The sequence below is a fragment of the Eptesicus fuscus genome, chromosome 1 (genome assembly GCF_027574615.1).
Source record: "Eptesicus fuscus isolate TK198812 chromosome 1, DD_ASM_mEF_20220401, whole genome shotgun sequence".
Taxonomy (NCBI): Eukaryota; Metazoa; Chordata; class Mammalia; order Chiroptera; family Vespertilionidae; genus Eptesicus; species Eptesicus fuscus.
This window is the reverse complement of record NC_072473.1, coordinates 106585735-106713182: the sequence shown is the minus strand read 5'-3', so window position 1 is coordinate 106713182 and position 127448 is coordinate 106585735. Positions and strand designations below refer to the sequence as shown.

General features: G+C 43.2%; 1 protein-coding gene, 3 non-coding genes and 2 pseudogenes across 6 annotated transcripts; 4 read left to right on the top strand and 2 right to left on the bottom strand.

The window, feature by feature from the left end:
• Positions 1 to 14629: 14629 nt before the first annotated feature.
• LOC103302112 (rho GTPase-activating protein 1-like) lies at positions 14630 to 15933 on the top strand (annotated as a pseudogene).
• A 415-nt stretch (positions 15934 to 16348) lies between these two features.
• On the bottom strand, positions 16349 to 55009 carry RBMX (RNA binding motif protein X-linked). 3 transcript variants are annotated; one of them, XM_054727980.1, is made up of 9 exons: positions 54871 to 55009; positions 53650 to 53778; positions 53327 to 53433; positions 52620 to 52791; positions 51538 to 51690; positions 51142 to 51256; positions 50921 to 51064; positions 50755 to 50837; positions 16349 to 16474 (listed from the first exon to the last, which is right to left on the bottom strand). In XM_054727980.1, the coding sequence occupies exons 2-9, from the start codon at positions 53756 to 53758 to the stop codon at positions 16371 to 16373; spliced, it is 987 nt and encodes a 328-aa protein (XP_054583955.1). In that variant the 5' UTR covers positions 53759 to 53778; positions 54871 to 55009; the 3' UTR covers positions 16349 to 16370. The 3 variants fall into 3 exon arrangements, with proteins under 3 accessions (XP_054583955.1, XP_027991773.1, XP_008157368.1); XM_028135972.2 differs by lacking the exon at positions 16349 to 16474 and adding an exon at positions 49715 to 50106; XM_008159146.3 differs by lacking the exon at positions 16349 to 16474 and adding an exon at positions 49715 to 50106 and having other exon boundaries at positions 50921 to 51046.
• LOC114228905 (small nucleolar RNA SNORA66) lies at positions 30965 to 31098 on the top strand. Its single transcript, XR_003615009.1, has one exon. It is a non-coding gene; the product is annotated as a small nucleolar RNA SNORA66 (small nucleolar RNA).
• On the top strand, positions 35219 to 35352 carry LOC114228907 (small nucleolar RNA SNORA61). The gene has a single exon (XR_003615011.1). It is a non-coding gene; the product is annotated as a small nucleolar RNA SNORA61 (small nucleolar RNA).
• Positions 53523 to 53594, bottom strand: LOC114228906 (small nucleolar RNA SNORD61). The gene has a single exon (XR_003615010.1). It is a non-coding gene; the product is annotated as a small nucleolar RNA SNORD61 (small nucleolar RNA).
• An 11353-nt stretch (positions 55010 to 66362) lies between the features above and the next one.
• LOC103302108 (D-3-phosphoglycerate dehydrogenase-like) lies at positions 66363 to 68035 on the top strand (annotated as a pseudogene).
• Positions 68036 to 127448: the final 59413 nt, after the last annotated feature.

Genomic DNA, 127448 nt, shown 5'->3' with positions numbered 1-127448 from the left:
TATTTCATTTATGTTTGGAAAAAGTACATAAACATTTTTGTTTGCAATTTTGTTTCTTTTGTTATGTTTTAAATCAAGTTTTAATGTTATAATACCTTAACTGAAAAATTTTTGTTAAGCTTTTTTTCTTGTAAATTTTCCTTACTTGTATCATCTTGTCCTTCAATCCTGTACCCTAAAATAAGAAATACATTTTTGACAGAGGCTTAATGTTTAAAAAGAAAGAAAGGCACAACCCTTTTCCAATTTCCAGAACTAATCCAGTTCTCAGACCCCAGAACCCATAAAATGAAGGAGAGGCCAGGTTCTCATGAGGAAGGACCGTACAACAATATGGCAATTATATCCAGTAGTGATTTCCCCATTCCTTCTCCAAAAGGATCTATGATTATTCATTCAAATAGCTGGAGAAAGGGGAATACACAAAACTTTTGAGGCCTATTGGAACCAGTAAGCAGACACTGATACCCAGGAGCTCAATTGTGGCTGCCCTGTAAGAGAGGGATTTATGGGGGTCAGGTAATAATAAAAAAAATAAGGAGAATTGGCTTATATCTGTTTCACAGTAGGTTCAATAATCATCTCCATGGCTCCCAGATGAATAATTGGAGTTAATATATTAGCAGTTAGCAGAATCCTTATACCAGTGCCTTGATCTATAGAGTAAGAGTTATTGTAATAGAAAAGGCCCCATGGAAGCCCCTGAAACTCCTCTTCCCCAAAAAACCTCCAATGGTGCCCTAACTGGTTTGGCTCAGTGAATAGAGCATCGGCCTGTGGACTGAAAGGTCCCAGGTTCGATTCTGGCCACAGGCATGTACCTTGGTTGCAGGCACATCCCCAGTGGGGAGTGTGCAGGAGGCAGCTGATTGATTAGTGTCAACCTCAAAACATTAAATGATGCAAGAGTCATGGTCCCCATTATATACCCATTTAATCAGTCTTGCACTTGCCCAGTAATAGCCCCAATTACATTTACTGAGCTGAATGTGGTATCTTTAGCAGAGCAGATTAACACAGCCTCTGGCAGGTGGTAGGTGGTAGCTGGCTACAGATTTGGGCAAATCTATTGTTTTCATATCATCAGGAAGGAAAATAAAAAACTTCCATTCAGAAGTAAAATGTTTCTCAAAAAATTTACTGGAGTTCCAAAATGATGACAGATTAAGTGAAAGCTACACTGACACTCTCCCAGGATCAAACTTGAATTACAACTGAAATATAGAGAAAAAAAAATATATATATATATATACACAAGCCTAAGTGACCGAACTACCAAACTACCACACAACGGAATGACTGGTTGACCAGTTGCTGTGATGCACACTGACCGCCAGGGGGCAGATGCTCAATGCAGGAGCTGCCCCCTGGCGGTCAGTGTGCTCCCATAGCCAACCTCCCACGGTCCCTCCTCCTCCCCCCATCCCGCCCGGCCAGCCAGCCAACCACCTGCAGTCCCTCCCCCCAGCCCCCCCCCCGCCCCCCCGCACGGCCCCAATCGCCGGCCAGGCCAAAGGACCCCACCTGTGCATGAATTTGTGAACCGGGCCTCTAGTCTTGAATAATCAACTGAAGACTAGCTGTAGAGAACCCTTATAACCAAGGACATAAAATGGAGACTGCACAGAGACTGGTAGGAAGTGTGGAGGTGTGAGAGGGCTGGCCGGGCTCCCACAGGCAGCAGCTGAAGTTCCAGAGGGATATCTCAGATGTGGGGGGTTCCCACTGAGAACTCTGGGGTCTAAATGCCAAGTTGGGCTCTCTAGCCCACATAACATCTGGCTGTGAAAAGCAGCAGAGTTGCTGTCTGCCAGGGAGAGATGGCTGGAAATGCTGGCACCCTCTTAAAGGGCCAATGCACAAAATTTTGTGTGCAGCCACTCACCTTGGGCTCTGGCAGAGGGAGGATAGAGTGTACTAGAGCTGTGTGAGCAGAAACCAGTTTGGGGGTTCCGGAGTTAGAATTTAGAAGGCAGCCACTGCAGTTTCCCATGCTGAGTTATTCCCCCATACTGCAGAGGTCATCTGTCTCAGGCAGACCTTTACCATCCAAGCAGCTTTTTCATGGGGGAAAGTAATTGCCACACCTGGTTGGAAAACCTCTCACCCCACTCTGTGGAGTCTGAGGCTCATTAAGAGATTGAGAATAACAATCAGCCTGCAGGCAAAGGTAAATCTCTGGATACCTGTTTATCTTTTCAAAGAGCCAGCCCTCGCCCTGGCCAGTTTGGGTAAGTAGATAGAGGATTGGCCTTCAGCCTTTGGGCTGAAAGGTCCTGGGCTTGACTCCAGTCAGGGGCACATGCCTGGGTTGTGGACTCAATCCCCAGTAGGGGGCATGCAGGAGGCAGCCAATCAGTGATTCTCTCTCATCATTGATGTTTCTCTCCCTTCCTCTCTGAAATCAATAAAAAAATATTTTTTTAAATATATTTTATTGATTTTTTACAGAGAGAAAGGGAGAGGGATAGAGAGCTAGAAACATCGATGAGAGAGATACATCGACCAGCTGCCTCCTGCACATCCTCCACCGGGGACGTGCCCGCAACCAATGTACATGCCCTTGACCGGAATCGAACCTGGGACCCTTCAGTCCACAGACCGACGCTCTATCCACTGAGCCAAACCGGTTTCGGCTAAAAAAATATTTTTTAAAGAAAAAGAACCAGCTCTTGGTTTTATAGTTCTTTTGTATTTTTTTCAGTCTCTATGTCATTTATTTCTGCTCTGATCTTTATTATTTCCTTCCTTCTACTTACTCTGGGCTTTTCTTAGCGTTCTCTTTCTAATTCTTTAAGTTTTAGGGTTAGATAGCTTATTAAAATTGTTTCTTGTTTTTTAAGGTAGGCCTGTAGTAGTGCTATGAACTTCCCTCCCAGAACTGCTTTTGCTGTGCCCCAGAGATTTTGGGTTGTTGTGTGTTTATTTTCATTTGTTTCCAGCAAGTTTTTTATTTCTTCCTTGATCTCATTGGTAATCCATTTATCCTATATAATAAGAAGGTAATATGCATATTGACCCTCATGCTATAACACCATCACAAGATGGTGGCATGCACAGCTGAGGCTGGTTTCCAGTAACACAAGATGGCTGTGCCCACAGCGGAGGTGGGGTTCTTGTAAGGAGCCATAATGAGTGATCAGCAGGGACCTGAGGCTGCATGGTGCCAGGCTGGGGTGGGGACCTGAGGCTATACCACCCCACTGGCTCGGCAGGGCTTGACAGGGGACCTCAAGGTGTGCCCCTCACCCCGGCCCGGGCTGGGGGACCTCAGGCCACACACACCCCCACCCAGCATGTGCTAGGGGACCTGAGGCTGTGCCCCCCACCTGGCGGGACTTGATGGGGTACCTGAGGCTGCACCCCCCGCCTGGCGGGGCTTGATGGGGGTGGGGCCGGCCAGGTCTGGATCTTGCCCAATGGGGGTGAGGCCAGCCGGGTCTGGGTCTTGCGTGATTTCGAGGCACGTGTGGCTGAGTGGGGACTTGACAGGAGGAAGATTTTCATATACATTTTACTAATTTTCTTTCATCTCTGACACTTCTATTATAGATAAAGGGCAAATGGCAATATTAAAATATTTCCTCTAATTAATTCCCTTTTAATGTGCACGAATTTTGTGCACCGGGCCACTAGTCTATAATAATAAAAGGGTAATATGCTAATTAGACTGGACGTCCTTCCGGACAAAGCTGGGGCCAGAGCAAAGCCCAGGTCCCGGGTGCCTGCTGGTGGCCAGAGCAAAACAGCCTGGGTCCTGGGTGCCAGAGGGAAGCTGGTGCCAGCAGCTGGGGGAAGGAAGGCCTACTCTTGCACAAATTTCATGCATCAGGCCTCTAGTCTACACTAATAAAAGAGAAAGATGCAAATTGACTGTACCTTCACAATGCCCACCAGCCAATCAGGAGTGAGTATGCAAATTAACCCAACAAAGATGACAGGTTAATTTGAATACACAGGCACTGGGCGGCCGGGGGCAAGGTGGGATGCTTGCATCATTGCCATGGTGACGGCACAGGCGTTGCACACCACCCCAGCAGCTCCGGGCCTCTGGGCAGCGTGGGAAGGCGGAAAGGTGGCTCTGGCCAGAATAAGGCAGTGCCGGCAACCAGGGGAAGGAAGACCCATTCTTGCATGAATTTTCATGCATTGGGCCTCTAGTTGTGTAATAACATGCTATTTAGCCTCCATGTGTTTGAATGTTTTTGAGTGTTTTTACTGTAGTTTATTTCTAATTTCATGCCTTTGTGAGCCAAGAAGATGATTTTCCTTTCACTGGATGACTTGTCATAATTCTTGTTGTACAATTTGTCTCCATCAGGTTACAAGCCCTGCTCGCACACAGGGAATACCACTTCTAGACACCATCGCCACCTCCTTCCGTGCCCAGGCCTCATCATCCCTCTGACAGGAAGCAAGGTTATCTTGGCTCTGAAGAAATACATCGCCAAAACCGGTTTGGCTCAGTGGATAGAGCGTCAGCCTGTGGACTGAAAGGTGCCAGGTTCAATTCCGGTCAAGGGCATGTACCTTGGTTGCAGGCACATCCCCAGTAGGGGGTGTGCAGGAGGCAGCTGATCAATGTTTCTCTCTCATCGATGTTTCTAACTCTCTATCCCTCTCCCTTCCTCTCTGTAAAAAATCAATAAAATATATTTTAAAAAAAAATACATCACCCCCTTTAATGTGGGATTTATTTAGTCCTTTTCCAATCTATTAAAATTGTGTCTTTTGTATATAATCTTTTGGTCAAATAAGTTTGACAACTTTCCCAGGGTTTGAATTTTAAGAAACTAACCTTAGACTTGTGGGGGTTATAGGGGGTCCTAGTCCTTACTAAAATTGTAGGAAAGCCTAGGAGGGAGGCACAGCATGCTTCTGGTGCCTACACCTCCCTGTGTGCTAGAGGGCTTATGGGCCCTGGAGTAATGGACTTTTTCCTTTAACCTTTTGCACTCAGATGTCGAGTGTGACTCGACACGGTTAGCATCGGTAGCAGCTCGATGAAAAAAGCAAGCGAGTGCAAAGGGTTAATATTAAAAACAAATAAAACAGAGGACTGGGAAGAGGAGGATTGAAAGGGACTAGAGCAAGCCCTCCAACATTATTTGTAGTGCCCCTCCATCTTCCCAGATAGATAATATACAAAACACCTATATCATCAAGAAGATTACCTCACCAGTGGGTTTAGAGCCCTAGTCTTGGCTAAAGTAGAGTTCCAACCTGGTTGTGGGCTAAATCCCCAGTGTGAGGCATGCAGGAGACAGTCAATCAATGATTCTCTCTCATCATCGATTCTCTCTCTCTCTCTCTCTCTCTCTCTCTCTCTCTCTCTCTCTATCTCTCGCCATTCCTCTCTGAAATCAATAAAAATGTATTTTTTAAATAAGTAAACTAATACAGAGTTAAAAATTTGGTTCTTTTCTCCTTTGTTAAAAGGACAAGAATTTTCCTCTTGTTTTTCAGATATAAGGAGATTTTTTTAAACAATTTGGTAAATTATATTTTTTTGTTCTCCTTACTTGATCCCTCCAGAGTTTGGCAATTCTTTTTTTCTTTTTTTAAATATATTTTATTGATTTTTTTACAGAGAGGAAGGGAGAGGGATAGAAAGTTAGAAACATCGATGAGAGAGAAACATCGATCAGCTGCCTCCTGCACACTCCCCACTGGGAATGTGCCCGCAACCAAGGTACATGCCCTTGACCGGAATCGAACCTGGGACCCTTGAGTCCACAGACCGACGCTCTATCCACTGAGCCAAACCAGCCAGGGCAGAATTTGGCAATTCTTAATCAGTGAGTCATGCAATATGTTTCTTTGCAAAAATTCAATAAGATCAGTTTCCAATTGTGGTTTTATTAATGAAGACTTTAACTGGAATGTCATGTCTGAGAGAGACATGCTTGAACTCTGGATGTTACCAGAAAGCCTTAAGAAATGAAATTCCCTTTGAAGCCAATAAGAGCACCTTGGAGAAATAGCCTAGTACTTTGATTGGTTGCACAGTTCATGGTAGTCTTTCCAGCTAAGGAAGGAAGGTTGTTTTCCTAAGAGATGGCAAGGAAGGAACCTCAAGACATCATTGGGGACCTCAAGAACTTGAGGAATTCACCCAAGACTATATGTATTGCAGGAAAAACCTGATGGAAACTAGGTGGCTCAGCTTCTTTTCCCTGACAGGCTAGTTAAAACTCGATCATGAGATTCCAGCAAAGCAGATTTTTAAAAGCCTATTATGATCAATTGCTATTCTTATGGTATTTATGCAAATAACCAGGCCAAATTGAAACTAGAGTTAATGCAGTAAATAGATTGGTCTTAATTTGACTCTTCAATAAAAATGAGGGTGATTTTAGGGTGGAAAAAATTGTTTCAACAGACTCTATAATACACAGTTATGAATATTAGATTCTAAATCAATTAGTTATTTTCAAAGTTTTATTTTTCATCTATGAATTGAACTGGATACTGAATTTTTCTAATGTTCTTAAATATTTTATTACAACCCTCCAAACTAATGTTTCATTTTTCTCCCATCCTTTGAGTTAGAATTAATGAGAACTAAAAATTTTTCCTTCCACTGGATCATTTGTCATAATTCTTGTTCTAGCTTTTGCCACAATAACATTAAAATTTATAACTTTGTCTCCTCCAGATTACAAGCCCTACTCGTACTCAGGGAATACCACATCTAGACATCATGGCTACCTCCCAGGCCTTATTGTTCCTCTGACAGAGAGCAAGGTTCTCTTGGCTCTGAAGAAAAATCTCACCCCCTTTCAACAGGAAACAGCTACAGAAGAGACCCTGTTCCCCTTTTCTCTGAAAGAATTCAGAGCTAAGATCCTTGAGGGGGGATATGGTAGGCAGTTAGACAGACATGATCATAGCATGGATGATGGGCCAGGTACAGAAAGGCACCAGGGTGGAAAGCCCCAGGTGCCTAGCAAAGGGCAATTATAGGGTAGGACCTTGCCCCTACTGTGAGCTTTTCTCCCCTAGCATATCGCTGGTCATGCAGTTTGAACCTCCTGACCTTTCCTCCCTAGAGATTTCACCTATGCCTCAGTTATATTTCAGCTCCAGGTCCAGAAAAGCAACAAAACCAGACCAGTGACCCCCATGGCTGACCTCAGGACAAGCTTCATTGAATAATGACCCCCTGCCCTGATGCTGGTCATTCAGTCAGTGGACACCACACTTGGAACACTGCTGAATGTTCTATTGAGATCTTCTCCTGGAGCCTCCCCTAAAATCTCCACCCTTAAAACCCTTAGGAAGGAGGACCCAGTGTGCTCACCCTCCCCACCTCCTTTCCCTTCCCTACCCCTTTCCCTTTCCCCTTCCATGACCCACCAGGTGCTTTACTGTTGTCTTCCTCACTCCCAAGCTCCTAGGGTTTTGCTTCCATAACTCATTTCCTCAGCCCATCTCTTGTACAAATTACTTCTTCTACCTGTGTAATTTTGAAACTGGAACACCAATGGGTCCTGGATGCCTGTCACTACTTGAGCCAATTAAGCAGAGACAGGGTTGAATCTCATATGAGCATTCATTCCAATAATGCAGGCAGTATGGGAGAGCAGCAAGTCATCCACAAAAATCTGCTCTGCTACTCCTCATAAACCAGCTGCCTACATAGGGTAGGACAAGGATTACATGGGGAAGTAGGGATTATAGACATGGAGAATTGGGCTATGCAGGCTGGGGTGGGACTCCATTGTTTGGGCAACAAGGTTGCTAAACTTTCCATGATAATAGGCAGTTCTTGAATGAGAATGGACCGCATTCCAAGGTTGACTCCCAGGTCCAAGATTGACTCCCAGGTCCCAGGACATACAACTCCCAGCCAGGTTAGAATGTCATTTCTTTAACCAGAACAAGGCAATCACAATTAACAGAGTCTGAATATTTCCCATAACCATAGCTGGTCCCCAGTATTCTATTTTTGCCCCTAATAATTTTATAAATAAATGTTCTCTTATTTAAAAACAGAAAGAAAAAGTATAAATGTAGGCCTCTGTAGGTCCAGAAGCAATGTTGTCTGCTCTTGGGAATGCTACACTGGTCCATTTATTGAATGACATGAAGGCTACTAATTTTGAGTGGGGCTCAAAGGAAGGTTTCTGATTAAGCACAAGCTGTAATAATGCAATCCTGCCACTTGGGTAATCTGATCCAGAAAGAGCCAAGATACTAGAGGTATCTGTGGTAAAAAAATAAAATAAAATACTGGGTGGAGTCTCTGAACAGCCCAAATAGGAGTGGTGCAGTAAGACCTTAAGGGTTCTGGAGCAACAACATGCCATTTGGAAGCAGATAACTACATACCATTTGAAAAGAATCGCCTATCATGCTATTGAGTCCTTGTAGATATTGAGCACCTGATCTTGGGACATCAAGTGACCATGTTCCCAGAACTTCCCATCATGATCTGGCTTCTGTCAGACTTAACCAGTCATAAGGTTGGGCAGGCCAAGCATAATTCCATTGTAAGGTAAAGTGGTACATCAACAGGATTGGACTCAAGTAGGCCCAGTGGGTACAAGTAAGCAGTAGGAACAGGTGGTCCAGACACCCATATCACCCACCACTGTTGCATTAGTGCCTTTCACTCAACTCACACCGATGGGCACATGGAAGAGGGAACATCCCTTATTACCAACTGACATAAAAGGAAAGACCTCAAACTTGTTTCATGAATGGGTAGGCTCAGTGTTTGGGTACAAGCTGAAAATGTGGTGCTGCTTTCCTATGGCCCTTCTCAAAGATGCTCATGAAAGGCAGTGGCAGAGCTTTTGGTGGTATGCTTGGTCATCCACTTTGTGTGGAAGAAGTTACCTGAGGTTATAATATCAATTCATGGGCAATAGTAAATGACCTGGTTGGTTGGTTGGTTGGTTAGGCACTTGGAAGGGAAAGATAGAAATATTGGGGTCAAGGAGGCCTGAGGAAGAGACTTGTGGGTGGACTTATGGGAATGGGCAAAAAGTAAAGCTTTTTGTCTTTTTGTATTACCCACCAGAGAGAATCCACTGCAAAAGGATCACTAAATCACCAACGAGACAGGATGACCTGGCCCGTTAATATCAGTCAGTTTGTCCTCTCCCACCCTAGTGCATGGACAATGGAGTAGCCACAGTGCCAGAGATGGAGGTAATACATGGGACCAACAACAGCATGGGCTTCCTCTTTTTTTTTTTTTTTTCACAGAGAGGAAGAGAGAGGGATAGAGAGTTAGAAACATCGATGAGAGAGAAACATCGACCAGCTGCCTCTTGCACACTCCCTACTGGGCATGTGCCCGCAACCAAGGTACATGCCCTTGACCGGAATCGAACCTGGGACCCTTGAGTCCGCAGGCCGACACTCTATCCACTGAGCCAAACCGATTTTGGCAAGGGCTTCCTCTTATTAAGGCTGATCTACATATTACCCTGATCAGGTGTCTAAGCTTCCAGCAGCAGAGACCAATACCAAGTCCCCAGTATGGCACTATCCCTTGAGGATATCAACCATGTCAAAATGATTATATTTGACCCTTTCCCTTTGTTTCAGTAGTTCATTCTGCCAGATTGACACCTATGCCAAATGTAGATTGCCTTTACTGCCCACAAAGACTCAGCCAGCACCACTACCTGAAGGTTCATAGAACATCTGATATACCAACATATGCCAAATTCCTAATCCCAAATTCACAATTCAGCATGTCACTTCTCCTCCCATAGGGGGAGGTGGGGGCACAGAAAAGCCAGCAGTATTACTCCAATAGATGTCCCTCCATCTGAAAACTGGGTAATCTATACTAATAAAGAGCTAATATGCTAATGGTCGATACACCATAACAGGTAATGACCAGTTCATTAGCATATTAGCTGGGTCATTGCTCTGGAGATGGAGCAAAAATGGGGAGGTGCCCAGAGGAGGCAGGACCATCCCATGCCGGGGAGGGCAGGGGTGAGAGTCCATAGCACCCCCCTCACCAGTCCTTCACCACCCACTGCTTGCACTCTGAGTGCCCTGCGGCCCACCTGCCAGGGGAAGGAGCACAGCACAGTAGGTGGGAGGTTTCCATGCCCCCGAGTTGTTCTGGAGATGGGGCGGAAGCGGGGAGGCACCCAGAGAATGCGGGACCAGCCCAAGGGGACTAGAGGAACTGAGGGTGGGGCTTGAAGCAGCCAGAGAAGGCCAGAGGGTTTGGGGGCTGGGCCAGGTGCACTGGAGCTCTGCGTTGGACAGGTTCGGTTGTCAAGGCAGAGCTGCAGGTGGGTGGGGTGGGCGGCGCCATGCGATTTCGTGCACTGGGCTCTTAGTAACGAATAAGTAACACCCCTTGTCTTGGGTTGAGTTCTCCAGAAGCAGCTTCTGAGATAAGGACTTATGTACATGCAATTAATTTAAGGAAGTGCTCCCAGAAGAACCTGATAAGAGACTGGAGGAAGCAGGACAGGAAAGGGAAGAAACTCAACAATTGTGTAATTTCTGGCAACATCTTGTGGAGGGTTGCCAGAAATTACACAATTTGTTGTCTTCAGCATGATTCAATAGGGCAGTGGTCGGCAAACTCATTAGTCAACAGTCAAATATCAACAGTACAACGATTGAAATTTCTTTTGAGAGCCAAATTTTTTAAATTTAAACTTCTTCTAACACCATTTCTTCAAAATAGACTTGCCCAGGCCGTGGTATTTTGTGGAAGAGCCACACTCAAGGGACCAAAGAGCCGCATGGGGCTCGTGAGCCGCAGTTTGCCGACCACGGCAATAGGGGAACACTAAGTGTAAATTTGGCCTTAGAGTTTGTCTCTGCTTGAAGCAAAGGAACTAAATTTTCACACCTTCATTGGTAAAGACGTTCCATGGCTTGCAGGTGGGGAGGGATGGGGTTGTGTAAGGGTGACTGTAAACTTGTACACATTGCCATCTCTGCATGTGCAAGCAAAGCATCTCCATTAACCCCCAAACAGGCTTCCAATATAATTAAAGAGACAGGTGCATGCATTGAGAAGCAAACATACACAAATTTCAGGGGAAATGGCCCTCAGGAATTGTTAAAGGGATCAGAAGTACTAGAAAAACACACTCCTGTTCTCCCTTACACATTCACTACTCTCAATACTGGTCACTAAATGTGTGAGGGGTTTTTCCCACACCAAGAAATTCTGCAGTACCATCTAAGTGTCCTATAATTTAACTCAATTCTGACACTCTAAAGATAGTGTTAATCAATAAAGTAATTAAAAAATAAAAAAAATAAAGATAGTGTTAGATACAACAGGTTAAGATGATATAGTAAAGGTGGAAATTTATTGAAGAACAAGTACAGATTCCCATGAGGAGAGGGGGAAAGAGTCCCACTGAGTCCCTTTTTCCACAGTTTATAAAGTTTTTTGAGCCTCAATATCCCCTCTGATTGGTCACTATTCCCCTTTGATTTGGTCACTATAGTAACTCCTGAGCTCAAAGGTCAAACCTCACATGTGACATGTAAGGCCCTCCTCCCTCATTGTTCTCCTATTCCCTCTGGGCTTTCTTCCTCCTTCCTTATTTTGTAAATATAGACCTTTTGCTATTCCCAGTTCCCTTATCTTATGGAAATATAACTGCTGCCTCTCCCAACTTCCCTGTCTTATGGAAATATAACCTTTTGCAGCTTTGCAGCCTGTGCTTTTTCCATGGACACCCTTAATTTAAAAAAATCCCTAAACATGCCTATTTCACCCCTAAAAATTCCTATTTCAAAGGCTTAGTCCTGTGCTCCCAGGAGGGCATGCTCCTAGGAGGAGAGTTTGCTCAGTCCTCCATCCTAAGGTTTTTAAGGATAGAGAATTCAGGGGAGATCCAAATGAAGATCTTAATAGAATATTCAGTAGTTTTCCAGGTGTGTCCATTCAGGGTTGTGGTCTCCAATGACTGATTGGCCGGCATCAGGGCATTATTTCATGCAGCTGGTCCTGACGGCAGGCAGTGTGGCTAGTTTTGTTGCTTATCTGGGCCTAGAGCTGAAATACAACTGAGGCCTAGTTGTTATTTCCAGGGAGGAAAGGTCAGGTGGTGCAAACCTCAAGACCAGCGATATGCAAGGGGAGAAAAAGTCACCCTGGGGGCAAGGCCCCACTCTACAATTGATTGTCCATTGCTAGGCACCTAGGACTTTCTATGCTGATGACCTTCTATACCTGGCCTATCATCCTTGCTTTGCTCATGTCTGTCTAACTGCCTACAACAGTCCCACAGACTGTCCCCATTTAAGACATTAATCACAAGTCCAGGTTGTCACCGCGTTTTCTGACCAACCGTCTATAAATCAGAGGTTCCCACGACTCTCTACTCAGGTTTATTATTTGCTAGTGTGGCTCACAGAACTCAGGTAAAGAGTTTACTTAATAGATTACTCATTTTTTAAAAAGGATACAATTCAGGGACATCTATATAGAAGAGATGCATTGAGTAAGGTATGTAGGAAGGAATGCAGAGCTCCCATGCCCTCTTCAGGCACACCACTCTCCCCACATCTCCATGTGTTCACCAACTAGGAAGTTCTTTGAATGCACACTTTTGGGTTTTTATGAAGGCTTCAGTATTACTTAGGCATGATTGATTAACTCATTTACCATTGGTAATTAATTCAACCTCTATTCTCTCTCCCATCCCTGGAGGTTGGAGGGTGGGGTTGAAACTTGGACTCCTCTAATCACTGCCCTGACTACTGGCCCCAACCTTAGGCAGCTTTCATGAAGTCACTGCATTAATACAAACTCAGGTGTGGTTTAAAGGGGCTTGTTATGAATAACAAAAGGCATCTCAATCTCTCTTATCTCTTATGAAATTCCAAGTTTAAGGAGCTCTGTGCCAGGAATAGTGAGGAAGACCCAGGATCGGGCCCAAACCGGCAGTCAGACATCCCCTGACGGGTCCTGGATTGGAGAGGGTGCAGGCTGGGCTGAGGGGACTCCCCCCCCCCATGCACGAATTTTGTGCACCAGGCCTCTAGTAGAATATAAAGGAAAGCTCCCACCATATTGCTTTGCTCAGATTTTCTTGGAGGTGACTCCACTGAGACCGCTGGCATAATAAAGCAGTGTAACTCCATTTCTCTAAGCATTGCTTGGTTTTTCTCTGGTCTTCTGTAACACTCTTGGGTAATAACCTTGGAGTGTAATTTCTGGGTCATATGGTAAACATATTTAATATTTTAAGAAACTGAAAAACTTTTTTTTCTAATTGAATTTATTGGGGTGACAGTGGTTAACAAAATCATATAGATGTCAGGTGCACAATTCTACAACATGTCATCTGTACACTGTATTGTGTGTTCACCATCCCAAGTCAAGTCTCCATCCATCACCATTTATCTCCCCTATTCCCTACTCCACCCCACCCCACCCCTGCAATCACCACACTATTTCACATGTCCACAAGTTTTTTCTCTTTTTTACTCAATCCCTCCACATCCCACCCAGCCATACCCCACAACTATCAGCCTGCTCTCTATCTATGAGTCTATCTATTTTGCTTGTTAGTTCATTTTGCTCATAAGTGGCTGCACCATATACATTCCCACCAGAAATTTATGAGGTTTCCCATTTCTCTGCAGTATTTGTTGTTATAAATTTCTTTCATGAGATTGTAAAATATTGTAGCTACTTTGGAAAACAATTCTGTATTAATTTAAAAGGGTAAATGATAAGTTACCATATGACCTAGCAGTTTCACCCTGAGATATACTCAGGAGAATTGCAAACATATGTTCACACAAAAACCTGCACAGGAATGTTCATAAGCAGCATTATTCATGATAACCAAAATGTGTAACTACTCAAATGTCCATCAGTTGTTGAATGGATAAATAAAATGTATTTTATCTTTCCCTAGCCAGTTTTGCTCAGTGGATAGAGCATTGGCCCTGGGACTGAAGGGTCCCAGGTTTTATTCCAGTCAAGGGCATGTACCTGGGTTGCAGGTTTGATCCTTGGCCCTGGTTGGGGCAGGTACAGGAGGCATCCATTGTGTCTCTCTCACATTGATGTTTCTCTGTCTCTTCCCCTTCCTTCCATTCTCTCTAAAAATCAGTGGGAAAATACCCTCAGGTGAGGATCAACAAAATCATTTTTTAAAATGTGTTATATCACCCTGGCCGGTTTTGCTCAGTGGGTAGAGCATTGACCCATGGATGGAAGGGTTTGATTCCAATCACTGGCACGTACTTTGGTTGCAGGCTTCATCCCTGGCCCCAGACAGGGATTAGGCAACCAATCAATGTGTCTCTCTCACATCGGTGTTTCTCTCCACCTCTCCCCTTCCACACTCTCTAAAAATAAATGGAAAAAATATCCTTAGATGAGGATTAACACAAAAAAATAATAAGAAAAAACTAAAAAAAAATAATAATAATAAAATAAAAATGTTATATCCATACAATGGAATAATTGACCAAAAAAAAAAGGAATGCAATACTGATATATGCTACAACATGGATGAACCTTATAAACCTTATATTAAGTGAAAGAAGACAATCACAAAAGGCTATACAGTATATTTTATGATTCCATTTACTTGCAAGAAAAGAATAGGCAGAAAAGGAGCAGAGCCCGACCGCAGTTTCTCTTCAGGTTCTATGGGGTGAGACTGTCGGGGATAGGCTCAGCTATGGACCCACTTTCAGAGCTGCAGGATGACCTGACCTTGGATGAGATCAGCCAGGCTCTGAACCAGCTGAAACTAGCCTCCATTGATGAGAAGAACTGGCCCTCAGATGAAATTCCCAACTTTCCCAAGTCAGATGACTCCAAAAGCAGCTCCCCAAAACCTGTCACACACCTGAAGTGGGATGACCCTTACTACAACATCGCCAGGCACCAGATTGTGGAGGTGGCAGGAGATGACAAGTATGGGCAGAAGATCATTGTGTTTAGTGCCTGCTGAATGCCTCCCAGCCACCATGTAGACCACAGTAAGCTCCTGGGGTACCTGAAACACACCCTGGACCAGTACATTGGGAGTGATTACACACTGCTTACCTGCACCATGGCCTGACCAGCAACAACAAGCCCTCCTTCAGCTGGCTCTGGGATGCCTACCGGGAGTTTGACCGAAAATACAAGAAGAACATCAAGGCCCTGTATATCTTGCACCCTACCATGTTCATCAACACCTTGCTCATCCTCTTTAAGCCCCTCATTAGCTTCAAGTTTGGGTAGATCTTCTATGTGAATTACCTGAGTGAGTTAAGCAAGCACGTGAAGCCGGAGCAACTAGGGATCCCTCGCCAATGCTCAAGTATGATGACTTTCTGAAGTCCACATAGAAGAGACCTGCAACAGCCCCCAAGCCCATGCCACCACGGCCCCCTCTGCCCAACCAGCAGTTTGAGGTCTCACTGAAGCACCTCCAGAAGAAGAATCAGAGCAGGAGCCCATTCCTCTCATGCTCCAGGAGACCATTGCCCACCTGCAGGCCCATGCTCTCACCACTGAAGGGATTTTTCCGGAGGTCTGCCAACATCCAAGTTGTACAAGAGGTGCAGCAGAAGTACATGGGGCTGCCTGTGGACTTTGTCCAGTACAACAACTAAAACTTGCCAGCAGTCATCCTCAAGACCTTCCTCTGGGAGCTTCCTGAACCCCTACTCACCTTTGACCTCTACCCCCATGTAGTGGGCTTCCTCAACATTGATGAGAGCCAGAGAGTAGAGGTGATGCTGCAGGTCCTTCGGATACTGCCCAAGGAAAACTACCAGGTGCTTTGTTTCCTCACTGCCTTCCTGGTGCAGGTTTCTGCCCAGTGTGACCAAAACAAGATGACCAACACTAACCCAGCTGTTGTCTTTGGCCCTAACCAGCTGTGGGCCAAGGATGCTGCCATCACTCTCAAGGCCATTAATTCCATCAATAACTTTACCAAGTTCTGTCAGGTCCAGCCTGACGATTGAACCAGGATGAGGTAGGGAGGTGGGATTTGAGAAGAGAAAGAAAGACTGGACAGCGGGATTCGGGAGGCCCACAGCTCTCAAGAAGCTCTGGCAACTTTTATTAGTAATACAGTGCTTTTTATGCATAAGACACTAAGCAGGGAATCACTCACAAGGAAAACATTCTTTGTTTCTCTAAAATCACTACTGGAGGGATAAGTTGAAGGACAGGTTTCTTGTTACAATAAATCTCACTAGTTGAATACATATTTCTTGGTAAGCCATGAAAGTAGCTCTTATCCTACTGATAGCAGTCATATAAACAAACCCTGGGAAAGCTCTGTAGGCAGGGGCTGCTCTCGTTATACTGATTAGTTGCCATCCAAACAGGCCTGGGAAATCTGTGTGGATAGGGTGCCAGCCTTGCTAGCCCCTACAGGTGCAAGGACCATGTCAGCTTACAGCCCGTTCCCCACAGATCCCCCTTCTCTGTCTTTTAAGCAAAGTTCATGTAGTCCTTTTTGCAGGGACTGGATGCTGGATCCAATGGTTTGGAAGCAGACTGGAATTAAACAGAGAATAACAAGAGCAAGGATAACAATAATTGACAGAGACCAGATAAATGATTGTAATCTATGAAAAGACATAAGGCTTAGAATTTTATCAAAAATATTCTGTGCCACTTCGCTAGGAGGCAACAGAGCAGAACCTGCATCATTAATAGCTTGAATCTCTCTATGTAATCTACTGATATCTGTTTTTTAGGCTACTAATAATAAAAGTAAAATTTAAATATCAATAACAAAGCTCTAATATTAAAACAATGCCAATGCAAAATTAAATTATATACATGTTATCATTTTTAAAACTTGAATGTTAAGAGCAAAACTATGGCTATTAAATAATAATAAAATAATAAGAGAGAAATCAAAACTATAGACATATTAATATTTTTAGCTACTAAATGAAAGAAAGTTTCTTTTGCTGCTGGTGTTCCTGGTGTATATTTACTTAGAGTCTTTTGTTTGCCTGCGTAAAATTTTGCAGAAGACTGGCAGCTAATAGATGCTAGCATGAGCAGGAACATGGTTGAAGAAGTAGCTTCAACTTCTTGCTTTTCCATAATCTGCTGCACTTCAGTTGTTAACTTCTTCAGATGACTCTATGTTGGCACCTCAGTCGCTTGCATAGCTTTCAGTTTTTCTTCTTTCTCTGCTTTGCTGTCATTAGGGTAGTACTTAGTCCTTTTGAGTGAAGGGACACAGGATCTTGTCTGAGTCCATTTCGGTGACACACGTAACTCTCTGGCACCCAAATTGGCTGCATTGCTCCTTCTGGAAAGATATAAAACACAACCTCTTCCCCTTTTTTGTTTTTTAGTAAATGATTGTAAGAGTATGAATGGTTCTTTCTACAATTGAGTGACATTCTTCTGCTAGATATGATTAGGTTTAAGTCCTTGGGGATTTACCCCTAAAGTTGGTATAGGAAGGTGGATAATATACTGAGAACGTTGCTTCTAATAAAATATGGAAATTGTTATTGTTAAATAATATTTTAAAGGCTGAAAATTCAATGAAAAATTCTTGTAAATTAGTGTGCCTTATAGTAGCTGTTTTAATAATTTTTGCTATACTTACTATATAAGTACTATTACTATAGGTTGATGGGCTTCGTAGTAAAATCTGTTAAGGCATAAATAAGAGCTTGTATTTCTACTGAAATATAAGGGGTTTGAAGGACCTTTGTTTTCTGCTCTGTTTTCTGCTGTAGTTTGAAGGTTGAGCCTGTAGGCGACTAGCTAGCTTTATTATAAGTACTTTTATAGTAAGGCTGACCACTAATTTACTTTTAAATTTAATATTTTAATAACAATCTTAGTTTACCCTGTAAATATTAATGGAAAGGATTATTTGTATCCCTGAGAAAGCCCTGAGCATTCCTGGTGTTAGGCTGGATTTAGATATAGGACAGCTGCTGTTAGCCATGTCTCTGTTATCTGGGTGCTGGGAGCTGGGCCAAGTCTCTGTCTGTTACCTGGGTCCTGATCTGGGCTGGGCGTGGGAAGCGCGAAGCAGCCATGGGGCAGGAGACCTCCCTCAGAAGGGGCTAGAGTTCAGGCCCCTATAATGTTGGGGGGGGTGAGGTTCTGTGCCCCACCTCTGTTGACCCCCAAGTTCTCTCCTGATGGCCCCTCTGCGACTGTGCCTGTCTTAGGTTGTTCCTCCCTTGAGGAACATTACCTGTCTTTGACTAATCAGCCATCCTCCGGGGCCAAGCAGGGTAATGTGAGGTTCAGTTCTGTCTCCTTGATAGCTTATGCCCCTGTGGCCTCCACCTGCCTTGGGATCCCCTTGCCTGCTGGCAGGGCCCTGGCATTGATCACATATCTTGGGGAACCCAGGTTTCTTCTCTAGGGAGGGCCCAGCTCACACCATTGGGCAAGAGACAGATCTATGGTACCAGCCACTATGAGGCTTCAACCTTAGTATGAATAGAGAGCTCAGGCAACAGCTGCGGGCAATTACATTGTGAGAAGAGGATCCCTCTTGGTAAAAAGAGCAAGAAGGGCCAATATAGAATGCTCAGGTGCCTTCCCAGGGGGCCCTCCACAAAGTGGAAGGGATTAAGTCCTTTTATGTCCTTTTAAATTGTTGCCAAACATTCAAAAAATTAGTTTGTAAGTTTGTTTTGGATAAATGGAAAATATGCTGTAGTAAAATATCAAAAATTACAATGACATTGTAGAATTATATTATGTAAGGATATACTTGCTCTAGGTATGGTAATTTAATTTTAAATTGGCTGTTAATTTTTTTTTGTATAGACAAGGCCTTAGTAACTTTCTTAGAATACTTAATTAAATTGCTTACAAAGACATTGGCTTTTCTTTAAGTTGAAACACTTGATTATAATTTAATAAACTAATATATTTAAGGAATTAAAGTAGGTATCTTTATTTAAAAAGTAAAGAAACTTATTTAGTAAAACTTATAGGTTTAATACTTTATTGGTCTGATCTAAAAGTATGGCTATATTTAAGAAATACATTGTTTTTGCCCTTCTTACAGGTGAAAACCTTTATAATATTTAATATATATGTATAAGTAAAATATATTAATTTATATTTGATAAAGCTTTCTATGTGACTTCAAGTATCAATTGGCTTAATTAAATAAAAAATATTTCTTTTAAGAGAGAACAGACTTTTGAATATTTCGGGGCCCAATGAAATGTTCAAAAGTCACTCTCAGTCTTGAAATAATTTGGAAAGATTAAATATATATATATATATATATATATATGCAGATATTTATATATATGCTTTAAAAATTATATACCTAAATTATCTTAAAGAATATAAATTATATTTAAACTGGATTATAGAATTAATCCTCTTTTTAAAATCAGACCAATAACTAATATATTTTAAATTCTTAATTATTAGAGAAACATAGCATTTTATTTTCTCAAAAATATATTTTTATGTATTAGGTAATATAATTACTATATTTATAATTTCTCCTAATTTAATCTGTACTTTGAACTTTTAGAGCTTGTAAATCAAATATTTTTAGTAGTTCTTAGATTGATGACACTTTTATATTTCTAAGAGAAATACAAGACATAATCAATTAATGGTTTTAATTCTGTCCTCTAGATTTTTCTTATGAGGTAAATTTAAATTTTACTTTTTATTTGCTGGTAACTCTGCTGGGAGAAGGGCATCTACCCCTTCCTCTATTAACAAAGGGTGTAGTTAGTTATCTGGGCTACTTAGATCTTTATAATTAATATATTATTTATATTTTAATAATTTCTGAGATTCAAATCCAATTCTAATTATTTTAAAGCATTTATTTTGAATAAATTCTATGACAGAGATAAATTTACTTATATTTTTGAAGGCTTTAAAAGTCAACCTTTTAACACACTTTATTAGTATTTTAAAAACAGCTCTTTATTATGGAAATGCGAATCTTGTTGCTGGAATTAGCTTGAATTTCTTTTAAGAAGACTTTTTCGCCGTTTCTCTTAGGAAAAATAACCAGTTCTGGGTTTTTAATTTTCTATAGCTTTTGCAGAGAGATTCCAGCTGAAGACAATCTAAATGTCTGAAATCAGACTATGCGAGCATTCTGTCTTACAGCTAAGTTCTCTCCCCACCAGCACAGAAATTCCAGACACATTTCTAAATTTTTAAGGTTTTTTTCATGGCGAGAAAGGAAACTTTAAATTTGTATACTGGGAGAGTGGGCATCCATATTGGATCGTCATGTGTCTCTCCCTTCCCCCACATCCTGCTTACTTTAAGGGAAGCATTAGTAACAGATCTGGCCGAATTTCTTTTTATGCTTAAAAGAAAGATAGATCTCAAATTTTTCTTTCTTTTTGGCTTTCTAAAGTAATAACTCATACCTAATTTAGCCAAGATTCGAATTTCCCTGTAAGTTCTTTTATAATTCTTAAATGTAACTTTAAGTAATCTTATTGTAAGTAATCTTATTGCAGGAGAGCAGATAGCTCTGCCCTCTCTTGCCACTCCTGGTGTAATCCTTTTATAGTTAAACTGCTTCTACCTAGTAAAAGGCTAAACATCCCTTCAGGAGTAGGTCTATATACCCCTGTAGGGATGGCTTGTGGTCCCAATTCTGGAGTTAATACATATCACTTTATGGGTCCAAGGTCCAACCCGGCACTTCCGGGGGTTGCTCGGAATAACTGCTGTATCCGTTTTGCTCCTGGGGCAGGCTGGATGCTTCGCAGCCAGCTGGCCTTGAGGTGGCACAGGGGAAGGAGGGTAAACAGATAGTGCCCCCATTATTTGCCGGGGCTGAGCTGGCCCCTTTCGGGAGTTTCCCGACTGCTGCTGAGGCAAGGGATTTCCATGGATATCTGTCTTAGATTTACACTCATTTGCCCAATGTTTTCCTCTTTTACATTTAGGGCACAGTCCAGGTTGTTTGGGACTTCTGCCATTTCCTTTATTAACCCTTTTATTAGAGGGACACTGTTTTGCCATGTGTCCTGTTCCTCCACAAGTAAAACACTTGTGTGTTTGACTTTTCCCTGTGCTGAACTGTTGCTGAAGAATTCCTTCAATGGTGGTTCCCTTTAATGCGGCCGCAATGGCAACTCCTTGCATATATGAGGGACCAATATCTGCGCAAATGCGGATATAATCTGAGAGAGTCCCCTTTCTTTGATAGGGCTGTAATGCAGCTTGACAGGCAGTGTTAGCATTTTCATATGCCAACTGTTTGACTATTAACATGCCAGCCTCTCTATCCACCACTACTCGGCCAACAGCCTGTAATAGCCGAGAGACAAAATCCTGATACTGATAGAAAAAAAGAGATGGCGACCGGCAGGAAGGTAGGGAGAGAGAGAGTGTGAGTGAGGAACCCATAGAGGAGAGTGTAGACGTGTGTGGTGTGTGTGTGTATGAGCTAGGGTCAGTTAGATTCTGCACGTCTTCCAAGGGGCTGCCTAACCGGGCAGTCCTAGATGGCAAAGCCCCGCGCACAAAGCGGACACATCTCCGCGGCTGGTGCAGACGCGGAGACCACGCCATCTTGAGAAACAGAGCTGCCTGAGACTTGGATCCTGGCTTCTGACACAAACCAGGACCCTGCAGCCACTGGGGACAGAGAACTGCTATCACAGCTTCAGACCAACAAACAACAAGAATCCAGACTTCCCAGCAGAATTCCGTGAGTCAAAGAGCCTATTCCCCTTCCCGCAGGCTAGCAGACAGCGCCATAGTAACTGATAGTCCTGCCCCTCGCCCAGGCCGCAGAGCTTTGCGCAGGGACTTGCTCCCCCTTAGGGAATTTGGCGCGCGCGCGCCCAGGACAGAAGCAGCTCCCTGTTGGGGAAATCTGTCAGTGCGCACAGAGGGCTCCCCTTCGGAGAATTTAGGGGAATTTGGCTTGCGGGTCACAGCTCCCCCTTCAGGGAATCTTAGTGCTTGCACAGAGGGGCTTCCCCTTTGGGGAATTTGGCACACAGGACGGACTCCGCCCCCCTTCCCTGACTCCAGTAGAGTGCACGGAGCCAGCTCACCTTCAGGAAATTAAGAGTGTGCGCCCTAGCCGGTTTGGCTCAGTAGAGAGAGCAAACACAGGACGCAGCTCCACTTCAGGGAATTTGGCACGCCGGACACAGCTGCCTGGGATCCCTGACTTACAGTGCATTCACACTAAGAGCCAGCGACCCCAATTGTTGGTGCATGCACACACAGGGACCCTGATTCTCAACGAGAAACTGCACAAGGCAACAGAGACTCTGACACTCGAGTCTTGGTGCAGACACAGGGAAACTCTGACTCCTGGCACATGCTAAGGATCTCATTTTCGGCACATACCAACAGTGTGGTGCAGACAGGGCCCCTGATTCTAAGTGTGCACACGAGACCACACGGAACACTGGGGACGCTGACCCTGGGCAAGTCTGGTTCCCACCAACCAAAGGCAGCCACACGTCCTAGTGTCAGAGCACTTCAGTGAAACTCGGGTGGAGCGAAGTCCCCACAGCACACGGCCTAGGTCCACGCAAACGGAAGCTTGAGTTTTCTGGTGATAGCCAGAATGGGGAAACGAAATAACTCACAGAGGAAAGAAAATGTGGAGTCGCCAAGAAAGGAAATTAGTGAAACTGAAGCTTGCAACATGACCGAAAAGGAGTTTAGAGTAATGGTCATGGAATTTATACATCGGATGGATGAGAAAATAAACAACTTATGCAAGAATCAGGAAGAAATGAAAAGTGATATAACTACAATCAAAAACACCATGGAAAGTTTCAACAGTAGACTACAAGAAGCAGAGGACCGAATTAGTGAGTTAGAAGATCAGGTACAGAAACAAGCTCAATCTGAACAGCAATTGGAGAAAAAAATTAAAAAGCAGGAGGAAAGCCTAAGGGAGCTTCGGGACAACATGAAACGAAGCAACATGTGTATAATAGGGCTGCCAGAAGGACAAGAAGAGCAGCAGGGATTAGAAAATCTATTTGAAGAAATAAAGACAGAAAACTTCCCGGATATGGGAAAGATAAAAGTTACGCAAGTACAGAGAGTCCCAAGCAGGATCAACCCCAAAAGACCCACACCAAGACATGTCATAATTTCAATGGCAAATATAAATGATAAAGAGAGAATCTTAAAGGCGGCAAGAGAGAGACAGAGAGTTACCTACAAAGGAACACCCATCAGATTGTCAAATGATTACTCAACAGAAACACAACAAGCTAGAAGTGAATGGAAGGAGGTATACAAAGTGTTGCAAAACAAAGGACTGAATCCAAGAATACTATATCCAGCAAGACTATCAATCAAAATTGAAGGGGAAATCAGGAGCTTTGCAGACAAAAAAAGGCTCAAGGAGTTTATCACCACCAAACCAGCAATGCAAGAATTGCTAAAGGGAATACTGTAAAAAGAAGAAATAAACAGGTAAGAAGGAATACAGACACAAAAATAGATATGAATACAGACAAATACCTTTCAGTAATAACTTTAAATGTAAACGGACTAAATGCTCCAATCAAAAGATATCGAGTAGCTGAATGGATAAAAAAAACACGACCCATATATATGCTGTCTACAAGAGACCCACCTCAGAACAAGAGACTCACACAGATTGAAAGTGAAGGGATGGAAAAATATCTTTCAGGCAAATGGAAATGAAAAAAAAAGCTGAGGTAGCAATACTTATATCTGACAAAATAGACCTCAAAGTAAATGCCATAACAAGAGATAAAGAAGGCCACTTCATAATACTAAAGGGAGAAATCCAACAAGAAGAAATAATTCTGGTAAACATATACGCTCCCAATATAGGAGCACCCAAATACATAAAAAAACTCCTGGAGGATTTCAAGGGAGAGATTAATAGCAATACAATCATAGTAGGAGACTTTAATACCCCACTATCACCACTGGACAAATCCTCTAAACAAAAAATCAGCAAAGAAACAGCAATCCTAAATGACTCACTAGACCAGATGGAATTAATTGACATCTTCAGAACATTTCACCCCAAAGCCACAGAATATACATTCTTCTCAAGTGCACATGGGTCATTTTCAAAGATAGACCATATGCTGGGTCACAGGCAAAGTCTCTTCAAATTCAAGAAGATAGAAATTATATCAAGCATCTTATCAGATCACAGTGGCATAAAACTGGAAATCAGCCAAAACCGGTTTGGCTCAGTGGATAGAGTGTCAGCCTGTGGACTGAAGGGTCCCAGGTTCGATTCCGGTCAAAGGCATATACATTGGTTGCGGGCACATCCCCAGTGGGGGGGGGGTGCAGGAGGCAGCTGATCGATGTATCTCTCTCATCGATGTTTCTAGCTCTCTATCCCTCTCCCTTCCTCTCTGTAAAAAATCAATAAAACATATTAAAAAAAAACTGGAAATCAACTACAATAAATACAATCCAAAGAAATCAAACACATGGAGACTAAACAGCATGCTATTAAACAAGGACTGGGTCACCAGAGAGATCAAGGAAGAAATAAAAAACATCATGGCAACAAATGACAATGAAAACACAACAATCCAAAATCTATGGGACACAGCGAAAGCAGTCTTGAGAGGGAAGTTCATAGCTCTACAAGCCTATTGCAAAAAACAAGAAACAATGGTAATAAATTACTTAACCCTACAACTCAAAGAGCTAGAAAAAGAGCAGCAAGAAAAGCCCAGTGTAACCAGAAGGAAGGAAATAACAAAGATCAGAGCGGAGATAAATGACATAGAGACCAAAGAAACAATACAAAAGATCAACAAAACCAAGAGCTGGTTCTTTGAAAAGATAAACAAGATTGATGGACCTCTAGCCAGGCTCACCAAGAAGCAAAGAGAGAGGACCCAAATAAACAAAATCAGAAATGAAAGAGGTGAAATAACAACAGATCCCGCTGAGATACAAAGGATTGTTACAAAATACTACGAACAACTCTATTCCAACAAACTAGACAACCTGGAGGAAATGGACATATTCCTAGAAAAATATAACCTTCCAAAAATCAATCAAGAAGAATCTAAAGAGCTCAATAGGCCAATAACTATGGACGAAATTGAAGCAGTCATCAAAAAGCTTCCAGCAAACAAAAGCCCGGGGCCTGATGGCTTCACAGGAGAGTTTTACCAAACATTCAAGGAAGAACTAAAACCTATCCTGCTCAGACTATTCCAAAAAATTCAAGAAGAAGGAACACTTCCAAGCTCCTTCTATGAAGCCAGCATCACCCTAATACCAAAACCAGATAAAGACAACACAATGAAAGAGAATTACAGACCAATATCCATCATGAACATAGATGCCAAAATCCTCAACAAAATTCTAGCAAATCGGCTCCAGCAATACATCAGAAAGATCATACACCATGACCAAGTAGGATTTATCCCAGGAATGCAAGGATGGTACAATATCCGCAAATCAATAAACGTGATACATCACATAAACAAGTTGAGAGATAAAAATCACATAGTCATATCAATTGATGCAGAAAAAGCATTTGACAAAATCCAACACCCTTTCTTGATAAAAACTCTCAACAAGGTGGGAATAGAAGGCTCATACCTCAACTAATAAAAGCTATATATGATAAACCCACAGCAAACATCATACTCAATGGATAAAAACTAAAAACATTTCCCCTAAGAACAGGAAGAAGACATGGATGCCCACTCTCACCACTCCTGTTTGACATAGTACTGGAAGTATTAGCCATTGCAATTAGACAAGAAGAAGAAATAAAAGGCATCCAAATTGCAAAAGAACAAGTAAAGCTGTCTTTATTTGCAGACGACATGATATTGTACATAAAAAATCCGAAAGACTCCGTCAAAAAACTAATAGACTTAATAAATGAATTCGGCAATGTAGCAGGATACAAAATTAACGCCAAGAAATCTATGGCCTTTCTATACACCAATAGTGAACTTACAGACAGAGAGACTAAAAAGGCAATCCCATTTACCATCACACCAAAAAAAATAAGATACCTAGGAATAAACTTAACTAAGGAGGTAAAAGACCTATACATGGAAAACTACAGGACACTGAAAAAAGAGATAGAGGAAGACGTAAACAGATGGAAGAACATACCATGTTCATGGATTGGTAGAATCAACATCATTAAAATGTCCATACTACCCAAAGCAATCTATAGATTCAATGCACTCCCCATTAAAATACCAATGGCATATTTCACAGACCTTGAAATAACTCTCCAAAAATTCATCTGGAATAAAAAAAGACCCCGAATAGCCACAGCAATCCTGAGAAAGAAGAATAAAGTAGGAGGGATCTCAATACCAGATTTCAAGCTGTATTACAAAGCCACTGTTCTCAAAACAGCCTGGTACTGGCACAAGAACAGACATATAGATCAATGGAACAGAATAGAGAATCCAGATATTGACCCAAACCACTATGCTCAATTAATATTTGACAAAGGAGGCATGAACATACAATGGAGTCAAGACAGTCTCTTCAATAAATGGTGTTGGGAAAATTGGACAGATACATGCAAAAAAATGAAGCTTGATCACCAACTTACGCCATACACAAAAATAAACTCAAAATAAATACAGGACTTAAACATAAGACAGGAAACCATAAAAATACTAGAGCAATCCACAGGCAGCAAAATCTCAGACATATGCCAAAAGAAATTCTTCACTGACGCTGCCCCTAGGGCAATGGAAGCTAAAGAGAAAATTAACAAATGGGACTACATCAAAATAAAAAGCTTTTTCACAGCAAAAGAAACCATCAACAAAACAACAAGAAGGCCTATTGCATGGGAGAACATATTTGCAAATGGCATCACTGATAAAGATTTAATCTCCAACATCTACAGGCAGCTTATACAACTTAATAAAAGGAAGATAAATGATCCAATAAAAAAAATGGGCAACAGACCTAAATAGAATCTTTTCAAAAGAAGACAGAAGGAAGGCCAAGAGACACATGAAAACATGCTCAACGTCACTAATTATCCGAGAGATGCAAATCAAAACAACAAGGCGGTACCATCTCACGCCTGTCAGAATGGCTATCATCAACAAATCAACAAACAAGTGTTGGCGAGGATGCGGAGAGAAAGGAACCCTCGTGCACTGCTGGTGGGAATGCAGACTGGTGCAGCCACTGTGGAGAACAGTATGGAGTTTCCTCAAAAAACTGAAAATGGAACTCCCATTTGACCCAGTAATCCCACTCCTGGAAATATATCCGAAGAAACTAGAAACACCAATCAGAAAGGATATATGCACCCCTATGTTCATAGCAGCACGATTCACAATAGCTAAGATTTGGAAACAGCCTAGGTGCCTGTCAGCAGATGACTGGATCAGAAAACTGTGGTACATCTACACAATGGAATACTATGCTGCCATAAAAAAGAAGGAATTCTTATCATTTGCAGCAACCTGGATGGAATTGGAGAACATTGTGTTAAGTGAAATAAGCCAGTCAATGAAAGAAAAATACCACATGATCTCACTCATTTATGGATAATAAAGAACATTATAAACTTGAACAAAAAGATAGATACAGAGACAGTAAAGCATCAAACAGACTGTCAAATTACAGGGGGAAAGTTAGGGAGAGGTGGGGGAGATAAGAGATCAATCAAAGGACTTGTATGCATGCATATAAGCATAACCAACGGATGCAAAACTTGGGGGGGTGAGGGCATATATGGGAGTAGGGTGGGGGGTGGCAATGGTAAGATATGTACACATATAATACCTTAATAAAATATATATATATATATGGTATAAAAAAAAATCCTGATACTTTTCATCTGACCCTTGAATAATCTTTGAGAGCTCCTGTTTTTTGACCAGAGGTGGGAAGCTTTTTCCAGGCTCTGATCCCAGCTCTACTAATTTGCCCATAAGCTTCCTGGGGGTATTGAATTTGATTATGGGTATCAGCATAGGCTCCTTCTCCTACTAGCATTTTGTAAGAAATATTAATCTGGGCTGCTCGATTATGAGCAGCTTGCTCCTTAGACTTTTCATCATATTCTGATTTCCACAAGAGATAATCCCCTCCTGATAAACAACCCTTGGCAATAGCTCTCCTATCATTAGGTGGGAGAGCCTCTGAGGCTATAGTTTCCAAGATAGTTAACGTATAAGGAGACTGAGCACAGGCTGTTTTTAACTCCTTCAGGGTTTTAAAAGGAAGCGGGTCATAAGTACGCTCACGCTGTCCCATGTTAGGGTTTACCCGTTCCATAACGGGGAAGGCGTGAATGCCCAAATCCTCACCAGCCTTTCGTGCCTCCTGCAAAGCCATCTGGAGAGGGGAAAGTGGAACTGGTGCTGCACAGGGCAGCGGAGAGCGGCGGGAACGGCCCCCGCGGCTTCTCTTTTTCTTGCCAAGACGCTTTAATCCTTCTAAAAATTGTTCTAACACATCTTCCATATCACTACCCTCTTCAGTTATAGCAGAAAAATAATATTCCTCCTCTTTTGCCTGAACAACACCTGTATCATCATCTTTTTAGACCCCTTTTTTGTGCCAGTACACTGCTTCTCTTTCTTTCCTGGCTTAAGAGATGGTTGATTATGTTCATGCCTGGGATCTGAACAATCCCGCATCAAATTCCATAAGGAAAATGCATCCTGAGTGAATTTTAAAAAAACTTTTACTTGCTTGTCATTAACTTTAGTTCCTTTTCTGTTGAGCATAGACTTTAACATTTGCCCATAAAGGGCATTTTTTTCTAGATTCTAACTGTCCCATGCTTTACTCCCGACTATCAAAACAATGCTCCTCCCTTACCTTATCGAGTGCACTCTTTATCTGGAGGAGATCCTCACCTTCTGCTTCCCAAGTCCTCAGGTCCCTGGTCGGGCACCAATTTGTCAGGTCCAGCCTGACAATTGAACCGGGATGAGGTAGGGAGGTGGGATTTGAGAAGAGAAAGACCGGACAGCGGGATTCGGGAGGTCCACAGCTCTCGAGAAGCTCTGGCAACTTTTATTAGTAATACAGTGCTTTTTATGCATAAGACACTAAGCAGGGAATCACTCACAAGGAAAACATTCTTTGTTTCTCTAAAATCACTACTGGAGGGATAAGTTGAAGGACAGGTTTCTTGTTACAATAAATCTCACTAGTTGAATACATATTTCTTGGTAAGCCATGAAAGTAGCTCTTATCCTACTGATAGCAGTCATATAAACAAACCCTGGGAAAGCTCTGTAGGCAGGGGCTGCTCTCGTTATACTGATTAGTTGCCATCCAAACAGGCCTGGGAAATCTGTGCGGGTAGGGTGCCAGCCTTGCTAGCCCCTACAGGTGCAAGGACCATGTCAGCTTACAGCCCGTTCCCCACAAAGTTCCTCCTGGGCCATCAAGGGGAGTTGTTCCCTGCACCTGACTTCTAGGGGCTCTGAGCCCAGCCCCTGCCCATCAGTCCCCTTCTCTGATAGCCCTTCCTCCGGGAGTCCTAGTTTGGACTCTTCCTCCTGACATCAGCCTTATAGGAGCCCAGGGCTACTGCCCAGAAGGGGTCATGAAGCCTGAGGAGATAAAAGCTGGAGCCAGCCAACTGGGCAGCTCCTCCTCCCCTTATTTCCAGTCCACCTTGCCAACCCTGGAGTCCTCGCTATTACCATGAGACATTTTTCTTCACCTTATACTTCTGCCTCCTTGGGTCCCTGGTTCCTGCAGGACTGTGCAGAGCTGGCCTTGGCTCTTCCAGTGGGAGGACTGGCCCCAGCAATCCCTTTTCTGCTTTCTCCTTCCTCTTTCCCTGGCAACTGCAGATGCCAAAATCACTGTTGGCTGGGATGGTTAACTGGGCTGGTCCACCCCCTCCTGATTGCCCAGGGAATGAAAGGCTGAGCTGGCTTAGGCAGGCCCTGCTGAGGCTCCTCCCTGTCTGGGTGAAGGCCTGGGTGCAAGCCCCCTGCTCCTATCCTCCCCTCAGCATGGGTACTCCATAACTGAGGAATTCAACCTCGAGTCTGCTTCCTGTTTCTGCCTTCTCTTCCACATATCCTGGTCAGCTTTTACCAAGTGGCACTGCCCCCAGAATGTTCTAACCCTCTGCTTCTGCCTGGACGCAGCTTGGATGACATGGCTGAGTTCTAGCATCCATTTGAGATAGACAGCGCCCCCACCCTGAGAGACCCCTGGTGCCTGAGCAGGGAAGCAGGCTCAGCCTCTATGCCTTGTCTAAGGACAGACTCTAGGCCAAAAGCTCTTTCAGTCATGTCTGTTGTGGAGTCACACTGGTCTCTGCTCTGGCCAGAGGTGACTCAGTGCCTCAGGATCTGTGGTGGCTCCTTCCTCCTTCTGGGGACTTCTGGAGGGCCTGGGCAGAGATTGTGCTAGTTAGGTCTAGCAACCTTCCCCAGGGAGTAGGGGTCCCAGGACCTGTTGTCTTTCAGACAACCTGGACCCCAGTGATGATGGCCACCCTGCATTCCAACTGTATCCTTTAGAATTATACTCCTTTCTGGTGAATCCTGAGAATGCCCCCCCACCCCCCGCCTTCCTGTAGCAGCAGGGAAATCCCTACACAGTGACCCTGTCCCCATAGCCTTGACCAGAGCCTAGAGCCTGTAACATGGGGGGTCCTCACTGACCAGCCCAACTCCTTTTGGCCACTCTCCTGGGGCACTGGTGTGTCAAGACTCCCAGTACCTGGCTGGCTGCTGGTTCTGTCAGTCCCTGTGTCTCTAGCCTGGGTACAGGCCTCTGCTTTCTGCCCTCCTTTGTGTATCAGGTGTTCACAGTCCAATTTACTGGGAACCTATGCATCTCTTTGGTCTTTCCCTTCCCCTGCCCTTTTGGTCAGTGGGGGCTGGGGGGAGGGCTTGTACTGTGAATCAAGTGTTCACATTCACACTTCATGAATTCCTTGGCATCAATCATGTATTTCACCTCTGCATTTTTAATATTTCAATAAATATGGAGATGGAAACTGGAAAAAATAGGCAAATCCATTAAAACAGAAAGTAGATTCATTTTCTAGGGTCTGGGGACAGGGAGGAATAAGTAACTAGAGTGCATACTGGATCACTAACTCTACATAATGTTGCAGAAGTAGGGGGAATCGGGTTTGCTAAAGTAATTGTGGTGCTAGAAATGTAATAGTCTCAAAAAATACTGAGGGTGGTCCATTCTATCCTAGTACAGTGTAAAAAAAAAAAGAGAAGTAACTACAAAGAGGTATGGGGTATCTTTTTGGGGTGATAAAAATGTTGTTATTAGATAGTGGTGATGGTAGCAAAACTCTGTGAACATACTAAAAAAAAAACACACTAAATTGTACACTTTAAAAGGGTAAATTATATCTCAATGAAGCTACTATATTTTAAAATTTCCTTTTGACACTGCTTTAGATGAATACCATATATTTTGATATGTTGTATTTTAATTCTCATTCAATTCTATATCTTTTTAAAATTTCCTTTGAGATTTTCTCTTTGATCCATAGATTATTTAGTAGTGCTAAAGTTTTATTTCCAAGTGTACATTGATTTTCCTGTTGTATTTTTGTTATTGATTGCTAGTTTGGTTCCATTACAGTTAGAAAACACATTTTGTGTGGTAAGTAGAATAATGGCCCTCACAAAAATGCCCATGTCTTGATCCCCAGAACCTGTGAATATGTTACATGAAGGATTTAGGTTTGCAGATGAAATTAAAGTTGCTAATCGTTTAAAATAAAATTGGGAGATTATTCTGAATTATCAATGTGAGACCAGGCTAATCACACGAATCCTTAAAAGTAAAAGAGGGAAGCAGAAGGTCCAGAGAGATGCAACATGACAAGGACTCAACCTGCCATTGCTGACTTTGAAGATGGAGGAAGGGGGATACAAGCCAAGGAACCTGGTAGCCCCTAGAAGTTGGAAGCATTCCTCAGTTTATAGACTTAAAGAAAACATGGACCTCAGTCTTATAAGCACAGGAAATGAAATCTGCCAACACAAATGAATAAGGAAATGGACTCTCTCCTAGAACCTTCAGAGATGAATGCAGCAATTCATTTAACATAACACTTTGATTTTAAACCTGTTGAGACTAGGACCCTACCTCCTGTGTTATAGTTGTCCCCAGGAAGAGAACTGGAGTGAATATAAGGCTCCCCTCATGTGTTTCCCTTTTCTCAGAGATTATACTCTACTAGTGACCCAGTGCATGGATTTGTGCACATTGAAAGGAAATTAATTAGCCAAAACCGGTTTGGCTCAGTGGATAGAGCATCGGCCTGCGGACTCAAGGGTCCCAGGTTCGATTCCTGTCAAGGGCATGTACCTTGGTTGCGGGCACATCCCCAGTGGGGGGTGTGCAAGAGGCAGCTGATCGATGTTTCTCTCTCATCGATGTTTCTAACTCTCTATCCCTCCCTCTTCCTCTCTATAAAAAAATCAATAAAATATGTTTAAAAAAAAAAAGAAAGGAAATTAATTAGAAGGTGGCCAGCAGAGTGGGACTGGGCGAGAAGGGCCAGATGCGCCCTGGAGCCAACCTCCCTCAGTGGTCCCTCCCCAGCGTCTGCGAAGTGAGTAGGGTCCCTCCGGCAGGTGGGATCCCTCAGCCTGGCCTGTGGGGATTGGGCAGAAACTGGCTCTCTGACATCCCCTGAGGGGTCCCAGAGTGTGAGAGGACACCCTGCAAAATTGCTGTCGCACAGGGTATGGAACGCAAACACAAGTATGCAGTAAATTAGATTTGGGGCCAACAGTGCCCCAGCAACAACATAACCCACGGCTGAAGGTGGAATCATGTGGCCCCACAAGGAATCAGGCTCCCTCCTCTCTGGTTTCGGTGTGCTTCACCCAAAAACTGCCGCTGCCAAGTCACTGCAGATCGGCAGCTCCTGTGTTGAGCGTCTGCTCCCTGGTGGTCACTGCACGTCATAGCGACTAGTGAGATTGTCAGACGCATAGCATATTAGCATTTTACTAGTATACTAGAGGCCCGGTGCACGAAATTCGTGCACTGGGGAGGGTGTCCCTCAGCCCAGCTTGCACCCTCTCTAATATGGGACCCCTCGGGGGATGTCCAGTTGCAGTTGGACATCCCTATCACTATCCGGGACCGCTGGCTCCTAACCGCTCACCTACCTGCCTGATTGCCCCCTAACTGCTTCCTTGCTGGCCTGATTGACCCCTAACTGCTGCTCTGCGGGCCTGATTGACCCCAAATACCCTCCCCTGCTGGCCTGATCACCCCCAAGGCTTTTATTAGTATAGATATGACCCTGCACAGAAAATTTTACTAACCCTGCTTTACAATAAGGGCTTGACGATTGAATCATTAGGACCAGACACCAAGATTTCCTTTCTTTGAATAGTGGAGGGAATACTTATCTTGTCTTTAAGTTGCCCGGAAATTAAAATGAGATAATGACTTAGAAAAGTATAAAAGCACCATATAAAGACAACTGTCTTTTTAATGAAGTGGCAAAATGAAAAACACTTTTTAGTCTCCCCTTCCTTCCTTTACAGCTTTTATTTAAACTTTGAAATTTATAAAAATTTCACTCCAATTTTCATTTCTTTACATTCAACATTATTTTGTATTGGTTTCAGGTTTTATATTAGTTACAGAATAGTGGTTAGACAATCATATATTTTACAAAGTGTTCCCCGATATTTCTAGTACCCACCTGGCATCATACCATCATTACAACACTATTGACTATATTCCCTATTTAAGTGACAATGGGTTTACAGGTTCCTTTCAGTCTTTCTTTTGTGTTGCTTGTCCTTCCTTTTCTTTCTCACTTCTTCCCTCATTTTCTTTATGTAGTATCTCAATTGGCCATCAAAGCTCAGTGAAGGCACTGGGACACGCTTAATCCATTTTACAGACCAGGAAACTGAGGCCAATTCCAGTTGGCTGTGGAACTTGACTCAGCACACAGGAAGCCCTCAGAGCCATGCTCTTTGCGCTTCCTAAGGGGCAGCGGCCCAGCAAACAGAACAACCTTCCAGTCAGGCTTCCGAGCCTCTTTCTCAAGCACTTCTTCATTGCGGATGCTCCACATTCTTTCCTCTCCCCCCATTCTTTACTGCCCCACCTTCTCCGAAGCAGGTGGAAGGCTTCCCACTCACTGCCTAGGCATGCTCTGCTATGGGGTAGGGTGTCCCGAGCTTGCTTTTGGGTCAGGGCAGGAGCAGGAGTCACTGCCTTTGAAGTGTGAAGGCCGCCTGAGTGAGGCCCATTAGCACTGGGAGCTTCTCTGAATCACATCAGTCAGTCAGTCCAGTACCCTGCAGTGCAGCACCCCTCCACTGAGGTGGCACCACCCCTCAACCCCCGCCTCAGGGGTGAGGGTCCTTCCCCCTCTGCCAGGAGTCCTTCCATGCTCCTTGATCCCTGGCTGGGCCCACCCATGTCTTGGGGGCACTGCAGAACCTCTGTCTCTCTGCAGATGAGGCAGATCCCTGCCCTAGGTCTCCTCAAAGCTATGAATCTGTGGCCAGAGGCCTGGTCTGGGTCTCAGCAACCACATGCCTGCAATGTTCCCAGGGACCCTGGGAGCAGCTGGGCGAGTCCTGCCTCCCCTCCCCGGGGTGCCAATCTCCCCAGGGACCCCTGGGAGAGGCTAGATGGGCCCAGCCACGCCCCCGCAGGTTGCCTATATACCAAGGGACACCGGGGAGCGGCTGGATGGGCCGGCTAGGCCCCCCGGTTGCCGATGTCCCGGCCACGCCCCCCCGGGATGCCCATCACCCCGGGGACCCCCGGAGCGGCTGGCTGGGCCCGGCCACGCCCCCTCAGGTTGGCGATTGCCCCAGGGACCCCCGGAACTAAGAGGATTGGGTGCCGCCATCTTGATCTTCTCAACAGCCGGATAGGCCACACGGAGTCCCGCCCCCCAGCCTCTCGCTGGCCCAATCATGGGCATAGCGGAGGTGCAGTCAATTTGCATGTTTCTCTATTATAAGGTAGGATACACTGAGTGGCCAGATTATTATGATCTCTGAACGCATAATAATCTGGCCACTCAGTTTATATGTATATTAGACATGGGTGGGGACCAGCCAGCCTGGCCAGGGGGAGGTTAGTCGAGGGGACAATTTGCATATTAGCCTTTTATTATATAGGATATACACTGAGTGGCCAGATTATTATGTGTTCAGAGATCATAATAATCTGGCCACTCTGTATATACATAATGCTTACTGTGTAATGCCTGAAAATAGTTGTCTCATTATATTTTGTCCAGTTTTATAGTTGTTTGTGGTGGACAAGCAGGGTCAGCACCAGTTACCCCATCATCATATGAAGAGGAAATGATTTTGCCTGCAGGTTCCCTTTCCCATTGGATCTGAACACCAGTTTTGGTGGTTGTTAAAGGAGGAAAAGTAAAACTGAAGCTGGCCTCATGGTGCTTGTAGTCTGCTCTATAGTATGTGGGCTAGTTTCAAATAAAGCAAAAGGGGTGGGGAGAAGAAAAAATTGGAAGTGGTTTAGTTTACTTTTCTGTGTTAAACTTCAATTTTTAAAAAATGTTTTTTAAAAGTTAAAAAATAAGCAAAATGGTGATAGACTCATAGAGAGAAGATTGACACTTAACCATTGTACCAGTAATGACTATAAAGACTGGTGTTGGGCCCTAGCCGATTTGGTTCAGTGGCTAGAGCGTCAGCCTGCAGACCAAAGGGTCCCAGGTTCAATTCTGGTCCAGGGCATGTACCTTGGTTGCAGGCTCCTCCCCAGCCCGGGGCCCTGGTTGGGGCACGTGCAGGAGGTAACCAATTGATGTGTTCTCTCACATTGCTATTTCTCTCTGTCTTTCCCTCTCTCTTCCACTCTCTCTAAAGATCAATGGGAAAATATCCTCAGGTGAGGATTTAAAAAAATAATAAAATTCCTCTCTTAAAAAAAAAGACTGATTTTGGGAGGATTATTTTGAGTTCACTTGAGTGCTTACAAAGAAAACAATTACAAGCTCAAGTCCATTAACTCTCAGCCCATCAATCTATAGCTGCAGGCCTCATATTCCTGAAAATCAACTGAACTGGATGATGAATTATGAGTTGAAGTTGGTCTCATCAAGTTTCTCAAGTGAAAGGGCATTTATGAGGAATGGGACCCTGAAACTTGGAATGGAGACATCTTTCTGTTTGGACCCAGATGAATTGACAATCTTGAATCAAGTCATTCTGAACCTCCCTTACCAGTTGAAGCATGTTGCCTTGCAGTGTCTAGAATAACTCTTTCACTGCTTAAAATCTTGTGATAACCTCACCTGGGGCAGACCCCTTGAAAGTGGATGCTGTTTTTAACGTCCACCACAACCACCTCAAAATGCCACTAGACCCACAACTAGGGTCAAATCTCAGCATACTTCAGGCAGCCAGGTAATATATAACCCAGGAAGAAAGAGATTACATACCAAACTGGCAGAGTAGATGGCAAATGATGGGAGATGCACACCATCAAATACGATGCTATAGCTAGAATGAACTAGATGTATATTTTGCAACATGGGTAAATCTTCAAAACATGGTGATGAGAAGTTAGAAGAACCAATCTATATATATAAAAGACTAAGTGACCGTTTGACCAGTAGCTATGACACACACTGACCACCAGGGGGCAGAACCTCAACACAGGAGCAGAAACCACAGGCATGGAAACATGGAACACACTGATGAATCTCAGAGGGAAGTGGGGAGGGGAGAGGGCAGGGAGAGATTAACCAAAGATCTTATATGCATACTAGAGGCCCGGTGCACAGATTCATGCACTAGTGGGGTCCCTCAGCCTGGCCTGCAGGGACCAGGCCAAAACCGGCAGTCCGACATCCCCCGAGGGGTCCCAGATTGTGAGAGGGTGCAGGCCAGGCTGATTGACCCCACTGGTGCACAAATCCATGCACCGGGCCTTTAGTCCCTATAATAAATGCAAATAGTTCGACCAGGGGGTGGGGCCGGATGGCCAACCTTGGCTGGTGGCAGCGGCGACAGGCAGCAGGGGGAAGGGAGGCCCCTGCTGGCAGCTGGCAGCTGCTAGGAACCCTACACATGCATGAATTTTATGCACTGGGCCTCTAGTTCTATATAATAAAAGGCTAATATGCAGACTGTATGGCAGAACAACTTAACAACCAAACAACCGGTTGCTATGACGTGCGCTGACCACCAGGGGGCACATGTGGAACATGGTGGGCGTTGGCCGTAGTGGGATGGTGGAGCTGGTGAGCGGCAGTGCCAGACCAAGGTGGGGCACCGAGCACTGTCATCAGGGTGAGCCTCTGGTGGTTACTGAAAATTATTTGCTCGCATGTGCCGTGGTCCTGCCCAATGCTCGCATCTACTGCTGGTACTGGAGCTGCTGCTCACACCTGCTGCCGGTGCTTGGCACCAGCCATGATTGCTTGGCGCCATCAGGAGGTGTGAGCAGTGGCTGCCGGCCCCAATTGTCCCTCAGGGCTTCTCCACCTCCCCCTGCTCCTGAGGGATGATCAGGGCAGCAGCTGCCACTTGCACTCACTGCCAGTGACAGCCCCGCTCGCACCACAGCCAGTGCCCAGCACCAGTTCCAATTGCTGGGCACTATCAATGGGTGCAAGCGACGGCTGCTGGCCCCAATCGCCCCTGAGGGTTTCTCCACCTCCCCCTGCTCCTGAGGGGCAATCATGGCAGCAGCCACCACTTGCACTCGCTGACAGCGCCAGCCCCGCTTGCACACCCGCTGCTGGTGCTGGCCCCAATCACTATGCGCCATCAGTGAGTGCGAGCAGGGCCAGCGCTGTCTGCATCAGCATGTGAGAGCAATGGTGGGAGTGGGGATGCTGGCAGACAGAGGACTGAGGGCCGTGGCAGGAGGTGCTGGATGGGGGCGTGGAGGATGGGCCGAGACCCGCCCCTGTGCCCACTGCAGCCTCGTGGCCCACAATTCCTTTCAAGGTGCATGAATTTGTGCACTGGGCCCCTAATATATAAAAGAGCTAGGTGCCATCATGACTGAACGGACAACCGGTCCCTCCCCCACCCCTGAGCCACTCGCCATGAGTGGGGAGTGGCAGTGGGTGGGACTGGGGACTTTGAGCAGCGGCGGTGGCGGGCTACTTTGCAGGGCGGCAGCGAGCTTAGTGGAGCAGTCACCAGTGGCAGCAAGTTTTGCGGAGCAGTCACGGGGCGGGGTGGGGGAGCCTCGCAGAGCAGTCGCAGGGCATGGGGGAGCCTCACAGAGCAGTGGTGGGATGGGGGAAGCATTGCTGAGAATCCCAGGGTAGGGCGGGGAGCTTCACTTAGCGTTGCAGGGCGGCAGAGGCCAGCAACGGAGACCTGGCTAGGCCTAGGGACCCTAACCGCACCCAATTTTGTGCACACTGGGCCTCTAGTCCTACCTAATAAAAGGATAATATGCAAATTGACTGCACCTTCGCTACGCCCAAGCCACGCCCACCAGCACAAGCCACACCCACCAGCCAATCAGGGCGAGTATGCAAATAAACACAACCAAGATGGCTACAGCCACAGAGAGCAAGGTTTCCCAGGCAACAGAGGAAGCCAAGCTTTCCGAATTCCCTTGCCAGGCCTAAGCCTCCACTCAAGCTACAAAGTTTCAATTATAGAAGGTAAACAAATTCAAACAGAATGGCGGTAGCCACGGAGCTGGAGAGACCAGGCCAGGGTTGCCCCCGGCAACGGAGAAAGCAAAGCTTTCTGACCACCCTGGCCGGGCCCAGGCCTCTGTTTAAGGCTACAAAGTTTCAATTATAGAAGTTAAATTAACCCAAACAGAAATGGCTGCGGGCCGTGGAGCATGCAGGCTTGGCTCTGCTCCAGGCTACAAAGTTTCAATTGTAGAAGGTAAATAAATTCCAGATACCAGGGCCTCTGCTTGGGTCACCAGGGGGCATGGCCGGCCTGCAAACCACCTTGTTCAGGTCACCCCACGCCCCAAGGGAACCCCCACCCTGATCCGGGACACCCTTCAGGGCAAAGCAGCTGGCCCCCACTCATGCACCAGGCCTCTATCCCTATCTAATAAAAGAGTAATATGCAGATTGACCATCACTCCCACACACAATATGGCTTCCCCCATGTGGTCAAAGATCCTGCCCCAATGTGGACACAAGATGGCCACCACAAGATGGCCGGTAGGGGAGGGCAGTTGGGAGGCACCAGGCCTGCAAGGGAGGGCAGTTGGAGGCGACCAACCCTGCAGGGGAGGGCATTTAAGGGTGACTGGGCCAGCAGAGGAGGGAAGTTGTGGGGCAAACAGGCTGACAGGGGAGCAGTTAGGCATCAATCAGGCTGGCAGGGGAGTGGTTAGGGGGTGATCAGGCTGGCAGGCAGAAGCAGTTAGGGGAAAATCAGGAAGGCAGGCAGGCAAGCAGTTGGGAGCCAGTCCTGGATTGTGAGAGGGATGTCTGACTGCTCGTTTAGGCCCAGTGGGATCGGGCCTAAACGGGCAGTCGGACATCCCGTGAGGGGTCCCAGATTGGAGAGGGTACAGGCTGGGCTGAGGGACACCCCCCCTCCGTGCACGAATTTCATGCACTGGGCCTCTAGTATATAATAATAGCATACCATTTAAGTAAATTAAGAAGGACCCTGTGTGAATAATCACAGTAATGTATCCAAATAATTAGGAATATGACTCGAGAAAAAGGAAAAACCTTGGCTTGCAGTAGGGACTTTCAGTCCTTTACAAGATGCTGATCTAACATAAGGTGCTGGCTCCCTCCCCAATTCCAGCCCTGAAGATGACACATGAGAAAAACTGACAGATGAAATCTGCTACTTATGCAGCATTTACCACATGCCAGGCACTATTAACTCAGTCAATGGTATTAGATATTATGAACTCCATTTTACAGATAAGAAAACAAGTATAGAGAGGTTAAGTAACTTCCCTAAGGTTTCACAGCTGGTAATGCTGGAGCTGAAAATTGAACTCAGTCTCTAACACCTATAGAGATGAGTTTGGGGCAGGGATGAAGTTCAGGGGAGAGTGGCGTAAAATGGTATAGGGATAGGCACCATTACAGAGATGCCAGGAGAAATTTCTAATTGTGCCCTTCCCCCATACCCCACTCCAACATTGCTGAGATCATTCTCTACTTCATCACCATGGCAAGACAGAGAACAGCAGTTCCCAGTCAGTAGGAGCTGTTGGAGTGGAGAGCATATTACATGTGCAGGCACACAGGCCATGTGATTGCCCACCGAACATACACTGAACCCCAACCCTCCATCTTGAGCTAGGAAAAACAACCTAGATCTTCAAGGCAGGTATTTGGCCAAGATTTCCTTGAGGAATATTATTAGCCCAAGAGGAAAAATCTAAAGGCATTGGAATCAGGGGTTCTTCAACAAACAAACCCCCACAGTTAAGGTCAAAGCCAAAAAGGCTTCAGAGCTTACAAACATTTTAATCTCCTACTCTTATAATCATAAGCATGAAACTCAAAATTTCCATTCTTTTAGGAAAGCCTCTAACATGGAAGATGGAGTTTGAGGTAGAAAAAACAAACAGCGATTACCTTAAGGGGGAAAAACACTCTGAAGGAAGAAAACATTTTTTAAATAGTATCTTTACATAATTTACTATAAAGCTACAGTAATCAAGAAAAAGGTAGACATACTAAGAAAAAGTACAGTAATGTACCTAGGTATATATGGCTCCTACAAATATACTGAGATTTTCAATAAAAGATGCTAAAATAAATGGATATCCATGTTTGTCTTTTTTAAAGTTTATTTTTATTGATTTCAGAGAGGGAGAGGGAGAGATAGAAACATCAATGATGGCCCATGACTAGTGTGCTGGACAGGGACAGGTTGCATCAGGACCACCCGTGGGGTGGGGATGCTGGGGCGGGGGAGCTTTGAAAGCTTTACTCTTTCTCTCTCATTCTCTCTCATTCTCTCTCATTCTCTCTCTCTCTCTCTCTCTCTCTCTCTCTCTCTCTCTCTCTCTCTCTCTCTCTCTCTCTCTCGAGCTTTGAAAGCTTTACTCATTCTCATTCTCCCTCTCTCTCGTTTCCAACTAGCAGTCAAGAAGGATGGACTCCCCCACAATGCGGATGAAGGGCTGTCCGTTAAGACTTTTAAATCTCATCCCCGAGCAGTTCCTGTGCCTAAAGAGATTCACTGATTGGCTGCCTCCTGCACGACACTGACTGGGGATCAAGTCTGCAACCAGGGCATGTGCCCTTGACTGGAATTGAACCCGGGACTCTTTAGTCCAAAGCAGGACGCTCTAACCACTGAGTCAAACCGGCTAGGGCTTATATCCATGTTTTAAAAAATAAGTTTCAAATACTACTTCATCATTAAAAAAATCAAATAAAAATGGATTATAGACCTAACAAATAAGTTAAAACATCACTTTCCTTAATCTCTTCACAATTTTTCACCCAGCCTCCCAAATCTCCCTCTGACAGCTGTCAGTCTGTCCTGTTTCTACTTTATCTTGTTGATTAGATTCCACATATGTGAGATCATATAGTATTTATCTTTTGGTTTGACTGATTTTACTCAGCATACTTTCCAGGTCCATCCATACTGTTGCAAAAGGTAAGATTTTCTTTTTATAGTCGAGTAGTATTCTATTGTGTAAATATACCACAGCTTTTTTATCCACTCTATTGATCGGCACTTGGGTTGTTTCCAGATCTTGGCTATTGTAAATAATGCTGCAATGAACATAGGGACACATATCTTTTTTCAAATTAGTGTTTGGGGTTTCTTCAGATATATTCCCAAAAGTCGGATCACTGGCTCAAAAGGTAGTCCTTTTTAATTTTTTGAGGAAACTTGTTTTCCAGTGGCTGTGCCTGTTTTCATTCCCATAAACAGCGCATGAGGGTTCCCCTTTCACGACATCCTTGACAGGCATGAGATATCTCATTGTGATTTTAGTTTGCATTTCTGATTAACCCTTTGCACTCGCTTTTTTTCGATTCCTACCGATGCTAACCATGTCGAGTCACACTCGACATCCGAGTGCAAAAGGTTAATGACATTGAGCATCTTTTCATATCTATTGGCCATCTGAATGTCCTGTTTATCCAGGCCCTTTGGCCAGATTTCTAATTGAGTTATATGCTTTGGTGTTATGTAAGTTTTGTATTTTTAAAACTAACCACTTATCAGATATAGCATTGGTAAATATGTTCTCCCATGCAATGGGCTGCCCTTTTCATTTTGTTGGTCTTTTGCTGTGCAGTTTGTTTGGTGTAGCCACATTATTTTTTTCCTGTATTGCTACGAGTTGTCTGAGATTTTACTGCCTGTTTATTCCTAGGATTTTTATGGTTTTGTGACTTACTTTTAAGACTTTTATCCATTTTGAGTTTATTCTTGTGTATGGTTTAAGTTGGTGGTCTAGTCTTATTTTCTTTTGCATGTACCTGTCCAATTTTCCCAACATCAGTTATTGAAGAAACTGTCTTTACTCCATTGTTTGCTCCTGTCCCCTGTCAAATATTAATCAACCATAATGATATGGGTTTATTTCTGGGTTCTGTTCTGTTCCACTGATCTATATGCCTGTTCTTATGCCAATACCAGGCTGTTTTGATTACAATGGCCTGGTAGTCTAGTTTAATACACATAGACAACAGTGTGGTGATAGCCAGAGGGAAAGGGGGAGGGATAAATGGGGATGCAGAGACTTGACTTTGGGTGGTGAACACACCAGACAGTATGCAAATACTGAATTGTTCACTTGAAGCCTGTATGTAGAAGACAGAAAAAATCTTAAATGACCTCAAAGTAGACAGTCTTAATAGGTCATAGGAAGCAATAACCATAAAATTTGATAAATTGCTCATCCTCCTATATAATAAAAGCCTAGGTGGAATCACACCCTCACATGACGCCAATCACAAGATGGCCACGCGCACAGCGGAGGCAGGGCCCAGTGGCCACTCTGTGTGGTGAGTCCTGGGGCTCTGCATGGCATGGAGACCTCATGGAGGCTGGTCCCTGTGTCTCCACTGGAGGCGGGTCGAGGCAGGGGAGGGCAGTTGTGGGCCATCAGGCCAGCTGGGGAGGGCAATTGGGGGCAATCAGGCCAGCGAGCGGTTAGGAACCAGCGGTCCCAGATTGTTAGAGGGATGTCCGACTGCCAGTTTAGGCCCAATCCCACAGGGGTCCTAGATTGGAGAGGGTGCAGGCCGGGTTGAGGGACACCTCCCACTCCCATGCACAAATTTCCTGCACTGGGCCTCTAGTCAATAATAATAGGCAAGCCCCAGCCAGTGTGGCTCAGTTGATTGGAGCATCATCCCGTGCATATAAAGATCGCCGGTTCTATTCCCAGTCACAGCACATACCCAAGGTTGCAGGTTGGATCCCTAGCCAGGGTGCATGTGTGTGGCAACTGATCCATGTTTCTCTCCCTTTCTCTAATCAATAAAAACATATTTTAAACAAACAGACATGCTCAGGTGAGGATTACAAAAAAATTAGGCAGGACAAAGACTAGAAAATATTCACAACACATGTTATCTGACAACTTGTATCCAGAATACATTAATATTTGCAACATTTAAAAGATCATCCAGCTCTGGACAGTATGGCTCAGTTGGTTGAGCGCTGTTCTATGCATCAAAAAGTTGCTAATTTGATTCCCAGTAAGGGCTCATGCCCAGGTTGTGGTGTGTGCTGGAGACAACCAATCATTGTCTCTCTCCCCCTTCTCTCTAAAATAAAAATTTAAAAAAAGGAAGACCATCCAGTTTTTTGAAACTGACAAAACACTTGGACAGTTTGTGAAAGATATACAGATGGCTATAAGAACATGAGGAACTGCCCCATTATAAAATACAATGTGACATACTGGATTGGATCCTGGAACGTAGAGGATAGTAGTGGGAAAATTGTGAGAACTTTGAAGTCTGAAGTTTAGTTAAGTCATATTCCAATATTAATCTCGTAGTTTTAACAAATGTACCATAGTTATAGAAGATTAAAATCAGGGCAAACTGGTGAAGGATATATAGGAACTCTATGCTATCTTTCCAACTTCTGTAAATTTAAAATCCCAAAAAATATTTTTAAAGTGCTCAGTATCATTAGTCATTAAGGGAAATGCGAATTAAAATCATAATGGAGCCCTAACCGTTTTGGCTCAGTGGATAGAGCGTCGGCCAGCGGACTAAAGGGTCCCAGGTTCGATTCCGGTCAAGGGCACATACCTTGGTTGCAGGCACATACCCAGTAGGGAGTGTGCAAGAGGCAGCTGATCAGTTTCTCTCTCATTGATGTTTCTCTCTATTCCTCTCCCTTCCTCTCTTTAAAAAAATAAAATGTATTTTAAAAAATCACAATGGAAAGACAAATAACTTATGGTTTCACTTTATGTGCAAAGCAAAAAACTAAACCAAGAACAAACAAAACAAAAATAGAAACAAAATACAGAGGCACAGAAGCATTGAACAGACCAGACCATCAAATCTCATAGAGGGAAGGCGGGGGGGGGGGGGGGGGGGGGGCCAAGAGATCAACCAAAGGATTTGTATGCACACATAGAAGCATAACCAATGGACAGACAGTAGGGGGGGTGTGAAGGTATGTGCTGGGGGGCGGGAGAGGTCAATGGGGGGGGGGAGAAGAGACATATACTTTTAACAATAAAGAATTTTTAAAAACCTCACATAAACTTATGGTTAGAGGTGTAGGGAAATTGGTGAAAAAGGTGTAAGGGTAATATATATATATAATCAATCCTGTGATAAGTATGCAATGACAGATGGTTACTAGACTTAGTGGTGATCACCTTGTAAGGTATATAAATATCAAATCACTATTTTGTACACCTGAAACTATTATTGCATGCCAACTAAACTCAAAAATGGTTAAAAAGAAATAGATCAGTAAATGTTGGAAAGCAACCAGAACTCTTCATAAATTTTAGTCAATAGCCCAAAACTGGTAATAGGCCACATGACATCAATAGAATGGACAAACTATGCACATAAAGCATACACTGAAATTCTACTCTGCAACAACAAAAAATGAGCTACTACCCACAATTCTAACAATCTCAAAAACATGTTGAAAGCAGACACACAAAAACTATATTCATGTAGGACTTAAATGAAGTTATTAAAATATGCAAAAATATTCTACAGTGATATCATTGCTTCTCCGGGGGAGGGAGATGCTGTTGACTGGGATGACAATTTTCTGGAACTGATCATAGGCTGAGGTTATTTATTGAAGGACAATACTTGGGCCTTTTTCTGCCATCCTAATACTCAGTAGTTAGCATTCCTTTTCCATGTGGTTCAAGTTCCATGCAACTGGCTATAACCCAAAGGCATTACCCTATTTTAGGTGCTAGGGAAGTTAATTCGTATATTAGGAACTACAAAATGGAAGCTGCCCCAGTGGCCTGGCCCATGTCACAAATCTAAGCCAATGTCAGCCTATATTTATATGAAACCTTAACATACACCAATCACAATCCTCCAACTCAACTTTAGATAGCTCACCTAACCTAGTTTCTTGGACCTGGTAATACCTCAGTCCATGGTTTTCCCTTGAACAAAGGACAAATGTTACTAAGTTGTTTTGGCATTAAGTATCAGAGGTCAGATGTATATATAACTGGCAGACAGAGAAACAAAATTGTGAATACAGAAACGTATTAATCATGTGCTGTTTTAACAGCAATGCTGAAGGACTTTAGTCCAAGGTGGATTCACTGCCTGAGTTTCCATACCAATTTTCCCAAGAGTTAAGTAAGAAAGATTAAAAGCACTACAGTACATCTTTGCTATTTTAGCTCCTAATTTGTTATTGCCCCCATTTCACTTCAGGGTTAAGGATTAAATGAAACCCATACAAATTACCTTGATGCCTACATGGAGCTCACTCCCCAAAGAAACGAAGTCCAGTGACAGCAATAGGCCACCTCAGTGACTATGTTCCTTAGTAACTGCTCAAGTGCCAACAGTGGATGAGAACGTTTTGGGGAAGGGGCCAAGTTAACGTCATATTTAAAAGTAAAGTAGCCTGGCCAGTGTAGCTCAGCAGTTGAGAGTGGACCTATGCACCAAGAGGTCACAGTTCAATTCCTGGTCAAACCACATGCTGGGGTTGCAGGCTTGATCACCAGTGGAAGATGGGGGTTTGGAGGAGGCAGCCAATCAATGATTCTCATCATTGAGGACTCTCTCCCTTCCTCTCAGAAAAAAAAAAAAAGTCTAAATAAATTCCTTATTGCAAATAAGAACCCAGGACCACAAAAATGCATATTAAGTTTTATTAAGTTTCAAATACAAAACATTCCAAAAAGAGAAGTGATCTATAATAACTATGTTCTATATTCAAATAAACAAGGAAAACACTATCAATTCTGTGTTTTTTTTTGTGTGTTTTTACAGCCAGTATAAAGCCAGAAATATCAAGATCAATTCTTTTCCAACAAAAGCAGAATTAAGTCTACTGGGTCAGTAAACTACTTGCCAAATGGCTGTCTTGGTCATTTAAGCATACTTCCTAATTTGAATTTAGTATTGATATTTACTATAATTAATCTCAATGTTCTACACTATCTTCAAGATATCTAAATAAAATCTCAGGACTCAAAAGCATAAACCCAAGTAATTTAAGATTATAGGATTGAGGAAGACAGCTATGTAAGTGCAACAGCCATTTAAAATTTGGCCAATACCCTCATGGTCTGTGATTAAGAGCCTGTCAAATGAGGGTTACACCTTTCTTAATTATTTCCCACAATCACAAATGTTGGATATGATAGTACTGCTATTTTACTATGCAAAAATTCTTGAGTTGATTTTTCTAACCCAACAACTCAACTCTGTTTCCTTTGAGAACAGATTTTATACTATTGGCTCTGATCTCCAACATAATGAAGCTGTATTCGGATTTGTTTCCAAGATAGGTGGGGGTAACATAGGCTAACAAAAATACAGTTTAAAAAGCCAAGTGGCCCAATTTTGTTTCATTTTTAAATGTGCTTTCAATCATTTCAGCCATGTTTCCAGATATTACTCTTTCCTTTAGCTGTTTTATGACTTAGCCCCAGTTCTGGATAATAAACAGCAGTGTTTCACTTGCTGAAAATCAGATAGAGCTACCGCTTATGCCTTTCGTTTTTCTAATTAACTTTCTGACATTGATAATTAGGAAGTTCTAAATTAAAGTTGTTCCTAATGACTTTGGCTAAACAATGAAAGCCAAAGCTATAAAATCTACATAAAGAACCATAAGCGCTCCTCACTACCTCCACTTACCAATTTCCTTAATTGCTCCCTTTTCTCCATCTGTCAATTATTACTTAAGTATCTACCACTCCCTAGTTAAGAGTGCTAACCAACACTGATGCCTTTTGTCCAACAGGAACCCTTGAAGGCAAAAATCTATTGCTTGCACCAAACCAATTCTGATGAGCACTGCTTATGCAACTGTTGTGCCTTATGCACATTCTGCATTCTTCTGCTTCAACAACTCTGTAAAATGAAAAGCATGTGATCAGGTCAATTTCTCTCCCTTACCTATTCTTTAAATACATTCTATTTTGTTGCTTTAACTGGCAACAATGCATTTGCTTTAAGTTGTAAACTCTAAAAGCAACCATAAATAACCAGTACAATTCCTGTTAAGCATCAATTTAGTGTAATCAAGACTATATAACTACCATTACACCAATAAAATTGTTTTTCAAACTGGGAACTTGGCAGCTGCATCTAGTCTCCCTTTAGTGGATTTGTACTGCGTGCTGTAATCAATCAGGTACTGATAACAGGAAGCTTGCTCACTTGCCAAAACATAAGCTATACATCTCCAGTCAACAACTGCTTATGCAGAAACAGCACTAACCAATTTTATACATTGAAAAATAGCGAAGCATTACATGACTGAGCCATAATGGAACTATACCTGTGTTTAAAATAGCTTTACCCTACATTCAAATCAGCAGTTAATATGCAAGGTGTTGCACATTACAGCACTTAACTTGATCCCTTTACAATGTACCAATACCCTAACCATGCAAAGTGACAAAGCTTGTCTTTAAACCTATAAAAGCTACCATGCTTTTGAAACTTACCTTAGCGTTTGATTTCTCTTGCTGCCAACTTTAGTCAGCTTTATCTAGTGTGAATAAATCAGCATTCCGTGACCATAATCCTCAACCTGTAAAAATTAAATAGGTAACTAGTTATCTCTAGTCAGAAATACTTCAAAACTTGCCTATAACTTACTGCCCCCTTTGCCAGAAAGAAAAGGCAAGTTCAGACTTGCAGCTTAAGGTATTTCATGGTCTACTATTTCTCTTAAGTGGTGGAAGATTCACTGGCTTGGGATGGACTGGAATGGCTTAAATGGTTAAGTTGCATGGCTTATGGATTCTCATTCTGTTCCAATGGTGCACTGCCATGTTAAATCCATAAGTTGAACGGACAAAACTTATTTGAAGGAATATGTGCAGTACAAGGATTTTTAGTTGGAGGTCTTCAAGTTTACTATATTCAAGAGCATCTTTTTCAACTTCGTGGCTGGACCTGGGTCATGCTGCCTCAGGTTTTGCTTTTTAAAGACCACTTGCAAATAGATTTTCTCCATACAGTGTAGTTTCACAGAAAAACAAGTCAGGCATCCAACTAAATGTCAAGTTTGCAATGGCTTACAGGGGTAGGGAGAGGGGCACCCCAAACTTAAGCCATTTCCTACATTGACTAAAAATCTAAAAATATGTGAAGCATGTTTAAAGGTCTTCATCAAAAACTTAAGTTACCCCCTCCCAAGCCCCAGGTGGCTATTGGTAAACAGCTGTACTAAAGGCCTTTAAGTGTCATACATGCTTTAAAAAAAAAAATCCAAGAGTTGAATTTGGAGAACTTCTAATATGCTATAGAACACTTTGCTTTTCCAAAAGTTTTTTTTAATCTAGAAAGCATTTCCACTGCCATGAGGTACAGTATGTTTCACTGTACTATGAGGAAGTGTTCAATTTCGACTTAGATGGAAAAACTAGTTTGCTTTGCTTACCATCTTTGCTGTTTCACAGGCATTTGATGCTTTAAATCTGATGTGGAATGCTGATAGATTCACTTTTTAGAAGTCATAAGCCTTTGAGAAGTTGGAGATAACTTCATTGCTTATCTATTTTCTCCTTTGCAATCAAGCTGTTCCTTAAAAGTGAGACACTACAGAGTTGCAAAAATTTGAAACAGTAAGAGCAAGCACCGTTTGCAGCTTCATGGTTGGTTTTGGCCAAACTTTTTATTTAGTATTCTGTAGTTGCTTAACACACACTTAAATGATCTTATTGGGGGGAGGGGGGAGGGAGAGGTTCTTGTAGATTCCCAAGGAAATGTCAGAAAGACAAAATATGGCCAGCACTATTTGTTTTGGGTTTACTGGGTGAATAGCACTTTCTTTACATAAGCATCTGATCTCAGGTTTTTCATACTGATAACATTTGAGATTTCAGTTTGAAGACTGTAATGATATCCTAAGAGTAGCATACCCCAACCACCCTCTAATAGCTAGCTTGTTTGTATAGGCAGAGGGATTCATCTCTCCATTTTAGATGGCTAAATGTTTGTAGATCTTAGAATTGCTTGCCTCATTAACTGGGGGGAAAAAATTAGAAAGTGGCCTTTTGGGACACTTTTACTTGGAAAATGACAACACTAGTACACAAGTCAAGCCTTAACACATTTAACATTTGCTTGTTGAAAGCAATGTCATAAGATCAAACATATTTTACTTTTTTCCTCACAAGAACATAAAAATTATGAAAGGGGAACTTAACAGGAAATTTGAAAAATGTAACACAATTTTTCCTTTTAGTAGTCCTTGGGTAGTTATGACAGAATAGGTTCCACTTTCTGTTTGTTTCTTTGAACAGGGATTTTGGTCCAAAGTTTTGTTTTTAATATCTGCTTCTGCCTCCCCCTCTATCAGATCGGCTTCCTCCACGGCCACCACCCCTGGGTGCTCCGCGGCTTGAACTGCTGTAGGAATCACGTGGAGGAGGGTACCCCCTTTCCATAGAAGGGGGAAGCCCTCTTTCTTGTCTGCCAACCCGATCACGACCACTTGAGTAGAGATCACTTCGGCTGCTTGAGTAACTGTCTCGACTTCCACCATATCCGTCACGTGAGCTGCTGTAATCATCATAGCGACTGCTTCCACCATAAGATGGCGGGGGCCCTCGTGTAGGTGGAGCACTACGTGAGTTACCTGCAGGGTCAATGGTCAGGTAATATGGCAACACTATAAATTGTATATATACAACATTTAAATCTGAATTTACAGAATTTCTGTATTAAACTTTTACTTTCTCAACTGGGAGGTTTTAAACTCTGCCATTGCTGGCCATTAACAGGGATTTGCTCATTTGCTGAGATATGGAAATGGATGGGTTTTAATGTTTGTTTGAAAAGATTGAAGACGGTGTGTATTTCAAGAGGATATTCCAGACAGCTTGTAATTTTATAGTAGACACTCAGCCACTTTCCAGTGATAAGTTGCAATTTTGAACTGTAGACTTTCCTTCATATTGGAATGGTAAACATTTGTTGTTGTTAATAAAATTTTTAAATTGTATTTGCACTGTTGGGGGAAAACACATAAGGCTGCCAATTTAAGCAAGCAAAATCCCCCTCCAAAGCAAGCAAACAGCCTCAAAGAAAAAAAAACTTATAGAAAAAACAACAACAACAACAACAAAAGCCCCTCACAAAACTAGGAAAAGCCCAGCTGATAGTTATTCCCTTAAAAGCAAGCAAACATCCCTTTAAAAGCAAGCACCACACAGCCTAGTAAATTGGCTCATGAACCTAAAAACTCAAGCTGGTGATATTCAAAGACACTAAACCAGTATCTTACCATAACTGTCATATGAATCCCTGTAGGAACCACCACTTGGATGATCTGAATAGTCACGATCACGACCATAGCCATCTCTATCACTAAATTAAAGAGAAAAACTTATAAGCCCCAGAGCATCAACTTTTACATTTTACAGCAAAATCATGGAAGCAAAATCACTTACCTATAGCCTCTTGATGGATAGTCATCACGTGAACTGGAATGACCATAATCACGATAAGTATAATCTCTTGGTGGTGGAGCATAATCTCTTGTATCACGAGAGCTTGGGTAATCTCTACTCGAGTAGCTACCAAAACAAAAATAACTTGTTTGATGCTTTGGATGAGCTTTCCCTTCAACACTAATCATTTGTAAGAGGGAGCTATTACATTTTCCGGTTACCTGTCCTTAGTAGAATATCCATCATCTCTTGGGGACAAATAAACATCTCTACGGGAAGGCAGGGGTTCCCTTCGAGGTGGGCCTCCATAACTATCTCTTCCACGTGATACAGGAGCTTAAGGAAAAACCATTATTAAAATATACTCAGATAGAAAAGGCAATGTGAATTTATAGTCAAGCAATGAAAAATCGTGATTCAATGACATATGACTTAGAACTATATATTTTATTCTCTAAAATTTTCTATTCACACCTAAATTCTTTTTAATGCATATTTACTGCATGTACCTAGATCACCTGGGGTCTGTAAGTCAGTTTTAAGTATAATTTTTAGGATTCACCTCTCAATCTTTCGTGTTATGGTGATAGGATAGGTTGTCATAAATGGAAACTTACCTCTTCCTCCCATTCCACTGCTGCTGCGAACTGGTCCTGAAGGAGCAGATCTTTTAGGAGGAGGACCCCCACTTCTCGGTGGTGGTCCTCTTTTTACTGGAAGTGGTCCCCTGGAAGAACTCATGTTAAAATTCATGGAATAGCCACCATCATCTACATTAGAATAGAAAAGAAAAATGTTAATATTCACAAGAATCAAGAAAAGGCTATAAAAGTTCTTTGCTTCATCGAGAATATTTGTTTAGTTGGGGAATCTTGCTTTAGTTTTCACACATATAAGACTTGAGCATGTGCCCGGCCTGCGCGGCTCAGTGGTTGAGTGCCAACCTATGAACCAGGAGGTCATGGTCCAAGCACATGCCGGGGTTGTAGGCTCGATCCCCAGTGGGGGACATGCAGGAGGCAGCAGATCAATGATTCTCTTATCATTGATGTTGCTATCTCTCTCTCCATCCTCTCTGAAGTCAATAAAAATATATTTTTAAGAAAATACTGAGGCCCTAACTGGTTTAGCTCAGTGAATAGAGCATCGGTCTGTGGATTCAAGGGTCCCAGGTTTGATTCCGGTCAAGGGCATGTACTTTGGTTGTGGGCACATCCCCAGTAGGGGGTGTGCAGGCAGCTGATTGATGTTTCTCTCTCACCGATGTTTTAACTCCCCCCTCCCTTATTTTTTGTAAAAAAATCAATAAAATATATTTTAAAAAATGGTGAGGATTAACAAAAAAGAAAATACTGAGCATGAAATCTATATAGGCTAGTGAAATAAAAAAGGATAATCTTAAAAATTTTATCTGATAAATTTAATTTTCATATGCCAAATCAGCTAGGCCTATCAAAAATTCTTTTTGCAAGTGTTTTTTCCTAGAATGAACTATTTGAATAGTTTATTTTCCATCATTTAAAAATACAGTATGTAATTTAGGATTTGATGCCCCATTTTTAAGTCAGTATCACTTTGGTAGATAAGCATGTGGTCTCAATTTCAAAAGCTGGAGCCTTTAAAGACTTATACAAAGCACACATGTTATGGATTTGCAGTTCCTAACTTAAACACCAAGCATGAGGTATATCCAAATTACCCATGTGCCCTCCACGTGAGGGAGGTCCCCTGGTTCCTCCACTTCCTCCTCTTCCGCCTCGAAGACCCCTTGGAGGGCCTCTGCTTCTTGGAGGTGGAGGTGGTCCACGTCTACCAGTTTCAAATGATGGTTTAGTGGCTTGTTCTACCTTGATGGCTTTTCCATCTAAGGACTAAATAATTAAGTGGTTAGTTACATCATCATTTAAAAAGAACTTGCACATCCACTGCACACTGACAGCAATGGCCTTGAAAATGTAATTACAGGTAAATTTTGCTAATTAATCTAAGAAAAATAATACAAACAATCATGGTGTTACTTTTCCGTTTACTTAAAATGCTTACTCATCTTTAAGACTGATACTAATGATATGAGCCAAACAAGGTGGACCTACTGCACTATTGGTGGATAAAATTTTAAAACAAGGCCGGCTATCAACTTATCAAAACTAATAACCAAAAGGAAAAACCAAGTTATTAAAGCAGTTTATAAATCCCAGATAAAATAAACAGCAAACACTATTCTGAACTGAAAGACTTGCTAAAGTATTACCTGTAAATTTGGCTATAAAATTACAAAGGGTTACGATCACAGGGTCCTAGAAAGTTATACACCAAAAACAAAATTCAAGAGATGCCATGCCTTAAGGCCTGACTTGGCTATTTTATGCACTAGGAAACACTGCATTAGTATGCAGACAATCTCACCTTTCCATTCATATCTCTGGCTGCATCCTTAGCATCTGCTGGGCTTTCAAAGGTGACAAAAGCAAATCCTCTCGATTTGTTGGTTTCACGATCTTTCATCAAGAGTACTAAAAAGTCATTTTCGGGGGGGGGGGGTGGAAGGAGGAAGTGTTATTCTGGTTCAAATGAATTAACAAAAGTGAATCTTTAAAAAAGAAAGCTCAGAACTTCTTAGAGGACAAAATACATTATCATTTCAGACGATCATTGCAATTAAATTCATCATAGCTTCCCTTTTTAATTACAAAATAAGCCTGCATATACTTTCAGATAAACTCACTCACCTTCCACTATCCGTCCATATTTGCCAAATACAGCTTCAAGGGCTTTCTCATTTGTTTCTGTATTGAGGCCACCAATAAAGAGCTTTCCTGGGCGATCAGCTTCAACCATGTTTACCCCCTGGTAAGAGTCTATAGAAAAAGAATATATACAGTATGTCACTGGGAAAAGTTCCAAGTTTATCGAACACATGAATTTATCAGAGTGCATTTCTTTTATTTTTCTAAAACCATTATTCCTTAATAATTAGACACCAAAATCGATCTCTTCTAAGCAGGAAACCCAAATTAACTACTTAAGCCATAGCGCAGTTTCTATTAAACTGATTAAAAGAATCAATTTAATTTATGCGTTTACCCTTAACCCACCCTGGCAGTTTTAATCTAGTAACGGCTACTCAACATTTACAAGTTTGTTTTAATCTCAAAATTGTAGCCTTTTAAACAATTACATCCTAATTTACCCTGAAGACTATCGACTCATTCAAGGTCACACACAGGCCAGACGCAAGTCCTTAACATCAAGCTCTCTTCGGAGGACTCTATTTCCTTATTAGGATTCCCTGGTAAACTTATTTAGAAATTTAAAGTTTGAGCCAAGTTATGCCTCCCGTTCTTCAACAGTCCGTGGCCCGCCAAAAACGTCACAAGAACCTTTAAAAGTGTAAATATAGTTTCATATTAAACAACGGTACATGAAATCGCGCACTGGAATGTACAACATTCCATGGCTGCAGCAGAACCCAATTAAAACCGTCACTAAAAACCGCGTGGAAAACACAAAATGGCGACACTTGGACTCAGCCCAGAACAACCGGCCCCGGTCAGAGGAGTAACTTTTACCATCAGCAGTGGCTGGGAAAATTCAAAGGGCTTCCTCTTCAAGGCCCCACCAATGAACAAGGACCCCGCGTAAAACTGCACGTGCTTATCTGTAGCGCCGGCGCCATCCCAATGCAGGTACCGCGGTGGCGTGGTCTCCTCGTCCAGCCAAAACCCGGACCTCCGCCACGACCCCGGCAGGCGACAGTCAAACTTTCTCCAAGCATACAACTAAACGGACCCACTACATTTGTTTCCCTGCGACACTCTGCTTTATCTAAATAGGTCGGCACCTTTGGGTTCTTAAAATGGCGCCCGCCAGCCCCATCTCCTGGGAGATAATCTCCGATCCTAACACGACAAGAGTGCCAAGAAAAAGGCCGAAGGAAAGGACACACTTACCGGAGGGGTGACGACGGTTTCAAGCTCCTACGAGCTCGCTGACAGAGGCTTCCTAGCCGCTCAGCACAAGGGAGGGCCGCCGGCTCTGAAGACGGAAGACAGAACCTGCAGGAACTACTGCGCAACGAGGGCGAACAAAGGAGACAGCAAACTTTATACTGCCCGGGAACGAGGCTGAAGGACCCGGATGAAAACGGAGCTTAGAATTTGAAACGCAAGGGAGAGGTGTGAGCAGTTCCCAGTCTTCTCATTGGCTGTCTTTTCTGCCATTCATTCTTAGTTCCTCCCCATTTCCGGGCCCACAGCTCTTGGCCAGGGCTTGTTCCTAACCGTTTTCCCAGCCCCCACCCGTGCGCCGTAAACCCGCGTTTTTGCTTTCCGCTGAAATGGTTCACTGGCTGCATTTACTAAAGAACTGAAATTGCGTGTTCTAGTGACCGGGGAACGTTGCTAAACTTTAACATCACTTAACTGGTTTAATTCTCAAAAGTAGCGTGATGAGGGTAGATACTTCTATGACAATTTTGCAGAAATGGAAAACAAAGAAGTATAGACGATAAAATATTTTTTCCCAAAATATATTTAACCAGAATTTTTAGTGTATGGATAAAATTCTGATAAATAAATATCGGGGGGGGGCATACAAAAAAGGCAGCAGATAAACTGAACACCTAAATGGTAGGCTCTGCTTGGCTATGAGAATACAACCCAGAACAAGTGAGACAAGGGCAAGGCACCTCCATGGGTAAGGCTGCCTGATTTATCGAAGAAAAATACAGGACTCCCAGTTAAGTTTGAAGTTCAGATATTTTATTTTCAGTTTAAGTAAGTATCATATACAAAAAAGCTTAATTATTGTTTATCTGAACTTCAAATTAAACTGGGCATTGTGTATTTTGTCTGCCATTGGGGGGATTACAAAAATTATAATTTTTCTAATTTCTTTAAAAGCTAAACAACAACAATTGAAACAATTAATTGCGTGTTGTGATTAGTGCCAGGGCTGAAGTAAACTAGGTGCTCTGATGGACAATATTTGGGAGACCAAATTTGATCTAGACATCAGGGAAGGTCTGTCTAAAGACGTGACTTTGGAGATCACATATAAAGGGGAAAAAAGAAACCAGCCATGGGAAAGCTGGGGGAAGTGCTTTTCAGGAAAAGAAAAGAGTACTAAGCATAAAGTGGGGTTAAGAGTTTGCTCGTAGCAAGAGACAGAAAGAGATCCAGGGTGACAGCAATTTAAGGGTTATAAAAGGAGGGAGTTAAGGTAAATAGAACAAGTGAATCCATTAAAAGATTGCGGGGCTTAAGTGTGGAAGCAGGGACACCAATGGGATAGTGCAAACAGATCAGGAAAGAAAACGGTGACTCAGATTAGGGTTGTAGCAGTGGATATGGGGAGGAAACTATTGTTAGATGTACATGGCAGGTAGTATGGACAGGATTTGCTAATGAAACAGACGGGAAAGGACAGGGTGGAATTGAGGAAAAAGGAAGCCATTAGCAGGTGATGGCCATTTACCAAAAAGGTTGCAGAGGAGAGAGATTGGGAAATCTGATGCTCAGAGATTAGGACTGAATTGTTATTTTAGAAATGGTAATAAAACCCATCTCAATGAATGAGGCCACCAAAAAGAGAATACAATGCAAAAAGAAGTCTCAAGAGCAAGGAATAGAGTGTGGAATCTCGGAGGGAAGGCGGAGGTGAGGGGGTGGGGGGGGGGAGGTAATCAACCAAGGATCTTGTCTGCATATATGCATGGCCCTTGGACACAGACAATGGAGTGGTAAGGGCCTGGGGCAGGGTAGGGGATCAATGGGGGCAAGAAGGGAGACATATGTAATACTTTCAACAATAAATAATTATTAAAAATAAAACAACACAACAAAAATAAATCTAAAAACAAAAAAAACAAAAAGAAGTCCCAAGATCACGTAATATGAAATACACATCCGGGATAGGCAAAAGTAGGTTTATAGTTGTTCATATGGGAACTAACACAATAATAATAATACAAGAATAAACTCTTGTATGTGTGTGTACTCACAACCATAAAGATTGGGCTCTGGCAATAGTTGAAAATTGGCCAGGTTCAGCCAGTAGAATCTGCACCTCCAGATAGAATCAAGGAAAGTCCTGCCCCAAGGGCCACTGGCATTCTCTTTGTCTCAGATCCAGGACCCAATGACTACAGGACCTTCCCTAAGCTCTAAGCCAGGCCTCCACTGGTCTAGGGCAGAACAGGGCCAACAGATGTCCCTGTCCCCCTAGGTCTTAGGAAGGAAATGTGCACCCCTGTGGATTAGATCACTCTTATCTTTGCAGTTAATGTCCAGGAATGTGGGAGAAGGAGGAGAGTGTTATATATTGTGGGGCAGCACTTCCAAAGACCAGGAGAGGAAGGGAGAGGGGGGACAGCTAATTGAGGGAATTGTAGGAGAGGGTCATTATGGCTGTATCACAGAATGGGGACCCACAGGACAAAGAAGCTGGAGAGGGAGGCAGAGGGCCTACTGACTGGATCAGAAGGCAATGGGGAGGGGAGCCTTTTAATTTTTTTTTTTTGCAAAGGTGGCAGGCATTTTAATTTTTTTTAATTACTTTATTGATTAAGGTATCACATATTTGTCATCAACCCCCTCCCCCCGTTCCCCTCCCAATCCCCCACACACGCAAGCCCCCCTCCTCCTGTTGTCCGTGATCATTGGTTAGGCTCATATGCAAGCACACAAGTCCCTTGGTTGATCTATCTCCCTTGTCCCCACCCTCCCCTACTTTCCCTCTGAGGTCCGACAGTCCGATCATTGCTGTTCTTGTTCCTCAGTCTATGCTGTTCATCATTTCCCCTAGATGAGCGAGCTCATGTGATACTAGGAATACACTTATAGGGACTGAAAACGAGACAAGCAATAATGGTTATGCTGAGAGGCAAATGAATCAGTCTGTAGTGAGCCTCCCTCTGGGCCAACAGTTCTTTTGAGTCCCGGTTTCCATGTCCAGCAGTTGTTAATGTGTTCATAACAGCAATGATATTGCAGCTCTGGATGGTGGACAAACGGTGGTATTGCAGGTCCGACCCTCTCTGGTTTGGTCCTGGGCAATCTGCAGTGACGCATATCTGCTGACTGCTAGTATGGCAAGGCATGGTCAGCGTCTTCCATCTCTGGACTGTTTCTCTTCTGACTTCATGGCTGGAGCACTCCTGTCAATTCCTCTCTGTTGCAGGAATCCACATGTCTCGGAGTTGTTTTCTGAAAATATACAAACATATTCTCGACCAAAAGTTAATAAAGGAATATTTTCTATAAATTTGACTTGCGATCCTTTTTCATTTTTTTGCCCAAATGATTTTCCTTTGGCTTGTTTTGATACCATGTATGTTTTACCTGGGTGACTTGCTGTTAGCATTACAAATGAAAGTTAATTTTCTAAAGTAAAAATTTTCTAGATGTAATTTATTTGCAGGATATTTTTCCTTACATGATATTCTTCTACTATCCCCCCTTTTTTGGTTTAAATATTGGGAGGCTTTTGGAAATTTTATGCTGTAATCTTGATAGCTTTTAAATTTTACTTTTTTGCACTAAAATGTGACTGCTTTAGGTTCATTATATGTTACGCAATTTTACCATGAGATGAACTACCAATAAAAATTTTAGTTAACACTTTAGTAACAGCTTTTTTTGTCCAGTACAATTGATTTTTCTAGAGTATTTGCTTATTTTGATTGGCCAATTTAAATAAGTCTGAAAACTTGACTACTATTTTACTGTCAAATTTAATACTCTAACAACCATCTTGTTTTACCCTGTAATTATTAGTGGAGAGGATTATTTGCCTTCTTGAGTAGGCCCTGAGCATTCCTGGTGCTAGGCTGGATTTAGATATTCTAGACCCCAGTTCCCCGGATCATGGGTGCAAGACATCTCCATCAAGTCTTGTTGCAGTGAGAGGGCATCTGCTGTCGGCCAAGTCTCTGTTACCTGGGTCCCGATTTGAGCTGGGCATGTGAAGCTGAGCAGCCATGGGGGCAGGAGATCTCCTTCAGCAGGGGTGAGGGTTCAGGCCCCTGCAAACTTGGGGGGGTGAAGGTCTGTGCCCCACCTCTGTTGACCCCCAAGTTCTCTCCTGATGGCCCCTCTGCGACTGTGCCTGTCTTAGGTTGTTCCTTCCCTGAGGAATCTTACCCGTCTCTGGCTAACCAGCCATCCTCCGGGGCCAAGCAGGGTGATGTGAGGTTTAGTTCTGTCTCCTTGGTCGCCTATGCCCCCATGGCCTCCGCGCCCAGCACCTGTCTTGGGATCCCCTCGCCTGCTGGCAGGGTCCCAGCACTGATCACATATCTTGTGGAACCCAGGTTTCTTCTCCAAGGAGGCCCAGTTCACCCCACTGGGCGAGAGACACATCCCTGGTACCAGCCATCATGAGGTTTCACCCTTGGCATGAACAGAAGCTCAGGCAACAGCTGTGGACAATTGGATTGTGAGAAGCAGGTCCCTCTTGGCTAAAAGGGCAAGAGGGGCCAATTTAGAATGCTCAGGTGCCTTCCCAGGGGGCCCTCTTAATTTTTTTTTTAAATCTTTTGAAAATAAAATGTATTGGGGTGACATTGGTTAATAAGTACATAGGTTTCAAATATATATTTCTATGAAACATGATTGGCATATTGCATTGTGTGCCCACCATCCAAAGTCAAATCATCTAACAGATGAAAGAATAAACTGTGGTACATCCATACTATTGAATAGTACTCAGCAATAAATCCCAAAGTAGAATGCTAAGAGAAATAGCCAAATTCAAAAGGCTACATACTGGATGATTCCATTTATATGAAACTAGAGGCCTGGTACCTGAAAATTAATGCACTGGAGGGGTGGGTCCCTCAGCCCAGCATGCCCCCTCTCAAAGTCCAGGAGCCCTCAGGGGCGGGAGGTGACCCAGCGATCAGGGAAAGGTGACGCCCCCATCACACCTCTGCTGCTGCCACTGCTGGCAGTACAAGCCTCGGCCGGCCCTGGTTACCTGAGCCTTGGGCAGCCCTGGGCAGCCCTGGGCGGCTGGGCAGGGGCCATCCAAGGCTTGCCTGTGCCTTGAGCCAGCCCTGGATGGCTGGGGGGCTGAGGGAACTGGGGGACTCTGGAGGCAGGTGCAAGGCAAGGCCTGGCCCACCTCGGGCCCGGCCTTGCTGCGCGCCTGCCACCCCAGCAGGGCTGAGGGGACTGGGTGCCACCATCTTGTGGCTGTGGGTGCTGCCATTTTTGAGGGTGGGGCAGTCAATTAGCATATTCCCTCCTTATTGGCTGTGGGTGCCGCCATTTTAGGGTGGGACAGTCAATTAGCATATTCCCTACTTATTGGCTGTGGGTGCTGCCATCTTTGAGAGCGTGGCAGTCAATTAGCATATCCCCTCCTCATTGGCTGTGGGCGCTGCCATTTTGCAATGGTGTGAGGGTCAATTAGCATATTCCTTCTTTATTTTTTTTTAATTGAGGTATTATATGTGTACATATCTTACCATTGCCCCCCCACCCCACACCCATACATGTCCTCACCCCCCAGAGTTTTGCGTCCATTGGTTATGCTTATATGCATGCATACAAGTCCTTTGTTTGATTTCTTATCTCCCCCACCTCTCTCTAACCTTCCCCCTGTAATTTGACAGTCTGTTTGATGCTTTACTGTCTCTGTATCTATCTTTTTGTTCATCAGTTTATAATGTTCTTTATTATCCATAAATGAGTGAGATCATGTGGTATTTTTCTTTCATTGACTGGTTTATTTCACTTAGCATAATGTTCTCCAATTCCATCCAGGTTGCTGCAAATGATGAGAATTCCTTCTTTTTTAGAGCAGCATAGTATTCCATTGTGTAAATGTACCACAGTTTTCTGATCCAGTCATCTGCTGACAGGCACCTAGGCTGTTTCCAAATCTTAGCTATTGTGAATTGTGCTGCTATAAACATAGGGGTGCATATATCCTTTCTGATTGGTGTTTCTAGTTTCTTCGGATATATTCCCAGGAGTGGGATTACTGGGTCAAATGGGAGTTCCATTTTCAGTTTTTTGAGGAAACTCCATACTGTTCTCCACAGTGGCTGCAGCAGTCTGCATTCCCACCAGCAGTGCATGAGGGTTCCTTTTTCTCCGCATCCTCACCAACACTTGTCGTTTGTTGATGATAGCCATTCTGACATGTGTGAGATGATACCGCATTGTTGTTTTGATTTGCATCTCTCGGATAATAAGTGACTTTGAGCATGTTTTCATATGTCTCTTGGCCTTCCTTCTGTCTTCTTTTGAAAATATTCTATTTAGGTCCATTGCCCATTTTTTTATTGGATCATTTATCTTCCTTTTATTAAGTTGCATAAGCTGCCTGTAGATATTGGAGATTAAACCTTTATCAGTGATAGCATTTGCAAATATGTTCTCCCATAGAGTGGGCTTTCTTGTTGTTTTGTTGATGGTTTCTTTTGCTGTAAAAAAGCTTTTTATTTTGATGTAGTCCCATTTGTTAATTTTCTCTTTAGCTTCCATTGCCCTAGGGGCAGTGTCAGTGAAGAAGTTCTTTTGGCATATTCCTTCTTTATTAGATAGGATTCTGGCGAAAGCAGACTTTAGGGATGGAGAACAGATTAGTGATTGCTAGAGTATAGGGGAGATGGTTTTACTCCTAAAGGGAAGCACAAGGGAATGTTTAGAGATGATAGAACTTTTCTGTATTTTAATTGTGGTGTGCAAGGTAATCAGATTTAATCTTAAAGAGATCATGGTGGCTGCAGTATGGAGACTGTATTGGGGGAAGGAGGGTCAGGAAGCAAGGTATAGCTGTTGTAATCCAACAGAGAAGACATGTGGGCTTGCTGAGTGAGAGACTGGCCAACCTGCAGTCCAATAAGCAGGTCCCACACTGCCCAAAACTAATCTCTGAATCCCATTCCTCCTCCTAATAGATGGTCTAGATTTTTCCCTTTACTTCTTTCTTTGGATTATCATTAAATCGAGTTAAATTTTCTCTTCACTATAACTTTTCCCTTGACACATTGTTTCTCTCCAGATACCATTTCAATGATTTACTGAAAGATTGAGTCAAGCAATATTACTTTGCCACTAGGTATCCTTAGAGTGTAATCAGTGCTAAATAAATGTTGCTGAATGATTTTCAAGTTCTTTTTATCCTCCATGATACTTAGTATGAGATGTGTACCTAGTAAATTAAATATTGAATACTGGTGGTCTTAGCTTTAATCCCAGTTTATCTGCAAAGGGCTCATTTAAAAAAAATTTTATTGTTGAAAGTATCACATAGGTCTTCTTTCTTCCCCCCCTCCCCCCCACTAACTTCTTCCAGCTGGCTCCCCATCCTCCTCCCCTTCCCAGGCCTTCACCACCCCATTGTCCTTGTCCCGGGTTATGCATATATGGATAAAAATTCATTGGTTGATCTTTTCCCACTCACCCTCCCTTACCTTTGTGGCTCACTTTTTTATACTAAAACAACAACAACAAAAGACAAAACAAAAATATGCCATAGTTTTAAAAACTTCAACCAGTTAAATGATTAAGGAATAACCTTGCCCTAGCAGGTTTGGCTCAGTGGATGGAGTGTCGGCCTATGGACTAAAGGATCCTGGGTTCAATTCTGGCCAAGGGCACATGCCTAGATTGGGGGCATGCAGGAGGCAGCCAATCAATGATTCTCTCTCATTGATGTTTCTATCTCTCTCTCCCTCTCCCTTTCTCTCTGAAATAAATTTTTTAAAAAAGAAAGAAATAATCTTCAGTTATCCACTAGGGATCACTCTAGATAAGTAAATTGAAGCTCTCCTGCCAGCCTTGCATTTTTACATAAAGGGCAGATATAAGGTCACTCTGCATCCAGTTAGGCCTGTTCTCTAAACTGCAGAAAGAGATCCTGCCAACATGTAAAAGTGCCTGTTATCTGGTAGGAAGCAAAAGGAGGAAAGAATTTTATGCGATTAAAGGAGACTTTTCAAACCACTTTCAGTAGCCACTGTACAGAAGATAACCTACTTAACTACAACAAACGAGGAATAAAAACTTTTTAATGAGTCAGGCTGGTGTGGCTCAGTTGATTGAACGTTTTCCCATGCACCAAGAGGTCCCCAGTTTGGTTACCCATCAGGGCAAGTGCCTGGGTTCCAAGCTCCCCAGTGGGGGGTGATGTTTCTATCTCTCTCTCCCTCTCCCTTTCTCTCTCTCTAAAAATTAATAAAAAAAGTTTTCTCCCTGTGTTTAAAAAAAACTTTTTAATGAACATATGGTTGTATTATCTATATAGGAACTGGCTGAACAAATGAAGATATAATTCTACTGAATCTTTTTTTATAATGGAGATGATGTGTTTTAACTAAACTTAATACTCAATTGAAAGGAAACAAAGTATGCTTTAAGAAATATTTCAAAGAGGAGGTGGGAAATAATGGATTTTTCAATAAACTGTGTCAAGACAATTAGCCATTTAAAGAGAAAAGAATGGATTCATACTACACATTTTAATCCAAGATAAATTCTAGCTCAAAGATTTAAATGTAAAAGGTAGATATTAGAAGAAAAATGAGTAGATGCATTTGTATTCTTGTTTTGAGGGCCATCCATCCATTTACTCATTTATTAAATATTTATTCAGTGCCTATTATGTGCCAGCAGTTTTAGGTGCTGGGAATAAATACATCAGTGAACAAAACCACAAAAATTCCTGCCTACCTGGAGCTAACATACAAAGTATGTTTGAAGATGAAAATGATATGAAAAAAATAGAGCATAATAAGTAGGAGGGTCAGGAGTATAGAAGGGGAAGCATGCAAAATTAAAAGGGTTGATCAAAGTTGGCCTAACTACCCAGCTGGTGTGGCTCAGTGGTTGAGCATTGACCCATGAACCAGGAAGTCATGGTTTGAGTTGGGTCAGGGCAAATGCCCAGGTTTCAGGCTTGATCCCCAGTAGAGGGCGTGCAGGAAGCAGCTGATCAATGACTCATCATTGATATTTTTAATCTCTCTCCCTCTCTCTTCCTCTCTCTGAAATCAATAAAAACATATTTTTAAAAATTTGGCCTCACTAAGAAGGTGAAATTGAAGCAATGATAGAGGAGGGAGTTGTGTGGATACCTGGGGGAAGAGCATGCCAGGAAGTCTGAAGCATATCTGCTACCTACTATATTCTAAGAACATCAAATAGGTCAGTATGGCTGAAACTGAGTGAGGGAATCAAGAGTAGTAAGAGATAAGGCTCTTAAGTAGCAGAGTGTCAGATCATATAGGTCTTTGTAGACCAAAGATTGCCTTTGTCCAGGAGAAAAAATAATTTTCCCTTTATGTTTCTAGATTTTTGTCTGAGAATCCCCTGTAATAAAAGACAGGTTAACATGAGTAAAACATGTTTAATGACATGTATTTCTCCTGTATACATGGGAGAGATGCAGGAAAACTGAGTAACTCCCCAAAATGATTCAAGTTGTTACCCCAAATACCATCTGCAGCTAAAGATAAAAGAAGATTGGGAGAGGGGAGACAGTTATGGGAGGTTATCAGGAAAATCACAGTTAACAGGGCATGGTCATTATGCAGGCCTAAATCCATTAGTAATGCCTTCTCTAGTAATGACAGTTTCCAGAGATTTGGTAATCCTCCTCTTCCAGCTACATAGAGGGAGACAACCTTACAAATGGAGATTTCGCTGCTAAATGTAAATGTCTCCAACAAAAGGGTAATTTATAGTGAAGTTTCAGCATTTTTCCTATGTCTACTGTTTTTTTAAAAATTTCTTTATTGATTAAGGTATCACATATTTGTCCTCATCCCCCCATTCCCATCCCACCCCCCCTCCCCACACATGCCCCCACCCCCCTGTTGTCCTTAACCGATGGTTAGGCTCATATGCTTGCACACAAGTCCTTTGGTTGATCTCCCCCTTTACCCCCACCCTCCCCTACCCTCCCTCTGAGGCCCCACAGTCTGATCCATGCCTCCTTGTTTCTGGGTCTGTTCTTGTTCATCCGTCTATGTTGTTCATTATTTCCCCTAGATGAGTGAGATCATGTGCTATTAGAAATACACTTATAAGAACCGAAAATGAGACAAGCAATAATGGTTATGGTGACAGGCAAATGAATCAGTCTGTAGTGAGTTTCTTTCTGGGCCAACAGTTCTTTTGAGACCCAATTTCAATGTCCAACAGTTCCTTATGTGTACATGTCAGCACTGACATTACAGTTCGGGATGGTGGACAAATGGTGGTAATGCAGGTCCAACTCTCTCTGGTTTGGTCCTGGGCAACCTGCAGTGATGCACAGCTGCTAACTGCTAGTATGGGAAGGCCACATCAGCGTCTTCCATCTCTGGACTGCTTCTCTTCTGTCTTCATGGCTGGAGTAGTCCTCTCTGTTGCTGGAATCCACATGGTCTCGGAGTTGTTTTCTGAAAATATACAAACATATTCTCAACCAAATGTCTACTGTTTTTTAAAAACCATCAACTCAAAATAATCCTTATGCCCCAGCCAGTTTGGCTCAGTGGATACAGCATCAGCCTGCAGACCAAAGGGTCCCAGGTTTGATTCTCATCAAGGGCACGTAACTTGGTTGCAGGCTCCTCATGGGCCCAGGCTTGGTCTTTCCCTCTCTCTTCCACTTTCTCCAAAAATCAATGGAGAAATATCCTTGGGTGAGGATTAAAATAATAATAATAAAATAATAATAATAATAATAATAATAATCCTTATGCCTAAGAGACTTATTTCGGGGTGGCAAATTCTGTTCCCTTTCATCTTTTACTGTGATTGAAATCAGGAGCCACTGGAGGGCCTTGAGCCGAGGGGTGACATATCTGTTTTACCTCATAAGAGGAACACTTTGGCTGCTGTGTCCAGGATACACTGTAGGCAGCAAGGGTGAAAACAGGGGGATCTAACAAAAGATGATTATCATAGTACCTTGAATTAAGGGGCTAGCAGTGGATGTGGTGAGAAGTTGTTGGATTCTGGACATATTTTGAAGGTAAAGTCAAAAGAACTTCCCAACACAAAATCCAGATGACATGAATGAAAAAATTGATTCATCTCTATAATAAAGAGCCAGGGTGTAACACCATTAGGACCGAAGCTCGACCAGAACAGAAGTCAGTGCTGGGTTGCCCTTCTGCTGCAGGTGGGGTGCCCCAGCACTAACTGCTGAGGGGGCTGCGAATCAGGGCCAGAGAGAGTCCTGAAGAGAGAAGCAGGGACTCTGTGGCAGCTTTTGACCAGCACTTGCTTCTCTCTTTCTCTCCCAGTCTGGCCAGCAGCCTTGCCTCTATTTCTCTCCAGGACTCCACTGGGACTGCTGATCAGCCCCACCTTTCTGATCAGGCCCCATTGATAGGCCCAGAGATGCTGAATGGCATAGAAACTGACCAATCAGAACCAAATCTAGGGGCTTAGAGGTGTTTCTGTCCAGGGAGAGCATTGATCCTTCAGCCGTTCCAGCAATGGCCTTTGCAAATCTACAGAAAGTGCTCATCAGTGACAGCTTGGACCTTTGCTTCAGGAAGATCCTGCAAGATGGAGGGCTTCAGGTGGTGGAGAAGCAGAACCTGAGCAAAGAAGAGCTGATAGCTGAGCTGCAGGACTGTGAAGGTGACCGCGGATGTCATTAATGCAGCAGAGAAGCTCCAGGTGGTGGGCAGGGCCGGCACTGGCATGAACAACGTGGATCTGGAGGCTGCCATGAGGAAGGGCATCCTGGGCATGAACACGCCCAATGGGAACAGTCTTAGTGCTGCGGAGCTCACCTGTGGGATGATCATGTGTCTGGCCAGGTAGATTCCCCAGGTGACAGCTTTGATGAAGGATGGCAAATGGGACCGAAAGAAGTTCATGGGAACCGAGTTGAATGGAAAGACCCTGGAAATTCTTGGCCTGGGGAGGATTGGGAGAGAGGTGGCCATCCAGATGCAGTCCTTCGGGATGAAGACTGTAGGGTATTACCCCATCATCTCACCAGAGGTCTCGTCCTCCTTCAGCGTTCAGCAGCTGCCCCTGGAGGATATCAGGCCCCTCTGTGACTTCATCACTGTGCACACCCCTCTCCTGCCCTCCACGACAGGCCTGCTGAACGACAGCACCTCTGCCCTGTGCAAGAAGGGCGTGCACTGGTGAACTGGGCCCACCCGTGGAGGGATCGTGGACAAGGGCGCCCTGTTCCAGGCCCTGCAGTCAGGGCAGTGCGCGGGTGTAGCGCTGGACGTGTTCATGGAGGAGCCGCCTCGGGACCGTGCCTTGGTGGACCACGAGAACATCATCAGCTGCCCCCACCTGGGCGTCAGCACCAAGGAGGCCTCGAGCCGCTGCAGGGAGGAGATCGCTGTCCAGTTCATGGACATAGTGAAGGAGAGAGCCCTTGCGGGCGTCGTGAATGCCCAGGCCCTTACCAGCGCCTTCTCTCCGCACACCAAACCTTGGATTGGTCTGGCAGAAGTTCTGGGGACTCTGATGTGAGCCTGGCAGGGTCCCCCAAAGGGACCATCCAGGTGGTTACGCAGGGCTTATCCCTGAAGAATGCCGGGAACTGCCTGAGCCCCACAGTCATTGTCAGCCTCCTCAAAGATGCTTCTAATCATGATGTGACCTTGGTGAATGCCAAGCTGCTAGTGAAGGAGGCCGGCCTCAATATAACCATCTCCCATAATCCCACTGTGCCAGGAGAGCAAGGATGCGGGGAAGGCCTCCTAAGCGTGGCCCTGGCAGGTGCCCCCTACCAGGGTGTGGGCTTTGTGCTGCAGGCACTCAACGGAGCTGCCTTCAGACCAGAAGTGCCTCTTCACAGGGGTCTGCCCCTGCTCCTGTTCCTGGCTCATCCCTCCAACCCTGCCATGCTGCCTACTATGATTGGGCTCCTGGCAGAGGCAGGCGTGCAGCTGCTGTCCTACCAGACCTCAGTAGTGTCCGATGGGGAGACCTGGCACGTCATGGGCATCTCCTCCCTACTGCCCAGCCTGGATGCTTGGAACCAGCATGTGACCAAGGCCTTTCAGTTTCATTTCTGACCTTGGGGCTCACCAGGACCAGCCTTGGGGGCTTTGTGATCAACATTGAGAGGTCACATTCCCGGGGCTGACACCACTTATGTGGTCTGACCCCTGTAATAACCACTTAATAAACAGCCCCCCCCCCACCCACAAAAAAAGAACCAAACCTGGGTCAACTGTGAGGAGCCAATGGCTGCCTAGGAGGCGGAGCTTTTGACGCTGACTGGCATAGAAGCTGACCAATCAGAACCAAATCTGGGTCAACTCTGAGGAGCCAATGGCTGCCTAGGAGGCAGAGCTTTTGACGCTGACTGGCATAGAAACTGACCAATCAGAACTAAATCTAGGTCAACTCTGAGGAGCCAATGGCTGCCTAAGAGATGGAGCTTTTGACACTGACTGGCATAGAAACCGACCAATCAGAACAAAATTGGCCAGCAGAGGAGGGCAGTTGGGTGTGAGATCAGGCCGGCAGGGGAGGGCAGTTAGAGGTCATCAGGCAGGCAGGCAGAGGCAGTTAGGGGCTATCAGGCAGGCAGGCAGATGGGTTAGGGGCAATCAGGCAGGCAGGAAGAGGCAGTTAGGGGCAATTAGGCAGGCAGGCAGGTGAGCGGTTAGGAGCCAGAGGTCCCAGATTGCGAGAGGGATGTCCGATTGGAGAGGGTGTAGGCTGGGTTGAGGAAACCCCCACTCCACGCATGAATTTCGTGCACCGGGCCACTAGTTTGACTATAAAAGCATTTCTTCATTCTCACACTGCTTTGATAGCTTATTTTTTTCAAGTGGATCTTTAAATATTAGAGTTTTTTCAGTCTTGTGCCTAGATCCTCTTGTGTTCTCATTTATCTTCACTCTTAGGTAAATCTCATCCATTCCCAGGGTGTCCACTACGATAAATATCTCTATGACTCCTATGTCAAATCTCTCCCTTGTACTCCTCAATGTACATATCACACTACCTGACATTACCACTTGGCTGCCTCAAATACATTAACTCATTGCCTTCTCAGATATTTATTGGGTACCTATTATGTGTTAACCTCTATGGTAGGGACTGGTATACAATGGTTGAATAAAATGGACTTGGTCCCTGCCCTCATGAAACTACCATTCCCATGGAAGGCTGTGTGAGAAAATAAACAATAAAACAAATTTTAAAAATAGTGAAAACTGCTATGAAGAAAGCAAGTTGCAATAATATAAATTAACAAAAAAAAGTATGTTTGTGCAATTGGAGGAAACCTACTTACGAAAGTCATGGAAGATCTCTTTGAAATAGTGACGTGGAAGCTGAGAAGTAAAAGAAGGTGAAGAGATTAGCCAAGGAACATATATGCATAGCCCACGGACACACACAACAGGGTGGTGAAGGCCAGGGGAGGGGGGGCAGGGGCTGGGTGGAGGTGAGCAAAGGGGGAGGAATGGGGACATTTGCAATAGTGTCAACAATAGAAAAAGAAAAGTAACCATTCATGGAAAGAACTTCAGGATGGACATTCTAGATAACAGTAACAGCATGTGAAAAGGCTCTACTGAAGAAAATAATTTGATATATTTTAAGAATTTAAATGAAGCTACTATGGCTAGAACATAGTGATTTAGGGAAAATAATGAAAAGTGAACTAGTTGGGGGATTAAGAAGCTGTCAGGATCATCCAAGACCTTGTAAGTCATGAATAGGATTTGGGAGGTTTATGCTAAGAATGATGGAAAACCACTGAAGGGCTTTAATACAGGAGAAAAACTTGAGCTAATTTGTATTTTTTTTAAAATATATTTTATTGATTTTTTACAGAGAGGAAGAGAGAGGGACAGAGAGTTAGAAACATCGATGAGAGAGAAACATCGATCAGCTGCCTCTTGCACACCCCCCACTGGGGATGTGCCCGCAACCAAGGCACATGCCCTTGACCGGAATCGAACCTGGGACACTTGAGTCCGCAGGCCGACGCTCTATCCACTGAGCCAAACCGGTTTCGGCTAATTTGTATTTTTGAAAGTGCTTCAGTAGCAATGTGGAGAATGAGTTATAAAGGGGCAAGCATGAAAGCTAGAAAACTGCTCATGAGTTTAAGGCAGTATTCTGGATGAGATATGACATGGTTTGGACTAGGGTTATGGAGATAGTTGTGGAAATGGAGAAGACTAGATATATCAGAAAGATATTTAGGAAGTTGAAACAACACAGAATAGCCTATGAACTGGACCCTTGTGAGGGAAGCTGCCCATTGTCTTCACTAGCAGAGAAGTGTGGACAAGGAACCCAGAAGGCTGGTGACCCTTGAGCTCTGGCAAAGGTCAGGGCTGTACACCCACTGTTTAGTCCAGACAATGGTAGCTGAAGCAACTTCCCCACCAGACAGTCAAGTAAATCCTTACTGATAAGATAGTCTGACTGTTACTCGAAATTGCCTGTCTAAGGGCTATAGGTGTATCCCAAATTGAATAAAAGGATGGTGAGGCCGGGGCTCAGGCAGAGTCCTTCCTCTTGAGCTGGGCTCCTGCCTGGTCCCCCAATATTTCCAAATTATTGTTTCTTGTCTCGTCTCTTTCATTTGCGTGTGGCCCCTCTTCCAGAGCCAGATCCCTGAACCACATGGGACGTGGGTCATTCACACCCTTGTGCTGGAATGCCTGGTTTGAAGCCCAGCTTTGACACTTTCTAGCTGCATGAATTTGGAAAAATCCATAATTTCTCTGTGCCTCAGTATCCTTATTTACAAAATGAAGGTAATAATAGTACTTATAGGAAGTGTCAAGATTAAATGCATTAATATATATAACACAGCACATTCATAACATTTCTAGAGCGTAGTAAGCATTATATTAAGTGTTAGCTATTATATTTATAAGGGGTAGGCTGTGCGAGTGAGGGAGTAATCAATGTAGATGCCTAGTTTTGGGCATGAGGTACTTAATGTCTTTTTGAGACACTGGGGAGGCAAAACCTCAGTCTTGGGTGACACTGATAATTTACTTTCTCCATGTCTTCTGGAAAATGTCACACAACTGAGCAGAATGATTGTATTATAGATTTCAAATGAGACCACAGATCACAAATGAGACTTCAATATTGTCCAGTAATTTGACTTCATACCCTTTGGTCAATTCTCTCTCCTACCTTCTGCAATAGTTTATTTTTTTTAAACTTCTCCACTCTTCTCTAACCACCTACCCTAGTACCACCTTCCTCCTGCCCCCACACTTTCAATATTTGACCCCAATTCTTATTTCATAGAGAAAATAGAAGCCATTAGATAGGAAATCCCTGATCTTTTGGTTACCAAACATATATATCTATCTATCCTATCTTCCTTTCCTTCTGCTACATAGGATAGTGCTTCCCAAAATGTAGTTAGTTCACCAGAGCAGCAGAATAGGCTCTGCCTGGGAACTTGATAGAAATGAAAATTTGCAGACCCCCACCTCTATACCTATAGAATCACAAACTCAGATAGAGGAAAGGGTAGCAATTTGAGTTTTAACAAGCTCTCCAGGGAATTCGGATTCACAATCAAGTTAAATGAGCATACCTTTCTTGTTGCCGTCTTTGCCCATGATAGTGTGTATAAGGCAGTTTTTCACAGAATTGTTAGTGACTGAGGAAAAAAATGGAAACAACTTAAATAACTATTAATAGAGGAATGCAAAATAAATTATGATATACTCATAGTATGTAATATCTGTAATGGATCTGCTAAAATAATGAAGTACTTAATTCCATACATCACACACTATCATATGATGTATAGAATTATTCCATACATAACATAGTATACCATGATATATAAAATGAAGACATATAGATTTCCAATACACACATGAAAAAGTGCTCAATATCATGAGTCATCAGGGAAATGCAAATCAAAACCGCAATGAGATATCACCTCACACTTAGTACAATGGCTATTATAAAAACAACAAGAGATAACAAGTGCTGATAAAGACGTGGAGAAAAGGGAATCCTTGTGTACTCTCATTGGTGGCAATGTAAACTGGTCCAGCCACGATGAAAAACAGTACAGAGGTTCTTTTTTTTTAATTTAAATTCTTTATTGTTGAAAGTAATACATATCTCTCCCTTTTCTTCCATTGACCTCTCCCCAGCCGCTCCTCCTCTCCCCCAGCACATGTCCCTGCCCCCATACTGTCTGTGTCCTGGTTATGCTTATACGCATGCATAAAAGTCTTTTGGTTGATCTCTTACCCTCCTCCCACCCTCTCCTGCCTTCCCTCTGGGGTTTGACAGTCTGTTTGATGCTTCTATGTCTGTGGATCTATTTTTGTTCATCAGTTTATGTTGTTCATTATATTCCACAAATGAGGTATACTTATCTTTTTTGCACTGACTTATTTCACTTAGCATAATGCTCTCCAGGTCCATCCATGCTGTTGCAAATGGTAAGAATTCTTTCTTTTTTACAGCAGCATAGTATTCCATCATGTAGATGTACCACCATGTTTTAATACACTCATATGCTGATGGGTACTTAGGCTGTTTCCAAATCTTAGCTATTGTAAATTGTGCAGCCATGTACATAGGGGTGCATGTATTCTTTCTGACTGGTGTTTCTGATTTCTTGGGATATATTCCTAGAAGTGGTATTACTGGGTCAAATGGGAGTTCCATTTTTTAATTTTTTGAGGAAACTCCATACTGTTTTCCACAGTGGCTGCATTCCCACTAACAGTGCACGAGGGTTCCTTTTCCCCCACAGCCTTGCCAGCACTTGTCATTTGTTGAAGATAGCCATTCTGACAGGTGTGAGATGGTACCTCATTGTTGTTTTGATTTGCATCTCTCAGATGATTAGGGACTTGGAGCATTTCTTCATATGTCTCCTGGCCTATGTCTGTATGTCCACTTTCAAAAAGTGTATTTAGGTCCTTTGCTTATTTTTTGATTGGATTGTTTATCTTCCTTTTGTTAAATTGTATGAGTTCCCTATAAATTTTGAGATTAAACCCTTATCAGATGTAACATTGGCAAATATGTTCTCCCATGCAGTGGGCTTTCCTGTTGTTTTGTTGATGGTTTCTTTTGCTGTGCAGAACTTTTTATTTTGATGTAGTCCCATTTGTTTATTTTCTCCTTAGTTTCCATTGTCCTAGGAGATGTATCAGTAAAGATAATTGCTTTGACATATGTCTGATATTTTGCTGCCTATGGATTCTTCTAAGATTTTTATGGTTTCCTGTCTTACATTTAAGTCCTTTATCCATTTTGAGTTTATTTTTGTGTATGGTGTAAGTTGGTGGTCTAGTTTCATTTTTTTACATGTATCTGTCCAATTTTCCCAACGCCATTTATTGAAGAGACTGTCTTGACTCCATTGTATGCTCTTGCCTCCTTTATCAAATATTAATTGAGCATAATGGCTTGGGTCGATTTCCGGGTTCTCTGTTCTGTTCCATTGGTCTCTATGTCTGTTCTTGTACCAGTAACAGGCAGTTTTGAGAACAATGGCTTTGTAATATAGCTTGAATTCTGGTATTGTGATCCTTACAACTTTGTTCTTCTTTCTCAGGATTGCTGCAACTATTCAGGGTATTTTTTTATTCCAAATACATTTTTGGAGAGTTTGTTCTAGGTCTGTGAAATATGCCATTGGTATTTTAATGGGCATTGCATTGAATCTATAGATTGCTTTGGGTAAGTACAGAGGTTCTTTAAAAAATTAAAAATAGAACTATCATATGATCCAGCAATTCTTTACCTAAAGAAAACAAAAACACTAACTTGAAAAGATATTTATATCCCTATGTTCATTGCAGCATTCTACAATAACCATGATAGGGAAGCAAACTTAATGTCCATTGACGAATAAATGGCTAAGGAAAATGTGAAATCTTGCCATTTGGGACAACATGAATGGACCTTGAGGCATTATACTAAGTGAAATAAGTCAGACAAAGAAAAACAAATACTGTATGATCTCACTTATATGTGGAATCTAAAAAAAAATAAAAAATATATATATATAGCCCTAGCTGGTTTGGCTGAGTGGATAGAGTGTCAACCTGTGAAGCAAAGGGTCCTGGGTTTGATTTCGGCCAAGGCCTGGGGTTTCGGGCTCGATCCCCAGTAGGAGGCATGCAGGAGGCAGCCAATCAATGATTCTCTCTCATTATTAATATTTCTATCTCTCTCTCTCTCCCTCTCCCTTCCTCTCTGAAATCAATAAAAATATATTTTAAAAAATAAAAAAATTAGTCCCTGCAAAAAAAATAATCCCCAAAAACACAACAACAAAATAAATGGAACTCATGGATTATAGAGAACAGATTGGTGGTTGCCATAGGTGAAGGGTTGGTGAAATGGATGAAGGGTGTTAAAAGGTACAAACTTTCAGGTATAAAATAAGTCCTGGGGATGTAATTACAGCATGGTGACTATAGTTAGTAATACTGTATTGTATACTTGAAAGTTACTAAAGGAGTAGATCTTAAAATTTTTCATCACAAGAAAAAAAATTTTTTAAACTATGTGTGGTGTGGTGATGGATGTTAATTAGACTTATTGTGGAATTATTTTGCAATGATTCCATGCAATTCAGGGGTATATGTGTACCCTTTTGATAAGTTGATATTGGTGCAGAAATATGATTCTCAGTCCGAAACTCTACAATACCAAGGGAAAAACTGCCGAAGTCTTTCGCAGCAAGGGTTCAGGAATCTGGAGAAGGGGCTGTGACATAAATGGATACACTAGACAAGAAATATAAATTTGGAAGGCATGGGGAACCAAGCAGAGGCCTCACCCTCTAGTGAAGTGGGTTCTCTGAATCTCCAGACCCATGGCTTTTTATTTTCTCCAATACACATTTGCCCTTTAGCAAAGCAAACACACATATCAAAGGTAGGGTTTGGTAAACAATAAAAGATTATCAGGTTAGGGGAATTGCCTTCAGCTGTTCAGCCAGCAGCAATAATATTATGCAGAATTTCAGCCCTGCTGAATATCAAAGTCCTTCAGCCTTCTGATGGACTTCTTGCATTTATTATGCTAACTACTGTTGGTCTTTTCCTCCAGCAAAAAACTAAAACTCTCCACTCTCATAATATCATAGAGTATATCAATTTGAGTAATTACAAGAATAATTACTCAAATGGAAAACTTAACCCTCAAAGTGTTTAAACCTGTGAAATTAAGCTATTTGAATAGCTGCTTTGCTATATGGAAGTGATAGGTATGGACAGAAGGTCTAGAGTTAACAATAAAATAATGGAGGAGGCAGACAGGACTCTAGTACAGTGTGAAAGTGACAAATTAGAGTTATACATAGGGTACAGTGGGAGCATATACAAGGGGCACTTAATACAATTCAGTGTGTGTGTGTGTGTGGTTGGTATATGTATGGAATGGGGGGCTGTTTGGGATAATCTGCTGGGAAAAAATAGCATTCACATTAAAGGCTGAAATATACAAGCAAGATTTTAGCCAAGCAAAAGGTAAACAAAAAAAGGATGGCAGCGTCAGCGGAGCATACTAGACCAAGGAACAACAATGATCGATCTGTTCAGAGGTTAAAGAGAATGGCCTCTTAGTGTAAAAGAAAGTAGTTCACTGGAGCAGGATCAGAGGGTGGCCAGTGATTATGGGAGTGGAGCTCTTGTCCTTTCCCACTTCCACCCACTGAAGTTTGATGCTGGAGAGGTACATGTGCAATATTTTCAATTTTTAGATAATTTTAGATTTCCAGAAGCATTCAAAAACAGTACAGTGAGGTCTGGTATACTTTTTACTGAGCTTCACATAATATGAACATCTTACATAACCATGGTATAATGAATGATCAAATTAAGAAATCAACAATGGTACACTACTATTAACTAAACTATAGGCTTTGTTTGGATTTCACCAGTTTCCCCACTAATGTTCTTTTTCTGTGCTAGGATCCAATCCAGGTCCTCACATTGCATTGAACTGTCTAGTGAAGATTTTTAAAGAGTGTGATGCAATTAGGTTTGCACTACCTATTTGAGAGAAACATATTTAGATGTGGGGGAACTTGGGAAAAAAGTGAGTCAAGGCAGGAACCCCAAGGGATAAGTTAATCTGACCCTGTTGGCACACTGTGAAAGGTATGATATGGTCTCTGGAGCTGACAAACTGGCTCACAGGGACACATTAGTTTCCTTTTTGATGTTCCAATATGCTGATTTAGAAACATGGCTTAAATAGAGCATGTTTCTACTAGATCACAGTATTCTTCTTTTGTTCCACTACTTAATTTTGTTATGTACCTGTTGAAGTGACCTGGAAAGAGGATGGGAACTGTAGCTTGGATACCTTTACTCTAAATGGTTAAAAATGTGGAAAAACATTAACTATTAAATACTTAATAGTGCCCCGGTAGTGTGGCTCAGTTGATTAGGGTGTCATCCTGTACACCAAAAATGGTTGTGGGTTTGATTCCCAGTCAGGGAGGGCACATACCTAGGTTGCGGGCTCGATCCTCCAGGCCAGGGCCTGTGTGGCAACCAATCAATGTTTCTCTCTCTCTTCTCTCTCTCTCTCTCTCTCTCTCTCTCTCTCTCCCCCTTCCTCTCTCTAAAGACCTATAAGTTACATTAGTCTGTTTTATACATTTTCTTTAACCTGGCTGAAGCACTAACTTTTGTGAAGTGCCATTCCTTGTGTTTCTTTCCTTTCAGAAAATTGTTTGAGTGACACTGCATATCACAATTTTTCCTCCTTGCATTACTGTCAAAGGTAACTCCTGACCTGAGATTCATATGCTTGACTCAATATTTTACTTGCTTTTTAACTGAAACATTCATAGTTGATGTAGTTGGAAATTTTACCGATACATCATAAAATGAGTTTATTTTTATTACCATTTTCACATTCTTTTAATACCATTATATTTGAAAACTATCCTACCTAATAAAAGAGTAATATGCAAATTGACCTTAAATCTGCTACACCCACAAGCCATGCCCACCAGCCAATCAGGAGCAGATATGCAAATAAACCCAACCAAGATGGCTACAGTCACAGAGAGCAAGGTTTCCCAGGCAATGGAGGAAGCCAAGCTTTCCGCCTGCCCTTGCAGGCCTAATTACAGGCCTAAGCCTCCACTCAAGCTACAAAGTTTCAATTATAGAAAGTAAACAAATCCAAACAGAATGGCGGCAGCCACGGAGCTGGAGAGAGCAGGCCAGGGTTGCCCCCAGCAACAGAGGAAGCCAAGCTTTCCACCTGCCTTGGCTGGCCTAGGCCTCCACTCCAGGCTACAAAGTTTCAATTATAGAAGGTGAATTAACCCCAACAGAAATGGCTGCCAGCCACGGAGCGAGCAGGAGGCTTGACTCCACTCCAGGATACAAAGTTTCAATTGTAGAAGGTAAATAAATTCCAGATACCAGGGCCTCTGCTTGGGTTGCCAGGGGACGTGGCTGGCCTGCAAACCACCACAGGCCCCTTGCTCAGGCCACCCCACGTCCCAAGAGAACCCCCATCCTGATCTGGGACACCCTTCAGGGCAAACCAGCTGGCCCCCACCCCTGGACCAGGCCTCTATCCTATCTAATAAAAGAGTAATATGCAGATTGACCATCACTCCAACACACAATATGGCTGCCCGCATGTGGTCAAAGATCCTGCTCCCATGTGGACACAAGATGGCCACCACAAGATGGCCAGCAGAGGAGGGCAGTTGGGAGGCACCAGGCCTGCAAGGGAGAGCAGTTGAGAGGAACCAGGCCTGCAAGGGAGGGCAGTTGGAGGCGATCAACCCTGCAGGGGAGGGCAGTTAGGGGTGACCAGGCTGGCAGAGGAGGGAAGTTGGGGGCAAACAGACTGGCAGGGGAGCAGTTAGGCATCAATCAGGCTGGCAGGGAAGTGGTTAGGGGGTGATCAGGCTGGCAGGCAGAAGCGGTTAGGGGCAATCAGGAAGGCAGGCAGGCAAGCAGTTGGGAGCCAGCAGTCCTGGATTGTGAGAGGGATGTCCGACTGCCCGTTTAGGCCCGATCCTACTGAGATCCAACAGGATCGGGCCTAAACGGGCTGTCGGACATCCCTCGAGGGGTCCCAGATTGGAGAGGGTACAGGCTGGGCTGAGGGACACCCCCCCTCTGTGCACGAATTTTGTGCATCGGGCCTCTAGTATTAGATATCAGAGACCTGCTTCCTAGCCTCAACTTGCTCTTATAGGTATTAGCTGTGTGATCTTAGATAAGCAAATTAACTTCTCCTGGCCTCTGTAATCTCACATAAAATAACCACACATGGTCACTAGGAGGATCATGTGAAATAATGGATGGGCAAAACTTTGCAGACTCTACTGGTACATAAATAAAGGGGGAATTATCCTTATTATCTACACTTACTCTCATCTTTTTATTGCATCTTCTTTTGATTTCTAAATGAGGTAAAATATATAAAAATGCCTACAACAGTGCATGTTATGTGGTATTTATTTACCCTTTTTATTTATTCTGAGTCATACTGTGCTCTTATTAAGTGCCCGGGTTTGTGCTAGGAATATGAAGATAAGGAAGAAATGGATCCTGTGCTCAAGAAGTTTACTTTCAGTAGAAGGAGAGAGACAAGTAAGCAAATAAAATGAATAAAGTGTTCTTCACTTTTCCACCCAAATACCCCTATTGGCACAGGAGGTAGAACCCATATCTCCTTGGAGTTTGGGACATAGCTTACATTAAGAAATTAATTTCCAAAAAAAAAAAAAAAAGAAATTAATTCCTTTGAATTTTACCTTTTAAAAGCCTTGCAAATTTTGCCTTCCACACCACAATATAGCTCCATTTGTTTTGTTGTTGCTTTCGTTACACAGCAACCAGTCAAAATAGTGGTGTTTATTCTGGAAACACAAGGCTGATTTAATATTTGAAAATCAATGTACTATATGAATAGTCTTAAGAAGAAACATGCAATCATATAAATTGATGCTAAAAATGGGATAAAATTCAATACCCAGTCATGATAGAAAAACAAAAAACCAACCTCTCAGCAAACTAGGTAGGGAAGGGTACTTCCTTTGTTTTGTTTTATTTTATTTTTTTAATTATTGACAGTGTTACAGATGCCTTCCATTTTCTCTCTTTATGCTCCCATCCACCCAACCCCCACCCACCCCAGGTGGAAAGGGTAGTTTCTTAACCTGATAAAAGGCAGCTGTTCAAAGCCTATAGCTAATATCGTATTTAATGGTGAAAGACTGAATGTTTTCCCTCTAAGATGGAGAACAAGGCAAGAGTGTCCACTCTCACCACTTCTGTTCAACATCATATTGGAAATCCTAGCCAGTGCAACAAGGCAAGAAAAAAAGAACAAAAGTCATACAAATTAGAAAAGATGAAATAAAACTGTCCCTATTTGCATACAACATGAGAAGGTATACAGGACTGGCCTGAGGTGGCAGGCAGGCCTCACTCAGGAAGAGGTCTTCAAATTTGTGCATGGGAGAGGGGAGTCCTTAGTGCTGGGCAAAGGCAGGCCTGCCTAGTGGATGATTTGCACAAGGCTTCTCTGGAACTTCTTGGAAGGGGGTGGTGGGAACTCAAAAGACAAACTCTTAGGGTCACCTTGATCTATGGGCCTGTCAGGTGGCTGGAGCTGGTAACAACCATACACTGGTTATACCAGCACTGTGTCTTGTTGCTGAAAATGGGGATGTACCATTTGGTGATGCTTCACTTCTTGAGATTAACAGATAAGCCCAGCTTGGAGCCTTAATGGAAGACCTCAATGGCAAAGAATATCCTTGCTGATTTTCTGTCTAGTAGTTCTAAGGAAAGAATTCTAGAGGACGGATGGTGATGAAGGCCAAAAGGATCATGAACATGCTGACCTCTGATGTTTCCTGCTTCTCATTTCTCTCTAATGTCTTCAGAGGGGCAGGGCTGGCATCCTGTAGGTGGCATGGGTGGCTCACCTGCCCCAGGAAGCACCAACATCATACTGGAAAGCCTAGCCAGTGCAACAAGGCAAGAAAAAAGAAACAAAAGGCATACAATCATACACTGGTCCCCTCACTTGGTGAGTCCTCTTGCTCCTCAGGCCTCCCAGTTCCACAGTAGTCCTGGCCTTCCTAGTCCTAGTGCAATGACAAGATGCCTGGGCCCAAGCCTGGAGGCTGTTGAAGTATCTCGTTTATTTTAACATATAAACTTTTTCATCCAAAAGCAGTCCAGAGAGCTGTGGTAATGCAGTGGTGAAACACAAGATTTTTTTCAAGCTGTGGTTACCTCCAACTGTGATCACTCTCCTGCTTTGCAGCTCCCTTTTCCTGTTTCTCTTCACAAAGATGATGCCCCTTCTGATCATGTTATCCTGTTCTCCAAATCTTTATATGGATTTCTTCAATTCTCTTGGTAAAGTTCAGTATTTTCACTCTCATTACTCCCCTAATTCTGATTGTTTGTACATGTCTCCTTTTATTTTTCTTACAACGTTTCCTACCTCTCTAGTCCAAGCATTAACTAGCTAAATTTATACATGCTTCTGCTAATGGCCATCTCACTGCCTTTGTCTATCTTGAATCACCACCTGCCAATCAGCATAAGATTTAGACCTCTTGGAGGGAGGGAACTTCGGCAGAAAGGCACTTGGGGAGGCGCATATGTCTCAGCAGAAACGAATGACCTTTTGTTCTCCAAAGTTCTGAGACACAAGGTAGAAAAATAAGCTCTTCTGCTATCTTTGTCCTATGATAGCGACAATACTCTCTAGGTTCTAATACAAGCACTTTGCCAGCACAAGGAGCAGAAGGTACTGGCGACAAGGAATCTAACAGAGGTTGCAAAATAAGATGCCTGCCATTAAGAGAAACTTTCTCTCAAAATCGAAGAGAAACTCCCTTTCTCCTCCGTTCTTCTTTAGCCTTATCCCCTTCCTTCCTCCTTTCCCAGACTTGCGCAGTTCAATAGAAATATAACGCAGCTACTATAAAAGTAATTTTAAATATTCTAGTAGTTACACTTGAAAAATAAAAGCAACTGCTGAAATCAATTCTAATGTTTTAACTTAATAAACCCCAAATATTATAATTTCAGCATGTAACTATAATATATACAAATAGTGAGGTTTTGCATTCTTACTGTGCAAACTCTTTGAAACACGGTGTGCATTTGACACTTACAGAACATTAATTTCTGGCTAGCTGCATTTCAATCGCCTAATAGCCACCACACTGTGCAACAAGGCTCTGGAATTTCCCCTTTTCTCCCTCCTCGCCCCGCCCTCTACCCCCAGCAGGTATAAATGAAGATGGCGGGGGCGGTAGCCCTGCTTCTTTGAAACTGAGAAAGGCAAATTCGGGAGGACAGGAAATCCTGTGATGTTGAGATTTTGAGACCTATCACACAGCCTCCCCCCACTTCCCCCAACCCTGTCCCAGAGGCAGCTCTGAAGGCACTGGGTGAGGCACCGCCTCCCCCCCCCCCCGCAAGGAACCACGGGAAAGTGCCTGGCCGTGGGTGGGGGGTGAGGGAGGGGCTGTCGGAGAGGCGGGGTAGAAAAAACAAAACAAAACACGCTGCCCGCACGCATGCGTACTGTGTGCACAGACAAACCCAACCAGGCAGCTAGCAACCCGGTTCCAAGCCAGTGTGTCGCTAGATTAAGTGGCCTTCCTGGGAGTTCTGTTCCCACTAGTTGTTTTTGGCCCTTCCCTGCCCACGTTCTTTCTTATCACTTTTTGCTTCTCCCCTCCACTGGTTCCCATCTCGCTCATGGTGTGTGTCCCCATACGCTGAGCAGGAACCAACCTCTGTCCACCCTTCCCTGGGCTGAGGTGGCTGCTGGGGCTGCTCCAGGGGCCTCAGGCCGCTGCCCCACATTATACCTCCCCAGGTTGGCTCAGGTCAACTATTGCGAGGCAGACCAAGAGACTGCAACCTGCAACGTGAGGACAGGAGTGGATGAGGGAGATGTGAGGGGAAGGTTTCAGGTAGGGACTCGGGGCACATGGGGGCAGGGCAGGGTCCGTGGCTCTTTGACTCGGACCGGGATGCCAGAGCCCTCTCTGTGGATGTGTCTCAAAGTATTAAACTCTGAGCCTCGCACTTTGCAGATCCCAATCTCTCTTTTTCTCTGATCCTCTTTCCCTCGCTCTAGGCTCCTCCCCCTTTCTCTTGGTTCCTCCAACTGCCCCTCTCCCTCACAGTTCCTCCTTTTCTCCTTTTCTATAAGCTCTATCCCTTCTGTATCTGCTACTCCCCTTCCCCTCACTTTCAGCTCCCCACTCCCTTACCCTTTTCCCTCTAGGCTCCGCCCCTCCCCTAGGCCTTGCCCTCTTTATCTTGGTACCCTTCCTTTCCCCCTCCTAGGTTGCTTTTTTTCCGTAAAAAAATTTTTATAAGAATTATATAGCTTCTCTTACAGTGTATCATCCAGAGGCAGAGAGATGGGTGGGCAAAAAGGATAAACTGTATGGTAAACATTGAGCTACATATACTAAGTACTAGGAAGAAAGGCGAAGACTGAGATTGAATAACTGGAGAAATATTTATAGAGCCTCAACTAGATGCCAGTCACTGTAGTGAACAAAGCTGACAAAGAGTTCTGTTTTTATGGAGTTAAATTCTTGTAGGTACATATATTTCAAAGTAAGTGAATTCTCTAATATGGTAGAGGGCAATAAATACTATAGAAAAAGAGTAGAGCAAGATACTGGAGTACAGGAATGCTAATGCGGGGGGGGGGGGGGGAGGCAGATCAGGGTGCCAGCACAGTTGGGTTGTGGTGAGAGCCCTCTTCCTGGCTTATAGACGGCCATCTTCTCTCAGTGTGTTCACATGGGGAATAGTCTTGATTGCTTTTTCACTGCAAATCAGTGTTTCTCTCTTTTTTCTCTACCTCATCCTCTCTCAAAATACAATAAGTTTCAAACATGCACTTAAAAATATAGTTCAAATATTTTGTACTTTGTCGGTATTGGGACTCTAGACAAGAACTATTATCCTTAACTATCTGCCGTCTTTTAGAAACTTTTGCCTATTCACCTTTATAAAACTATAACTGAGATATGTTGCTATTGCAAAATTTCTGATTAGATACAACTGCAGGATTGTGATTAGTCACCTATAACCATTTAGTTTTGGGGCTGAAAGATCAGACAGAGGCCGAAAACCAGGACTACAGGCTTTATTAGAGAAGGACCAGCCGGGCAGCAACACATGCAGAGGTGAACACGCCTTTTGAGGGGAGGAATGGGAAGGAATGGGGGCTTAGTGTACTCGGCGGGCGCTGATTGGTGGTTCAATATATAGTCCATATAAGGTGCCTGGTTAGGTACTCAGGTATGTCCAGGCTGCAGGTTACGTCATACTCCGCCCACCAGTTGGGGGGAGGGATGATCTATCAGGGGCAATGTATGGAATTTTGAAAAAGAATAAAGTGATTACCAAGTTGTCCTGTTTTAGTGATTTAAAAAAATCCTATTTGGTAAATTATTAGGAACACAGCTGAGATCTAGAGAAGTAAGCAAAAATGTTCTGTGAAGAGCCAGACTAGATGTCATAATATTCATGCACTAACTCTCATGTCTCAGACAATCTTTTTGACATAGTTTTAACAAATCTTGTACTTATTCCATAAATGGAGGGCTTGCTTGCTAACAAATTAGGGGAGAAAAAAGGGAGAGGAGGCATATTGACTGCTGATCACCAAAAGGAAAAAAGGCAACATTTTTGCAAACAAGTTTAAGTTCTTTGGTAGAAGTGAGAGGGTGTGGGTAACAGGGTTGTGAGTAGTCACCTATCACCATTTAGTTTTGGGGCAAATTGCTCTTCTCACATCATTTGATACTAAAGATGTCACAGAGTAAAAGCAGGTGCAATGATTGATATTCAAAATGACCTTGAACATTGTGATCACTGTGTTCTGTTTAGGGTAGAAAAGACAGAAGTGCGTTTTATTTTTTTTAATTTATTTTTGTATATTGATTTTTAGAGAAAGAGAGGAAGGGAGGGAGGGAGCGAGAGAGAGAAAGAGAAAAACATTAATTTGTTGTTCCACTTAGTAGTATTTATACATTCATTGGTTGATTTTTGTAGTTGCCCTGACCAGGGATTGAACCCACAACCTTGCTGTAATCGGGACAATGCTCTAACCAACTGAGCTACGGTCCAGGGCCAAGACTAAAGTGTATTTTAAAATGATTCTTATAAAAATGGTTGAAATAATATAAGAAAAGCTCTAATTGTTTCAAGTTTTTAACCTAATTTCCATGGATCCTAGGGGCCCCATGAAGTCTCTTAAAATGAACAGAGAATTTGGTGAATATGGTGCTTTTCTGGGGAGAGAGGCCTTACCTTTCATCATTTTCTCAAAGGGTTCTATAATTTAAAAAGGTTAAAGCCTGGCTGGTGTTGTTCAGTGGTTGAGCATAGACCTATGAACCAGGAGGTCATGGTTCAATTCCTGGTCAGGGCACTTGCCTGGGTTTCAGGTTCGAACCCCAATAGGAGGCAGCCGATCAATGAGTCTTTAAAAAATGTATATTTTTAAATTTATTTCAGAGAGAGAGAGCAAGAGGGAGAGAGATATAGAAACATCAATGATGAGAGAGATCATTGATTGGCTGCCTCCTGCACACCCCACATGGGAATTGAACTATGACCCCCTGGTTCATAGGTCAACGCTCAACCACTGAGCCATGCTGGCCAGGCCGATCAATTATTCTTTCTCATCAGTGATGTTTCTGTTTCTTCCTCCTTCTCCCGTCCTCTCCGAAATCAATAAAAACTTTTTTTAAAAGAAAAGGTTAAGAATGGCTGAGGTATCTGAAAAATTTATGTATTTTGGAACTCAATGATGCCAGATAAATGAAATGTTATGAATTTATAGCTATGCAGTGTTAAAAATTTATAACTTAGTACAGCGTTATAAATTTATAGCACAGTACAGTTATAAATTTATAATATTATAATTATAAATTGATGGGAGCAATAGACTCAATAACCTTTCAGTTACTTCATTATGTATTTTGCAAGAGCTACCTTACTTTACTTTGTATTACTAATCAATTTTTTTTTCCTTCTTGTAGTCATCAGTTGCACTATTTGTAAATAGGTTGGATTCAATGGAATCTGTCTTACCTTAGGAATATAATATGTAAGTCATAAGTATTATAATTATATCCAATATAATTTTTATTGTGTTAAAATGTGCCTTAATTTTTTTAAAGATAGTGAATGAAAATCCTGGATATAGTAAGAAATGTGGTGGTAATTTTGTAATAAAAGTAACAGGAAAAAAACGATTAGGATAGAGAACTTTTGATGTGAGACAAACTTAAAAAATTAGAAAGTTGTCATACTTCTTTTTCTTTCTAAGAAAAGCAAGTTATAAATTGACTACACTTTGAACTTTGAAAAATATTTTGCAGAATTATAGCTTATTTCTTTTCTTTTTTTAAAAAAATATATTTTATTGATTTTTTTACAGAGAGAAAGGGAGAGGGATAGAGAGCTAGAAACATCGATGAGAGAGAAATATCGACCAGCTGCCTCTTGCACACCCCCTACTGGGGATGTGCCCGCAACCAAGGTACATGCCCTTGACCGGAATCGAACCTGGGATCTTTCAGTCCGCAGACCGACGCTCTATCCACTGAGCCAAACCGGTTTTGGCATATAGCTTATTTCTACAACATGGAATTGCTATGCTTATACTAAGGTTTTTAAGAGATGAAAGTGCTTAGTTTAATAGTGAGCAGTTATTACATAACCAAGATTAAATATGATTAGTCATTTGAGAATAACAACAAATTACTGTTTAGAAAAAAAAATATTGTAGTCCCCTTTGATATTACCTTATTTCCACTAATTAAGCAGAAATAAAATCAGGTCAAATTTTTATTAAAATACCAGGTCTAAAGGGTGTTAGTATGAGTATTTAAAATATTACACAGGTTTATAATTTTATCTTCTACTTAAGCCCTTTTATTTATTTTTATTTTTTATATATTTTTATTGATTTCAGGGAGGGAGAGAGAGATAGAAACATCAATGATGAGAGAGAATCATTGATTGGCTGCTTCCTGCATGCAACCCAGGCATGTACCCTTAACTGGAATCAAACCCAGGACCCTTCAGTCCACAGGCCAATGCTCTATCCACTGAGCCAAACCCGCTAGGGCTACTTAAGCCATTTAACCAGTATATACAGATTTACTTAAACATACTTGTAATTCTATTCACCTAGTACCTACTTGATTTGGGAGTGAGTATGTAGGAATGTGTTCGGGGGGATTTTGTTTTTAAAGTTTTCCTTTAATCAGAACTGATAATTATAGTTTCTAAATGTCTGCAGTTAGAATTAGTATAGGCTTATTTTATGTAATTTGAAGCTTAACCCTGCAAATACTATTAGTTTTTTTTTAAAGATTGTGATTACCTACATTATAAGAGTAAACAGCAGTACCATGAACATTTTATTTATTTTCACTCCACAAATCCCTTTTATTTTTTTAATTTCTTTATTGATTAAGGTATTACATATGTGTCCTCATCCCTCCATTAACCCCCCAAATCGCCCCCTACTCATGCCCTCACCCCCCGCTGGTGTTCGTGTCCATTGGTTAGGCTTATATTTATGCATACAAGTTCTTTGGTTGATCTCTCCTCCTTACCCCCACTCTCCCCTACCTTCCCTCTGAGGTTTGACAGTCTGATCGATGCTTCTCTGTCTCTGCATCTGTTTTTGTACATCAGTTTATGCTGTTCATTATATTCCATAAATGAGTGAGACATGTGATATTTATCTTTCTCTGACCGGCTTATTTCACTTAGCATAATGCTCTCCAGTTCCATCCCTGCTGTTGCAAATGGTAAGAATTCCTTCTTTTTTAGAGCAGCATAGTATTCCATTCTGTAGATGTACCACAGTTTTTTAATCCACTCATCTGCTGATGGGCACTTAGGCTGTTTCCACATCTTAGCTATGGTGAATTGTGCTGCTATGAACATAGGGGTGCATATATCCTTTTTGATTGGTGTTTCTAGTTTCTTGGGATATATTCCTAGAAGTGGGATCACTGGGTCAAATGGGAGTTCCATTTTTAGTTTTTTGAGAAAACTCCATACTGTTCTCCACAGTGGCTGCACCAGTCTGCATTCCCATCAGCAGTGCAAAAGAGTTCCTTTTTCTCCGCATCCTTGCCAACACTTGTCATTTGTTGATGATAGCCATTCTGACAGGTGTGAGATGGTACCTCATTGTCATTTTGATTTGCATCTCTCAGATTATTAGTGACTTTGAGCATGTTTTCATATGTCTCTTGCCCTTCCTTCTGTCCTCCTTCGAAAAGTGTCTATTTAGGTCCGTTGCCCATTTTTTGATTGGATCGTTTATCTTCCTTTTGTTAAGTTGTATGAGTTCCATGTAAATGTTGGAGATTAAACCCTTATTGGTGATGACATTGGCAAATATGTTCTCCCATGCAGTGGGCTTTCTTGTTGTTTTGTTGATGTTTTCTTTTGCTGTGCAAAAGCTTTTAATTTTGATGTAGTACCATTTGTTTATTTTCTCTTTATTTTCCATTGCCCAAGGAGCAGTATCAGTGAAGAAACTGCTTTGGCATATGTCTGAGATTTCGCTGCCTGTGGATTCCTCTAGTATTTTTATGGTTTCCTGTTGTATGTTTAAGTCCTTGATTCATTTGAAGTTTATTTTTGTGTATGGTGTAAGTTGGTGGTCTAGTTTCATTTTTTTACATGTATCTGTCCAATTTTCCCAACACCATTTGTTGAAGAGACTGTCTTGATTCCATTTTATGTTCATGCCTCCTTTGTCAAATATTAGTTGGGCATAGTGGTTTGGGTCGATTTCTGGGTTCTCTATTCTATTCCATTGATCTATATGTCTGTTTTTGTGCCAGTACCTAGCTCTTTTAAGAACAGTGGCTTTGTAATACAGCTTGATATCTTGTATTGAGATCCCACCTACTTTATTCTTTTTCTCAGGATTGCTGCAGCTATTCAGGGTCTTTTTTTAAAATTTTAGGTGAATTTTTGGAAAGTTTGTTGTAGGTCTGTGAAATATGCCATTAGTATTTTAATAGGGATTGCATGGAATCTATAGATTGCTTTGGGTAATATGGACATTTTGATGATGTTGATTCTACCAATCCATGAACACGGTATGATCTTCCATCTGTTTATGTCTTCCTCTATCTCTTTTTTCAGTGTCCTGTAGTTTTTCACATATAGGTCTTTTACCTCCTTAGTTAAGTTTATTCTTAGGTATCTTAATATTTTTGGTGTGATGGTAAATGGGATTGCATTTTTAGTCTCTCTTTCTGTAAGTTCACTATTGGTGTATAGAAATGCCATAGATTTCTTGGCATTAATTTTGTATCCTGCTACATTGCCAAATTCATTTATTAAGTCTAATAATTTTTTTTGATGGAGTCTTTAGGGTTTTCTATGTAAAATATCATGTCATCTGTGAATAAGGACAGTTTGACTTCTTCTTTTCCAATTTGGATGCCTTTTATTTCTTCTTCTTGTCTGATCACAATGGCTAGTAGTTCCAGTACTATGTTGAACAGGAGTGGTGAGAGTGGGCATCCCTGTCTTGTTCCTGTTCTCAGGGGAAATGTTTTTAGTTTTTACCCATTGAGTATGATGTTGGCTGTGGGTTTGCCATATATGACTTTTATTATGTTGAGGTATGATCCTTCTATTCTCACCTTGCTGAGAGTTTTTATCAAGAAGGGGTGTTGGATTTTGTCGAATGCTTTTTCTGTGTCAATTGATATGACTATGTGATTTTTATCTCAATTTGTTTATGTAATGTATCACGTTTATTGATTTGCAGATGTTGTACCATCCTTGCATCCCCAGGATAAATCCTACTTGGTCATGGTGTATGATCTTTCTGATGTATTGCTGGATTCGATTTGCTAGAATTTTGTTGAGGATTTTGTCATCTATGTTCATGAGGGATATTGACCTGTAATTCTCTTTCATTGTGTTGTCTTTATCTGGTTTTGGTAGTAGGGTGATGCTGGCTTCATAGAATGAGCTTGGAAGTGTTCCTTCCTCTTGAATTTTTTGGAATAGTCTGAGGAGGATAGGTTTTAATCCTTCCTTGAATGTTTGGTATAACTCCCCTGTGAAGCCATCAGGCCCCGGGCTTTTGTTTGCTGGGAGCTTTTTGATGACTGCTTCAATTTCTTCCCTAGTCATCAACCTATTGAGATTTTTAGAATCTTCCTGATTGAGTTTTGAAAGGTTGTATTTTTCTAGGAATATGTCCATTTCCTCCAGGTTGTCTAGTTTGTTGGAGTAGAGTTGTACATAGTATTTTTAACAATCTTTTGTATTTCTGTGGGGTCTGTTTTTATTTTGCCTCTCTCATTTCTGATTTTGTTTATTTCAGTCCTCTCTCTTTGCTTCTTGGTGAGCCTGGCTAGAGGTTCATAAATCTTGTTTATCCTTTCAAAAAACCAGCTCTTGGTTTCATTGATCTTTTGTCTTGTTTTTTGGTCTCTATGTCATTTATTTCTACTCTGATCTTTATTATCTCCTTTCTTCTGCTCACTCTGGGCTTTTCTTGTTGCTCTCTTTCTAATTCTTTGAGTTGTAGCATTAGATGATTTACTACCATTTTTTCTTGTTTTTTGAGGTAGGCCTGTAGAGCTGTAAACTTCCCTCTCAGGACTGCTTCCATTGTGTCCCATAGATTTTGGATTGTTGTGTTTTTGTTGTCATTAGTTTCCAGGATGCTTTTAATTTCTTCTTTGATCTCATTGGTAACCCAGTTATTGTTTAAAAGAATGCTATTCAGCTTCCAAGTGTTTGAGATTTTTGGATTGTTTTTATTTTAGTTTATTTCTAATTTTATGGTATTGTGGTCTGAGAAGATGGTTGGTATGATTTCAATCTTTTTGAATTTGGGGAGACTTTGCTTCTGACCCAATATGTGGTCTATTTTTGAAAATGTCCCATGTGCACTTGAGAAGAACATATATTCTGTGGCTTTGGGGTGAAATGTTCTGAAGATGTCAGTTAAGTCCATCTGATCTAGTGAGTCATTTAGGATTGCTGTGTCTGTGCTGATTTTTTTGTCTAGAGGATTTATCCAGTGATGTCAATGGTGTATTGAAGTCCCATACTATCATTGTATTGTTGTTGATCTCTCCCTTGATATCTTCCAGGAGTTTTGTTATGTATTTGGATGCTTCTGCATTGGGTGCATATATGTTTATCAGGGTTATATCCTGTTGTTGTGTCGATCCCTTTAGTATTATGAAGTGGCCTTCCTTATCTCTTGTTATGGCCTTCACTTGGAGGTCTATTTTGTCAGTTATAAGTATTGTTACCCCAGCTTTTTTTTCATTTCCATTTGCCTGAAAGATATTTTCCATCCCTTCACTTTCAGTCTGTGTGAGTCCCTTGTGTGAGGTGGGTCTCTTGTAGACAGCATATATATGGGTCATGTTTTTTTATCCATTCAGCCACTCAATGTCTTTTGATTGGAGCATTTAGTCCGTTTACGTTTAAAGTTATTACTGAAAGGTACTTGTTTGTAGTCATATCTATTTTTGTGTTTGTGTTCCTTCTTACCTTTTTATTTCTTCTTTTTACAGCATTCCCTTTAGCATTTCTTGCATTGCTGGTTTGGTGGTGATAAACTCCCTTAGCCTTTTTTTTTGTCTGCGAAGCTCCTGATTTCCCCTTCAATTTTGATTGATAGTCTTGTTGGATAGAGTATTCTTGGATTTAGTCCTTTGCTTTGCAACACTTTGTATACCTCCTTCCATTTCTTTCTAGCTTGATGTGTTTCTGTTGAGAAATCATTTGATAATCTGATGGAGGATGTTTTGTAGGTAACTCTCTGTCTTTCTCTTGCTGCCTTTAAGATTCTCTCTTTGTCGTTAATATTTGCCATTGAAATTATGACGTTTCTTGGTGTGGGTCTTTTGGGATTCCTCTTGCTTGGGACTCTCTGTACTTGTGTAACTTTTTTCTTCCCCATATCTGGGAAGTTTTCTGTCATTATTTCTTCAAATAGATTTTCTAATCCTTGCTGCTCTTCTTGTCCTTCTGGCAGCCCTATTATACACATGTTACTTCGTTTCATGTTGTCCCGAAGCTCCCTTAGGCTCCCTCCTGCTTTTTAATTTTTTTCTCTAGTTGCTGTTCAGACTGAGCTTGTTTCTCTACCTTATCTTCTAATTCACTAATTTGGTCCTCTGCTTCTTCTAGTCTACTGTTGAAACTTTCCATTGTGTTTTTGATTGTAGCTATATCACTTTTCATTTCTTTCTGATTCTTGCATAGGTTGTTAATTTTCTCATCCATCCGATGTCTGAATAGCATGACCATTACTCTGAATTCTTTTTCGGTCATGTTGCATGCTTCAATTTCACTAATTTCCTTTCTTGGAAACTCCTCATTTTCTTTCCTCTGGGGATTGTGTTGTCTCCCCATTCTGAGTATCACCAGAAGGTTCAAACTTTGAGTTGCGTGGACCTGGGCCGTGTGCCATGGGAGCTTCACACCACCTGAGTGTCACTGAAGTGCTCCGACACTAAGATGTGTGGCTGCCCTGGGTTAGTGGGAACCAGGCTTTCCCAGGGTCAGTGTTACCAGCGTTCTGTGTGGTCTCATTTGCCCACCTAGAATCAGGGACCCCGTCTTCACTGTGCTGTTGGCATGTGCCAAAAATCAGAGTCCCTTAGCACGTGCCAGGGGTCAGAGTTCACCTGTGTCTGCACCACAAATCGAGTATCAGAGTCTCTGTTGCCTCGTGCGGCTTCTCGCTGAGAATCAGGGTCCCTGTGTGAGCATGCACCAAGAATTGGAGTAACTGGCTCTTAGTGTGAATGCGCTGTGAGTCAGGGATCCCAGATGCATGCAATAAGAAACAGAGTCAACAGAGTTAAGTCAGTGGTGCTCAGTGCTGCCTCTTGCGGGGAGAATCTGGGTCCCGGTCACCTTGGGGGACTGCGTTGCACAGTAGCACTGTGGCATGCCTGCGCTGTGGAAATCAGACTTCCGTGTGTGCTTGCCCAGAATCGAAGTCAGGTGGCACTGCCGCCCTGCGTGGGCTTCGGGTTCAGTTGCCCGATTGCGTTGCGGGGAACAGATTCCCAGTCTCTCTGTGTGTGTGCAAGCTCAAATTCCTGTAGCAGCACTGTGGCCCGTGCATGCACTCCCAAGCTCAAATTCTTGTAGGGGCGTTTCGGCCTGAGCGAGGGGCGGGTCTATCAGTTATTATGGCACTATCCCCGAGCCTGCGGGGAGGGGGATGGGCTCGTCGACTCACAGAAATCTGTGGCTGAGATGCCTGGATTCTTGTTGTCTGTTGGTCTGAAGCTGTTGTCGCAGTTCTCTGTCCCCAGTGGCTACAAGGTCCTGGTTTGCGTCTGAGACGCGACTGGGTGGTGCTGAGGCTAGGATCCTAGTCTCAAGCAGCTCTTTTTCTCAAGATGGCGTGGTCTCTGTGCCCACACTGGCCGCCCAGAAGTATCCGCTTTGTGCACGGGGCTCTGCCGTCTAAGGCTGCCTGGTTTGGCAGCCCCTTGGAAGACCTGCAGAATCTAACTGTCCCTAGCTCATACACACACACACCACACACGTCTACACTCTCTTCTATGGCTCCCTCACTCTCTCACACTCTCTCCCTCCCTACCTTCCTGCTGGTTGCCATCTTTCTCTTCCACCAGGAACATTTTAAATAATTCATAATTATCAGAGGTTAAGCAGTTTAAAAAGAAATATATAATAAGGTATATAAATCATAATTAAACACTTTCTGGGACATATTTTTTAAAAGCATCTACCATTACAATGGAGAGGCTAGATAAATTATAAAGACTTTTTTTTTTTTTGCTGAGTTTTAAAAATATTACATGAACCTCTCCTTTTTTAGCTTTGACCTCTGTTAAGAGTCTGAAAAGGAAAATCCTTTTGAAAATTTTGGACAAGTACTATTTGGAGAATGAATAACATCATCTTCTGATCTTATTATTAAACTATTTTTTAAGATGAGTTATTTCATTTTTAAAAAAAATATTTTTATTAATTTCAGAGAGGAAGAGAGAGGGAGAGAGAAATGGAAACATCAATGATGAGAGAGAATCATTTATTGGCTGCCTCCTTCATGCCCCACATTGGGGATCCAGCCAGCAACCCCAGGCATGTGCCCTCTTGGTTCATGGATCGACACTCAACCATGCTTGTAAGGAGCAGTTATAGGGTTAAATCTTGGACTGACCTGTTGGCAAAGCCGCAAACAAGTCCCAGCTTAGAGGGCACAGCCCTCTTAGCATAATTAAGCTTGACCTTATGACACTCCCCAGATCCTTCCTGGGTAGCTAATGGGCTATTGGAGGTGCAGCAAGTGCTGCCAAAACAAGTGAAACTCACAAGAACGTTGTAACTATGGTGACCACTACCTAGTTTACCTCTGACTCTAAAATAAAGCATCAGATTGCAGTCTGGATCTGTTCTATGGTCTAAGCCAGGCACAGAAGATCCACCTAGACCCAGCTTATTCTCTTTGTCTGTCTTTTCTTCATCCTTCGCCGGCCCTCCCTCAGGCTTGCCGAATCCTTGGCTGTGCTGGCGTGGCACAAGTGGTGCCCAACGTGGGGCTGAGTTCAGCCCAAGTGGCACTCAATGCGGGCCTGAGTGTGAGGAAACTACAATTGTCAGGTGAAACGACGCTCCAGTGAAGCATGTGCAGAAAGCAAAAAGGAAGTTAAGGAGTTCAGTTTAGTAATAGCTAGGTGTAAAAGATGGGAAGTTCAGGATCATAGGAAAAGAATTTATGTGTATCCATGCTTAAGGCTATGCTCCAAGCAAGGGGCTGTTCTGTGAGGTATGAACAGCTTTTCGATTTGTTGGATTTTGTGAGTAAAACCTGCCGATGGTTTTCTGAGGAAGGAAAGGCAAATAGAGAGGCACTAGAGGCCTGGTGCATGAAATTTGTGCACGGGGGTGTGTGTCCCTCAGCCCAGCCTGCACCCTCTCCAATATGGGACCCAGGACTGCTGGCTCCCAACTGCTCCCTGCCTGCCTTCCTGATTGCCCTTAACCACTTCTGCCTGCCAGCCTGATAACCCCCTAACCACTCCCCTGCCAGTCTGATTGATGCCTAACTGCTCCCCTGCCAGCCTGTTTGCCCCTAACTTCCCTCCACTGCAGGCCTGGTCACCCCTAACTGCCCTCCCTGGAAGGCCTGGTCACCCTTAACTGCCCTCCCTGGAAGGCCTGGTCACCCCTAACTGCCCTCCCCTGCAGGCCTGGGTCCCCCCCAACTGCCCTTCCCTGCAGGCCCAGTCGCCCCCAACTTCCCTCCTCTGCCAGCCTGGTCACCCTTAACTGCCCTCCTCTGCAGGCTTGATCCCCCCCAATTGCCCTCCCTTGCAGGCCTGGTCCCTCCCAACTGCCCTCCCCTGCTGCCATCTTGTAGAGGTCATCTTGTGTCCACATGGGGGCAGCCATCTGGGATTTATTTATCTTCTTCTTTTTTTAATATATATTTATTGATTTTTTATAGAGAGGGAGGGAGAGAGTTAGAAACATAGATGAGAAAGAAACATCAATCAGCTGCCTCCTGCACACCCCCTACCGGGGATGTGCCTGCAACCAAGGTACATGCCCTTGACCAGAATCGAACCTGGGACCCTTGAGTCCACAGGCTGATGCTCTATCCACTGAGCCAAACTGGTCAGGGCATATTTATCTTCTATAATTGAAACTTTGTAGCCTTGAGTGGAGGCCAGGGCCGGTCAGGGCGGGTAGGAAGCTTGGCTTCTTCCATTGCTGGGGGGCAACCCAGGTCTCCTGCTTGCTCCAGCTCTGTGGCTGCCACCATATTTGTTGGGTTAATTTGCATACTAGCTCCTGATTGGCTGGCAGGCATGGCTTGTGGGTGTAGCGGAGGTACGGTCAATTTGCATGTTTCTCTTTTATTAGATAGGATGGGAGAAGGTAGGAAAACAACTTTGAGATCATTATATTGCTGGAGGTCCAGAGGAAATGCCTGCCTCTACTTACAGTCTGTGGTCCCTGATTTGGGACTGCCTAGAGCCCACTCCAGAAAGGGAGTGGATGAATGTGGCAGGGAATCAAGACAGATGGGGGAAGGGTGCCAGAGGCTTCTGACTCCACCATTAGTGCCTCTGCTGCCTCCTCCAGTCCCTGGGGCTACAGCTCTTGTGGGAGAGAGCCCTCTGGACGATGTGCTTTCTCCCAAATATGAGCGAGGATTGGAGGAAGCAAGGGAACAGCGCTGGTGGGTTTGGGATGATGGGGGTGGAGATATGCTCAAGTATTGCCTCAGGGCATGGCCAATAGTCCTACCTTATGTCAGGATTTTGTGGCTGCAGCCATACATCTTATCAGGAAAAAATATCCCGAGGCTTATATTATTCATTATATAGATGACATTCTCTTAGCTCATGAAAATGAAACGTGTCTAAATAATATCTATACAGATTTACAGGATTCCCTGCATTGTGCTGGATTATGCATAGCACCCAAAAAAGTTCAAAGGACATTTCCTTTTTCTTATCTTGATAGTATTATTGAGGGAAAAACAATAAAACCTCAGAAAATTCAAATTCAGACTGACACTTTACTTACATTAACCTTTTGCACTCGGATGTCGAGTGTGACTCGACACGGTTAGCATCAGTAGCAGCTCGAGAAAAAAGCAAGCAAGTGCAAAGGGTTAAATGACTTCCAAAAATTATTAGAAGATATTAACTGGGTTCGATCTGCTTTAAAATTAACCACTGCTGACTTAAGCCCTTTATTTCATATACTAAGGGGAGATTCATCTCCATCATCCCCACGCTGCTTGACAGAGGAAACCAAGACAGCCCTACATAAAATTGAGGATGCCTTAAGTTCAGCACAACTTACCAGAATTGATTACTCCCTTCCCTTACAGGTTTTAATTTTCCCTACGACACATACACCCACTGGGGTCATTTGGCATGGTCCTGGAGTTGTTGAATGGCTATATTTGGCTCATTCTCCAACTAAGGTATTAACTCCTTTCCATGATTCGGTTTCCTAGCTAGTAGCTCAAGCCCGCCTTCGAACAGGCCAATAAGTGGGCCAAGACCCTGACCTTATTGTAGTGCCATTTACAGCTATACAGCAAGACTGGCTCTGGCCACAATCAACAAATTGGCAAGTTGCACTTGCTAATTTCTCTGGACAGGTTGGTAACCATTATCCAGCAAATAAGGTTTTATAATTTCTCTCAGTTACGACTGTTACCTTCCCAAAGATAGTGAAGTCACAACCTATACCTCAGGCATTAACCATTTTTTTAAAAAATATATTTTATTGATTTTTTACAGAGAGGAAGGGAGAGGGATAGAGAGCTAGAAACATCGATGAGAGAGAAACATCAACCAGCTGCCTCCTGCACACCCCCTACCGGGGATGTGCCCGCAACCAATGTACGTGCCCTTGACCGGAATCGAACCTGGGAACTTTCAGTCCGCAGACCGGTGCTCTATCCACTGAGCCAAACTGGTTTCGGCAGCATTAACCATTTTTTACAGATGGATCCAGTTCTGGAAAGGCTGGATCTACTGCAGCAGGGGAGCAAAGGTCTTTCAAACCCCTTATATTTCAGAACAAAAGGTAGAAATACAATCTCTTATCTATGCCTTGACAGACTTTGCTATGGAGCCCATTAACCTACATAGTGATAGTGCTTATGTGTTAAGTATGGCAATAATTATTGAAACAGCTACTGTAGGGCACACTATTTTGGAGGAACTCTTTCATTTTTCAAGCTTCAAAAAGTAATTAGAAAACGACAGTTTCTCTGCTTTATTGGTCATATCCGATCTCATTCAGGTCTCCCTGGTCAATGATGCTATTGATCGCCTCCTTGCTGTAATGCAAGAGGCTTCCCCATTTTCTCTTGCCCAGTCCTCCCATGCTTTGCATCATCAAAATGCTTCTGCCTTACACAAACAATTCCATATTTCTCGGGAGCAAGCTCATCAAATTGTTAAGCAGTGCTCTCAGTGTGTAATTCATTGCCCTGTGCAATTGTTGGGAGTTAATTCTAGGGGTCTTAAACCTAATCAAATCTGGCAAATGGATGTCACCCATGTCCCGGAGTTTAGTAAGCATAGATGGGTACATGTTAATATAGATACCTGCTCCAGCTTTATCTTTGCGACTCCCTAAACGGGAGAGAGTGCCAAGCATGTAATTCATCATTGCCTAGCTGCCTTTGAGCTACTAGGTCCTCCCTTAGAGCTAAAGACAGACAATGGACCCACATACGCTAGTTCTGCTTTTCAGCATTTTTGTCAGCAATATCAAATTTGTCATAAAACTGGTATCCCTTACAATCCTCAAGATCAAGCAATAGTGGAAAGAGCAAATCGTACTCTTAAAATGCAATTACTAAAACAGAAAGGGGGCGATGGATGTTATGTGTCACCTCAAAACAAACTCAGTCATGTTCTTTATACTTTAAATTTTTTGAATTGTGATGCATAGGGTCATACAGCAGCTGAAAGGCATAGGGCCTCCTGTACAATAGCCTCCGCGGGGTTAGCCCGATGGAAGGATGCACAAATTGGACAATGGTTTGGACCAGATCCAGTAACTTTGTGGGGAAGAGATTGTATTTGTCTCTTTCCAGAAGGAGCAGCGCAGCCAATTTGGGTGCCAGAGGGTTACGTGTGTCACCACAATGGACCCAGAGAAGCTCCTTGTCCCATCATTCAAAAGACTGAGAGTTGCCCTGATGACAGCAAAGCAGAAAAGGAAGATGATGAAGGCTACGCAAGAGACTGAGGTGCCAACATTGGGTCACCTGAAGAAGTTACCAACTGAGGCCCAGCAGATGGTAGAAAAGCAAGATGTGGAAGCTACTCCCTCAATCATGTTTCTGGCCATGCTAGCATTGGTTAGCTGCCAGTCTTCTGCAAACTCTTGTGTAGCCAAGTCTAAGGACTCTGAGTAAATCAGCAAAAGAAACTTTCATTTAGTAGAAAAATGTTACTGTAGTTTGATTTCTCTATTATTGTTGTGTTGCATTGGCATTGTTTTATTAATAGCTATGTCTGGGTTTTGCATTGGCATAGTTTTGTTATTGGGTTTTGCATTGGCATTGTTTTGTTAATATTTTAATAGTCAGAGCTTTGTCCTTAATGTTTAAGTTTTACTCCCATTATTAGTAGCTTAAAAATAAAAGAAGGGCGAGATGTAGGGAGTGGTTATAGGGTTAAGCCTCAGCCTGACCTGTTAGCAAAGCTGCAAACAAGTCCCAACTTAGAGGGCACAGCCCTCTTAGCATAATTAAGCTTGACCTTATGACACTCCCTAGATCCTTCCTGGGTAGTTAATGGGCTGTTGGTGGTGCAGCAAGTACTGCCAAAACAAGTGAAACTCACAAGAACATTGTAACTATGGTGACCACTACCTTGTTTACCTCTGACTATAAAATAAAGCATCAACTTGCAGTCTGGATCTGTTCTGTGGTCTCGGCCAGACACAAAAGATCCACCTAGACCAAGCTTATTCTCTTTGTCTGTCTTTTCTTCATCCTTTGCTGGCCATCCCTCAGGCTCGCCGAACCCTTGGCTGTGCTGGTGCAGCACACATGCTGTCCTTGCATATTTTGGATAGGGTGATATAAGCAAATGTAATTGGGCTTTCAGTGTCTATTGATATTGCCTTCAATATCTTAATAGGTATGGAGGTAGGATAAAGATGTTTTCACAAGCAGTTGTTAAAATGAAGCCATTAACTTTTTTCTTCAAACTTCATTGAAGTATAATTGAAGTACAATAAACTGCACATATTGAATGTGTATAATTTGATTGATTTAATGTATGTATACACTTGTGAAACTATTACACAGCTTCTTTTAAAACTTTTTTTTTTATTGTTGATACTGTTACAAATGTCCCCCGTTTCCTCCCTTTGTTCCCCTCCACCCAGCCACTGCTCCCCTCAGACCTTTGACATATTATTGTCTGTATCCATGGTCTATGCATATATGCATACTAGAGGCCCGGTGCACGAAATTCGTGCACTGGGGGAGGGTGTCCCTCAGCCCAACCTGCACAGTCTCCAATCTGGGACCCCTCGGGGGATGTCTGACTGCCTCTTTAGGCCCGACAGGGATCAGGCCTAAAGAGGCAGTCAGACATCCCTTTCACAATCTGGGACTGCTGGCTCCCAACTGCTCGCCTGCCTGCCTGATTGCCCCTAAGCACTTCTGCCTGCCAGCCTGATCACCCCCTAACCCAGTGATGGGCAACCTTTTGAGCTTAGTGTGTCAAACTTCGCCAAAAAACTGAGCATAACTCCGGTAGTGTGTCACTTTGAGGAAAAAACTAACTCCAAGACTCTAGTCGCAAATGTTTCATCCTCAAGAGCAGCAAATGTTTCATCCTCGGCATGCTGCCGCGTGTCATCAGAAATGGCTACGCGTGTCAGTGCTGACACGCGTGTCATAGGTTCGCCATCACTGCCCTAACCACTCCCCTGCCAGCCTGATCGACGCCTAACTGCTCCCCTGCCAGCCAGATCATCTCCAACTGTTCTCCCCTGACAACCCGGTCACCCTCAAATGCCCTCCCCTGCATATTCTCTCTTTATTAGATAGGGTTTTTTCTTTAACATATTGGACAGCTCTAACTGGTTTGGCTCAGTGGATGGAGTGTTGGCCTGCAGACTCAGGGTCCCGGGTTCGATTCTGGTCAAGGGCATGTACCTTGGTTGGGGGCACATACTGCAGGAGGCAGCTGATCAATGTTTCTCTCTCATAGATGTTTCTAGCCTCTATCCTTTTCCCTTCCTCTCTGTAAAAAATCAATAAAATTTATTTAAAAAAAACATATTGGACAGTGTACCTGCTGTGGTCTTGACAAAACAGTAAAAATGTAAACCCAAACTAAAAGAGTCATAAAATAAACTCTTTAAACAGGAATTTCATGAGACTTGGAAAGGTGATATCCTGTGGTTGTTTCTTCCTTTTTTTCTTCTCTTTCTTTTTCTTGATGTTTCATCTTTTGTCCTTTCTTACTTTTCTCCTTCTATTCCTTTTCTATCCTCTCTTTCTCTAAACTTTTCCTTTGGTAGAATCATCAGTACTTGAATCGCTCCCTGGGGGGCGCGGGTGCCTCCCAGCCAGACACCTAGGGCTGCCTCTGGGAGGGGTTGGCGGGGTGGGGTTGAGGGCGCCTCCCATCCAGACACCCCGGACTGCCTCTGGGAGGGGATGGCGGTGTGGGGTCCTGGGCGCCTCCTATCCAGACACCCTGTGCTGCCTCCAGGAGGGGTTGGCGGCGTGGGGTCGCGGATGCCTCCCAGCCAGACACCCTGGGCTGCCTCTGGGAGGGGATGGCGGCATGGGGGCGCGGATGCCTCCCATCCAGACACCCCGTGCTGCCTCTGGGAGGGGATGGCGGCATGGGAGCGTGGATGCCTCCCAGCCAGACACCCCGTGCTGCCTCTGGGAGGGGATGGCGGCGTGGGGGCACGGATGCCTCCCAGCCGGACACCCTGGGCTGTCTCTGGGAGGGGATGGCGGCGTGGGGGCGCGGATGCCTCCCAGCCGGACACCCCATGCGGCCTCTGGGAGGGGTTGGCGGCATTGGGTCGCCGGCGCCTCCCAGCAGGACTGCCTCCCACCCCATGCTGCCTCTGGGAGGCGATGGCGGCATGGGGTACAGACGCCACCCAGCCTGACACCGGGGGCTGCTTCTGGGAGGGGATGGTAGCATAGGGTCCCCGGCACCTCCCAGCCGGACACCCGGGCTGCCCGGCTTTCAGCGCCAGCCCTCCCTGGGACTGGGGAACTCTGGCGGGGCTGAGCGTACTGGTCGCCGCCATCTTGTGGCTATGGGGGCCGCCATTTTTGTCGCGGAGGTACGGTTAATTTGCATACTACTCTATTATTAGATAGGATGTGTTCTTTGATTAATCTCTTTCAGTCCCCCCTCCCCATCCCCTCTGAGATCTGTCAATCTGTTCCATGGTCCTATTTTATTCATCAGTTTATTTTGTTCATTAGATTCCACATATAAGTGAGATCATGTGATATTTGTCATTCTCTGACTGGCTTATTTTGCTTAGCATAATAATCTCCAGGTCCATCCATGCTGTTGCAAAGGGTAAGAGTTCCTTCTTTTTGACAGCCATGTAGTATTCCATGGTGTAAATGTACCACAGCTTTTTTATCCACTCATCTACTGATGGGCACTTGGGCTGTTTCCAGATCTTGGCTATTGTAAATAAAGCTGTTATGAACATAGGGGTGCATGTATTCTTTCTGATTGGTGTTTTGGTATTCCTTGGATATATCCTCAGAAGTGGGTCAAATGGCAGTTCCATTTTTAATTTTTTGAGGAAACTCCATACTGTTTTTCACAATGGCTGCACCAGTCTGCATTCCCATCAGCAGTGTACTAGAGTTCCCTTTACTCCACATCCTTCCCAACATTTGTTTATTGATTTACTGATGGTAGCCAATCTGGCAGGTATGAGGTGATAACTCATTGTAGCTTTATTTTGAATCTCTGATAATTAGTGACATTAAACATTTATTCATATGTCTTTTGGCCATCTGTATGACCTCTTTGGAGAAGTGCCTATTCAGGTCTTTTCTCTATTTTTAAAGTGGATTGTTTGTCTTTCTGGTGTTGAGCTGTGTAATTTCTTTATATTTTTTTTATATTAACCCCTTTTCAGATGTATCATTGGTGAATATATTCTCCCATACAGTGGGTTTCATTTTGTTGATTTTTTTTCTGTGCAGAGTTTTTTAGTTTGTTGTAGTCCCATTTGTTATTTTTCCTTTGCCCTAGGAGATATATAAGTGAAAATACTGCTACACAAGATATCTGACATTTTACTGCTTATGTTTTTTTCTTTTAAAACCTTTTATTTTGAAACAATTATAGACTCATAGGAAACTACAAAAAAATGAGCAGGAAAGTCTGATGTACCCTTTACCCAAATTTCCCCTGTGGTAACATCTTGCATGATTATAATACAAGATCAAAGCCAGGCAGTTGACATTGGCACAATGCACAGAGCTTATTTAGATTGCACTAGTTTTACATGCAGTCATGTGTTTGTGTGTGTGTGTGTGTGTGTGTGTGTGTGTGTGCGCGCACGCGCACGCGGGGTGTGTGTGTGTGTAGTGTGAATGGGAGAGATGAGAGAGAAAGAGGGAGAGAGAGGAAGAGAGATTCTTTGCAATTTTATTACCTATGCAGATTCATGTTACCACCACCACTATCAATGCACAGCATAATTACATCACCATAAAGCTCACTCACTCTTTCCATTTATAGTAACCCCAGCCTTCCTCCACTATCCTTACCCCAGATAAACGCTAACTTCTTCTCTATTTCAATAATGTTATGCAAATGGAATCATACAATGTGTAACTTTTTTAGGATTAGCTTTTTTTCACACAGCATAATTCATTTGAGATCTATCCAGATTGTTTATCTACCGTTTGTCCATTTTTATTGCTAGATATTATTTCATGGTATGAATGTAACTGTACTTATCGAGGAACATTTGAATTTCTCACAGCTTTTAACTGTTATGAATGCAATTGCTATGAACATTTATGTGTAGGTTTTTGGGTGCAGATAGTTTCTCATTCTTCTGAGATAAACACTCAAGAACATAATTGTGATATAAGTTGCATGTTTGTTTAGTTTTCTAAGAAACTAACTGACTTCCAGAATGGCTATACCATTTTACATTCCCACCAGCAATTATGAGCAATCCAGTTTCTCTGTATCCTTGCAAGCATTTGGTGGTGTTATTTTAAAATTTCAGTCATTCTGATAGGTGAGTCTCATTAAGGTTTTAATTAGCATTGTCTAATAGCTAATGATGTTGAATATCTTCAGGTACTTATTTGTCATATGTATATCCTCTTCAATGAGTTTTCTCCCCTTTTGCCTATTTTCTATTTGGATTTTTTGTTCTTTTACTGTTGAGTTTTCAGAATTATTTATATATTCTAGATATGATTCCTTTCTTGTAACAATAACATGTAAACAGTTTCTTCCAGTCTGTAGCTTGTGTTTTAATAATCTTAACCAGGTCTTTCAGAAAGCATCTTTTTATGATTTCCATGAAGTCCAATAATCAAATTTTCCTTTTATGGATTATGCTTTTGGTGCCAAGTCTGAGGACTCTGCACAATGTTAGGTTCTGAAGATTTTCTTCTATGCATTCTTCTAAAAGTTTTATAAAATTTGCTTTATATATTTAAGTCTGTGATCCATTTTTAGTTGTTTTTGTATAAGGTGTGAGGTTTGGATTGAAATTCTTTTGTTTTTTCTTTTTGCTTGTTGATGTCTTTTTTTATTGTTGAGAAAACTATCCTTCTTCCATTGAACTGCTTTTGCACCTTGTAAAAAAAAAAGTCACTTCTGTATAGTTGTGTAAGCCTGTTTCTGCATTCTCCATTGATCAATTGGTCTTTGTGTCAAGCATTAGCTTTTCCATGATTAAAGTTGCACACAGTAGCCTTGGATTGCTCCTGTCCTAATAGAAAAGTATGACTTTTCAGGAAATTCCACCCCTTGGGCTGAATAAATGAGTCAGTGTTATTCAATTCAACTACCAATAAGGAATTTTTAGGTTAGTATTTGTATGATTTCAGGATATGAAGTGCTAAATGACTCTTTTCATAGTTTATTCTTGTTCATTATTTTTTGATTAATAACAATGGCACTTTACCCTGATAATCCCCCATAGCTAGACCTTGTAAATAAGAGGTTTCATATTAAAAGTATCAAATATTTTATTATCACTTTCTATGGTAACAGCTTTATTGAGAGATATTCACATACAAAATAATTCACCCATGTAAAGTGGTTTTAGTATATTCACAGAGTTGTGTAACCATTACTATACACAATTATATTATCACTTTTAAGTGAAGGGTTCTATATCAGGATAGTTTTTAGGAATCTACTGTATATTTTCTATCCCACTTTATATATTATAGAAGAAGCCAAAATTAGTGGTGAAAGTGTTGTGGCTAGTGTAATCATTTTTTTTAAATTTCTTTATTGATTAAGGTGTCACATATATGTCCTCATCCCCCCATTCCCATCCCACACCCCTCCCCACGGATGCCCCAACGCCCTGTTGAACTTAACCGTTGGATAGGCTCATATGCATGCACACAAATCCTTTGGTTGATCTCTCCCCCTTCCTCCCAACCGCCCCTATCCTCCCTCTGAGGCCCGATAGTCCGATCGATGCCTCCTTGTTTCTGGTTCTGTTCTTGTTCTTCAGTCTATGTTGTACATCATTTCCCCTAGATGAGCGAGATCATATGTCACTAGATATATACTTATAAGAACTGAATGTGAGACGAGCAATAATAGTTATGCTGACAGGCAAATGAATCAGTCTGTAGTGAGTTTCTTTCTGGACCACAAGTTCCTTTGAGACCCAATTTCAATGTCCACCAGTTCCTTATGTGTACATGTCAGCACTGACCCCTCAGCTCTGGATGGTGGACAAATGGTGGTAACGGAGGTCCAACTCCCTCTGGTTTGGTCTTGGCCGGACCCAGGGGCACGGCTTCACCCGGACTAAGGGGAACATGGCCTCACCCAGACCCAAGGGGCACGTGGCCTCACCCGGGCCCGGGACCCAGCCTCACACGGATGGATCCAGGGGCACACGGCCTCACCCGGACCCGGGGGCGCGTGGCCTCTCCCAGACCCAGGGGCGCGTGGCCTCACCCGGGCCTAAGTGCGTGAAGCCTCACCCGGACCCAGGGGCACATAGCCTCACCCGGACCCGGAATCCGGCTTCACTTGGACCCAGGGGCCCGTGGCCTCACCCAGACCCAGGGACGTGAGGCCTCACCTAGACCCAGAGGCGTGTGACCACACCCGAGCTCAGAGGCGCGCAACCTCGCCCGCACCCGGGTCCCAGCGGTGTTTCGTCTTCTTGATCCCAATTCCTGTTGGTCAATTCCTCTCAGCAATTCCTTCGGCCATTTTCCCAGAGCTCCAGGACGGCTGCCGCAGAACTCGTTGGGTGGCGGGCTCGGCGAAGCTCCGGTGTGCCCAGTGCACGGTGGCGGGCTGGTCCGGTGTCGCTGCGTCGGCCTTTGGGTCTGCAGCAGTGGCCAGTCACCGACTGTGCGCACCTGGCCGCTTCCGGGGCATTGAGATTCTTGAAGGACTCAGAGGTCAGCAAGCACAGAGTCTCCCACCCCATGTCTCCCATGGGCTCGTCTGTCCGTGCTCGGCAGCCAGTGGAGCCGTCCCCTCAGCCGGAGACCGCCGGGGGAACTGCGCCGAGCACGTTCCAGGCCGCCATTGTGTCGCCTGAGCTGTAGTTCTCAAAGTGTGGTCTTTGGGTCACCGGCATCAGCATCATCCTGCATACCCCTCTTTTATTCTAGTTGTAGAGCATCCGCTCAGCCAGCCCTCCGGTGGTTCTGGATGGTGTCTGCTCTGCTCTCCTGTCGTAGTCTCAAGGTTGTTGTGGTAGGCAACAACTCAGGCTTCCGCCCTATGCCTCCATCTTGGTCCTCCTTTGTATAGCTAAGTCTTGACTGTTGTTGGCATCACCGGGAGGAATTGTCCTCCAGGCCAATTGGCCGTGAGGGCCCTCTTTGTCTACAAAGGAAGAGTTGCTGCGCAGGAGACTCGCCTATGGGCCGGGTCTTGGTGCAGCAAGGCCCCGGCGCTCACTGAATCTGCCTCCCAAATGTGTCCCCTCTGCGCGTGGTTGAAATCTGGTGTCATCTCACACAGACCACTAGATTCCCTCGTCTCTGGGTCTCCAATGGAGTGCAGGTCAGCTACTGCCTGGGGCACTCAGCAGGGATTACTGCAAAAACTGTAGTTTCCTCCTCCTGTCTGAGTGGCCCTGGAGCAGTCCAACTAGAACTGCAGTTCATCTGGTCAAGCTGCTACAGGGCAGGCCACCCACATGCACAAGCCGTTGCTTGGAGCGCTGGTGCGCCTGCAAGACTTGCGGGGCGGGTCCCAGGGCGGGGCGGGTCCCAGGGCGGGGCGGGTCTCAGGGCGGGGCGGGGTCTCAGGGCGCCAACAGGCCATGGTGCGGCAAACCACAATGGCTGCAAGTCTGCTCCTTCTGCCTTCCACGTTTCTAAGCCCCCTCGTTCCGCACTCCAGCGCAGCAAACACTGATTGCTGGGCGCACCTCCGCAAGAGTCCCGCCTCTCCCCGCAGGCATCTGGGTCTCCCGCGCGTCCCCAGAAGCTGGGTTTCAGGGTGATGGGGAGCTAATCTCCCCTAGGGTTGGAACAAAAGCCGCGCTTCCCTTCCCCCGCCACCAGCCGGACCCACGCGCCTCCGCACCTCATCCTCTCCGATTTCGCTGGTTTCCTCTTTCCTCTTAGCTGTAAATCTACCATTCAGCCATCTCTCCTGTAGTTCTGGGTGGCAGACGCTCTGTCCTCCAGTCGTGCCCCTGAAATTGCTGTGCGCGGCGCGGTTCGCAGTTCATTTGTTTAACTTTGCCGCCTTCTTGGTTCTCCTCCGCCAAAATGGCTAAAGGACTTGAATGTAAGATGGGAACTCCTAAGAATCCTCCAAATCGGTGTTGGTGGCCTCCGGGGCCCCGAGGATCTCCCTGGGCAGCTCTGCCAGGTCGGTGACGCGGATGAGCCTCTCCTGCAGAAAGATGGTCTCTTCCTTCACCGAGAGCCGCTGCGCCGAGTCCGCGGCCGCCGCCACAGCAGCTGCCGCGGCGCCCACGAGCCCATGGCCCCGGCTGCGGTGCTGACTGAGAGGAGCAGCCGTCCGGTCTGGGGAGACTCGAGCAGCAGTCGCCACCCTCACCAGTCCATGTTTCAGTTGTATTTCCAAAACTGCCATGCGAGGCAACAGATCAGCCTTTCACCTCCGCCGCCATCTTTCCTCTCTCTCCAAGGCAAACATCTTTACTTCTACGTAGAAGGGTGCGCACACATGGTCTAGAAGCGCACACACCTAGTGTAATCATTTTAAGTATGAATTGAAACTTAGAGGAGATAGTGTTGAGGATGATGGCATACTGAAACCCATAAGCAACAGTTTTATCTTAAGATAAAATGCTTATTTTCTGACATTTAGTTTATAAAATTCAGTCAAATCTCTTAATATTTTTAATTCTTTCTTTTTTTTTAATGAATCTTTATTGTTCAGATTACAATTGTTTCTCCTTTTTCCCCACATATCTCCCCACCACCCAATTCCCACCTCCCCTCTGCCCCTACCTCCCCCCCCCCTGCTGTCCTTATCCATAGGTGTATGATTTTTGTCCTGTCTCTTCCCATACTCCCCACACAGACACCCCTTTCCCCCTGAGAATTATCAATCCACTCCCATTCTATGCCTGATTCTATTAAGTTCACCAGTTTATTCTGTTCCTCAGATTTTTAATTCACTTGACTTTTAGATTCACTTGTTGATAGATATGTATTTGTTGTTCATAATTTTTATCTTTCTTCTTCTTTTTCCTCTTTTTAAAGAATACCTTTCAGCATTTCATATAATGCTGGTTTGGTGGTGATGAACTCCTTTAGCTTTTTCTTATCTGTGAAGCTCTTTATCTGCCCTTCAATTCTGAATGATAACTTTGCTGGGTAGAGTAGTCTTGGTTGTAGGTTCCTGCTATTCATCACTTTGAATATTTCTTGCCACTCCCGTCTGGCCTGCATGGTTTCTGTTGAGAAATTAGCTGATAATCGTATGGGAGCTCCCTTGTAGGTAACTAACTGTTTTTCTCTTGCTGCTTGTAAGATTCTCTCTTTGTCTTTTGCTCTTGGCATTTTAATTATGATGTGTCTTGGTGTGGTCCTCTTTGGATTCCTTTTGTTTGGGGTTCTGTGCGCTTCCTGGACTTGTAAGTCTATTTCTTTCATCAGGTGGGGGAAGTTTTCGTTCATTATTTCTTCAAATAGGTTTTCAGCATCTTGCTCTCTCTCTTCTTCTGGTACCCCCATAATTCTGATGTTGGTTCGCTTGAAGTTGTCCCAGAGGCTTCTTACACTATCTTCAACTTTCTGAATTCTCTTCTCTTCATGCTTCTCTGGAGGAGTGTCCTTGGCCTCTTTGTATTCCAAATCTTTGAGTTGATTCTTGCAATCCTCTAGTCTGCTTTTGGGTCTCTGTATAATATTTTTTATCTCAGTCAGTGTATGTTTAATTTCTAGTTGGTCCTCATGGAATTTATCAGCCTTTTCCATGAAATTCTTGAAAAACCTTATAACCGTGGTTTTGAACTCTATGTCCAGTCACTTGTTCTCCTCCATTTCTTTGGTTTGTGATCTGTTTCCTTACCTTCTCATATTCTCTGCTTCCCTAAGTTGGTAGGGTAGTTTTGTGTACTAGGTGTCCTATTGGTTCAACGGGTCAGCCTCCCAGTTACTTGAGGTGGACACTCTTGGTGTACCCTTGTGTACTGTGTGTCCCCCAGCAGGAGCTACAGCAAGGGCTAGTTTTCTCCTCCTTTGCTTGGGCGGTTTTGGAGCAGTCTGACTGGAGCTGCAGTTGGTTAAGCTGCTCCAGAACAGGCCATTTATATGCAAAAGCCGCTGTGTGGAGCCGGGGCGGGTTTGTAGAATGTGCGGGGCGGGGCCTCAGGGCGGGGCCTCAGGGCTGGGTGGAGTCTCAGTACGTCACTAGGCTGGGGCGTGGCCAACGGCGATGGCTGCCATCAGCCGTCTCTGCCTTTCCAAGTTTCCAAGTCCCTGCGCCCTGCGCTCCAGCACAGTAAACAATGATTGCTGGGCGCACCACTGCAAAAAAGTCACTCTCACTTTCCGACCCTATGGCCGAGAGTCCAGCTTCTCCCCGTAGGTGCCTGGGTCCCCCGAGTGTCCCCAGAAACTGGATTTCAGAGTGACCGGGAGCTTGTCTCCCTGCGGGTTGAAGAAAAGCCGCGCACCCAGCCGCCCGCCGCTGGCCCGATTCGCGTGCCTCCGTACCTCAGCTTTTCAGCGATTGTGCTTCTTTCTCTTCTTAGTTGTAAATCTTCCACTCAGCCAGCTTTCCCGTGGTTCTGGGTGGTAGACGTTTTTGTCTTTTAGTTGTATTTTTGAAATTGTTGTGTGAGGCAGCAGATTAGTTGTTTAACTATGCCGCCATCTTGGTTCCTCCGACCTAATTCTTTCTTAACAGTTTTCTATTAACAAGACAGAAACATGTATAAAAGTTTGTGTAAAATCTTGATATAGCAAATGAAGACCAAAGGAAAAAGCTGGCTTTTTTGAAGAAAAGAATGCAGCTTAATTATCAACATCACTGATAGGTTTGGCAGCTGAAAGACATGATTGAATTTTTCATTTTCTTTCAGAAGTAGTTTTAATAAAAACTTGAAATTTTATACTATTTTTTGTGACTTCACTTTCATTAAAAATATGAACTTAAATATACATAAGATGGTGTTAGAATTGCTTAACATGAAATATTTGTTAATTATTTTCTTTTAAAAATATTTATATTTAGGATTATTGGTAATATGCCAGTAATATGGTATCATGTTATGGAAGGTGAAAAAAAGTATTGTATGCCAGGATTTCTAATAGGATATTTTATTACCAAAAGTGGCATATCAAAAGATGCTTGCATTATCAGTGTAAGTGTTGAGAACTTACTATAGAAACCTAAGAACATTGCTTCACTTTCAATTTGCTTTCTATTATAGTAACTTAGCAAACATTAATGGGACACTTCCCACCTTCTAGGTTTTGTGCTAGGTATTGGGGATACAAAGACAAGTAGACATGGTCCCTGTCTTCTAGAAGTTAATAGTCCTAAGTGGGGAGATAGACATATAAACAAATAAATGCAATAAAATGTTATATGATAGGAGACTGAGGGGGCAAGGAGGATATAATGGAGGGAATGAAAAAGTATTTGTCAGATAAATGGGTAGGTGAGCATTTCTAGTGGGGAAATCAGTGTGATCCAGAGCTTGGAAGTCTGAAACAGCATGCTATTGTTGGGAAACTATAGGTAGTTGAGTCTGTGGCATAAAATTTGGGGTTTGGGAGTTGCAGCTAGAAATAAGCTAAAAGGGGGGGCGGTGGGTAGGCAGGAGTCAGATCATGGAGGGAGGTCCTGTGTGCAATGGTAAGAAATATAACATTGGATGCCTGTTATGTGGCAGAAGCAATGTTATATTAATCTATATTCAGTGACTAATGTAATCCTTAGAACAGCCCTCTTGCTAGAATCTACTACTACCATTTTACAGATGATGAAGCTCAATCTCAGAGAGGGTAAGTGACATGACTAGGGGTATATGGCTAGTAAGTGGCAGAGGTAGGACTCCATCTCAGATCTTTTTAGCTTGGAAGTCCCAACCACATTGTGTTTGAAATCTGCCTTATGGTTCTCAAACTGTCTTGACTGAGCCCTAGGGTAATAGACCTGTATTGTGGATGCCATGGAGGCTAAGGAAGAGGCACGATGGACATGTAAGAGCTCAACCTGGGCAGCACTGCTTACAATCTGTTTATGTGGAGACTCCATGTGGATGGGGATGAAGGGGAATGAAGAGGGAAGAGTATAAGATGATGGCCTGCTTTCTGGCTTGGTTGTCTAACAGATGGTACTCTGTTTTTATTTTTTATTTTTTGTTAATCCTTACCTGGGGATATTTTTTCCATTGTTTTTCAGAGAGAGGGGGAGAGGAAGAGAAAAACATTGATGTAAGAGAGACAGATTGACTGGTTGTCTCCTGTACTCGACTGACGGTGGGGAGTGAACCCGCAACCAGGTACAAGCCCTTGACTGGGAATCGAACCCGTGACCCTTTGGCTGAATGCTCTAACTACTTAACAACACTGCCAGGGTGATGGTACTCTCTTTTAAAAAAGTTTTTATTCATTTTACAGAGAGAGGATGAGAGATGGACAGAGGGAGAAACATCCATGTGGGAGAGGAACATCGACTGGTTGCCTCCTGTATGCACCCAGACCAGGGACTGAACTCACAACCTAGGCATGTGCTCTGACTGGGATTTGAATCAGTGGACCTTTCTGTGCATAGGATGATACTCAACCAACTGAACCACACCAGCCAGGGCAACTGATGGTTCTCTTCATTGTTTCTTTCCAGAAAAAAGGGCAGGGCTTCTCAAATTACAGTTATTCATGCATCACCTTACCTTAGTGATTTTTGCCATATCTGAGCCACTTGTATTATTATTTACCTACTAGTGGCCTGGTGCACGAAATTCGTGCATGGAGGGGGGGTTTCCTCAGCCCAGCCTGCACCCTCTCCAATTAGGGACCCCTTCGGGGATGTCCAACTGCCAGTCGCAATCTGGGACCACTGGCTCCTAACCACTCACCAGCCTGCCTGCCTGATCGCCCCTAACTGCCTCTGCCTGCCTGCCTGATTGCCCCTAACCCCTCTGCCTGCCTGCCTGATCGCCCCTAATCACCTCTGCCTGCCTGATCACCCCTAACCACCTCTGCTTGCCTGCCTGATTGCCCCTAACTGCTCACCTACCAGCCTGATCGCCCCTAACTGCTCCCCTGCTGGACTGATTGCCCTTAACTGCCTCTGCCTCACCCCACACCCGGGACCCAGGCTTCCCTCCTTCTGGCCAGCCACAGGCACCCAGGACCCGGGCCAGCTTCACCCAGGCTGGCCGCAGCTACAGGCACCTGGGACCACAGGGCGTGCGGCTTGTCCCTCTCCTGGGCCGCAGGCGCAGGTGCAGCTGCTGGTGCCCAGGACTTCGGGGCAGGTAGCTTGTTCCTCTCCTGGACCAGAGGCGCAGGCGCAGCTGCTGGCAGCCAGCACCCTGGAGTGGGTGGCTTGTCTCTCTTCCGGGCTGCAGCCTGGCTGGTCTCCATTCCTCTCTCCCCAGCCTGAGTGTCTGAGCCGTTATGGTGTGATGGCCTGAGGGCGTGATGACTATTTGCATATTAGCTCTTTATTATATAGGATTTTAACTTGTCACAGTCTGTCTTCAAGTGGATATTATACCACTTCATATCTTGTATAGAAACTTCACTGTAACAAAATTTCATTTTTCCTTGTGCTATTGTTGTCATGTATTTTACTTTCACAGATGTTATAAAACTGACATTACATTATTATTTGTTAAAATAGTTAATTATCTTTAAATATATTTGAATAATAAGAAACTTCTATTATATTTTTTCCTATGCATTTACTGTCTTTGGTGTTTTCCATTTCTTGGCATAGATTGTTATTTGTATCTGGCAAATTTTTATTTCTGCTTGTAGGACTTCTTTTAACATTTCTTACACTACAAATCTGCTGGTGATAAAAAATTCAATCTTTTATATATGAAAAATATATTTTAAGTATTTTAAAAAATATTTTCACTCAGTCTAGAATTATAAATTGAGAGGATTTCCCCCCATTGTGAGTACTTTTTTTTTTTTTTTTTTTTTTTAATATATTTTATTGATTTTTTACAGAGAGGAAGAGAGAGGGATAGAGAGTCAGAAACATCGATGAGAGAGAAACATCGATCAGCTGCCTCTTGCACACCCCCTACTGGGGATGTGCCCGCAACCAAGGTACATGCCCTTGACCGGAATCGAACCTGGGACCCTTGAGTCCGCAGGCCGACGCTCTATCCACTGAGCCAAACCGGTTTCGGCCATTGTGAGTACTTTAATGATGTTGCTCTACTATCTTCTCCTTTACACTGTTTCTGATGAGAAATCTTTTGTAATCCTTATGTTTATTCCTGTGTATAGTGTGTCTCTTTTCTTCTGACTACTTAAAAGATTTTTCTTTTCATCATTGGTGTTGAGCAATGTGATTTTTATGTGTCTTGATGTAGCTTTCTTTTATGTCATGTGCTTGCTATTTACTGAGCTTCTTTGATCTGTGGGTTTATATTTTTTACTATATTTTGCTAAATTTGGAAATTTTTGAAGCATTCTTTCTTCAGATGATTTTATATATATATAAGTTTGGGTCTCTGGAGGGGGCTGGGGGGGAAGAGGAGTGAACCAAACCAAAGGGTCAGGACCTCGGCAGGGAATTGAGTACGGGACGGCCAGCAGGGCCATCCCTGCAGTGGCCAGTTCATGACCAGCTGCCTGAGACTGACTCGTTCCTGGGCTGGGGGTGTCTCAGGCATCTGCTCCATGCTGCCCAGCAGTGCGGTGCCCGTCAGGGCTGTGCGTAGCTTACAGGGAAAGCACGTCCTGGGGAGTCGGAGCCTTGATCCCGCGTAGTAACCAGATCCGGGCATTGGGAATGCGGCCAGTTCTCTGCACCCTGAGTTGCCCCACTGTTGCGTCCCCGGAGAAGTCATGGTGCCTTCTTCCATCACGGCCCCTAAACTCGCAGCGATGGAGGTGTGCTGTCATAGGTTTGGGTGAACAGAACATGGAAGACCCCTGGGTGATAGCAGGTGCTGGGTGCTGGCTGGGGAGGCAGTCGTGTGGGTTTGCGTGAAGCGCTCACAGTCACAGCTTTGGAAGCCTCTTTCTTAGTTTCTCAGAGAGCTGGATGGTGAGGAAATGCAGGTCTTGTCCTGCATTGCGGTTTTCGTGGGAAACCTCGCTATTGGGGGTGTCAGAGGGGTTGGCCAGGAGCGCCTGTGGCAGAGAGACACCCTTTTCCCATAACCTCTTTGCAGGTGGACTGGTCGCCAGATGCCCAGGAACTGCTCAGCGGATCCCTGCTGTTCCACAGAGTTCTCTGAGCAGCCATCCATCTTGTGCACAGTCACTGCCTGGTCCCAGGCTGGCAGGGGCACCCCGGCCCCAGATGTGTTCTCCCGCTGGGTTCAGAATTCCCTTGTTTAACAAAGAAAGTTAAGTTCCCAGTGAGGCCCCTGGTTAGAAAGGGAAGGGATTGGGGAGAGGAGGAGGAGCCGAGCTACCTCTTCCCCACCCTCTGGAAGGCGGGGAGCCTGAGGCATGATCTCCAGCCCACTCACCTGTCCCGGAAGGCTGTTTCCAGAGAGACTGTGAAGGCAGGGCTCTGCTCCTGTGTCCTGGTGGGTCTGAAAAGCAGTAGGCAGAGCCGTGCTCTCACCTGGGCCTCGGGGCAGCGGCCTCCTGGTTCTCGGCAGAGACAGTGGCCCTGGGGTCGGACCGCCCCTCAGTGGTTGGAACTGTATGTAGGAGCCGCTGGTGCAGGTGCACCCCTGGGAGGCAGATACAGAGGACAAACCATCGGACCTCGTTGCCCAGGTGATGACGCCAGCGTCCCGCACTGCCCCCAGCTGCTCGGTGCCTGTGCATGTGCGCACTGCCCACAGGCCTGCCATCTTTGTCAGGTTAATTTGCATACTCACTCTTGATTGGCTGTGGGTGTTGCAGAGGTACAGTCAATTTACATGTTTGTCTATTATTAGGGATAGATCTATTAAAATCCAGGATTTAACTTAAATCAATTTAGAAAATAAACTATAATAGCCCAGAAATTATAGGTTTTGTGTACTACTTATATTTTTTACCTGTCTAATTTCAAATAGGTTAAAAAGTAAAGTACCAATTGTTTTTTTATCTACCACTTGAAATCATCTCATATATCCCCAGTGATATGTATTCTTCACAATGGTAAACATTGAGGTAGAGAATATGGGAAGAGGAGCAACCAACAACTGCTTCACTGATAATCCTTTTAAAATAAGGGAAGAATGGTGGAAGAGGGGGTTCACGAACAGGAGAAATTTTGATTAATATAGCCTGTGTTTAACAGTATACATGAAAGTGGTTTCCTTGGGACCTTTTAAAGACCATGTCTGTGGAGATCAAGTCTGAAAAGAATAAATAAACCAATAGGATAAAAGAGCCCCAGTTGGCCAGAGTAGCAGTAACTTATCAACATTTGTGATTTGCCATCCTGAAATTACCAAGGTTAAATAAAACAAGCAGTTGCCTTTTGTTATCCCTTTTATACAGAGAAGAACTCTTTCTTGTGACTTTTCTCATTTATTTTTGCTTTAAGGCTATTTATCTTGGATATATGTTGACATTCTCCTCCTTGCCCCCTTTACACGTAGGCTCCCTTTCATTGCAAAATTAAAGCTGTAGGCAAGTTTCAAAGTTATTCATAGTATTTATAGGGTTATTGACCATTTTTGTGGGAATAATTATATCAGCTGTTCTCAAAGTGAGGTCTGGGGCTCACTGAGAACTTTTCAGGGGGTCTGAAATAATAATAAGATGTTATTTGCGCCCTGACCAGTTTGGCTCAGTGGATAGAGCCTCGGCCTGCGGACTGAATGTTCCCAGGTTTGATTCCGGTCAAGGGCATGTACCTTGGTTGTGGGCACATCCCCAGTGGGGAGTGTGCAGGAGGCAGCTGAATTGATGTTTCTCTCTCATAGATGTTTCTAACTCTCTATCCCTTTCCCTCTCCCTTCCTTTCTGTAAAAAATCAAGAAAATATATTTTTAAAAAAAAAAGGTGTTATTTGCCTTCTTTAATTCTTTTATGAGTGCACAGTGGAATTTTCCAGAGACTATATGAAGTGTGATGATGTCATCACTCTGAAGGTTAATGGAATGTGAACTTCTATATTCTTGTGTTTAAAATTTTTGCCATTTTTTAAAATATATTTTATTGATTTTTTACAGAGAGGAAGGGAGAGGGATAGATAGTTAGAAACATCAATCAGCCGCCTCTTGCACACCCCCTACTGGGGATGTGCCCACAACCAAAGTACATGCCCTTGACTGGAATCGAACCTGGGACCCTTCAGTCCATAGGCCGAAGCTCTATCCACTGAGCCAAACCGGTCAGGGCTAAATTTTTTGCCATTTTAACTTATAATGTGGTCAATATGGGTAGATATAATCCACATAAACAAAAGCTCTTTAGGGTCCTTAATAGTATATAAGAGTAGGAGTCCTGAACCTAAAAAGTTGAACTGCTGAAATAGATTATTATAATCAAAGTGGCAAATATGATTTTCTGATCAATTTTTTTTGCTTTAAAAGTCATCAAGTAAATTTAACTGTGCAAACACCACCACTATGATTGCAAATATAATACATATTTGTAAAAACCTCATACAACACAGAGGTATACAGAATACGCAGTGAGAGTCTCCCCATAATCCTCCCTCAGCTTAATCCCTACTGTATTTTACAGCTAGAAGCTATGGAGTTTCTATTCTTGGCACTGGAACCCTGGGCTGGGGGGCCTAGTGTGGGACTCCTTGCTTCTCTGGGGAGACCTCTGTCGGCAGCCAAGATATCCCTCCCACATGTGGGTGTGCCATCAGCACGTTCCACGTCTCCACCCCTCCTACTAGTCTTGATGTGGCTTCTTCAATTCCCTAGTTGTAGGATTTCCATTCAGCTAGATTTCAGGTAGTTCTGAATGATGGTTGTTCTGTAGTTTAGTTGTAAGTTTGATGTGGTTGTGGGAGAGGCAAGTACCACATTTACTTACATGGCCATCTTCATAGTTGCTTTTTTTTTCTAATAACTTTTTATTGTTCAGATTATTACAGTCCTTCCTCTTTTTTCCCCCCATAGCTCCCCTCCACCGGTTCCCACCCCCACTTTGCCCTTACCACCCCCCGCCACTGTCCTTATCCATAGGTGTACTATTTTTGTCCAGTCTCTTCCCTCCCGCCAACACCCCTTTCCCCCCGAGAATTGTCAGTCCACTCCCTTTCTATGCCCCTGATCCTGTTATATTCACCAGTTTATTCTGTTCATCAGAGTTTTTATTCACTTGATTTTTAGATTCACTTGTTGATAGATATGTATTTGTTCTCACTTTGTTCATAATTTTTACCTTTACCTTTTTCTTCTTCTTCCTCTTCTTAAAGAATACCCTTCAGCATTTCATATAATATTGGTTTGGTGGTGATGAATTCCTTTAGCTTTTTCTTATCTGTGAAGCTCTTTATCTGACCTTCAATTCTTCATAATTAAAATGCCAAGGGCAAAAGACAAAGAGAGAATCTTAAAAGCAACAAGAGAAAAACAGTTACCTACAAGGGAGTACCATATGACTGTCAGATGATTTCTCAACAGAAACTATGCAGGCCAGAAGGGAGTGGCAAGAAATATTCAAAGTGATGAATAACAAGAACCTACAACCAAGATTACTCTACCCAGCCATCTTTATAGTTTCTTAATCTAAATCAGACTATACTACATATATTTCTGTTATCTGCTTGTTTGTATTCAATTAGAAGTTTATAATGGGCTTTTTATCATATTCACCTACATAGATAGATAAAAAGAAAACAAGAGCAAGAAAGTATACTTAAAAATTATTTCACAATATTCCATTGTGTGGATGATCATATTTTTTAGCCATTTCATCATGGGTAGGTGTTTTCAACTTGTGTTATTAAGGTGCTGTAGTGAACATTCTTTTGCCTCTTGAGCCTCATTGGTAAAATGGGAATAAGGATAGTATGTTGTGAGGATAAATAGGATAATACTTGTAGAGTGCTTGAAGCAGTGTCTAATACATAATACATAATAAGCACTCAATAAATGTGTACTCTTCTCTAATTACTACCTTAGAGTAAATTCATATAAGTATTAATTGCTGGGTCAAAAGATATGGACTTTCAAAAACCACACAGAACAGATATAGAGTTTAGTGACTATAAGAGGAACACTTTTGTAAACTTCAGCCAGTTAAGAAATAGAATTTTACCAGCCACCCCAGAAAGTATGCATGTATCTCTATCCATTTACAATAACCCTCCCTCTCTTAAACCTACTCTAACTTTTATCCTAATCACTTCCTTGAGTTTATTTTATAGTTTTGTAATCCAAGTCTACATCCCTAGACACTATAGTTTAGACATGATCATTTTATGTGTCTTTATTTAATATTAAAAAATATATATTGTTTATTGATTTCAGAGAGGAAGGGAAAAGGGAGAGAGAAACATCAATGATGAGAGACAATCATTGATTGGCTGCCTCCTGCACAACCCCTACTGGGGATAAAGCCTGCAGCCCAGGCATGTGCCCTTGGCAGGAATCGAACCTGGAACCCTTCAGTCCACAGGCTGATGCTCTATCCACTGAGCCAAGCCGGCTAGGGCTTTATTTAATATTTTATTAAGAGTTCAAACACACAGAAAAGTTGAGTGAATTATATAGTGGCTACTCATATACTCAGCACCTAGATGCTACAATTATCATTTATCCAAATAATTTTGCATACTCCTTTGGTCTTTATTTCCTGCAAATTGGCAGATGGAGCCAGTGGCTTGATCAGATTCAGGTTTGAATTCTTTGGCAAGATAAGTTAGTGGTGTGTTGTTTCATTATGAAGCACGTGATATCTCTTTTTTAAAAATAGATTTATTATTTAGAGTAGGTTCAAAGAAAAATTGGCAGGTACAGAGATTTCCCATGTACTGCCTGGCTCCACACATGCATAGCCTCCCCCATTATCAACACCCCCCACCCCAAAACGATACATTTGTTATAATTAATGAACCTACACTGATACAGCATATTCACCCAAGGTCCATAGTTTATATTAGAGTTCACTCTTGGTGTGATCATTCCATGGATTTGGACAAATGTATAATGACATTTACCCACTGTTACAATATCTTACAGAGTAGTTTCACTGTCCTAAAAATCCTTTGTGCTCCACCCATTCATTCTCCGCACCCTCCCCCCCCCCGTCCCACCTGATGTATTTTTGTTTCTCTTTTTGTGGTTATATATGGATCCATTAATTCATTAGAGGTTGTTGTGCACACTGGAGATACAAGAACATGTGGAGTGAGCTCCCATCAACCAGCGCCCTCTACTGACAAAGTTTCATTCAGTGCCAGCTTGTGAAGGAAAAATATTTAAAGGGCCCAGAGAATTTTCACGTAGGTAAAAAAGCAATAATTTTTTGCTGCTTCTTTTAAAACTTTTTTTTTATTGTTGAAAGGATTACATATGTCCCCCTTATCCCCCATTGACCTTTCCCACCCCATCCCCTCCGCGCCCCCACTCCAGTCCTTCACCATTCTATTGTCTGTGTCCATGGGTTATGCATATATGCATACAAGTTTTTGGTTGATCTCTTTCTACCCACACACCCATCTTGCTCTCTCTGAAGCAAAGAGGCAAAAGGCTGTTTTGTTTTGCTTTTAATCCTATTTGTAACTAGAGGCCCAGTGCACGAAAATCGTGCATGGGGGGGTTCTCCCTCAGCCCAGCCTGCACCCTCTCCAATCTGGGATCCCTCTCACAATCCAGGACTGCTGGCTCCCAACTGCTCATCTGCCTGCCTTCCTGATTGCCCCTAACCACTTTTGCCTGCCAGCCTGATCATCCCCTAACAACTGCCCTACCAGCCTGATTGATGCTCAACTGCTCCCCTGCCAGCCTGTTTGCCCCCAACTTCCCTCCTCTGCTGGCCTGGTCACCCCTAACTGCCCTCCCCTGCAGGGTTGATTGCCCCAACTGCCCTCCCTTGCAGGCTTGGTCCCTCCCAAATGCCCTCCCCTGCTGGCCATCTTGTGGTGGCCATCTTGTGTCCACATGGGGGCAGGATCTTTGACTACATGGGGGCAGCTATCTTGATCTTGTGTGTTGGAGTGATGGTCAATCTGCATATTACTCTTTTATTAGATAGGATAGAGGCCTGGTGCATGGGTGGGGGCCAGCTGGTTTGCCCTGAAGGGTGTCCCGGATCAGGGTGGGGATTCCCTTGGGGCATGGGGCAGCCTGGGCAAGGGGCCTGTGGTGGTTTGCAGGCTGGCTATGCCCCCCGGCAACCCAAGCAGAGGCCCTGGTATCTGGGATTTATGTATCTTCTACAATTGAAACTGTAGCCTGGAGGAAAGCCAAGCCTTCTGCTCGCTCTGTGGCTGCCGCCATTTCTGTTTGGATTTGTTTACCTTCTATAATTGAAACTTTGTAGCCTTAAGCGGAGGCCTGGGCCGGCCAGGGCAGGTTGAAAGCTTGGCTTCCTTGGTCGCCGGGGGCAACCCTAGCCTGCTCTCTCCAGCTCCTTGGCTGCCGCCATTTTTCTTGGGATTTATCTTCTATTATTGAAACTTTGTATTCTTGTGTGGATGCCTGGACCTGCCAGGGTGTGTGGAAAGCTTGGCTTCCTCTATTGCTGGGGAAACCCAAGCCTCCCTCTGCTCTCTGTGGCCGCAGCCATTTTGGTTGGGGTTAATTTGCATACTTGCACTGATTGGCTGGTGGGCATGGCTTGTGGGTGTAGCAGAGTGATGGTTAATTTGCATATTACTCTTTTATTAGGTGTGATTCCTTGAGTTCCCTGGATTGGTGCCTTTTACTAGTAATAGTTCTGGAATTTTCAGCCATTATCAGATATTTTCTTCATTCCTTTTCAGATATCAATTAAAACTATATTAAATATTCTCATTTTCTCCTCCATATATCTTAACCTCCTTTCAGTATTTTCCACTTTTTTTTCTGTGTTCTGTTCTTCTGGCCTATCTTCTAGTCTATAAATTCTCCACTTGTTCCTTCTCTTAAGCATAGGTATTGCATTTTTAATTTCAGTAATCATATTTCTAATTTCTATAAATTTTATTTTGTTCTTTTCTTTTTTTGCATTTTAATTTCTTTATTGATTAAGGTGTTACATATTTGTCCTCATCCCCCCATTACCTTCCCAACCCCCCCCCACTCATGCTCTCACTCTCTCCCCCTTACCCCCACCCTCCCCTACCTTCTCTCTGAGGTTTGACAATCTGATCGATGCTTCCCTGTCTCTGGATTTGTTTTTGTATTTTATTCTTTTCAAGTTTGCTAGGTCATTATTTTATACTTATATTTTCATGCATGTGCTTTCATACTTATATTTTATTTCTTTTAACCCTTTGCACTCGCTTGCTTTTTTCTCGATTCCTTTATTCTACTCGGGATTTAATTTTTTAAATACCCAAGATTTTACAAAGTGTGGCAGTAGAATAAAAAACTGGAGTTTCTTTTCATACAAACTTATTTATTTGGATTTTTTTATATTTCAAATTATTGATACATTCAAAGAGTATAAAAAGAGCTGCTACTGATGGTAACCGTGTCGAGTCACACTTGACATCGAAGTGCAAAAGTTTAAATATATTAGATTTTGTTAATTTAAATCTGCCTCTGATCATTCCTATGTCTGAAATCTTTGCAGGTTTGTTTCTGATGGTTCTTGCTCATGGTGCCTTTTTTCCTTGTGTGCTTTGTTAATTTGGCTGCATACTTCATTGTTCTCAACAATTGTTTGTGGAATTTCTTTGAGTCCCAGGATCAAAGTGCTTTCCTCTAGAGAGAATTTTTAATTACTTCTGCAAGGTGGCTTTGGGAAATATCAGTTTGGGACCACCTCAAAGCAAATTCACAACTTGAACTTCCTGGGACCACCTAGGTGATGCAAATCTATGTTAGGGCTGGCCTGTGGCTATACTTTTCAAGGATAACCCTTCCCACCAACCTTGTTCTGTTTAACATCAAGCATCTGTTTAGCATTTTTCCTATAGTATGTTGGAGGTGTGGAGCAGCTTCATTTCTGGCTCACCTTTACCCTGAGGGTGTTGCTTTGGGAAGGGTAGATGGTCTCACCTTAATGTGCAGAGGATCTCATATTAACCTTTTCACCTGGAAGGCAATCATAGGGCTCAAAGAAATTAAATGACTTGCTTATGGTCAGATAGCTAGTAAATGGCTGTCTGGTTGCAAAGCTCTTATTAACCCTTGTCTTAGTTTGCTAGGGCTTCCCTGACAGAGTACCACAAAACAGGTAACTTACAACAACATAAATTTATTGTGTCACAATTCTGAAGGCTAGAAGTTCAAGATCAAGGTGTCAGCAGTGTTGATTCCTTATGAAGGCTGTGAAGGAGACTGTTCCATGTTTCTCTCCCATCCTCTGGTGATGGCTGGCATTCTTGGTATTTGTGGCTTGCAGTGGTGTTGCTCTAGTCTTTGTCTCTGTCATCACATGGCATTCTTCCTGTGTGTCTCTGTCTTCCTTATGGCCTTTTCCTCTTCTTATAAAGACACCAGTCATATTGGATTAGAGCCCACCCTAATGGCCTTATCTTAATTTGGTTTTGTCTGCAAAGATCCTATTACCAAATAAGGTCTCATTCACAGGTACTAGGGGTTAGGACTTCAACAAATCTTTTTGGGGGACATAATCTAACTCATAACAAGTCTTATACAAAAAATCACCCCCAAGCCCTCTTGGAAAAATACTTATTCACTTTCATTTAACAACTTCTACCAGAAAAAAAAAAAGCGGTCAAATGTTTTCTTCTTCTGGATTAGAGAAGTGGTTCTCAAAGTGTGTTCTAGGACTAGGAGCATTGGTGCCCCTTGGGAGTTTGTTAGACATACAGAATCTCAGACCTTACCCTAGACCTAGTGTATCAGAATCTGCATTTTTTTAAAAAAGGAAGCACAACTATCTTCCTATATACTTAAAATATTTATTTCAGAGAGAAGAAGGGAGAGATAGATTAGAAACATCAATAATGAGAGAATCATTGATTGGCTGCCTCCTGCACACCCTGTACTTGGGATCAAGCCCACAACCTGGGCATATGCCCTGAACAGGATTTGAAGCGTGACTTCATGATTCATGGGCTGATGCTCAACCACTGAGCCACATCAGCTGGGCAGAATCTGCATTTTTTAAAATTTAATAAATCTTTATTGTTCAGATTATTACAATTGTTCCTCTTTTCCCCCCCATATCTCCCCTCCACCCCGTTCCCACCCCACCCTCTGCCCTTACCCCACCCACACTGTCCTCATCCATAGGTGTACGATTTTTGTCTTCTCTTCCCGCACCCCCCACACCCCTTTCCCCCCGAGAATTGTCAGTCACTCCCTTTCTATGCCCCTGATTCTATTATATTCACCAGTTTATTCTGTTCATCAGATTTTTTATTCACTTGCTTTTTAGATTCACTTGTTGATAGATATGTATTTGTTGTTCATAATTTTTATCTTTATCTTTTTCTTCTTCTTCCTCTTCTTAAAGAATACCTTTCAGCATTTCATATAATACTGGTTTGGCGGTGATGAACTCCTTTAGCTTTTTCTTATCTGTGAAGCTCTTTATCTGACCTTCAATTCTGAATGATAGCTTTGCTGGGTAGAGTAATCTTGGTTTTAGGTTCTTGCTATTCATCACTTTGAGTATTTCTTGCCACTCCCTTCTGGCCTGCATAGTTTCTGTTGAGAAATCAGCTGACAGTCATATGGGTGCTCCCTTGTAGGTAACTAACTGTTTTTCTCTTGCTGCTTTTGCTCTTGGCATTTTAATTATGATGTGTCTTGGTGTGTTCCTCTTTGGATTCCTTTTGTTTGGGATTCTCTGTGCTTCCTGGACTTGTAAGTCTATTTCTTTCACCAGGTGGGGGAAGTTTTCTGTCATTATTTCTTCAAATAGGTTTTCAGTATCTTGCTCTCTCTCTTCTTCTGGCATCCCATAATTCTGATGTTGGTATGCTTGAAGTTGTCCCAGAGGCTCCTTACACTATCCTCATATTTTTGGATTCTTTTTTCTTTTCTGGTTGAGTGTTTTTTGCTTCTTTGTATTTCAAATCTTTGATTTGATTCTTGTGATCCTCTAGTTTGCTGTTAGATCTCTGTATAATATTTTTTAATTTCAGTCAGTGTATGCTTAATTTCTAGTTGTTCCTTTTTCATATCTTCAAGGGTCTCGCTAAATTTATCAGCCTTTTCTAGAAAATTCTTGAAAAACCTTATAATCGTGGTTTGAAGTCTATATCCAGTCATTTGCTTTCCTCCATTTCTTTCATTGGTGATCTATTTCTTTGTCTCCGCATTTTGGCTGCTTCCCTGAGTTGATAGAGTGGCTTTGTGTGCTAGGTCCCAGTGGCTCAGCCTTCCCAGTTACCTGAGGTAGACATTCTTGATGCACCCCTTTGTGGACTGTGTGTACAGTTTTGTTGTAGTTAAGCCTTGATTGTTGTTGGTATCACTGGGAGTAATTGACCTCCAGGCCAATTGGCTGTGAGGATCAGCTGTGTCTATGATGGGAGAACCTCTGTGATGGAGACACCCTTATGAGACAAGACTTGCAAAAGCCTCTGTGCTCAGCTTGGATGAGGTGGAGTCTCAAGGAGGAGCAGACAGCATTGGTTTCCTGTAAGCCCTGCCCTAATAGGCCCCTGTGTCTCAGTGTCCCATGGTAATCGCTGCAAGTACCTCTGAGAGAAAGCCACCCTCGAGTTCCACCCACTTCCAGACAGTCCAGTTTCTCCCCGAATGAGTTTGGGTCCCCAGAGTCTCGCCCGGAACTGGAGTTCAGTGCCATCAGGAGCTTTTGTCTCCCTCCTGTTTGATAAAGCCAGCTGTGCACTCAGTTGCCAGTCCTCTCCGCATGTGTGTCTCAGTACCTCTGCCTCCTGAAGCTCCTCTGAGTTTCAGTGTGCTTTTCTCTTTCCTTCTAGTTGTAGAATTTCCACTCAGCCAGCCTTCCTGTGGTTCTGGATGATGTCCGTTTTGTCTTTTAGTTGTAGTTTTGAAATTGTTGTGCGAGGCAGCGGTTTAGGTGTTTACCTATTCCGCCATCTTGATTTCTCACTGGGACAAACAGTTTTCAGCTGGGCAGAATCTGCAATTTAACCAGATCCCTGGGTGATTTATATAAACTTTCAAGTTCAAGAAACATTGATGAGGGAAGTTTGGATAATTATCTTCAGATATAGATGTGCTATTAAGGAGTGAACTAATGAATGCTTGGTTGGTCAAGAGACTTGCATTCACTTTTTATCTGTTTGATGCTCTTGATTATAAATGTAAATACTCTTTCATTATAGAAAATTTAGAAAGTACAGAAAAGTATAAAGAAGCAGCAAAAGACAAACCTCAGAGGGAAGGCAGGGGAGGGTTGGGGGGGGGGCGCGGAGAGATCAACCAATGAACTCATATGAGTATATGCATAAGCCGTAGGGTGGTGAAGGCCGGGGGCAGGGTGGGAGAGGTCAATGGGGGAAAAAGGTACGGAAAGATCAACCAATGAACTCATATGAGTATATGCACAGACAATGGGGTGGTGAAGGCTGGGGGCAGGGTGGGAGAGGTCAATGGGGGAAAATGGTACATATATAATACTTTCAACAACAAAGATGAAAAAAAAAATAAGCAGCAAAAAATTATTGCTTATAATCTCATTACCCAGAGGCACCACTGTTAACATTCTGAAATACATCCTATTTTTTTTTCTTTGCTTCATTACTTTTATCATAGATAAACTCCAAACTCTTGATAAACTTGAAGGGGGTCAAATATACAGTGATGGAAGAAGATTTGAGTTTGGGTGGTGGGCACACAATGCAATATAAAAAAATCTTGTGCCGAAACCGGTTTGGCTCAGTGGATAGAGCGTCGGCCTGCGGACTCAAGGGTCCCAGGTTCGATTCCGGTCAAGGGCATGTACCTTGGTTGCGGGCACATCCCCAGTAGGGGGTGTGCAAGAGGCAGCTGATCGATGTTTCTCTCTCATCGATGTTTCTAACTCTCTATCCCTCTCTCTTCCTCTCTGTAAAAAATCAATAAAATATATATATATAAAAAAAAAAATCTTGTGCCCTGGCCAGCTATCTCAGTTGGTTAAAGCATTTTATAGTTTTGTAACAACTGTTTTAAGAATATGGAAGTAACAACTGTTTAAGACTATAGAATTAACTAACATCTTTGAAAATTTAAATAGGCAATTTTATTTTCTTCTATGTATAAGCATCTGAATACCGTGTAATGTGAAGAAAAATTGACAGATCTGGAAGAGAATAAAGTTATTGATGGTGTCCTAACTCTCTTCTTTAATTGCTGCTGCATTTTCTTTATCCATTCATCTGTCAATGGACACTTAGGTTGTTTCCATATATTGGTTATTGTATATAATGCTGCAATGAACATGAGGTTTAATATATATTTCAACTTAGTGCTCTTTTCCTTCAAATAAATACCCAGAAGCAGAATATTTTGAAGAATCTACATACTGTTATCCATAGTGGCTGCACTAATTTACAGTTCCACCAACAGTGCACAAGGGTTCTCTTTTCTCCACATCATCTCCAACACTTGTTGTCTTTTTGATTATAGTCATTCTAACAGGTGTAAGGTGATTTTGATTTTCATTTTCCTGATAATAAGAGATTCTGGGCATCTTTCATGTATTTGTTGGTCATTTGTATGTCTTCTTTTTATTTTTAAAATATTTTTATTGAATTTATTGGGGTGACATGTATGTCTTCTTTGAGAAATGTCTATTCAGGTCTTCTGTCCATTTTTATTTTTTATTTATTTAAAACATTATTGATTGATTTTAAAGAGAGAGAAAGGGAGAGAGAGAGAAATATCAATTTGTTGTTCCACTTATTTATGCATTCAATGATTGATTCTTGTATTTGCCCTGACTGGAAACATTGGAATATTGGCTTGAAGCTCTAAACCAGTGGTCCGCAAACTGCAGCTCACAAGCCACATGCGGCTCTTTGGCCCCTTGAGTGTGGCTCTTCCACAAAATACCACGTACCCTAATTAAGTTAATAACAATGTACCTACCTATATAGTTTAAATTTAAAAAATTTGGCTCTCAAAATAAATTTCAATCATTGTACTGTTGATATTTGGCTCTGTTGACTAACGAGTTTGCCGATCACTGCTCTAAACAACTGAGCTACCTGGCCAGAGCCCTTTTGTCCAATTTTAAATGGAATTGGTTTATTTTAATTAATTAATTAATTTTTTACATTGGTCCAACGTTATTGAAATCTGCTATAGAAGACACAATTCCAAATAGAACCACTGTGTGGTTATTTATTTTATTTTAAATTTCTTTATTGATTAAGGTGTCACATATTTGTCCTCATCCCCCCTTTCCCATTCCCCCCCCACGCATGCCTCAACCCCCTGTTGAACTTAACCGTTGGATAGGCTCATATGCATGCACACAAGTCCTTTGGTTGAACTCTCCCCCTCCCCCCACCCTCCCCTATCCTCCCTCTGAGGCCTGATAGTCCGATCAATGCCTCCTTGCTTCTGGTTCTGTTCTTGTTCCTCAGTCTATGTTGTTCATCATTTCCCCTAGATGAGCGAGATCATATGTCACTAGATATATACTTATGAGAACTGAATGTGAGATGAGCAATAATAGTTATGCTGACAGGCAGATGGATCAGTCTGTAGTGAGTTTCTTTCTGGACCAACAGTTCTTTTGAGACCCAATTTCAATGTCCACCAGTTCCTTATGTGTACATGTCACCACTGACCCCTCAGCTCTGGATGGTGGACAAATGGTGGTAACGGAGGTCCGACTCCCTCTGGTTTGGTCTCGGCTGGACCCAGGGGCACGGCTTCACCCGGACTAAGGGGCACGTGGCCTCACCCGGATCTAGGGACACATGGTCTCACCCATACCCAGGGACGCTTGGGCTCTCCCAGACCCAGGGGCACGTGGCCTCACCCGGGCCTAGGTGCACGAGGCCCCAACCGGATCCAGGGACACATGGTCTCACCCGGACCCAGAGACGCTTGGCCTCTCCCAGACCCAGGGGCAGGTGGCCTCACCCGGGCCTAGGTGCACGAGGCCTCACCCTGATCCAGGCACACATGGTCTCGCCCGGACCCAGGGACGCTTGGCCTCTCCCAGACCCAGGGGCACGTGGC

Bases quoted from the DNA above. Each gene is read 5' to 3' on its own strand.
- RBMX (XM_028135972.2), bottom strand. From the start codon at position 53,758: ATGGTTGAAGCTGATCGCCCAGGAAAGCTCTTTATTGGTGGCCTCAAT. The intron at 53,434-53,649 runs GTGAGTGAGTTT...ATGACTTTTTAG, and splicing joins ATATGGACGGATAGTGGAAG to TACTCTTGATGAAAGATCGT. The intron at 50,838-50,920 runs GTAAGTGATTTT...TCTTTAATTTAG, and splicing joins TATCCATCAAGAGGCTATAG to TGATAGAGATGGCTATGGTC.